This window comes from Podarcis filfolensis, assembly GCF_964270895.1.
Source record: "Podarcis filfolensis genome assembly, chromosome: 5".
NCBI lineage: Eukaryota > Metazoa > Chordata > Lepidosauria > Squamata > Lacertidae > Podarcis > Podarcis filfolensis.
Window position 1 is genome coordinate 87,140,057 of NC_139608.1, and position 143,871 is coordinate 87,283,927.

General features: G+C 46.1%; 3 protein-coding genes across 5 annotated transcripts in view; all 3 read left to right on the plus strand.

Moving 5' to 3' along the window:
* Positions 1–17,168: 17,168 nt before the first annotated feature.
* On the plus strand, positions 17,169–70,929 carry PKD2L1 (polycystin 2 like 1, transient receptor potential cation channel). 2 transcript variants are annotated; one of them, XR_014548620.1, is made up of 16 exons: positions 17,169–17,742; positions 33,586–33,699; positions 41,227–41,354; positions 42,595–42,848; positions 45,553–45,777; positions 46,940–47,168; positions 49,807–49,977; positions 52,969–53,150; positions 58,439–58,559; positions 60,494–60,592; positions 64,241–64,362; positions 65,804–65,921; positions 66,041–66,177; positions 67,851–67,998; positions 69,321–69,645; positions 69,771–70,929. XR_014548620.1 is itself a non-coding variant. In XM_083615583.1 (15 exons), the coding sequence occupies exons 1-15, from the start codon at positions 17,442–17,444 to the stop codon at positions 69,516–69,518; spliced, it is 2,547 nt and encodes an 848-aa protein (XP_083471709.1). In that variant the 5' UTR covers positions 17,169–17,441; the 3' UTR covers positions 69,519–70,929. The 2 variants fall into 2 exon arrangements, 1 of the variants encoding a protein (XP_083471709.1); XM_083615583.1 differs by having other exon boundaries at positions 69,321–70,929.
* A 26,661-nt stretch (positions 70,930–97,590) lies between these two features.
* On the plus strand, positions 97,591–134,399 carry LOC310763437 (broad substrate specificity ATP-binding cassette transporter ABCG2-like). The gene is made up of 16 exons (XM_083615624.1): positions 97,591–97,881; positions 100,632–100,931; positions 103,832–103,891; positions 106,031–106,145; positions 107,501–107,653; positions 108,697–108,854; positions 111,470–111,621; positions 118,534–118,662; positions 119,384–119,649; positions 121,720–121,802; positions 122,615–122,704; positions 127,565–127,689; positions 128,521–128,675; positions 129,233–129,322; positions 131,114–131,217; positions 133,711–134,399. Exons 2-16 carry the CDS (start codon positions 100,642–100,644, stop codon positions 133,856–133,858), a joined length of 2,118 nt encoding a protein of 705 aa, XP_083471750.1. The 5' UTR covers positions 97,591–97,881; positions 100,632–100,641; the 3' UTR covers positions 133,859–134,399.
* BLOC1S2 (biogenesis of lysosomal organelles complex 1 subunit 2) overlaps positions 120,984–143,871 on the plus strand; it is a 28,560-nt gene continuing 5,672 nt past the window's right edge. Inside the window, exons 1-3 of one of the 2 annotated variants that reach the window (XM_083616068.1) lie at positions 120,984–120,987; positions 142,343–142,434; positions 143,677–143,793. In XM_083616068.1, the coding sequence (XP_083472194.1) occupies positions 142,356–142,434; positions 143,677–143,793 (196 nt within the window). In that variant the 5' untranslated portion in view covers positions 120,984–120,987; positions 142,343–142,355. Of the gene's footprint in view, positions 120,988–142,342; positions 142,435–142,508; positions 142,596–143,676; positions 143,794–143,871 lie in introns of those variants that run through there. The other variant, XM_083616069.1, reaches the window with a different exon arrangement.

Here is a 143,871-nt window from a genome sequence, read left to right on the forward strand (position 1 = left end):
AGATCGGAAGACTGCCTGCCTGTTTTCCTAAGCTACCGACAGCCATTAGGAAGGTGCCGTACCATTGCTGGTGTCAAAATAATATTTAACTCCCAACATAATGAAAGAATAATAGGAAGGTTACCTGTTACAGTGTCGTGACTAGAACATTCTGTTCTAACTTCTCCAGATATGCAGAGAACCTGACTCATGAATTCCTTTTCAAGGGATAGAAGGAGGAGAGAGAGAGAGAGAGAGAGAGAGAGAGAGAGAGAGAGAGAGAATATTGTAACAAAAGCTGTGAGCCACCTCCAGTCTCTGCAAGATTCCTGGGGGCTCCAGGCACTCACCCAGAGTCTGTGTTCCTTTGGAGAATTGAGACACCGCGGAGAATTGAGACACCGCGGAGACTGCTGTAGCTTTAAGAAATATGGCTTATTCACCTATTTACACCTTCAGTCTCCACGCAGGAAGTCCAGATCTTACAGCATGGCCATTTCAAGAGGGGCTTCTCCCCCACAGCAGTGCAGCCCTGAAGTCCAAGGCATCTCTCCCAGCCAGCCTTCAGCCAGCCTGCACAAGATGGATCCCATTCTTTCTTCTTCCTCCTCCTTCTCAGAATACCTTGCTAAAAACTCTCTTTTCCTGTCACTTCAAACACACTGCTCCATCGCCTTGGCAACATCTGTCTCCCCAGGCCAAAGGATTCCTCTCGGATGGCCCATCAACCTCTTTTGTCATGGTAACGGATTTGCTCTTCCAGCTAGGCCAACCAGGCTGGTTTGCAGAAGCCAGCCCAGGGATTCCTTGCAGGGATTCTGCAGCTTGTACTTCATTCATATCCCAATTCATCAAAATCTACCGTTTTTAAATTTCTAGGTTTTAGCGGTGTGTGTGTGTGTGTGTGTGTGTGTGTGTTCAGGCAACATTTATACAGTGTTTTTTTTCTGGGGGGATGTAGGGGTACGCATACCCCTAAACATTTTTTGAATCTAACAGGAGAAGACACTAAAAAAAAAAATAGTTTCTTCTCTAGCACAGTGAATCGTCACTTCCGTTGCTACCCCCAGTGGCGGCCTCATTTCCTGTCATGGTGTTTCCTGAGTCTCAGACGGAATGAGAGTACCCCTAAACATTTTTTAAAGAAAAAAAGCACTGCATTTTTGCCTGTTTTACAAAACCACTTCCGAGATAAGGAGGAGGTGGGGTTGCGGGCTTCATGCCCCTTCCGCACACTTAGGGGGGCTGGCCCCAGCCCACGGGATAGCAGGGAATCCTCGGCAGCGTCATACTCCATGCCAGCCAATCGGATGGCTCCGGGGGCGTGGCCTCGCCTATTTAGGTCTGGTGCGGCCGAGGCTCCCCCTCTTTTCCCCGCCGCTGCTGACCTGGTTTTCCCTCCCTGCCCACCCTTTAGGCTGGGTCTTGATGTTGCTATGAACTGCGGTTGGTCGCCGTCAAGGGGCCCGGTAGGAATTTTTCCAAATGGCAGATTGGCACCAGCCATTTGGTTTTCGCCTACCTCGTAGCAAACCGTCACAACTCCTCGGTATTGCCGGTAGGCATTGGTGGGAGTACTGTTTATTGTTATGCAGATGAAGGGGGGGAAGGATTGCCATACCTTCCCCCAAACAAAGGGTAGTCCGGTAAAGGATTTTGGGGGGCGTGGCCTTGCCCTAAGCCTATGGAGGTGCGGGCCCACGGCACGCCCCCGAGCAGTGACCCTGGGGGGAAGTCCTAGCTGACGTGCCTCAGCAGGACTCCTCCCACTGGTGGTTAACCCTTACCAGCCTTCAAGCTGGTTAGTTGTTAGGACCAATGCCTAAGCCAATACCACTTAATTCCTGCAATCAATAAAGTTGTGGCCTAATTTGACCCATTAACTCAAATTCTTGTGTCTTTATTTCCATGGGGGGAGGCGGGAACTCGCCACACAACATCCATTGCCTCCTGGGTGCTCTAGCCCTGACCCCATTCTTTCCTGGGCCAGATCCTGGATGGTAGGTGTTTATTTGACGGACAGCTGTTGTATAAGGAACCTGCCATAAGAATGGGTAGGAAGGCAAAAAAAAGTGAACTGCCTTGCCGAAGGAACTTGAAACAGATTCCTTACAGAGCCAGTTCTGTTACTGGCCAAATTCTCCCTGATCTAATCTGGAATCCATTTGCTTAAATCAAAATAGTTTAGATCATATCGCTTGGGTGTTGAAACTTACCGCTTATCTTATATCGTGAAACTCAGATGTATCAGATGTAAAAAAAATCCACCCACACTTTCTGTACCGGACTTCTTTTAACTTTTCACCTGGGCAGCACGGAGACTTCTTATTATGGGATTAGCACCTTGGGGAATTTCCTATGGACTCGAGGCTGCAGTGCTCAAAAGAGACATTGCAGAGCTGGGAAAGGTACAGAACAGGGCAACTGAAATGATCAAGAGTCAGTAGCAACTCCCCTGAGGAAATGTTGCTGTATTTATGGGGAGGGGGTTAATTTAGAAAAAAAGACAAGAAGAAGAAGAAGAAGAGTTTGGATTTGATATCCCGCTTTATCACTACCCGAAGGAGTCTCAAAGCGGCTAACATTCTCCTTTCCCTTCATCCCCCACAACAAACACTCTGTGGGGTGAGTGGGGCTGAGAGACTTCAAAGAAGTGTGACTAGCTGCGTGTGGAGGAGCGGGGAATCGAACCAGGTTCACCAGTTTACGAGTGCACCGCTCTTAACCACTACACCACACTGGCTCTCAGTGCAAGGCCTGATAGAGGTGTTTAGAATTATGCATGGTGTGAAGAACCAAGGAAATAAGTCACTATAAAACCATTAGAAGACATCTGAAGGCAGCCCTGCATAGGGAAGTTTTTAAATGTTTAATGTTTAATTTTGTTTTTATATATGTTGAAAACTACCCAGAATATCTGGGGCAACTTAGTCAGATGGGTGGGATATAAATAGTAAAGTTGTTGTTGTTGTTGTTGTTGAATTGTTCTCCCTATCTTCATCAGAAAAATGTTGGAGGGTATGAGATAGGGAAAGGGAAGGAGCAGGACAGGAGCTTAGTGATGGCACAGTGGATTGTTTCACCAATGCAGGCCAGGCAAGACACAGTTTTAATGCCTCTTGTGTTTTGGGGGGACAGGGGGCGGGCAGGTATGGAGGACTTCCTAGTCCTGAACAGGATAACTGTGCCCCTGAAGGACCAGGTGTGCAGCCTGGGAGTCATTTTGGACTCACAGCTGTCCACGGAGGCACAGGTCAATTCTGTGTCCAGGGCAGCTGTCTACCAGCTCCATCTGGTCCTCAGGCTGAGACCCTACCTGCCCACAGACTGACTCGCCAGAGTGGTGCATGCTCTGGTTATCTCCTGCTTGGACTACTGCAATGCGCTCTACGTGGGGTACCTTTGAAGGTGACTTGGAAATTACAACTAATCCAGAATGAGGCAGCTAGACTGGTGACGGGGAGTGACCGCCGAGACCATATAACACCGGTTCTGATAGACCTACATTGGCTCCCAGTATGTTTCCACGCACAATTCAAAGTGTTGTTTTTTTTAAAAAAAATAATTTTTATTAACTGGCCAATCACATCAAATTAAATCACATCACATAAATTCCAAATTAGAAAGCCAAATTTTTAAATTTTGTTGGGGGAACCCATACTTCAAGATCCAAAGGGGGATTCAGATCATCTTCTTATTACTGCGTTAATGTCCAAATCAGTCCCAATCAGTCCAAACAAAATTCACAATTCTATCCAGTCTTATCTTGGTGTTTCCACATCATATCTTGTTCATATAATTTCTATTTTTCCTTTACGATCTCTTCTGTTAGTCTCCTTAAGCTGATAAGCAAAATAATAATCCTGTGTGGATTTCCCGTTCCTCCACTAAGTCCAGATGGTTTCCATATATCTCCTTCGTAGATAACATCGCTCTTTCCATCATAAATTTGGCATTTGTCGCTCTTAAGACCCACCGAGAAGTTGATCCACGATATGTAAACAACTCTATTTCTCTCTTTCTCCTCCCAGACCCAAGAGCTCCAACAATGCCTCCCAAAATGGCGACGGCATTTTTAACTGCGTCATTCCAAAACTCTTAGCTTTCCAGCTTCATCTTGAAACATTGCTTTGGTTCGAAAGTTTATCTCCACACAGCCTTAAATCCACAGCTTAGTTTCTGACTCATTAGGGGAGGGGATTCTTGTTAAATCACATAAGAAAAAGGAAGGCAGGTTTTCCCCCCTCCCCCCTCAGTCATACCGTATCTTGACGTATCTTCTCATATTTTATTCTTGTCTTGTTATCAGAGATCTCTTCTGTCAGCAGTCTTTACTCCCCTTTTTCCTTGAAGCATGTGCAATTTATCTTGTCCAAATTGTTTCTTTTGAAGATGCTTGCAACTAGCGGCGCGAATCAGGGACGGCGTCCAGGAGTGCCGGAATCCCACAGGAGGGCTTTGTGCCTAGTGCCCCCACCCCCACAAATTTGGGGGTGGTATAGGGCACAGCAGGCAAGGGCCGTCCCCCCACAATCCTGGGGGGGTTAAGGAGGCTAATTACCCCCATCATAGCCTCCAAATTACCTCGTGTGGGTCGGAGAGATGTTATTGTCAGCCATCTTCCGATGCGCCACCTAGTGGCCCCCCCCCACAATTCAAAGTGTTGGTGCTGACCTTTAAAGCCCTAAACGGCCTCGGCCCAGCAGGGCCATCTTTAGCATATGCGCCGCTGGGATGCAAAGATCCATCCAGCACCCCCAAATTTAGTTTAGCCGCCCCCAAATTAACTTTTATTCACCTTTTTGGGGGGAGGGGGGAATCACTCACCTGTAACAACTCATTGGGAATATTTGACGCCATGGAATAAGGGGGAGGGGGTGGCGACTTTCGCTCCATTGCTTTTCACTGCCTCTGATCGAGAGGGACCGGTATACAGTAGGTATACATTTGGCGCTCCCCAGAATTCAGCACCCGGGTGCCCTGCACCCTTTGCGCCCCCAAGTAAAGGCGGCCCTGCAGCCTAGTATACCTGAAGGAGCATCTCCACCCCCATTGTTCAGCCCAGACACTGAGGTCCAGCTCCGAGGGCCTTCTGGCGGTTCCCTCATTGCGAGAAGTTCTGTTACAGGGAACCAGGCAGATGGCCTTCTCAGTTGTGGCGCCCTCCCTGTGGAATGCCCTCCCACCAGATGTCAAGGAAATAAACAAGTATATGACTATTAGAAGCCATCTGAAGGCATCCCTGTTTAGGGAAGTTTTTAATGTTTGAAGTTTTATTCTGTTTTTAGTGTTCTTTTGGGACCCAGATAGGTGGGGTATAAATAATAAATTATGTTGTTGTTGTTGTTGCTGCTGCTGCTGCTGCTGCTGCTGCTGTTCTCCCTTGCCAATAAGCATTTTCCATTTTGGATGGTACCTATCAGTCTGCAGTGGAGAAAGAACCCATTAGATTTTATTTAGATGCTTAAAAAGAGAGAGGTGGGGTAGAATCTCTACGACAAAGATGAGCGTGCTTCCAAAGATGTTATTTTTATTTCAGACTATCCCCATTATCAAGGGGATAGGGATCTTTAAGGATTGGCAAAGAGCGATTTCAAGGTATATATGGCAGGGTAAGAAGCCAAGAATAAAATTTAAGTTATTAACAGATGCGAAAGAAAGAGAAGGCTTTGCCCTGCCAGATATGAAATTATATTACGAAGCAGCATGCCTATGTTGGTTAAAGGATTGGATTAAATTAGAAAACACGGAATTATTAGACCTTGAAGGGTTTGATAACAGATTTGGTTGGCACGCCTACTTATGGTGTGACAAGAAGAAAGTTCATAAAGGCTTTACGAACCACATTTTCAGGAATTCGCTAATAGAAGTATGGGACAGGTATAAGAGCCTTCTGGAACCAAGAGTTCCACATTGGTTATCCCCGTTGGAGGTCATGAGCGTAAAGAAAATTAATATGAGAGGTAAATGGGCTACGTATGGGGAAATGGTAATTAAAGAAGGAGGAAAATGGAAATTAAAACCATATGAACAAGTTAAAGATTATGTATATGATTGGTTGCATTATTTCCAGGTAAACAAAATGTTTAAAAAAGATATAAAGGAAAGTGGTTACGAAGGAAAAGATTCTAAGTTCCAAATAGACATAATAAATAATGAACATAAAATTTTGTCAAAAATGTATAAGATATTGTTGGAATGGTACACGAAAGATGAAGAGGTCAAATCGGTAATGATACAATGGGCCAAAGACTTTGGTTATAATATTCAATTTGAAGACTGGGAAAAATTGTGGAAAGAAAATTTAAAATTTACTGCATGCACGGCGTTGAAGGAAAATGTTATGAAAATGTTTTATAGATGGTACATCACACCGGTAAAACTTGCAAAAATGTACAAAACATGCAATAAGTGTTGGAAATGTAAAGAAAAAGTGGGAATGTTTTACCATATGTGGTGGGAATGTAAGAAAGTGAGAAGCTTTTGGGAAGCAATATATAATGAACTGAAAAAGATGTTAAAATATACTTTTGTTAAGAAACCAGAAGCTTTTCTTTTAGGGATTACAGGAAATGAAATAAGAAGGAAAGACTGTAAACTTTTTCAGTATGCAGTTACAGCAGCAAGAATTTTATTGGCCCAGAAATGGAAACAAGAGGAAGTACCGACGATACAAGAATGGAGAATGAAATTAACGGACTATGCGGAACTGGACAGATTGACTGGGAAAATAAGATATGTTCGAAACCAAAAGTTCATCGAAGCTTGGGGAAAGTTTGTAGACTATCTGAAAAATGTATGTGATGTGCAAACAATGCTAATGGGGTTTCAAGAAGCACTGTAAAAGTCTGAGATGTATTGTCAAAAAGAAATAGAAAGGGGAGGGAAGACAAATAGCAATACAACCAAGGGAATGCGTACTGAAGAGTAAATATGGATGATTGTCAGAGAAGCGGAAGGAAGTCCAAAAGGATTAATTTGTTAAACATAGAGAAAAATGTATAAGTGTGTTGGAAAACTAATAAAAATATTTATCAGAAAAAAGAGAGAGAGAAAGAGAGGTGGTACAGCCCTCCAAGGACTTCAGAATGTTTACAAGCATAAATGCACATCTGGAACACTGAGGCAGGGAGCGGTGGAGGTTGAATGGGAAATGGCTTTTCTATATATGAAAAATAAAATAAAAACAATATTCAAAAACTGAGCTCTTTTACAATCAGCTTCTTTCAGGGGAGAATGTCGTTCTGATTCCTCTGCCCAACCCCAGGTAGACTGGAAGATTCATTGTCAAAATCATGCAGAGTTAAGATTGTCTACCTACCAGTGGCGTAGCGTGGGGGTGCAGGGGGGGCCGGCCGCACCGGGCGCAACATCTGGGGGGGGCGCTCTCGCACTCGCAGCTCTCTGCCCCTACCTGGCTCACTCACTCTCTCTCACTGCAGTGCTGGCTGTGCGAATCCGATCCGAGCCGCCGGGTCGCCGCCCACTGTGGACGGGGTGGGTGCCAGGCGTGCAGTGCGGAGAGAGAGCGAGGGACTATCTGGGGGAGGGACAGTGCAGCGGCCGCCCAGCGCAGCGCTGAGCGTGGGAGAGAACCACACCAGACCAGCCCAGGCAGCAGCAAGAAGAAGCTGGCAGCGGCGGCAGGTTAGGGGTTAGGGGACGCAAATTACTTGCCTTGCCCCGGGTTAGGTGGCGCAAATTACTTGCCTTGCCCCGGGTGCTGACAACCCATGCTACACCACTGCTACCTACAACGGCACTTCAAAACATAGCAGCAGGGAAGGTTCTGACTATCCTGGGAAATATTTTCTGGCTAGTCACGGAAAGGGCCATTAAGAAAGGATTTGTAGGTACCTCATGCTCTCGCCAGTTCCCAGCTAGGTATTTTTAGTTCAGTTGGCACCCACCCAATGGGACCCACACAGGACCTGATCTCTGGCCCGATTTAAGGGCCTAGCTAAGTTCAAAGCTGCAAGCACCCACACAAATTTCACCTGTGCACTTCTCTCTCACTCTGAGGCCAAGTTTTCACAAACATCATTTGAGATGGTAAAACTGTTAACAGGTTGTACTACTGCCAGCTCCATGGGCCAGACATTAATTAAGCCCTTCTCATAGAAAACTAATGCATCAGGAAGAAAGCTATACCCTTCTCCCTGACATCTAGTCTTCTATGTGCAAGGAATTTCAAATAATAATTATTTTAATCTGTAGGAGCATTAAATAATGCGAGCCTCTGCTATCCCCTGCCTCATCTTGCTACAACTTGGGCTAGAAGAACACAAAATCCGGGGACTGTGTTTGGAATGTCCGGGGGTCTTGAAGTAAATAAATCCACGAATCTGCAGAAACAGGTAGGATCGGGATTAAGAGTCCCTCTGCGTCTCTCAAAAGTCACATCGGGAGAAACAGCTGATGCTCTCTGTTGCACAAGGATAAGGAGGATAAATAGAACTGTTTGCAGGTGAAGTTAGCAAAGCGAAATACTTTGCTGCCACCTGCTGGGAATAATACTGTTTACTTGATATAGTGTGGACATTTGGGTTTTCCTCTACATGGGAGTTTAACATGGATTTGAAGTTGCTTGTGTCTCAAACTGACAGCCGCCTCACCCCCAATTAATTAAGATTTTCCTGGTCCGCAGATAATCCAATAAGGGAAGACAATCCAATATATGTTATCTGAACATGTATGCACTGAAGCACATGGCACGTGGGGTTATGTTTTACCTGTGCAGTGACATTTCCCTGGGTGCCATCAAGGTAAAGGTAAAGGGACCCCTGACCATTAGGTCCAGTTGTGACCGACTCTGGGGTTGCGGCGCTCATCTCGCTTTATTGGCCGAGGGAGCCGGCGCACAGCTTCTGGGTCATGTGGCCAGCATGACTAAGCCACTTCTGGTGAACCAGAGCAGTGCACGGAAACACTGTTTACCTTCCCACCAGAGCGGTACCTATTTATCTACTTGCACTTTGACGTGCTTTCGAACTGCTAGGTTGGCAGGAGCAGGGACCGAGCAACGGGAGCTCACCCCGTCGCTGGGATTCGAACCGTCGACCTTCTGATCGGCAAGTCCTAGGCTCTGTGGTTTAACCCACAGCGCCACCCACGTCCCTTGCCATCAAGGTAGTGCCACTCTGTTTTGCCTTGGTCAAGCCACACCTGGAATGCTGTGTCCAATTCTGGGCACCACAATTTAAGAAGGATGTCGACAAGCTGGAACAAGGGGAACCAAAATGACTGAGGGTCTGCCAGCAAAGCCTTATGAAGAACGGTTGAAAGAGCTGGGTATGTTTAGCCTGGAAAAGAGACTGAGTGGAGATATGATAGCCATCTTCAGATATCTCAAGGGCTGTCATGTGGAGGACAAAACAAGCTTGATTTCTTCTGCTCTGGAGGGTAGGACTCGAAAGCTACAACAACAACAACAACAACAACAACAACAACAATAATAATAATTTATTATTTATACCCCGCCCATCTGGCTAGGCCTCCCCAGCCACTCTGGGCGGCTTCCATAAAAACCAAAAATACAGTAAAATATCACACGTTAAAAACTTCCCTGAACAGGGCTGCCTTAAGATGTCTTCTGAATGTCAGGTAGTTGTTTATCGCTTTGACATCTGCTGGAAGGGCGTTCCACAGGGCGGGCGCCACTACCGAGAAGGCCCTCTGCCTGGTTCCCTGTAGCTTTGCTTCTCGCAATGAGGGAACCGACAGAAGGCCCTCGGCGCTGGACCTCAGCGTCCGGGCAGAATGATGGGGGTGGAGACGCTCCTTCAGGTATACTGGACAAGAAAGGAGATTCCAACTAAATATGAGGAAGAACATTCTGACAGTAAGTGTTGTTCGGCAGTGGAACTGTTTCTCACAGGAGGTTGTGGACTTTCCTTCCTTGGAGACTTGAAGCAGAGGCACGGATGCTTCCGTTGAGATTCCTGCATCACAGGAGTTTGGACTAGATGACCCTTGGGGTCCCTTCCAACTACAGTACCCCTAAACAGGAAAGTTTTCCACTCAGAAATAGCAGCCACCGTCTAATCCCCCTGTAAACGAATCACAAGGAACGCTAAATAAACAGGTTATCTGGAAGTGATCGAAGTTTACAGAAGAGAGCTACCGCCTTTGCCAACGCACACACACACTTGTCGCAAGCAGAACCTGGCATGCAAAACTACTAATATAGGCATGATAAGCAATGTACCATGAGGAATTTTATTGTGCCAACCTGTTTGGCACAAACATAACAGGTGGAGGAGGAAGAGAGGACTCTATGTACCTGGCGGTTACGTGTATTGGACAGCCTTCAGTCATCAGCAAAACCATTTGCTCTCTACGTCGTAAAACTTAAGAGAATGGTGAAGACAGCAGCCATTTCCACGCCATCACTGATTTTGGGTGGGATTCAACCACATACCAGCACAGTCAGATTCCACAACAAACCCACCTCCCAAGGAAACCAGACTTTTTGCAGACCTTTTTGTGGACCGGTGGCGGACCTTGACACCTCAATTTTCAGTGGTGCCCTGTTTGATGCCAAAATCCAGAACCTCAAAAGTCCTCTGCTGCCACGAGCCAGCTGACTCTCAAAGTAGCGCAGCAGCAGAAGACTCTTTCCTTGAAGTGTGCAGTACAGTGGTACCTCGGGTTACAGACACTTCAGGTTACAGACTCCGCTAACCCAGAAATAGTACCTCGGGTTAAGAACTTTGCTTCAGGATGAGAACAGAAATCGCGTGGTGGCAGCGCAGCGGCAGCACGAGGCCCCATTTGCTAAAGTGGTACCTCAGATTAAGAACAGTTTCAGGTTAAGAACAGACCTCCAGAACGAATTAAGTTCTTAACCCGAGGTACCACTGTATAATTTAACTTTGAAACTGGCATAGCTGAGATATTACCCTAACACAGAACTGAACCTCAACATTTAGCAATATTTCTTCTCTCTCATCCTGTTCAGTTCTGATCCAGCCATTAACTTAAAATGATTTAATAACTGGCTCAGTTACTTTGAACATATTCAGATACACATTGTGTGCAGATTGATGTCATCAGCCATTATTCTTGAGGATTTCGGTCCAATGGGAATGACTATAATGATGAATATTTAACTAGAGAACTTTTTTAATTCCTAAAACATGCGGACGGATCCCAAGGACCATGTTTCTTCTGCCATGTCACTCCAACTGGTCCTAAAAGGACTCTTCCCTGAACAGGGTTTGTTGAAGCCTGAGAACTTGCAGTTGGAAGGGGAAATTGTAGAAGCCCACATAATTGCTTAGGTGAATGCCTGGTGATCATTGGATCTTAGAATCATAGAATCATAGAATCATAGAGTTGGAAGAGACCACAAGGGCCATCGAGTCCAACCCCCTGCCAAGCAGGAAACACCATCAGAGCACCCCTGACATATGGTTGTCAAGCCTCTGCTTAAAGACCTCCAAAGAAGGAGACTCCACCACACTCCTTGGCAGCAAATTCCACTGTTGAACAGCTCTTACTGTCAGGAAGTTCTTCCTAATGTTTAGGTGGAATCTTCTTTCTTGTAGTTCGGATCCATTGCTCCGTGTCCGCTTCTCTGGAGCAGCAGAAAACAACCTTTCTCCCTCCTCTATGTGACATCCTTTTATATATTTGAACATGGCTATCATATCACCCCTTAACCTCCTCTTCTCCAGGCTAAACATGCCCAGCTCCCTTAGCCTTTCCTCATAAGGCATCGTTTCCAGGCCTTTGACCATTTTGGTTGCTCTCCTCTGGACATGTTCCAGTTTGTCAGTGTCCTTCTTGAACTGTGGTGCCCAGAACTGGACACAGTACTCCAGGTGAGGTCTGACCAGAGCAGAATACAGTGGCACTATTACTTCCCTTGATCTAGATGCTATACTCCTATTGATGCAGCCCAGAATTGCATGGGCTTTTTTAGCTGCCGCGTCACACTGTTGGCTCATGTCAAGTTTGTGGTCAACCAAGACTCCTAGATCCTTTTCACATGTAGTGCTCTCAAGCCAGGTGTCACCCATCTTGTATTTGTGCCTCTCATTTTTTTTGCCCAAGTGCAATACTTTACATTTCTCCCTGTTAAAATTCATCTTGTTTGTTTTGGCCCAGTTCTCTAATCTGTCAAGGTCGTTTTGAAGTGTGATCCTGTCCTCTGGGGTGTTAGCCACCCCTCCCAGTTTGGTGTCATCTGCAAATTTGATCAGGATGCCCTGAGTGGTAGCATAGTCAAGACCGCATTTTACCAGCTTCTTTACAAGAATATCATGGGGCACCTTGTCAAATGCCTTGCTGAAATCAAGGTAGGCTACATCCACTGCGTTCCCTTCATCTACCAGGCTTGTAATTCTGTCAAAAACGAGATCAGGTTCGTCTGACATGACTTATTTTTCAGAAATCCATGCTGACTATTGGTGATCACAGCATTCCTTTCTAGGTGCTCACAGACTGTTTGCTTAATGATCTGCTCCAGAATCTTCCCTGGTATTGATGTCAGACAGACTGGGCGGTAATTATTTGGGTCCTCTCTTTCCCCCTTTTTGAAAATAGGGACAATATTTGCCCTCCTCCAGTCTGCCGGGACTTCGCTGTTTTCACACACTAATACCACATCCTGTAAAATTCCATCTATTCTATTTTATCCGCAGAATGGACTTCAGGAGACGCTTTTTCTGAGCTGCCTGAGCAGCGAACAATGTTCTAGTTAACTGTTGTTGCTTGTCTTCACTTCTCCCACCCCACTGCTCTGCTCAGAGTTGCAAAAAATATTTTTACGTTATGAGTGGTCCGTGTCGCTGTTAAGAGAAAGAGGTCGGAACAGGCCAATGGATATGTGGACTCAGCCTGGATCAAATGACGTTTCTTCTTTAAGTTCTCAAAGTTCTTAACCTAGCTCAAGGTTGTCATCTGAACTAGCCAGATGTTTCACTGATTGCCAGTCCATCATTTGAAAAATAAGATTTTAGCGACGCAGGTGGCGCTGTGGGTTAAACCACAGAGCCTAGGACTTGCCGATCAGAAGGTCGGCGCTTCGAATCCCTGCAACGGGGTGAGCTCCTGTTGCCCGGTCCCTGCTCCTGCCCACCTATCAGTTCGAAAGCACGTCAAAGTGCAAGTAGATAAATAGGTACCGCTCCGATGGGAAGGTAAACAGCGTTTCCGTGCACTGCTCTGGTTCACCAGAAGTGGCTTAGTCATGCTGGCCACATGACCCAGAAGCTGTACGCCGGCTCCCTCGGCCTATAAAGTGAGATGAGCAGCGCAACTCCAGAGTCGGCCACGACTGGACCTAATGGTCAGGAGTCCCTTTACCTTTTACCTGCCCACAAGTGGCAACTAGACATTCTATTCTGGCTACTGCAACTTTGGTTTAAGGAGCCGTTTGATGCCTAGCTTATAGGTCTGAGTTTCTAACCTTGCACATGGCTTAGTGTTAGAGTACCTGCCAGGCATGCAGAAGGCCACTTCGTATCTCCAGGTAAGTCTGGGAGAAGCACATGTCTGAAACCCTGGAGAGATTCTCCCTGTCTGTGCAGGCAATACTGGCCTAGATGGCAGCTTCCTCTGTTCCTAAGAGTTTTAACAAAGTTCTGCACAGGAAGCACTGTGGACAGTCAAAAGCACTATACAAATGTGGAGAATTCTTATGACCAGTGAGAGAATGTGGGGCCTCCTTGATATGCTGAAGGGATGCAAAGAAACCAGATCTGCAAGCTCCCCAGGAACAAGCTGCTTCCTGTGGTTAGGATGTGCTGGGCGTTCCCCCTCATGTGCAGTGTGGTACATGGGTGGCACTGTGGTCTAAACCACTGAGCCTATTGGGCTTGCCAATCGGAAGGTCAGCAGTTCGAATCCACTCAACGGGGGTGAGCTCCCGTTGCTTTCTCCCAGTTCCTGCCAACCTAGCAGTTCAAAAGCATACCAGCACGAGTAGATAAATATGTACCACTGTGGCAGGAAGGTAAATGGAATTTCCATGCGCTCTGGCTTCCGTCACGGTGTCCCATTGTGCCAAAAGTGGTTTAGTCATGCTGGCCACATGAACCGGGAAGCTGTCTGTGGACCAACGCTGGCTCCCTTGGCCTGAAAGTGGAGGTGAGTGCTGCACCCCATAGTTGAATTCGACTGGACTTAACCATCCAGGGATCCTTTACCTCTCATGTCCATTGCTACATCTCAGTCCTCCTCCTCCTCCTCCTCCTCCTCCTCCTCCTCCTCCTCCTTCTTCTTCTTCTTCTTCTTCTTCTTCTTCTTCTTCTTCTTCATTATTTATACCCCGCCCATCTGGCTGAGTTTCCCCGGCCACTCTGGGCGGCTCCCAATCAAGTATTAAAAACAATACAGCGTTAAATATTAAAAACTTCCCTGAACAGGGCTGCCTTCAGATGTCTTTTAAAGATAGGATAGCTACTTATTTCCTTCACATCTGAAGGAAGGGTGTTCCACAGGGTGGGCGCCACTACCGAGAAGGCCCTCTGTCTGGTTCCCTGTAACCTCACTTCTCGCAATGAGGGAACCGCCAGAAGGCCCTGGGCGCTGGATCTCAGCCTCCGGGCTGAACGATGGGGGTGGAGACACTCCTTCAGGTATACAGGACCGAGGCCGTTCAGGGCTTTAAAGGTCAGCACCAACGCTTTGAATTCGGCTCGGAAATGTACTGGGAGCCAATGCAGATCTCTCAGAACTGGTGTTATGTGGTCCCGGCGGCCGCCCCCAGTCACCAGTCTCGCTGCCACATTCTGGATTAATTGCAGTTTCTGGGTCACCTTCAAAGGTAGCCCCACATAGAACGCATTGCAGTAGTCCAAGTGGGAGATAACTAGAGCATGCACCACTCTGGTGAGACAGTCCGCGGGCAGGTGGGGTCTTAGCCTGCGTACCAGGTGGAGCTGGTAGACAGCTGCCCTGGACACAGAATTAACTTGCACCTCCATGGACAGCTGTGAGTCCAAAATGACTCCCAGGCTGCACACCTGGTCCTTCAGGGACACAGTTACCCCATTCAGGACCAGGGAATCCCCCATACCCGTCCGCCCCCTGTCCCCCAAAAACAGTACTTCTGTCTTGTCAGGATTCAACCTCAATCTGTTAGCCGCCATCCATCCTCCAACCACCTCCAGGCACTCACACAGGGCCTTCACTGCCTTCACTGGTTCTGATTTAAAGGAGAGGTAGAGCTGGGTGTCATCTCTTGGCGTTTGGAAAACAAGTAGCCAGGATTCCAACCTTTCATTGGTTTCCTAACTAAGCCCTAAGGATTTCTTGGAGGCAATGCACAAAACTGTCTTGTGATATCTTACGTAAGGCAGGTCTTCTTTTATGCCCTGAGCTAATGGCCCATCAGCGCTTTCACTGTTTGCCCAATAAATCAATGCCAGTGTTTTGAGATTCTCCTTTGTGGCCACCGACTGAGATGCTATCCTTCCCCCCCCTTTTTTTTAACAGGTGCGCTGTTTAATTCCACAGCTTACAAAGAATAATAAGAAGAAAAGCAGCAGAAGAAGAAAAGTTTGGATTTGATATCCCGCTTTATCACTACCCGAAGGAGTCTCAAAGCTGCTAACATTCTCCTTTCCCTTCCTCCCCCACAACAAACACTCTGTGAGGTGAGTGAGGCTGAGAGACTTCAGAGAAGTGTGACTAGCCCAAGGTCACCCAGCAGCTGCATGTGGAGGAGTGGGGAAGCAAACCCGGTTTCACCAGATTACAAGTCTACTGCTCTTAACCACTACACCACACTGGCTCTCCTACTGCTTTTTCCTTGAAGTGTACAGTATAATTTATCTTGAAACTGGCATAGCTGAGACCTTACCCTAACACAGAACTGAACCTCCGTGTTTAGCAGTATTTCTTCTCCCTCATCCTGTTCAGCTCTGATCCAGACATTAACTTAACATGATTTAATAACTGGCTCAGTTACTTTGAACATATTCCGATACACATTGTGTGCAGATTGATCCACAGACTGCTCTTTGGTGTCCCACCTTCAGGATCCAGGATCTAAGTCATCTTCTTCAGGGCCCTCCCTGGGGGGCTCTTGGGCAGAGGGTTCCCACCACTCTTCCTCATCCAGCCAGTCCCTGATATTCTCCTGGTGCTGCCACTAGCAGGAAGCTACTTTGACCCTTCTTCCCCTCCTAGGCAGGAGGAGGAGAGGAAGGAGTTGGCTACTGGAGCCATGCTGAGCTCAGCTCCGTGCTTTCTTCTTGTTGTTTAGCTGTTTAGTCATGTCCGACTTTTCGTGACCCCCTGGACCAGAGCACGCCAGGCACTCCTGTCTTCCACTGCCTCCTGCAGTTTGGTCAAACTCATGTTCGTAGCTTCGAGAACACTGTCCAACCATCTCGTCCTCTGTCGTCCCCTTCTCCTTGTGCCCTCCATCTTTCCCAACATCAGGGTCTTTTCCAGGGAGTCTTCTCTTATCATGAGGTGGCCAAAGTATTGGAGTCTCAGCTTCAGGATCTGTCCTTCCAGTGAGCACTCAGGGCTGATTTCCTTCAGAATGGATAGGTTTGATCTTCTTGCAGTCCATGGGACTCTCAAGAGTCTCCTCCAGCACCATAATTCAAAAGCATCAATTCTTCGGCGATCAGCCTTCTTTATGGTCCAGCTCTCACTTCCATACATCACTACTGGGAAAACCATAGCTTTTAGTATACGGACCTTTGTCGGCAAGGTGATGTCTCTGCTTTTTAAGATGCTGTCTAGGTTTGTCATTGCTTTTCTCCCAAGAAGCTCTGCGCTTTGCCTCTGTACTTTTTGGACATTGGTGGGGCCAGCCCACACTCCCAAAATATTGGGGGCACCCTAAAGGGCTTGGCCCCCAGGAACTGACACCCTTGATCCTACAATTGGCCTGCGTGTGGATTTTATATGGCTGGTTAGATCCTGTTTCCAGGTTGCCATTTTGAATGCAGGAGTTCTGAAAGGCCCCAGTTCAAAGAGCGGCCTCAGAAAACAAGTCGACGTTTTGATTTACAGACCTCAAACGCTCTGCCGGCACAGCTCTATTTAAAAACCAGCACATTTGGGGATCTGCCAGGTGTCACTCACCATTATCGGCAACCCAAGGTGTCCAATGAACACCCGGCCTTTTCTTGCCTCCCTCCTTCCCTGGAAGCCAGGCCAAATCAGCCAATATCTTTGCCGTCTTCTGTCTCCCCACCTCATGCTGGTTTTCATGGCTGTTGTTCACAGCGAGGAAGAGATCCTCCCCTGGGTGTAGCTGCGCTCGCTGAAGAATAGACCTTGCGCTTGTTCCAACAATGGTCTCTGCCTCTATTCTGTACCTGTCACCCAATGAATCGGTATAAAAGAAGGAGGCCATTCAGCAGCTGAGTGCAGAACAGAACCTATGCTCTCCCTATTGCTGACCTGAAAAAGACAGAGTTTTTCTCCTCTGTGTTCCTCCAAACAAACCGGCAACTGAACTAAACAGAAACTTTGGCTTGGTTTGCCTCGCCATGAGCTCTTCCCACCTGAACAACCGAGCTGAGAGCCATTTCCAAGCCCGAGAAGAGCACGAATTGGAAACTCTGGGGAATAAGGCATGGGACAACCCTGTTTATAACGGGTCACCTTCCTCTTCCCTGAAAATCAGGGCCATCTACAATCCCAAATCCATCTTGGAAAATCCCTATGAGAATATTGAGAAGCTGACCGACTCCCTGCCCTACCAGAAGGAGAGAGAGAAAGATGAGATGAGAGTGGGCAGGAAGAAGCCATTCTCTGCGTGCTGCTTCTATATCTGCAAAGGCATCCGAGGTAACAGGGTGGTTGGTGGAAGTGATGGTGAGGCTTGGTTTTTAGGAGAGGGTCAGCGATTCACGGCAACTCCACCGCCATGCAGGAGGGAAGCAAGGAGGGTAACTTTTGCACACTGATTGCTGCGGAAGTGGTTTGCAGCAAAACAGCTGCGCCTAGCACTTCTCTGTGCTGCATCGGCCGTGTTGTTTGATTAACAGGATGAAAAGCAGGGATAGAGAGACAGGAAAGGAGAACAGGGGTTATCGGAAAGCCTTTTCCAGCTCGAGAGCTTGAACCTCAGAGTTCGCAACTGCTGAACTCGTAGAGGGGATGCAGTGCCAGTGCAACTTCCCTGAGCTCCAAACATATTATTATTACTACTAGTAATCAAATTTAATTAATTAAATTTTTATAACGCCCTTTATCCGAGGATCGCAGGGCAGTTAGACCGAACATCGCGTGTAGAAAAATAGGATAATATTGAAGATGCTTACATGACCATGGATAGCCATACAGCTTGGAGCTGGAGTGGCCTTTATACATTTTTGCAATGACTTGAGAATGAATTATGTATTTATTGCTGCTGCTGCTGCTGCTTCTTTTTAATGGGGTGCTTGTGTTCTGTCCTGAATGTTGATAGAGGATTGTTACAATAACAGGAGAAGTTGGTTAAAAACTTGAAGGCAGGGGAGAACTTTTTGAAAGTTCAATGGAAGTGTTTCTTTGAAACTAAGAGGGATACCTGTATCTCCCCCTCCTCCATAAACACAGCCATCACTCTGATCCCACGATCTGCTACATGTGAGGTGGTCACAATGTTGTTGTATTTGCTTTCTCTTTATAAAGTGTAGCTTGACTCACTTGCCTGAGCTTATACTCTCTTGGCATTTTTTTTGTGTGGGGAGGCCCTGTGTACGCACTGTACATTTAAATCGTATTCGAAGCACATTATTTCCCCTCAAAGAATTCTGGGCACTGTGAGTGGTTAAGAGTTGCTGTGGATTTGAACTCGGTGAGAGGTAAATAGCAGTGCCCTAAATTCTTGGAGCGCAAGAATGTGTTTTGAAAGGGATTTAAAGCTGTGTACACAGCCTTTGGTGGGGCTGGGGTAATCCAGCCAGATGGGTGGGGTATAAATAATAAGATTATTATTATTATTATAGGGCGGCTACTCTATGTTTGCTGCTCTGCCAAGTCTTGAACTAGCATTGCGGAATCCCTGGTTCATATCCCATGCAGCTATGAAGCTCTTTGGGTAAGCTAATCCTCGGGTCCCCACAGTGGCAGTCATGGGCATTTGTGGTATGCCCAACAAGATTCCCTGATCCTCCCCATTTCTTTTATTATTTTTCGATCCATCTTGGGTTGCTTGGGTTTGGGGAGATCTCTGTTTCCCCTTTCTTCATGGGGTGGTTCTGAACACCACCAGTTTTTCGTCTGTTAAATGAGCATTGTGTGGTGACTTGGAGTTCCTTAGATTTCCATACATGCCCCTGTCTCCCCCCCCCCCGCCCAAGGTTAAATAGTGCTGTTTCTCAGCCTTTGCTATCTCACAGAAAGGTAACAGGGGAAGAGAGGTGTACAGTGGTACCTCGGGTTACATAAGCTTCAGGTTACAGACTCCACTAACCCAGAAATAGTACCTCGGGTTAAGAACTTTGCTTCAGGATGAGAACAGAAAACGTGCTCCGGCGGCGTGGCAGCAGGAGGCCCCATTAGCTAAAGTGGTGCTTCAGGTTAAGAACGGACCTCCGGAACGAATTAAGTACTTAACCCGAGGTACCACTGTATATGCTGCCTTGCACTCCTGGAAGGAAATGCAGGGTATAAATGTAATAAAATACATGATCTCTGGAGGGCTCTGCTGGTTTCCCACACTGCTAGGGAAATTGCTCGCTGTGTTGCAAGACTGAGGGGCCTGGGCGATAACACCCTTTGCAGTTACTAGGCAATTTAAAGGCACTCAGAAGCCAGTTTCAGATTTGCCATGGAACGTAGCAAAACAGGGCTGTCTCATGAACCTAGCTAGCATGGGCGTAGTGATAAGTATCCTTGCCTGTCAGACAGGAGACCGGAGTTCGATTCCCCGATGGGGAGCCATGGACGCGGATGGCACTGTGGTCTAAACCACTGAACCTCTTGGGCTTGCCAATCAGAAGGTTGGCAGTTCGAATCCCCAGGACGGAGTGAGCTTCTGTTGCTCTGTCCCAGCTCCTCCCAACCTAGCATTTGAAAGCGCACCAGTGCAAGTAGATAAATAGGTACCGCTGTGCCACGGAGGTAGACGACGTTTCAGTGCACTCTGGTTTCCGTCATGGTGTCCCATTGCGCCAGAAGCAGTTTAGTCCTGCTGGCCACATGACCCGGAATGCTGTCTGTGGACAAACACCGGCTCCCTCAACCTGAAAGCGAGATGTGCGCCGCAACCCCAGAATCGCCTTTGACTGGACTTAACCATCCACGGGTCCTTTACCTTTACCTTTACCTAGAAGAGTTGGTCATGGAACCAGCAAGGGGTGGTGACGCTGAAGTTAGTTTTAAGTGCCACCCAAGACTAACTGGGAACCACAGTGCTGTCAAATTCAGGGGTACAGCATGGGGAGTACCGGGGGGGCGTGCCCCAGGCACACAATTTTTGAGGGGGTGCAAAGCAGGCACCCCCATGCAGGTGATCCGAGGCCTGGTGCTCCTCTCTGTCTGTCAAGGGCCATGTTGGGCAGCTGGGCTCCTTCCTGCAAGAGCAGGCAGGCGGCTCAGCGTGGCCCCACTTTGCTCCAGTGGAGTTGGGGTCACTCTGGTGGCAAAGGTTGGGCTGAGACCCCCCATGCCAGGTGCACATGCATGCCCACCCCGAACGCCAAAAATTGATGCTACGCCGCTGATTAGATTCAATATATACAGTGGTACCTCTGGTTACGTACTTAATTCGTTCCGGAGGTCTGTTCTTAACCTGAAACTGTTCTTAACCTGAGGCACCACTTTAGCTAATGGGGCCTCTTGCTGCCGCCGCGCAATTTCTGTTCTCATCCTGAAGCAAAGTTCTTAACCCGAGGTACTATTTCTGGGTTAGCGGACTCGGTAACCTGAAGCGTATGTAACCTGAGGTACCACTGTATATAAAACGGACCCAACAGTCACATTTGTCTTCAAAGATGAAACATCCCAAAAGTGGGGCGGGGGCGCACTGGCGGAGTGTGGAGGGAGCGGACCACAGCTGTCAACCTTCCTGTTTTTTGCGGGAAATTCCCTTATTCCAGCGCTGTTTCCCACTGCTTCCCGCTGCTATCCTGGATTCTTAGATATCCTGTAGACTGTCCCCAGGGCAGGTGAGGCTGCTGATCCCTTATTTTCAAGGCTGCTGATCCCTTATTTTCAAATCTGAAAGTTGACAGCTATGGAGCGGGCTGCCCCTGGCACCACTATTCCAGTAGGGTGCCATCGTGGTGCCCCCCCGACACGCACTGCGTACCCCTCCCCCAGGTGTGCCAAGTGCCACACCCCCACAGGCAGCGTGTCACACCCCCAGAATGCATACCACGCCCCTGGGATAAGCGCCATGCAGTGGCGTAGCGTGGGTTGTCAGCACCCGGGGCAGGGCAAGTAATTTCCCCTAACCCGTGGATTTGCGCCCCCTAACCCTAACCCTCAGATGTTGCGCCCGGTGCGCCCGGCCCCCCCTGCACCGCCCACGCTACGCCACTGGCGCCATGCCCCCGGGGCATGCGTCATGCCCTTGGGGACACCAGCCATGTCCCTGCCTGCTCTCCACCCCTGGTAGCGGAGCATGCAGCTTCGCCACTGGTGGGGGGGGGAGGGTTAGAAAAAAGGAAGCAGAAATGCAAAGGGAAAAGGGTCAAGTCTCCCTAAAGTGCTCAGGAGATTTTTTTAAACCACAATATCAAAAGCTTGAATGTACGCCAAAGATGAAGGAAGCTACCCACAAGGCCAAGAAGATACTAAAAATGAACTGGAGGAGCATGTTGCTCAAAACACAAATATCAGCATCATCAACAAACATTTAATATACTCATAGCAGGAGACTAGCAGGGCTCCCCGCCCCCCGCCCCCAGTTCCAGCGCCTCTCAGGTGGGCGCCATTGCCATTATAAGAGAACAAGGGAGATGTTCATGGTGAGTTCCGGCACCTCTTTTTCTTGAAACTGGCTAGGAGGCAATTGGTCCTTTGAAGATGAGGGAGTCAAAGGTGTGCTCAAGGTGGATAAAGAGATTGCAGAGTGGCTGAGATGAGAAGCAGAAGTTCAGGCTCTGCCCTGGGTCCATTGGCTCACCTGCGCAGCATCCAATGAGATCAGCAAAAGGGCATGCAGTCTTGTCAAATGCAGCTTGCGATATGATGCAGGCTCCCTTCTAGACCCAAAGCCCATTACCAATTCTGTGCCATCGCTATGTCAAATTCTGGTTAAATGGCAAATGTGCCGCTAAGGACTGTTTGGGCAGATTTTGTGTTTGCTTCCGATACAACAACTCTTACATGCCTGGTCCTGCCCAGAGATTTCAGCTGTTAAGCTGCTGGCTGGTAGGGTTGTGATGTGTCTTATCAGTGTAGCCAAATCCCCCTGCTCTGAATAGACATAGCTTAGATAAGAGAGATCACCTTGCCAACAAAGGTCCGTATACTAAAAGCTATGGTTTTCCCAGTAGTGATGTATGGAAGTGAGAGCTGGACAATAAAGAAGGCTGATCGCTGAAGAATTGATGCTTTTGAATTATGGTGCTGGAGGAGACTCTTGAGAGTCCCATGGACTGCAAGAAGATCAAACCTCTCCACCATTCTGAAGGAAATCAGCCCTGAGTGCTCACTGGAAGGACAGATCCTGAAGCTGAGGCTCCAATACTTTGGCCACCTCATGAGAAGAGAAGACTCCCTGGAAAAGACCCTGATGTTGGGAAAGATGGAGGGCACAAGGAGAAGGGGACAGAGGACGAGATGGTTGGACAGTGTTCTCGAAGCTACGAACATGAGTTTGACCAAACTGCGGGAGGCAGTGGAAGACAGGAGTGCCTGGCGTGCTCTGGTCCATGGGGTCACGAAGAGTCGGACATGACTAAATGACTAAACAACAAAGATAAGAGAGGGCCAATGGTAGACCCTTGAGTTTAAATGCAGGAATCCAAATCATCATCATCATCATCAACAACAACAACATATTATCATCATCATCATCATCATCATTATTATTATTATTTATACCCTGCCCATCTGGCTGGTTTTCCCCAGGCACTCTGGGCAGCTTCCAACAAAATATTAAAAATACAACAAAACACCAAACATTAAAAAATTTCCCTAATCAGGGCTGCCTTCAGATGTCTTCTCAAAGTCAGATAGTTGCTTATTTCCTTGACATTTGATGGGAGGGCGTTCCACAGGGCAGGCGCCGCTACTGAGAAGGCCCTCTGCCTGGTTCCCTGTAACTTCACTTCAAATGAAGCCATTAGAGGCCTGGGATTAACTAATTTGTGGATAAACTGAAGAGCCAGAAGAAAATATCCCCCAGCCCACACTGAACAGCTATTAAAAAAACATACCATTCTGTAACATTTCAAATTTAATTTCTGAGTGGAAAAGTTTGAGTTTTGAACTTGGTTTTTGAATGTTACATCAACTGTACTGTAAAACTGGAGTGCTTTGTGTTTGTTGACTTAACATTGCTGTTGTACTGTAAAAGAAAGAAAAGAGAAAAGAAACCAGTTAAAGTCCTTCCCATGGTGGTGGTTGTTTAGTAGTTTTGTCCGACTCTTTGTGACCCCATGGACCAGAGCACGCCAGGCACTCCCGTCTTCCACTGCCTCCCGCAGTTTGGTCAAACATGCTGGTAGCTTCGAGAACACTGTCCAACCATCTCATCCTCTGTCGTCCTTGTGCCCTCCATCTTTCCCAACACCAGGGTCTTTTCCAGGGAGCCTTCTCTTCTCATGAGGTGGCCAAAGTACAGTGGTACCTCTGGTTAAGAACTTAATTTGTTCCGAAGGTCCGTTCTTAACCTGAAACTCTTCTTAACCTGAGGTATCACTTTAGCTAATGGGGACTCCTGCTGCTGCCACGAGATTTTAGTTCTCATCCTGAAGCAAAGTTCTTAACCCGAGGTACTATTTCTGGGTTAGTGGACTCTGTAACCTGATGTGTCTGTAACCTGAAGCATCTGTAATCTGGGGTACCACTGTATTACTACACTTGATACTACACTTGATCTTAGCCAAAAGGCCAAGAAGAGATGTACCACTGTAATGGAGCCTCAGCTTCAGGATCTGTCCTTCCAGTGAGCACTCAGGGCTGATTGCCTTCAGAATGGATAGGTTTGATCTTCTTGCAGTCCATGGGACTCTCAAGAGTCTCCTCCAGCACCATAATTCAATCCTTCATGGATCACTGCCTTGCCATGGCAAAGAGGCTTGAATAACTCAGAGAAGCTATGAGCTATGCCGTGCAGGGCCACCCAAGATGGTCAGGTCATAGTGGAGAGTTTTCACTATGGATCCACCTGGAGAAGAAACCGGCAATCCACTCCCATATCCCTGCCAAGAAAACTCCTTCCCATGGAGAACAGCACAATTCCACAAGTTATTTACCAGTCATGAATAAGAAGTTCCTACTCAGAGGCAAAGTCACTCTGAAAAGTTTTCATAGCTTTTTGGCAGTCTGTACAGCTATTCCACTAACATATTTAGATGTAGTTTATTAATGCTTGGGCCAGAAGCCATTCACATATAAGATAAATAAATACAGTACAAATCCCAAGAGTATAGATACTGCATAAAACCACCTTGCCGCCTAGTAAAGGTAAAGGGACCCCTGACCATTAGGTCCAGTCGTGGCCAACTCTGGGGTTGCGGTGCTCATCTCGCTTTATTGGCCAAGGGAGCCGGCGTACAGCTTCCAGGGTCAATGTGGCCAGCATGACTAAGCCGCTTCTGGCGAACCAGAGCAGCGCACGGAAACGCCGTTCACCTTCCCGCCGGAGCGCTACCTATTTATCTACTTGCACTTTGACGTGCTTTCGAACTGCTAGGTTGGCAGGAGCAGGGACCAAGCAACGGGAGCTCACCCCGTCGCGGGGATTCAAACCGCCGACCTTCTGATTGGCAAGTTCTAGGCTCTGTGGTTTAACCCACAACGCCACCTGCGTCCCTTACCTTGCCGCCTAGATTCATACATAAAACCTACATCTTTGTAATACTACCTAAGTCACATGTAACATCTATAAAATGTACAGATTGAAAGGGTAAAATTTAATACCGATAAAAAAGATTAATTATGAACAGATATTGAGGTTAAATAAGAGCTTCCCCAAAGCAGCTGACTGCAAACTCCTCGATAACTCTTGCCCAGATTTTTATTGCTGCTAGGGCAAAAAGAGAAACCTTGTGGGTTACCCTGCAATCGGTGTCTGACAGGAGGTAGGAAATCTTTTCTGGAATGGTCTTGGAATATAGACGAGGCAGAACAGATCCCAGAAATTTGGTTCTTGGTTCAGAGTAAAGTGAACCAAAGAACAAATAGTGAGGCAGATCCTGCCATCAATCCTAGCTGTGGACATCATTTGGAAACAAAGGGCTGCAAATGCTTTGGAAATGTATGGCAGGGGTGGGGGTGGGGATCGTGGCTGGGAAAAGATGGGAGGACAATGCAGAAAAAGCCGAAAAAGTCAGCTAGATTCTCTGTAACCTTGAGAGAACAAGGGGTGACAGTGGAAGCTACTGTAGCAGATGCTGTCAGCTCTATATTGTGACATGGCGCCACTATCACTGAGCAGTGTAAGATTTCAGGGTCCAGGGTTCGTGCTAAGGCACAGCAGATACGATGGTGTCTTTACGATATGTGGTTTATTTCTACATATATACAACCTGGGCTTATGATGGAAGGGCTTCCAGCATTATACTCCAAGAGGGTCCTGTTTCTTCCGTAGCTGCCTTCGATTCAAACTATCAGCCCAAATGGTGCTCTGATCACCACCGCCTTCAGCTTGACGTGTTTAACAGGCTGAAACGATTTTCCCTCCTGCTCACATCAAGCAAAAGCTGCCAAACTGAAACACTGCCTTTGTTATTCTAGCTAGCCCAGAGCTCTGGGTCCAAGGGAGAATCTTTTCCTTGTGGGTGACTTCCTTGATTTCCTTCTCAATTTTGCTAGGCTCTAAAATGCAACAAGCAAATGAAGCTACTTCACATGGTCACAGTAAGCATCAGAGAAAGCTGGCAATGTCCCCTGTCTTGGCCAGGAAGGGCAGGATTAAGACAGGCCCAATAAACAACCTTCAAGACATCTTGGAACAAATTGCTCAGTACTGAGCCAGGCACTAAGAAACAGGTCACAAGGCAGACTGTAAACTGCATGCCTCCGTTTCACAGAGCTAAGAAACTTCCAAAGCTTGACACAGGCTATGTCCTAGTCTTCATTAAGATGATAAATGAGCCGTTGCTAAAACCTTAGCCTAGCGCTGGTTGGAGCTGGAGTCCGATGGGACCAGGAGAGCACCTAGTGTAGTGTAGTGTAGTGTAGTGTAGTGTAGTGTAGTGTAGTGGTTAGAGTGCTTGCCTAGGACCTGGGAAGAGCAGGGTTCAAATCCCTGCTCAGCCATGAAATTCACTGGGTGGCCTTGGGCCAGTCACAGTCTCTGAGCCTAACCTGTCTCACACAGATCTTATGTGGATAAAATGGGAAGGAAGAAACTATGTATGCTATGTATGAGATGGATGTGATAGACAGAAAATAATTGTATTGTTTATATGGTACCCATCTGACTGGGTTGCCTCAACTACTCTGGGCGGCTCCCATTAGTCCTTGTGGCTTGAACACTGCAGCTCCAGGTTAGATGTGACTGATTATCAGTACGGATTATATTAGACTCAGAGCTGTCTTTCCTATAGGGCTTAGTGGTGCGTCACGCCAGGGTGCCAGCCTCTCAGGGGCGCCCCAGCGAGTTGGGTTCAAAGACATCCACCCTCCCTGGTCGTATTCAATATAAGGATGGAGACTCTCAGCTTGAATAGAACCATCGGTCTTTGGATTTCTCTTGATCATCCCCAAAAGCAGAACTGAACTTGGTTTTCTAGGAAGGTGTCAGAGCAATTCCATTCCACTGCCCAGAAATGTTTTTCTTTCGAAGTAGGCTTCACCTGTAAATTACAAAGCAATTTCAGGGCATGACTCCAGCTCCCTTGGCTCGAGGAATGACCTCTGGCTGACACTTGTGCTCTTACTGAAACAGTGGTTGTGGATTCCCTGAAACACAGAGAGATGGCATGGAAAAAGTTGCTCCAACGTTCGTCCTCTGGTTACTGGAGCGTTGTCCAACCTGGGGAAAAGTGGCAATTCGGGTGCCGCAGGGTTCTGTCCTGGGCCCATTGTTGTTCAGTGTCTTTGTAAAAAAACACTTCAAGGAAGGAACTGAAGGAATGCTCATCAAATTTCATCCGAATTATAGTCCTCCAATATATCCAAAGTCTTCGGAACATTGCAAGTGTTATTCAAAGGCTGCCAAAGTGTTTACAGTGTTCTTTTAAACACAATCTATATTTGTCTCATTCTCAATTGAAGTTTTGATTCTCTTGATTTCTGATTCTTCCAGTCAATCTGGCCATCTCTGCGTAGTCTAATAATTTCATCTGCCAGTCTGTCATTGTCGGCCTCTTGTCCTCTTTCCATCACTGAGCAAACAGCATCCTTGCAGCTGTAGCCGCATACATGAACAGTCTTCTCAAATCCTTCGGTATATCTACACCTAAAATTCCTAAAAGCAAGGCTTCTGGTCTTTTGGCAAAGGTTATTTTAAACTTTTTTTTAAATTCATTGTATATCATTTCCCAGAATCCCTTTATCTTTTTACAGTTCCACCACATATGATAAAAGGTGCCCTTAAAGAGGACAATTTTCATTGGGTTGTGATGAACCCCTCACCCAGTTGCTGTTAGCATCACATTTTACTAATAAACACACACACACACACACACACACTGATTAAAAGTTACCACAGTTTTTTCAGCATACCTCTGGCCACAGGGAAGACAAAAACTTTGAAACAAAATTAGGTCAGGGACTAAGGTAAAGGTAAAGGGACCCCTGATCATTAGGTCCAGTCGTGATCGACTCTGGGGTTGCGGCGCTCATCTTGCTTTACTGGCCAAGGGAGCCGGCGTACAGCTTCCGGGTCATGTGGCCAGCATGACTAAACCGCTTCTGGCGAACCAGAGCAATGCACGGAAACGCCATTTACCTTCCTGCCAGAGCCGTACCTATTTATCTACTTGCACTTTGACGTGCTTTTGAACTGCTAGGTTGGCAGGAGCAGGGACTGAGCAACAGGAGCTCACCCCTTCGCGGGGACCTTCTGATCGGCAAGTCCTAGGCTCTGTGGTTTAACCCACAGCGCCACCCACGTCCCTTTAAGGTCAGGGACTGTTCGGCTGCAAACCCCATATATACATACACACTTTATTGGAAGTGAATGCTACTCTGCAGAGCGAAACTTAACCTCTGACTAAACATGCACAAGGTCGGCTTGCATGCTATACTAATATCTCCTCCGTCATTTTGTAAAACCGAACAAGTTTAGTAACAACAAGCTAGTAGACTTGTTGTTTAGCTTTCGGAAACTGGAGCTCACTTTGCCTCAGATAGGTGACGTAATCTGGAATGTTTCCTAGAAATACATCCCTGGGCATAGGTGTGTAGAAAACGAAACTGTAACGTATTATTAACCTTTGTAGACCATTCCATGCATCTTGCTTTTATTTGTAAGCCGCCCTGAGTCTCTGTCAAGGGAAATTCATATTATAGGTAAATGAATAAATAATACAGAATTGTCGAATTGTAGAGTTGGAAGGGACTACAAGGTCATCCAGTCCAACCCCCTGCAGTGCAGGAATCTTTTGCCTATGTGGAACTTGAACCCATGATCTTGATATTGTCTCTCTTTTAAAAAAATAATTTTTATTGGAATTTTATTTACAACATAACATAAAAACCGCACCCCCAATACACAACCCACCCTCATTAAACGGGAACATAACATACAGTGAGCATAACAAACACAGTACAAACAATGAAATAAAAGACTGACTTTATCCTGTATCTGGCCTCCTTATTTACTTCTTATAAACTGTTTCCTTTATGAATAATTATTAAGATTTTTCTAATTGTAACTTAAATACAGTGGTACCTTCAGGTTACAGACCCCGCTAACCCAGAAATAGTACCTCGGGTTAAGAACTTTGCTTCAGATGAGAACAGAAATCGTGTGGCGGCAGTGGAGGCCCCATTAGCTAAAGTGGTGCTTCAGGTTAAGAACAGTTTCAGGTTAAGAACGGACCTCCGGAACGAATTAAGTACTTAACCTGAGGTACCACTGTATCCACAAAGTCTCCTGCAGGCATTAACCAAAACAAGTCCAGGGCACTGTTTTGTGAAGTATTCTCTGCATTTTCCCCATGCTTTTTGAAACTCTTGTCTAGTGTGATCTCTAACTGCCTCTGTTAATCTAGCCAGTTCAATATACTCTAACAGTTTGTCTTGCCATTCCTTTTTTGTTGGCACAGTTTCTTTTTTCCAGTTTTTAGCAATTAGGATCCTTGCCACTCCTGTGGCATAGAGGAACATTTTCTGATCTTCTCTTGCTATACCTGTGTCCATTATCCCTGATATTAACAGTCTCATGCTCTACCAACAGAGCCCACACATAGCTCACGGCCAGATATTCTCCCACCCCTGACAGATTTGGTAAAAAGAAAAAGAAAAAGCGTCTGTAGGGAATCAGAAAATCAGTGGGAGCGGTACAGGATATATATTTTATTGGAACAATTCATAATGGTCATTTGCAGAGTGTATCTGCAAGGAAACTATTTTCAGGGTGGCTTATAATTACAGTCGTACCTTGGAAGTCAAACAGAATCAGTTCAACTTCCAAAATGTTCAGAAACCAAAGCACAGCTTCTCCTACAGCCAATCGGAAGCTGCAGAAGCTGTGTCGGATGTTCGGGTTCCAAAGAACACTCCCTCCCGGGTTTGCGGCGTTTGGGAGCCAAAATATTTGGGACTCGCAAGGCGTTTCGGATCCAAGGTATGACTGTAAAGCGATAAAATGCAACCCAACTTTCTGATCAAATAGCACCCGTGAAATCAAAAGGCAACAGATAAAAGAAAGTTGCATGGAAGTTGGTCTGATAAAACTGAGAGATGAAAGACCTGGAGAAATGAGAAGGGATATTTGTCTGGTGCCACCGTAGTCTCAGGCAGGAATCCTCACGAGAAGCGTGACCTTTCTTTCTTTCTTTCTTTCTTTCTTGGCACAATTGTTCAGGTGCAGTTTAAGACAGAAAGGAAAACAACAAGAACATAATCCCCCCATAAATTCTGCAAATAATAGACAACTGATACACTAACAAGGATGATCGTGAGAAATCATTATGTATTAAAAATAGACAGGAAAGTCAAGGGTAGGGGAAAATCCCACCACCACTTTTAAATACAATATCCCTAAGCCAGAAACCCATGAGCCCAACTAGTAGCCTTGTGGATACTAGTAGAGTTTTTAACACTGCACGATGCGCAACACATTTTTTTATCATACCAGACTGAATCCAGATGGGAATGTGCATTCAGAAACATGTTTATTTGTTCATGTGGATCCACATAGCTGATTGAGGGTTATTACTTGCGAGTGAACCCAATGTCTTTCATATCTCACAGATACCAATAGATTGAATTAATGAATTAAAGACTCACTACCCTGGCCTTCCAGACAATGGACTAAAATCAGAAACCCTGCCTTAATTCTGATGGTGGCAGTGAGGAGAGGACTCCAGAGGCCATCTCAACACAGAGACAGACTTGTGTCGTGATAAGGAAGTTTTTGCAGCGCGAGTCGGAAGGAGGAAAAAGCTTCACTCGCACAATATATTTTGTTGTTGTTGTTAGTCGTTTAGTCATGTCCAACTCTTCGTGACCCCATGGAACCAGAGCACGCCAGGCACTTCTGTCTTCGCACGATATATTAGCATTCCCTATTACAGAACACTTTGTTCTGTTCTGTACTTAGTGCTTTTGATTAGGGGTGTGGAGCAATATCCATCACAGATCGCTGATAGCAGGTGTCCTTAGAGCTGAACCACTTGAGACTATATTAAAGGAATGGAAACCCTTAAGCTATTGATGTCGTTACACCTACTCGGCTTTTAAGTGGGGAATCACATGCGCACCAGATGAAAGTTTAAGTAGAAAGAAGAAGAAGAAGGCAACGAAGAAGCCATTAATGGTCTGACCTATGTCATCAGCTTGTTAGCTGATGAAACAGCGACTTGATGAAAGAAAACAATGTTCAAACAGATCCCAGCCCATGTCCTTAGGCTCAGGTTTGGCACCACTGGGAGCACGAAAGAGCATTTGATTTGAATCTGGAATGGCAGTCGAGCGCATGAGCTCCGTCAGGCTGCCTCAGTGGAAGGGGTGGGGAGCAGAATGCGTCCCGTCAGCTCGGCCGAAAGGACACTCACCTGGGCCCTGGTTAGTTGCATCACTGTGGCTTACTAGGATGTAGAACGGGAGGGGTAATGTGAGACCAGCATGGTGCTAACACAGCAGCAGAGCCAATCGCTCCCGCTAGTGTCCTCGCATTGCACTGACCTCACCGTCAGGAGGAGTGGGGATGCTCTGCCATACTGACTGCTACTGGTTTCCACTCCAGCTGGTCATTATAAGAACCGCTATTTAATTTATAAGAGCTAGTTCCTGTAGACTCACACACACTGGTCAGCTTCCATTTTGACTTGAAAAGTTTGTTTCGGGCTTCTCAGAAGTACGTAAAGCCAAGAAGCAGGCGGGGGGAGCACCACCCTTCAATGGCATTCTCCTTAGAGGTGCTGGAACTGTGCTCCGGCACGCTCCGGCTGAAAAAAGCCCTGCTTCTTCAGGAAGGTATATTTAAATACCTTTTTCATTTCATTATAGATCATTTCCCAGAAAGCCTTAATTCTTGGGCACGTCCACCAGAGGTGAAAGAATGTACCTTCAGTTTCTTTACATTTCCAACATTTATTATCGGGCGAATGATATATTTTTACAAGCTTGACTGGGGTTATGTACCATCTGTATATCATTTTCATAATATTCTCTCTTAAGGCATTACATGCCGTAAATTTCATGAAAAAGGTATTTAAATATACCTTCCTGAAGAAACCAGAGGCCTTTCTTCTGGGCATTGTCGGCCAATTGGTGCCAAGGAAGGACAGAACTTTCTTTATGTACGCTACAACAGCAGCAAGAATACTTATTGCAAAGTATTGGAAGACACAAGATTTACCCACTTTGGAAGAATGGCAGATGAAGATGATGGACTATATGGGATTGGCAGAAATGACTGGCAGAATCCGGGACCAGGGAGAAGAGGCGGTGGAAGAAGATTGGAAGAAATTTAAAGACTATCTACAGAAATATTGCAAAATTAATGAATGTTAGAATGATGTCGGATAGAAATTAAGTGGTTTCCAGCTGTAATGCTTTAAGAATATGGAAGAAGGGCACAAATAGGTAAAAAAAATAACTAAAATGGTGTTGGATTGGAAATAAGTGGTATTAGTAACAAAGTTAATAAGAATATACAAAAATGAATTGAGAATGGATGAAAATACTGAGTTATAAAATGTTAAGTTATAGAGATAAGATAAATGAAAGAGGGTAAGGATTTGCTGATTTGATTATTTAAATGGGAATACAAGAAGGGGAGGTGTGAGGAAGTCAAAGAAACAAGCAAATGAGTTTTAAATTATGAAAAAGAATTGTTTTTAATTTTTTGTATCTTTTTTTGTGTGTTTACTCTTATTTTTTTCCTTGTTTTTGTTATTATGTGTTTTTGTATATCTGTTTCTTTGTAAAATCTTAATAAATATTTCTTTAAAAAAAAGCCCTGCTTCTGACTACAACACACCAAAGCCAAGTAATTGTGCTTTATTCTATAAAGACAGCACCCTTGAAGAGTGAATGAGATACAAGGAAGGTGGTTAAACAAACCACTCCAGTATCCTCCTCTATTCAGCATTAGAATAGCAGTAACAAGAAGTTTCTCTTGGGGGGTTGCTGCTCTGGTAGGGGGCCCCTTTTCAAATCCCAGATGGCGGTGGTCAGCATTCCTTCTTTGGATTGTTTGGCAACAGTATTGACGTGATTATGTGCCCTTAGGAGAGATGCTGCCTGCTAAGTGCTGAAGCCTTAGAGTTGCCTCTGCATTTTGTTTTATAACTTTCTTTTGTTGTTGTTTAGTCGTCTTAGTCGGGTTCGACTCTCCGTGACCCCATGAACCAGAGCATGCCTTGGAAACGCTCACTTTCTTCTCAAAGCTTCTCCTTTTTTATGTCCACGGGGTTTTCTTGGCAAAATACTGGAGTGGTTTGCCAGTGCCTTCTCCAGGTGGATCACATTTAGTCTAAACTCTCGGCTATGACGTGTCCGTCTTGGGTGGCCCTGCACGGCATCATAGCTCATAGCTTCTCTGAGTTATTCAAGCCCCTTCGCCACAACAAGGCAGTGATCCATGAAGGGGCTAACTTTCTTTAGAAGTGACTAATTAACTTACAAGAAAGAAAGAAAGAAAGAAAGAAAGAAAGAAAGAAAGAAAGAAAGAAAGAAAGAAAGAAAGCTAAGAATCTGGGGTCCTTGCTGGGCTGGGGCCTGTCATATATACACCCCCAGTATTTCCTGTGAGCAGTCCTGAAAGCTTTCACTCAGTTTTTCTGGGGTTGTACTGCTCACATCAGATGAAGCCCTCTGGGGCAATTGTGCTGTGGGTTAGCACCTAAAATAGGTGAATACAGAAGCACGTTTAATCACTTCTTTCCCTTTTCTCTCTCTTTGCAGGACTTTGGGGCACCACACTAACGGAAAACACCGCTGAGAACCGAGAGCTTTACGTAAAGACCACACTGCGCGAACTGTTGGTCTACATTGTATTCTTGGTGGATATCTGTTTATGTAAGTTTGCCTGGGCTGCTTTTCCTTTTTATTATTGGTTCCAGCCCAATGAGGGGCAAATATTCTTTTAGATGGCTTGTGTTGGTTCATTACACTTGCACCCTGCCTTTCAACATGGTGGCTTTTGAAAAGACGAGTTCTCCATGCAGCAACAAACTGGACCCCGGGGATAGGGAGGCAGAGATACTGTAGTCTACTGGGACCCTAGTTCCCTTGTTGTTGTTGTTTAGTCATTTTGTCATGTCCGACTCTTCGTGACCCCATGGACCAGAGCACGCCAGGCACTCCTGTCTTCCACTGCCTCCCGCAGTTTGGTCAAACTCATGCTGGTAGCTTCGAGAACACTGTCCAACCATCTCGTCCTCTGTTGTCCCCTTCTCCTTGTGCCCTCCATCTTTCCCAACATCAGGGTCTTTTCCAGGGAGTCTTCTCTTCTCATGAGGTGGCCAAAGTATTGGAGCCTCAGCTTCACGATTTGTCCTTCCAGTGAGCACTCAGGGCTGATTTCCTTCAGAATGGAGAGGTTTGATCTTCTTGCAGTCCATGGGACAAATCAGTCCCCATACAAAATCCTATCATTCCTACTGAAGTTGAAAAGTGTCCCCAGATTCATTGAAAAAAAATCTGATAACCTTATTCTAGGGCAGTGTTCCCCAAACTTGGGTCTCCAGCTGTTTTTGGACTACAATTCCCATCATCCCTAGCTAGCAGACCAGTGGTCAGGGATGATGGGAATTGTAGTCCAAAACCAGCTGGAGACCCAAGTTTGGGGGGCACTGTTGTAGTGGAAGGAACGACCCATTCTCATTTCATAGGAACATCCACATTTTCTTGCATCTACTCGGAATTTGACATGCGTGGTTAGAACTTCCACAACACCCTGATGTTTCCCCCCTTTCCATCGCAAAGAACTATGCAGGAAGGATGGTCTGAACGATAACATAGATGGCTGTTCCTATTGTGGTCTCTGGGTAGATTGAATGCAGCTGTGTGCCAAATACTAAACCACTTTGTGTGGGCACAACAATGGCTGTTTGTTTTGGGAAGATTTATTGTTATCTCAAAGGTGCACCTGTGATGTCTCATAGGGCAACAGATTATATTTCATGCACTCCAAGGCAGAACAGGTATGGCAATAATAGTTATCACTTGCAAACAGGGGGACAAAGCTCAAATCACTCTTCTCATACAGTAATGATGTTCTGACCTGGGCAAAAGAGGAGCTTTGAAAATGTGTTGTTTGTGTAGGATGCCTATCGAGTTTTCTCTTCACTGAGAATCCTGCCATTGACGTTACAGCTTAGGCAGCGCTTACGTGTCTCTGAGTGCATGCATGCATGTGATAAGTTTGATCCCTCTCTTAGCGGAGCAAGCAGAACCTGACCCCTTTGCTGAATGGATGAGGCATTTGTCCTAGCACTAGGACTGGTTAAAATGGCCATGACAAACCCAATCCATGTTTATGGCCATAATTCCTGATGATTTCTTGTCACACAAGCCCTTATATCACTTCACGTGTGAAAGAAAAACTTTCACTGCTTCTATATGTTTGAGGGGACGTGGTGGCGCTGTGGGTTAAACCACAGAGCCTAGGGCTTGCCGATCAGAAGGTTGGTGGTTCGAATCCCCACGACAGGGTGAGCTCCCGTTGCTCGGTCCCAGCTCCTGCCCACCTAGCAGTTCGAAAGCACATCAAAGTGCAAGTAGATAAATAGGTACCGCTCCGGCGGGAAGGTAAACGGCGTTTCCGTGCGCTGGTCTGGTTCGCCAGAAGCAGCTTAGTCATGCTGGCCACATGACCCGGAAGCTGTACGCCGGCTCCCTCGGCTAATAAAGCGAGATGAGCGCCGCAACCCCAGAGTCGGTCACTACTGGACCTGATGGTCAGGGGTACCTTTACCTTTACTTATAAGTTTAAGGGTGAAGCTTCTTACCTCCCATTTTGGTGTAGATCAGAGCTTTCTAAACTGTGCGTTGTGGCATGTTAGTGTGTTGGCTGCAGTGTGTAGGGCATGGGTAGGCAAACTAAGGCATGGCAGCCGGATCCGGCCCAATCGCCTTCTAAATCCGGCCCGCGGATGGTCTGGGAATCAGTGTTTTTACATGAGTAGAATGTGTCTTTTTATTTAAAATGCATCTCTTTTTTAAAAAAAATAATATTTATTACTTTTAAAGATTACAGAAAAGGAAAAGAAAAGAAAAGAAGACGAGAGAAAAAAGGGGGGGAAAGAAAAAAAAAGAAGACAAGAAACAAAAAAGAAAAAAGCAATACAATACAATATATAAACAATACAAAACACAACCTAAACACATTAAACTAAACACATTAAACTAAACTAAACAAAATCCTAACCCTATCCCTAACCCTAAATAAAACAAAACAAAAACAATTTAAAAACATACATCACACCTTTTCCATACTCTATCTTTCATTCCCTTATTTCCTCGACCTCCTCTCACCTCCCTTTTTGTATTCCACTTCTATTAATTGTTTCAGCAAATCCTTTCCATCTTTCTCTATTTTCTATCATATTATAAATATCTCGACATATTTTTAACCTTATTTTCCATTAAGGCTAAAATACTTATATATGCTTAACTCCTTATAACATTTCTGCTAAGGCCATAAAATTTCATTCCACCATTTTTCTATCACTCATTAATTTTACAGTATTTCTATATATAAACTTTAAATTTTCCGATCTTCTTCCACCATCTCCTCTCCCTGGTTTCGGATTCTGCCAGTCCTTTCCGTCAATTCCATATAGTCCATCAACCTGGAGATCTTATGTCTGAGGCTCTTAACTCTTTTCCAGGTCCCTTCTGCAGGTCTTCTTCATATTCTTTAATTCTAAAGAGCAGATCTCTGGAAGACTCCAACCTGACAATACTTTTGTTCCTTCTGGACAGGTCAGCCAAATCTCCATAGTTGAAGCTAAGATCCATAAAGTGTTTCAGGGCATGTTTCAAGATTCCTCCAAATCCAAAGGCCCCCAGAACTTCAATCTCCTCCAGACCCAAGTCCATGTCCCAGAAGTCAGTTAATCCCTGCATAGAGGGATCTTTCCAACTTTCCTTCTTCAGTCCAGGCTGGGATCCGATCCTCAGAATCTGATTTTTTCTAGATTCGATCATAAAAGGCCTCAACTTGTAGTCCTCAATTTTCTTCTGTAAGACTGAGGATCCTGCTTGTATTACTTTAGGCTCAACAACAACAGCTTTCTCCCTCTCCTCCACAATTTGTCCTGCCAAAGTAGATTCCTGTACCAAGTCCTGAATTATTTCTGTGTTGGTGCTCACTTTTTGTCCCATATTAATCGCTTTTTGTCCCAAGTTGTCAATTTTAAAAGCCATGTCATCCGTCTTCTTATGAAGCTGTTCCAGCGAATAGCTTATCTTGCATAATACAGTCACTATGGCTATGGGTTATTTGTGGGTCATAGAAATTCAATCATTCCCCCCCCAAAAAAATATAGTTTGGCCCCCCACAAGGTCTGAGGGACAGTGGACCGGCCCCCTGCTGAAAAGGTTTGCTGACCCCTGGTGTAAGGTGTGTCACACATTCCTCCCCGAGCTCCTCCCAGGGCTGGGAAGGGGTTAATTTAACCTCCAGTTTGCCAGTAAAACTGAATTGCTGTGTTGCAAAATGATGCATGTGTAAGGAGTCTGTCACCAACATGAAAAGTTTGGAAATCTCTGGAGTAGCGGATATCCAGATCGGTTTCTCCAGAGATGCAACCGTTTCCCCAAATGTAGCCCAAACCCATGCTATGTGGAGATCTGTGACCTTGAAAATTACCTCCAAGGCTGTGTTTTGAGAGTAGCAGCCACCGTCCTCAAGTGGTGTAGCGTGGGTTGCTGGTGGCTGGGGCAGGGCAAGTGTTATGTACTGAAGTTCTCACCCTGGGCCAACAGGGGGATACTGTAGATAGTTTTCACTCAGGTCCACATATGCAAATAAGGGATTGAAAGTGACGTTCAGTGATTGGATAGTTACAGAAAATGGTTACTGTTGCGTTCTAGTGGAGTTCTATATAAGCAGGATGGCTGAACCCTTCAGTTATGCTCTGTTCTGGCCTGTGAATAAACAAGAGCTGTTTGAAGAATCACTGTGTCGTCTGATATGTTCACCCACAACTTAACAGCAAGTGTTGCACCCCTGTGATGGACTGGGCAGCTGGGGTAGGGGGCGCATGCTGGGGGGTGCATGGAGGTGAATGGAGCCCACCTCCAACAGATTCGTCCTTGCCCATTGCCTCTATCCACCTGCCCACTAGACAAACCCAGCTGTCGTGCGGGCGCCTGATTGTGTCCCCTCAAAAAATGTGCTCCTGGGGCCACGGCCCCCCGGCTCCCCCCCCCCATGCTATACCTCTGCGTCTCGTTGCTACTCTCTGTACAACTGAACTGGCTTGGGAGCCTGCTTTGAACAGGCTGATACAAGAAGCAAACGTAACTATGGCTGCCTGTGAACTAAAGCATGTGAATCGGATTAGTCAGGAGGACATTAGGAAATGCCTGTGTTTGAGGCCTCCAACACAAGCCTCAGATAGGATCTACTAATTCTATGGGTTAGTCTCCACTCAGGGAAAATAGACATGGACTGGTCACAGAGCTCAGGACTCATGCACACGCCCGCTTGTTCTCCCCCCCCCCTCCACAATAATATTTATTATTTTCCATACATAAACATAACAGAAGAAAAAGTTAACAATAATAAAGAAAAGGGGGGGGGGAATGAAACGGGAAAAAGAAAAAAAGAATATAAAACATAAAATACAACAAATCACCACATAAACTAACACTTAATTAGAATCCATCTTCATAAACATATTATTTGACTTCCTCAAATCTCTTCCATCTGAGTTTCTTAGTATTTATATATAGCAGTTTCCAATATCATTATTTCATAAAACCATATCACAGTCATAATCATATTTCCTAACTTTTCTTATCGTACATTTTCTTTTTATATATATATGTAATCCCAATTTAATCCTAGGCGTAATAGATGCTTTCAAGTGATTACATATCTTTAATATTACAATATATATTCAAATAGTCTTTGAATTTCTTCCGTTCTTCTTGGTGTTCCTCTTCTTTCTGGTCATGGATTCTCCCCGTGAGATCAGCCAGCTCCATAAACTCCATTATCTTCATCTGCCATTCTTCTACCGTTGGTAGTTCTTGTGTTTTCCATTTTTTGGCTAGTAAAATCTGTGCAGCAGTTGTGGCATACAAAAATACCTTTACATCACACGCCCCCTTGTTCTGTGCCTAGACAGGCCCAAGTAGTTTTCAACTTGCCCCACAATTTCTAGGCTTTGAGCGATTGCCGTTTGTTCCAGTTCAATGCTCAAAGTCGGCTTTCCCTGCAGAAATCGGCAAGGCAAATGGAGGTCCTGTTAAGCCCACAGTCATAGCTTTGAATGAGGGGGGCAGGGACGGAATAGGGATTGAAATTAAGCTGAAGAGGTATTTCAGATCAAGGGTGCCAACTTGAATAAAATATTGTGGGGGCCCAGATAAGCCCCATCCTGCATAATTGGTCACATGACGCAGTACATGCACACCATTTGAATAGCAAAGCCTATCAACTTGGGAGGGGCTCAATTTTTTTAGACCCCCTCGGCCCCTAAGAGTTGGCTCCTATGTTTCAGATGCTAATTTCCAGCAACCAAACTCTGGTTATTAGCTGGGGCGGTTTCTCTCACCAGAGAAGTTTTCTTTTAGGAGTACAGACAGCCCCCCCCCCCCTGCAGCTAGACTTCAGATTTGAGGAGCAATAGGAATTCCACAAAAGTTTTGGTCTCGGCATGTTTGTTTTATATAACCACTGCAATTTATTTATTTATTTATTTATTTATTTATTTATTTGTTTATTTATAGATACCCCGCCCTTCTGGCAGCTCCCAACAGAATATTAAAAACACGATAAAACATCAAACATCAAAAACTTCCCTAAACAGGGCTGCCTTCAGATGTCTTCTAAAAGTTAGATAGTTGTTTATTTCCTTGACATCTGGTGGGAGGGTGTTCCACAGGGTGGGTGCCACTACAGAGAAGGCCCTCTGCCTGGTTCCCTATAACCTCGCTTCTCGCAGTGAGGGAACCGCCAGAAGGCCCTTGGCCGTGGACCTCAGTGTCTGGGCTGAACAATGGGGGTGGTGACGCTCCTTCAGGGATACTGGGCCGAGGCTGTTTAGGGCTGTAAGGTCAGCACCAACACTTTGAATTGTGCTCAGAAACATACTGGGAGCCAATGTAGGTCTTTCAGGACTGGTGTTATATGGTCTCGGTGGCCACTCCCAGTCACCATATGCTGATATGCCAATGGATCTGTCCTAAATGCATCATTGCCCATTAAACGGTCCCTTTAGGATCTATAGTATGTTGGAAACTCTGTAAAATGTGTTAAGGATAATTTTTTTGCAGAAAGTGAGGGCGGCAACCTTTGACTGCTGCAATGCTGGCTAATCTGTAGATCAGGTGCTTTCGATAGCCTGAGATTTTAGCCTGAGCCACAGAGCTTGCAAATGCTGTTTTCTTCCCCTTGATATAAAAGTTGAAATCTTTCATATTTTTATTGATATAGGCTCCATCAAGATTTTGCCTTTGTTGTAAATTCTGTATCATCGATGCTGCCTAAGAAAGATTTTCCTGTCACTCAAACCCCTTCCCATTCCTGCCTCGAAATACTCTAATAAAAAATGCCAATTTTTTTAAAATATCAATATTTTATTGAAAGAATTTCATTTTTTAAGAAATACAATGATACAGAGAAAAAAAGCGGGGAGTGAGAAAAAAGTGTGTATATATCAGGTAAAAGGCTAAAGGTAAAGGACCCCCTGGACGGTTAAGTCCAGTCAAAGGCGACTATGGGGTTGCAGCGCTCATCTTGCTTTCCGGCCGAGGGAGCTGGCGTTTGTCCGCAGACAGCTTTCTGGGTCATGTGGCCAGCATGACTAAACCACTTCTGGCAAAACCAGAGCAGCGCATGGCAACGCCGTTTACCTTCCCGCCACCGCTGTACCTATTTATCTACTTGCACTGGCGTGCTTTTGAACTGCTAGGTTGGCAGGAGCTGGAACAGAGCAACAGGAGTTTACTCCATTGCGGGGATTCGAACCACCGACCTTTCGATCGGCAAGCCCAAGAGGCTCAGTGGTTTAGATCACAGCCCCACCCGCAATATAATATACTCTCATGCATTCTTATATAGTGTTATTATCCTAATATGTATATAGATATTAATTGCATACTTTGCCCTGTACGAACACTTTCCAAATGCTGTAATATTTATCCAAACAAAATCTAAATCTTTAAGCAGTCTGTTCATACTTCACGAGTGTTGTCATACTGTCAATCCATTGATCAATGGGGATCATATCTGCATTCTTCCAACTTATCAGTATAATAAAACTTACCTTCCCGCTCTAATATTGCGTACTTAAGCCAGTCAGGTGGAATGAATGTCTAAATCCTATTGAATTGCATGCTGTTTTCCCCAACCTGATTTATCTCTAGTGACTTATGGGATGACAAGTTCAAATGCCTATTACTACACCAAAGTGATGTCCGAACTCTTCTTGGAAACTCCTACGGACAGTGGTATCTCCTTCCAGGAGATTGGAAGCATGGCTGACTTTTGGCGAGTGAGTACCCAACAAGCTCTGTGTTTCCTGTGTCAGATTTTTCCTAGCAAACTGAAAGTGGCTCTCGTAAATTGGCCTATCATAACTAACTGGCTTGAACTGGCCGTTGCAAATCGGCACAGGTTCAACTGAAAGCTGTTCATCCAACAGCTCAAAATGGATTATCAGGAACGGGGGAGAATTTTCATTCATTTGAAAGCAAATTTGTGCCTCCAGGACACATGGATCAAAATGCAACCATTCTTTGGGCTTTGCACCTCTCCGAACTTTGCAAAACAGTTCTTAGCTCCAAAAATGTTTAAAAAAGAAGAAATGTGTGCATTTTAGGTTTAAATGTGCACTTTAAAATATTGCTATAAAATACATGTTTAAATGTGTATTTTTGTGATAAAATGTGTATTTAAAAACAATCTTTGAAGAATCTTTTTTAAACATTCGAATGAAGGGAGAAAATGAATGGTATGGACTTACGAATGATAGAGACCCAGGCCAGAAAAGGAACAACGTATTCATCCCAGCTGATCAGGGTTCCTTTTCAATTTGTATAGACATCAAGCTTGCCTGGACTTGGGAGTCAGTTGTGTTGGTGACTGCACAATGAGCTATGTGAGAAAATGTACACACAGCCCATGCCATCATGCGTTAGCAATTTGTGCACATGTCAGCTAGTAGCCCGTTGGCAAAGATACAAAGGGACCCTCCCACCCTTGGGTGCTCAGAGTCTTAACTCTTATCTGCTTGCCTCACCCCCAGTGCACTCCCAACTTGGCTCTACTCCCCAACCTTTTAGACAGGCCTGTTATACAAGGAGAGTCCTAAGTGCTCCCCATCCCCTTTTAAACTGAGAATCTCTGCAAACAGAACCCAATAATACATTTAGTCATACGAGAAAGGCAGTTTTCCAGTAGGGCTGCTATACGTATGGGTTTTCCTGGACACATACGGGAATCGGGTTGCAAAAATGGCGCCCGGGCGGATTTTTGCTGAATCGGCAAAATGTCTGGGGAAATCTGGATGTATGGCAAGTAGGGCGATTTCTTTTTTATAAAATGCTTTAAAAATCCAAGAAAAGCCCAAAAACGTGATGGGGGGGGGGATGTTCCCCCAAAAAAGTTCCAACAGCTTTGTGTGGATTTGGGGAATATGGCAACCCTAGTTTCCAGTCTCCGGCCATTCTGTGTGTTGTTGCTGTCTTAGATCTCATGTCCTTCTTCTTGCCCCTTTCTGCATATCTCCACAGTATACTCAAGGCCCTTTATTGGACAGCTTGTATTGGACCAAATGGTACAACAACGAATCCCTAGGCCATAACACTCAGTCATACATCTATTACGAGAACTTGCTGCTGGGGGTCCCACGAATGCGTCAACTGAAGGTGCAGAACAACTCGTGTGTGGTGCATGAAGACTTCAAGGAAGACATTTTTGGCTGTTATGATGTCTACAGTGAGGAGAAGGAGGACAGGTCCCCCTTTGGGCTCCTCAATGGAACAGCGTGAGTAGATCATAACTTCTGCCTTTCTTGAGTTTCACAAACTAAGAGCTTGGTCATCCTCTCCACTGTTGGAAACAGGGCCGGATTTAAGTTTGATGAGGCCCTAAGCTACTGAAGGTAATGGGGCCCTTTATATGTCCATCTGCCCTTTTTCAACAACAAATTGGCGCTGTTTTTCGCGTTGAATATATGCTATATGGTAATTTATGGACATAATAGGTATCTAAAGCCATTTGCACATGTTGCCATGCAACCAGTCCATGCAGAATGTAGGCACCCTATATATAGAAATGAGCAAACCAGTGATATTTTAGAGAGCAGGCTAGCAGGCCATGACTTACATCACAGGAGCCTACACAACACAAAACACTGTTGCTGTATGTTGGTTTTATTTTATTTGTTTTTTATCTTATATTTTGGAAATGTACAGTAACCTCGGGTTACATACGCTTCAGGTTACATACGCTTCAGGTTACAGACTCCCGGAAATAGTACCTTGGGTTAAGAACTTTGCTTCAGGATGAGAACAGAAATTGTGCTCCGGCGGCGCGGCGGCAGCAGGAGGCCCCATTAGCTAAAGTGGTGCTTCAGGTTAAGAACAGTTTCAGGTTAAGTACGGACCTCTGGAACGAATTAAGTACTTAACCTGAGGTACCACTGTACATCCAGTTTTTCCCCCTTTATTTTTTGGGGTGGCTATAGCTTGTTTAGCTTGTAAATCCGGCACTGGTTGGAAAGCAAAAGTAACGTCTACACCTTCATATCCTCCAACGTTTTTCTGATGAAAATAGGCATGTCCTACTCTATTTTTATTATATTTATTATTTTATTCTGTTTATACCCCACCTATCTGACTGTGTTGCCCCAGCTACTCTGGGCAGGTTCCAAAATACATGAAAACATAATAAAACATTAACCCTTTTTAAAAACTTCCCTATACAGGGCTGCCTTCAGGTGTCTTCTAAAGGTTGTATAGTTACTTATCTCCTTGGCTCGGGGGTCACATAACTCCATACCTTCTGACATTTCTCCGATGAAAATAGGGACGCCCTGGGGAAAAGCGGGACATTCCAGGATCAAATCAGAAACCAGGATGGCTTCTGCAAAATCCAAGACTGCCCCTAGAAAATAGGCACTTTTGGAGGGTCTGCGGTTGGCATGAGAGGGGGAACCTCCGGTTTGGTAGCCGGTGGGATGTCAGGAAGGTTATTCTGAGACACGATCAGTGCAAGCAGGGACAGGTGATTCCCAGCCTGGTGGTCTTTCTTAGCCACCAGGAGCAGGTAACAGTGAAACCAAGGCCAGCTCAAGACATTTTGCAGCTTGAGGCAAAACAGAAAATGGTACGCATGCACTTGCTACGCACGCATGCTGCCTCTGCCGCCGCCTGAGGCGACTGGAGGTGGCCTGGGTTGGCCTTGACACGCTGAAGGTGGCAGGGAGAGAAAAGGAGGCCAGAAAAGAGCAGACAGCAGCCCTGCTCTTCTGAAATGGCAGCTGTGTGTGACAAAGCCACTTCCGAACTAGAGAGGAGGTGGAGTTGCGGGCTTCACGCCCCTCCCCGCAATACTAGGGGAATCCTTGGTCGCGTCATCTCCTTGGCCAGCCAATTGGCTGGTCCAGGAGGCGTGGCCCGTCCTATTTAGGGCCGGCGCGGCCAAGGATTTCCCTCTTTCCGCGCTCCAGCTGCTTACGTTTTCCCACCCTCCCACCCGTTAGGTTCGGATCTCTGACATTGCTATGGACTTCGGTTGGCCGCCTGGTAGGATTTTTTTCCACTTGGCAAATTGGCACCAGCCATTTGGTTTTTCACCTACCTCGTAGCAAATAAAGGATTCCGGGGGGCGTTGCCCTGTCCGAAGCCTATAGAGGTGTGGGCCTAAGGCACGCCCCCGAGCGGTGACTCCGGGGGACTACCTAGTTGATGTACATCAGCAGGACTCCCCCTACTGGTGGTTAACCCTTGCCGGTCTTCAAGCTAGCAGGCTGAAGCTGGTTAGTCGATAGGACCAATGCCTAAGCCAATACCGCTCAATTCCTGTAATCAATAAAGTTGTGGCCTTTTTTGCCCATTAACCTTAAACTCCGGTGTCTTGTGTCTTTATTTCTGAGGGGGGAGGCAGAAACTCACCACGCAAGTGCAGGAGGCCGCGAGTGGCATGACCCTCAGGCACCTGGATCTGCCACCTCTCCCAGCTGTCCCCAGCCTGACTCCTGAGGCAACTGCTTCAAGGAGACTAATAGATGGGCCGGCCCACAGTAGAACCATTGAGTAACGAGCTGTTCCAAAGTTAATTTCAAGGTGATAGTTCTTACCTTTAGATAAACCATGAACCTGGGGTTCGGATAACATGCTAAGCCTAACCATGGAGCCAAACAGGAGGAGCAGGACCTGTGGGGGAGCAAAGAGTCCAGCCATAAACACCGTTCTGGAAGCCTGCGCATTCGCTCCATGCCTTGTTTCAGCGCAGACTGAGCCAACGTCGTGTAAAGGGTTCCGAAAATATTTGATGTAAAGAATATTGGCCAGAGTCCCAAGAACTGTGTTCTGGTTGTGTGCACCTCTGGGGCATTAAGTTAAATCTTTTTGGGGGGGGGGGGAATTCATGTGCAATATGCACATGGCATCCCGGGTCTGGAATAGATAACATTTTGGCTTTGTCCATCAGCCCCCTCTTTCTCTTGTTGCATCTTCTGTGTGCAGGTGGCAGTACCACACAGAGGAAGAGTTGGACGGTTCCTCTCACTGGGGCCGGCTGACAAGTTACAGCGGAGGAGGTTATTACATGGATCTCAAAATGACCCGTCGGGAAAGCGCTAGAGCTCTCCGAGTCCTGAAAGAAAACTTGTGGCTCAATCGGGGAACTCGCGTGGTTTTCATTGACTTTTCTGTGTACAATGCCAATATCAACCTTTTCTGCGTCCTGAGGTGAGCGACCATCTATTACCCATTTCATATGTCATTTAATGTGTCAATACAAAGGGAAGTTGTTAATATTGCAGTTGTTGTATAAGGAATTGTTATCTCGACTGGAGTGCGATTGAAATTAATAAGATTTTGGAACGCAGAAATAAAGAAAATCGTTAAACCATCAATTCTAGCACGCGGGGGGGGGGGGTCATAGCTGTCAACGTTTCCCTTTTCTTGCGAGGAATCCTATTCGGAATAAGGGAATTTCCCTTAAAAAAAGGGAAACATTGACAGCTGGGGGGGGGTCACCTAAATTACAGTGGTACCTCGGGTTACATACGCTTCAGGTTACAGACTCCACTAACCCAGAAATAGTACCTCGGGTTAAGAACTTTGCTAAAGGATGAGAACAGAAATCGTGCGGCGGCAGCAGGAGGCCCCATTAGCTAAAGTGGTGCTTCAGGTTAAGAACAGTTTCAGGTTAAGAACGGACCTACAGAACAAATTAACTTCTTAACCCGAGGTACCACTGTATTTAGCTTCAACCAGAGCCAGGGCCTTTTCAACACTGGCTCCGGCCTGGTGGAACGCTCTGCCTCATGAGACTAGGGCCCTGCAGGATCTGATTTCTTTCTGCAGGACCTGTAAGACAGAGCTGTTCCACCTGGCCTTTGGCTTGGAGCCAATTTGATTCCCTCCCCCTCTTTCTTTTTTCTTTTTCCTTTCTCCTCCTGTGATGAGGCTGCATTTTAATATTTTAATATTTCAATATTTTAATGTTGTATTTTAATCTTGTTTTTAAGTTGTATTCATTCAACTTGTTTTTATTATTGCTTGTTAGCTGTCCTGAGCCCGGCCTTGGCTGGGGAGGGCAGGGTATGAATAAAAATTATTATTATTATTATTATTTAATTTGGTATCAGGATGATTGGTATTAGTAATTGTATTATAATTTGGCATTGTTTTAATGAGGCTATTGTTGGAATGAAATTGAAAACTAATAAGAATTATTACCAAAGACTGCAGAATAGTTACAAAACCAATATGCAGAGCAGGTGAGTTCATCTTTCAATCACGTTTTGTATATACGCCTATTGATCTGCCATTCTTCTTTGAGGCACGTCAATGGAAAATGCAGCATTGGTTTTTGCCCATACACATTCTCTTCCCTCCATATTAGGTTAGTGATTGAATTCCCAGCCACCGGCGGAGCCATCCCTTCGTGGCAGATCCGAACAGTAAAGCTCCTCCGCTACGTCAGCACCTGGGACTTCTTCATTGTCGCTTGCGAGATCATCTTCTGCGTCTTCATCTTCTACTACGTGGTGGAAGAGATCTTGGAGCTGCGCATTCACAGGCTCAAGTACTTCACCAGCATCTGGAACATCTTGGACATCGTTGTCATATTGGTGAGATTATTTTCCATTCATATTGAACGAACCATTGAATGATGACACAGGAAAGACACATAGCTTGGGTCCAAGAAGGCCACAACTTTTATTGAGGACAGATGAAGGGTTTGGCAAGTTATTGGAAAACTAATTTGACCATCAGGCTGCCTGCTGAGCTATACAGTGGTACCTCGGGTTAAGTACTTAATTTGTTCTGGAGGTCCGTTCTTAACCTGAAACTGTTCTTAACCTGAAGCACCACTTTAGCTAATGGGGCCTCCAGCTGCCACCGTACTGCCGGAGCACAATTTCTGTTCTCATCCTGAAGCAAAGTTCTTAACCCGAGGTACTATTTTGGGGTTAGCGGAGTCTGTAACCTGAAGAGTATGTAACCCGAGGTACCACTGTATACCGTTTGGGGTCAGCCCGAGGAGAAGAGGACCTAATGACACACATCAAGGAGGTCTCCCCTGTGAGATTGACACCTTGAAGAGTGGTATGGTCCCCGCCCCTCTCTGGGTGTCAGGAATGAGTCAGCTCCAAGTGAAAGGCTGCAGCTAAATGCAGAAAACAGCCAGGAACAGAAAGGCTGCTTTGATGTTAGTCAGATAGAGGAAAACCAGCAGCTGCATACTCCGGCTCCTCCTGACCTTGATGTGCAAGCTGATAAGACAGGAACGGAGAGCAGGCTAGAACGCTGTCAAAGCTCGTCGGAAGCACAAACAGGCAGGGAAGAGTGAAGAGACAGCCTCTCAGAGAATGGGGAAGAGGCGGGAGCTGACCCACTCAGTCCGAGATCTCGACGAATGAGAGTGCTGCAGGATAGGAAGCAAAACAAAAGACGTCAGAAGCGAAAGTTCAGTTGCTTCTGGTCACTCAGTCTTCAGAAGGGTCGTCTTGAATAATGGTGCCGCAGGCTTTGTTCAAGCCGCCCGGAGCTATCTGGGGTTTTTTTGCAATAAAGCCTCCTTTTTAATTAGCTACGCTTACTGTGTTATCAAGCTGAGAACCTGGACTCCTGACACTGGGTTTCCAGCTCCTCCTGGATCCCTTTAATAGGATACCTCTGCACTTTTAGAGGGGCGGGCAGAGGCTGCAACCGCCCCTCCACCAAAGACTAAGGTTGTCTGGGAGCTGACAAGGAGAGCAGCGCAGATCAGAGAAAGACAGGGAAACAACATACCCTCCGACATTCATCTGATGAAAATAGGGACGTCCTAAGGAAAAGCGGGACATTCTGGAGTAAAATCAGAAACCGGGACAGCTTCTGTAAATCTGGGACCGTCCCTGGAAAACAGGGACACTTGGATGGTATGCAGGGCCGGATTTAGGTTTCATGAGGCCCTAGGCTACTGAAGGTAATGGGGCCCTTTATATGTCCAGCTGTCCTTTGTCAACAACAGATTGTCACTGTTTTTTGTGTTGAATATATGCTATAGGATAATTTATGGACCTCATAGGTATCTAAAGTCATTTGCACATAACAAAATATGTATTTTAATATTAGGTAACAGGTACAACCTAAGGGACGCGAGTGGCGCTGTGGGTTAAACCACAGAGCCTAGGGCTTGCCAATCAGAAGGTTAGCAGTTCGAATCCCCACAACGGGGTGAGCTCCCGTTGCTTGGTCCCTGCTCCTGCCAACCTAGCAGTTTGAAAGCACGTCAAAGTGCAAGTAGATAAATAGGTACCGCTCCGGCGGGAAGGTAAACAGTGTTTCTGTGCACTGCTCTGGTTCGCCAGAAGCAGCTTAGTCATGCTGGCCACATGACCCGGAAGCTGTATGCCAGCTCCCTCGGCCAATAAAGCGAGATGAGTGCCGCAACCCCAGAGTTGGTCACGACTGGACCTAATGGTTAGGGGTCCCTTTACCTTTACCTTACAACAGCTTGGCCTACATTCAACTGTGCTGCCCTGCAGTCTGCAGCTGCATGCTACATGTTGCCCTGCAACCATTCCCTGCAGAATGTAGATACCCTATATATAGAAATCAGCAAACCAGTGATATTTTAGGGAGCAGGCTAGCAGGCGGGGCCCATGACTTACATCATAGGAGCCTACACAACACCAATATCTGCTGCATGTAGGTTTTATTGGTTTTTTATCTTATATTTTGGAAATGTACATCCAGGTTTTTTTTCTTTAATTTTTTTTGGGGCCCCAAGAGAGTGGGGCCCTAAGCTATTGCTTGTTTAGCTTATATGTAAATCCGGCACTGATGGTATGCAATATGTGAAGCAGCTGACTATGTTAAGTATGATTGCAACCTCACCTTTGCAGAAATTATATGTGTTTCTCGACTAATTAGCAGGCGACAAGAGAAACTGCCTTGCCCCAATAGTCTTCCTTCCAAAATGCACTTCCACCTAATGAACCTTCATTAGACACCTTCATTGGGAGGGTGTGATAGGGCACGGTATCTTTCCTAGGCACCAAGCACAACTGCTGAAATTTGTTCAGCAGTTCTAAAGCACCCGACACCCAGCAGTGCTGTCAAAGTCCCTTTGGGCCAAACCAACCTTTCTCACACCTGACGTCATATGTGATGTTCCCCACCCCTGGTGTAGTCGAGCAATATGGCTACAGAAAGTCCGAAAGAATGATGAGGCTCCACTCTCTGTAGAATTTCCTTTAAATCCCAGGGTTTTCCCCTCAGCTTTCTATTGTAGCCATCGGATTCCACATCTTTCGCACCATTGAGGTCAACAGGTTGATGGGACAGCTTCTGAGAAACCCCAGCATCTATGCGGACTTTGAATTCCTGGCTTTTTGGCAGACTCAGTACAACAACATGAACGCTGTGAACTTGTTCTTTGCCTGGATCAAGGTATCTATCTGTCTGTCTGTCTGTCTATCATCTATTATCTATCTAACATCTATCTATCATCTATCTATCTATCTATCTATCTATCTATCTATCTATCTATCATCTATCTATCTAACATCTATCTATCTATCTATCTATCTATCTATCTATCTATCTATCTATCATCTATCTATCTAACATCTCTCTATCTCTCTATTTCTGTCTCTCTATCTCTCTATCTCTCTATCTCTCTATCTCTCTATCTCTCTATCTCTCTATCTCTCTATCATCTATCTTCTATCGATCATCTATCATCTATCTAGCATCTATCTATCTATCATCTATCAATCATCTATCTATCTATCATCTATCTATCATCTATCTATCTATCTATCATCTATCTATCTAACATCTATATATTTATCTATCTGATTATCTATCTGCCCTTCATCTGAGGATCACAGGGCGATTTACAAGATAAAAACTTGGCTTCCTGACTATGAATCAGTCTGTTGTCAGTCAAAGATTCCAGGACTCCTAGGATGGAGCATCTATATTATGCATAGAAGCGTAGATTCGTAGAGTTGGAAGGGACCCCAAGCGCCATCTAACCCAAGCCCTGCAGAAATCTCAACTGATGCATCTATGCTACCCAACCTCTGCTTCTAAACCTGCAAGGAAGGAGAGTTCACAACCTCCCAAGGGAGACCGTTCCACTGTTGAACAACTCTTACTGTCAGGAAGTTCTTCCTGATGTTTAGTTGGGATCTCCTTTCTTGTAACTTGAAGCCATGGGTTCTGGTCCCACTCTCCAGGGCAGAAGAAAACCAGCTTGTTCCCTCCTCCATGTGACAGCCCTTCAGATACTTGAAGATGTCTATCATATCTCCGCTCAGTCTCCTTCACCGTCATCTTCTCCCCTGCCCTCCAAGGGTGCCATCTCTAGGGGGCCCTGGGTGCTTGAGCACCCACCAAAATTTTTGGGTGGGTGCCCAGTACCCACACCACATGGTACCCAACGCAACTTCTGGTGCCTTGTGAAACACCAGAAGTCACGTCCGAGGCACACAGCAGAGCGGAAATACAGGGCAAACGACATGCTGTATTGAATGAATACAGGATGTAGTATTTTATATTGAAATGCGGGGTGATCCTGTATTATACAGGATGGGTGGCAACCGTACCACAGCAACTGGAAACCATAGCTGTCAAGCGTCCCTTATTTGGAGGGACAGTCCCTTATCCCAGCACTGTGTCCAGCTGCTGTCCCTTATTGATGGATGTCCCTTAAATTTCCCGGGTTTCAAAGCAAGCAGCTCCTCTCCCTCCCTCCCTGCCAGCCAGGGAGGAGGGAGGCTCCAACTGTGTTGCTTGGCTGCCTGGCCCGGCCCCCTCCAGCCTCCTCTCACCAGCCTCGGCCCCCAGGAACCCCGCCCCGCCGGGACTGGTGGGAGCCTCGGGCCCTTCCGCCACCATCCTCCTCACGGCTGCCAAACTGAGTGTCTCTGCTGGGGCCTCCCCTCTGCCTACCGCCGCCGCTCCCGCTAGGCCGTACTGCGGCTGTGCTGCCGAAGGACCCGAATCAAATGGGCAGCCTAGCATGGTCTATGAATTTATGAGGAGCCTTGAGAGGAGAGCAAGGGCAACCATAGAGAAAGCAGTTCAGAAAGAGGAGGAAGAGGAGGAGGCGGAGGCGCGGGCAGGTGTTCCAAGGGCTACAAGGGAAGGACCGCAAGCGCTTCTCCCATAGATTTGTAGTGGTAGACTAGCATAGATGGTCTGATCTGCGGGTTTACTTCGGGCGCTATTCCCCCCCCCTTCCTCCTGCCCCACCTGATGGAATTGAGAGCTGCAGATGGAGCATGAGAGAAAAGATACAGAACTGCAGCAGCATCTTCGTAGCTTGAACTTCGTTTTGCGCGAAAAGTGGTTGCTGCTTGTAGTTATTTAATTGCAGTGTTTCATCGGCTGGTGTCTTGAGCAGCAACCTCTGGAAACGAAGGGCTAAAAACCGGCGCTGCTCTCCAAAATTATCTGGTCCCTTTTAACTCGTTGACTAAAATCCCTTATTTTGGCTGCTGGTCCCTTCTTTTCAAATCTGTAAGCTGACAGCTATGCTGGAAACGTGCTGAAAATGGACCCCCTCGACACTTTTAACTGCGGTTCTTTGCAAGGCATATCATTCTCCCTCTCTGGTTTTTGGCAAAAACTATTTATGTGCTGTACTCAAGCTGGCTGAGGACGGCATGCTTTCATTGGCTGGGTGAAGTCCTGAGTAGTTCAAAAGTCATTCAGGTTCCGCTGCTCCACTTAAGCCTAAGGCAACAGCTGCTGGCCAGACAATATGGGGTGCATGCGTTTTAAATGTTGAAATGAGAAATTTCCAGGGCGACAAAATTTGCAGAGGGAGCCACCTACCGGATGTTGTGTGCAGTGTCTTCCCCTTTTGTCATGAATAAAACAGACCTGTTTGAAAAACTGAAGAACTGTCGCACAACCACAGTACAACCCCTTACAACCTGATACACATACAGACAACCCCATATTGGAGGGGACATTTCTGTTTTCAACAGAGGTATGTTGGAGAGTATGGAACAGACACCCTCAAACCATCAGCCACAGAAGACCTGCATCTGAGGTACAGAGGTACCTCAGGTTAAGTACTTAATTCGTTCCGTAGGTCCGTACTTAACCTGAAACTGTTCTTAACCTGAAGCACCACTTTAGCTAATGGGGCCTCCTGCTGCCGCCGCGCTGCCAGAGCACGATTTCTGTTCTCATCCTGAAGCAAAGTTCTTAACCTGAAGCACTATTTCTGGGTTAGCGGAGTCTGTAACATGAAGCATATGTAACCTGAAGCATATGTAACCTGAGGTACCACTGTATACCATTAGCACCCTGTCAATCTTTGTCACTTGAGAGGAAGTCCATAAATTCCCCCAGGCTTTCTCCTCATCCCATCTCACTTTAACCTGTCCTTAACCTGTCCTTCTCTTTTCCTTCCCCATCCAGATATTCAAATACATTAGCTTTAACAAAACGATGACACAGCTCTCCTCCACCTTAGCTCGCTGTGCGAAAGACATCCTAGGCTTTGCCATCATGTTCTTCATCGTCTTCTTTGCCTACGCCCAGCTAGGATACCTTCTCTTCGGGACCCAAGTGGAAAACTTCAGCACCTTTGTCAAATGCATGTGAGTGGGCCTCTCTTTCCTCCTCCTCCTCCTCCTCCTCCCCCTCCTTTAAGGTTTTTGGTCGCATGCCACCACATAGGTTGGTAAGCACTGAATTGTACCGCATCACACACCTGCTCTACATTTTATAGTGTGTGCCTGATTGTGTAGACTAGCGTGTACGGGGTTTGTTTGTTCTCCTGTTTGCTTGTTTGTTCAGGACAAAAGTATAGACCGCTTAATCAGAAAACTCTCCAAGGTTGTTGGTAAGCGAATAACCTTTCTCTCAGGACTGGAGCTCAGCTTCCAGAGCAACTCGGAGCTGGGTGATAGATCGATATATCATCCAAAACTGGTTTGAAGTCCATACAGTGATACCTTGGTTCTCAAACTTAATCCGTTCTGGAAGTCTGTTCCAAAACCAAAGCGTTCCAAAACCAAGGCATGCTTTCCCATAAAAAGTAATGCAAAATGGATTAATCTGTTCCAGACTTTTAAAAACAACCCCTACAACAGTAATTTAACATGAATTTTACTATCTAACAAGACCATTGATCCATAAAATGAAAGCAATAAACAGCGTACTGTTGTCAATCAATCAATCAATCAATCAAAACAAAATAAAAAAATTTCTTCCAGTAGCACCTTAGAGACCAACTTTCGTGTGCACGAAAGCTCATACCAAGAACAAACTTAGTTGGTCTCTAAGGTGCTACTGGAAGATTTTTTTTTATTTTTTTTTTACTACAGCAGACCTGTTGGGATTTTGACTACATGCAATTCTGTGCAGCTTCACACGGAATCAATTAAGAGTTGGCAGACAGCCAAGGATGACTGAGGAGTTATCTGCCTGGAAATATGGGACCCTGGAAACAGCTTTACCATTGGTTAAGGTCTCACACAGGCATGATGATTTATGACCTTACTGACTGGAATGTGTTGGTTGGTCAGTGTGGTGTTCTGAGAGTCGTTTGGAGTTTGTTAAGAGAGAGCTAGTTAAGATCTGTGTATCTGTTCTGTTCTTGTATATAGTAACTTGAAGTCTGCTGTAAATAATAAACACCTCTAAGTAATCAAGTTACTGGTAGCAGCGTCTTGTTCCTGCTTCGTCCATCCTGCCTGCAACTGATTGCTTTTGAGAACTCTGCATATGCTCTGCTAAGGTCTGGCCAAGGTCCTGCAACAGGTCAAAGTTGCAAAACACCAATAAGACCAACACGGCTACCTACGTGTAATCAATCAATCAGTAGCTGAACTGGGTTCCACAGTCACAAAAACAAACCAAAAATGAGCCACAAAAACAAAAAACCAAAAATAAATAGCAAAAACCAGGCAGACCTCAGCGTAGCACTCAAAATGGAAGTGTGACACTCAAAACAGAAGCGTAACACTCAAAACGGAGCACGTTCGGGTTCCGAAAAAGGTTTACAAACCGGAACACTTACTTTTGGGTTTGCAGTGTTTGGGTTCCAAGTTGTTTGAATACCAAGGAGTTTGAGAACCAAGGTACCACTGTATTGTGATATCGGTTTCATAATTTTTGACCTGCCAACAGTGCTTTTTTCTGGGGGGACACAGGGGGACATGTTTGTCGGCATCTGGGGGTCGAAAGGCCAGATGGCTAGCCCCCAGCTGGATCGTCTCCCTCTCAGCCTTCACGCTGCAGGGATTCATCGACCTCTGGCTCCGACGTAAATCAGCGACTAAGCTTGCTGCCTTGAGCTCACTATACGTAGCAGAGTAAGCTGCACAACAGAAGAGGTTGGAGGCTGTGGATACATACGAAAACTACAGATTTATATTACATAAATCAGAACAAAGAAACATGTCGTCTCTCCTTGCCGTCTTCACGGAGAGAGTCTCAAAGCCAAAGCAACACAGCGGAAGTTCCGCTTACGCCAGCAAACTGCGCTGGAATGTAAACAGACATGTGACACACTACAATCCCATGTCTGCAGCAAAAGGTGGAATAGAATCTCCCAACATTTTGTGTTGCCAACTGACTGACCGATGGACCGACATGCCAGCTGTCTCCGCAGCAGCAGCACAGACTGGAGCTCCATCATTCTCCCCTCTGGTGCCCGGGGAGGGGAGTCTGGGGTGGCCGTGGTGGAGGCGACGGTTCTGCTCCCCCTCCTTCTCGCTCAAGCCGACCCTGCTGTCGCCCTTCCCGTCCTCTCAGTGCCACCTCTGCCACCTTGAGTCCCTCGTCCAGGGATTGGGGGGGGAGGGGGAGGAGCCAAAATGAGAGTACTCCTAAACATTTTTTAGGAAAAAAAGCACCACCTGGCAATATATTGCGAAACAGGTAAACTCTGTTGGCTCAGCTCTCCCCTGCCTCATGCAGGGGGCAGCAAATTGCAAGAGCAGTGGAACCACAGTGTGGGGGAATCCGTGAAGCTAGCCAGTGCCTCTACATAGCTCCATATATTTATATATATATCAGTATATTGCGATGTTTAACTGGTGATATACCACAATGTTGGAAACCAGATATCGCCCAGCCCTAGAACAACTCTACTGGATGGACCCATTTCACCAGGCCACAGAGTTCAGTATTTGAAGGAATAACCATACAAAGTTGCCACGTGCAAATCTAAGTGCTTTATATCGGGGGGTGGGGTAGTTTTTAAATTCACAGGATAGCCATCTGTCAGGATGCTGTCAGTGGCTCCCGGCTGGTTGCCCAGGAAAGTATAAAGGCAAGGGAAAGTTTCCAACCGTCCTTTTTTATTTCAATCTTTACAGAGAGAGGTCATAGAGCCCAGCTTCTTGGATAATGGCATTGTCCCAAGTGACTCTCCACCTCCTATCTCTCCCACCTCCTCATTCATCAATATCATCATCACCTCATCTACAGGTGTTGCTAAGTGCCCTCTGTCTTTGAGCTCTTTGCTCTCCTACTTTTAAGGCTCGCCAGGTTCCCCCCTCTGACCAGTCCCTGACACCTTCTGACCCTAATCTCTCTCATTAAAGATATTATAAGCTATTATGGAAGGGACATGGGTGGCGATGTGGGTTAAACCACAGAGCCTAAGGCTTGCCGATCAGAAGGTCGGCGCTTCGAATCCCCGTGACGGGGTGAGCTCCCATTGCTCGGTCCCTGCTCCTGCCAACCTAGCTGTTCAAAAGCACATCAAAGTGCAAGTAGATAAATAGGTACCACTCCGGCGGGAAGGTAAACGGCGTTTCCGTGCGCTGCTCTGGTTCGCCAGAAGCGGCTTAGTCATGCTGGCCACATGACCCGGAAGCTGTACGCTGGCTCCTTCGGCCAATAAAGCGAGATGAGTGCCGCAACCCCAGAGTGGGCCACGACTGGACCTAATGGTCAGGGGTCCCTTTACCTTTAAGCTATTATGGATGCAAGCAGCCCCCCGCTTTCTGCTTGAATTTGGCCCCACAGCTTGACCTGCCCTGCACCTGATGCCCAGTGATTTCAGGAAATGGACAGGTGGCTCTCGTTTGGTCCAAACTACTTCATGGACCAAATGGGGAGTCCTGGCAGGACGAAGAGGTTCCCCACTGAGGCACTAACCTTACAACTTCAGTTACATGTTTTGTATGTTTGCCCGGTTTCGAATCTTCCATTCCTGGGTAAGGTGATTGAGAGAGCGGTTGCTGAACAGCTTGGTAGGTTTCTGGATGAAACATCGGCTCTCGACCCATTCCAGTCCGGCTTCCGCGCTGGTCATGGGACCAAGACGGCTCTGGTCGACCTAACAGATGATCTCCGCAGGCAGCTGGATCGAGGGGGGTCGGGGCTGCTGATTCTTCTAGACCTGTCAGCAGCCTTCGACATGGTCGATCATGAACTCCTAGACCACAGCCTTGCCGACGTGGGGATCCAGGGCACAGTCCTCCAATGGCTGCGCTCGTTTCTCTCTGGTCGGGGACAGAGGGTGGCGCTTGGGGGGGGGGAATTGTCATCGCGCCACTCCTTGGTGTGTGGAGTGCCTCAGGGTGTGATTCTCTCCCCGATGCTTTTTAACATCTTTATGCGCCCCCTCGCCCAGCTTGTCCGGAGTTTTGGGCTGGGTTGCCATCAGTATGCCGATGACACCCAACTCCATCTGTTGATGGATGGCCATCCTGACTCGGCCGCAGACACCACTGACCAGATGTCTGGAAGCTGTGGCTGGATGGTTACGTGGGAGCCGGTTGAAGTTAAATCCTTCGAAGACAGAGGTCCTCTGGCTGGGACGGAGCGATATGGGATTGAGGGGGCAACTCCCATCTCTTGCAGGGGTGCAATTAGTGCCAGCATCGTCCGTTAAGAGTTTGGGTGTAATCTTTGATACCTCCCTCTCTATGGAGGCGCAGATTGCAGCTATAACAAAGGCGGCATTTTTTCATCTCCGCCAAGCTAAGCAGTTGGCTCCTTATCTCTCTCGCCCTGACCTAGCCACTGTGATCCACGCGACGGTCACCTCCACACTGGATTATTGTAACTCGCTCTACGTGGGGCTGCCCTTGAGACTGACCCAGAAACTCCAGCGGGTGCAGAATGCTGCGGCGAGACTCCTTATGGGGTCTTCGCTGCAAGATCATATTCATCCGGTACTATACCAGCTGCACTGGCTCCCGGTGGAGTACAGGATCAGGTTTAAGGTGCTGGTTTTAACCTTTAAAGCCCTATACGGCCTAGGACCCTCGTACCTACGGGACTGCCTCTCCTGGTATGTCCCACAGAGAAATTTACGGTCTGCAAATAAAAACATCCTGAAGATCCCAGGCCACAGAGAGGTTAGGCTGGCCTCAACTAGAGCCAGGGCTTTCTCGGCTGCGGCTCCAATCTGGTGGAACGCTCTGTCACAAGAGACTAGGCCCTGCAGGACCTGACATCTTTCCGCAGGGCCTGCAAGACAGAGCTGTTCCACCAGGCCTTTGGTCAGGGCGCAGCCTGACCCCCTCCTCTGGCAATCTGCACAGAATTTTGCTTAATGGTTGCCATCAATTTGATTTTAATTTGATTTTAATTAATTTTATAATGAATGTTTTTAGAATGTTGGATTATTTTGATTGTTGTTAGCCGCCCTGAGCCCAGCTTCGGCTGGGGAGGGCGGGATATAAATAAAATTTATTATTATTATATTATTATTGTGCACAGAAGGTTCTGTCATGGGAAGTATGGGTCCTACAAGCCCAGCACAACACTACAAAGCCCTACTTCTAGACTGCCAGAGCCCTGAGCTCCTCCATTCAAGGTCTAGGGATACACGGTGACATATTTACCACTTGAACTTATTTTCTGCACCCAGCGAAGCATTCTGCCATACATTGCTGACCCTGACCCTCTTCCTACCTTCCAGTTTCACCCAGTTTCGAATAATCCTCGGCGACTTTGACTACAACGCCATTGACAACGCTAACCGGGTCTTGGGGCCGATATATTTTGTCACCTACGTCTTCTTTGTCTTCTTTGTGCTGTTGGTAAGTTGTGCGTTATTGCTTTCTATTGCTCCTGCCAACCTAGCAGTTCGAAAGCACGTCAAAGTGCAAGTAGATAAATAGGTACCACTCCGGCGGGAAGGTAAACGGCGTTTTCGTGTGCTGCTCTGGTTCGCCAGAAGCGGCTTAGTCATGCTGGCCACATGACCCGGAAGCTGTACGCCGGCTCCCTCAGCCAATACAGCGAGATGAGTGCCGCAACCCCAGAGTCAGTCACGACTGGACCTAATGGTCAGGGGTCCCTTTACCTTTGCCTTTTACAGAGATTACCGCTGTTTCTCAAGTGTCCCTATTTTCCAGGGACGGTACTGAATTTACGGAAGCCGTCCCTGTTTCTGATTTGATCCCAGAATGCCCCACTTTCCCTTAAGACGTCCTTTTTTTCTTCGGAAAAATGTTGGAGGGTATGAAGTGATGTGACCTATGAGCCAAGCAGATAGGAGCAAATGCGCTGGTATTTTGCAAAGAGATGGAGCTGTGAAAAAGCCGGCTGGAAACCACTCCAGCGTTTTGGAATATATTAGATTCTGTTCTCAAGTTATATACCATCAGGAAAACAAACAAACAGATTATTGTCACAACAGCTCAATGCAGGGCTTTGATCTAGATTTCGGGAAGTCTCTCTGCTTTACACCAACAAAATATTGCAAACAAGATGGCAGGAATCCCAGCTTGGCCCCGTGACCATGGGAAGCCCGGGGCTGTGGGTGCTATGCAGCGTGCATGGCTCTGGCACTGAAATTTGTGAGTGCCCAGCCCCTTCAGGGGAATTTTGTGGGTGCTCGGGCAGCCAGGGTCCCAGGGCATTGGCTTGTATATTTTATTCGGGATTGCTCAAAGCAGGGCTACCTGGAGCAAGCAGCAGTTCTTTGCATCGAGCAAGTCTCAAGCAAGAGCGCTTATAAGTGGTGTCGTGAAGAAGAGTTTTGCGCCTCCATCTTCTTTTCTTCTCAGTTTGTCTAGGTCAGGGGTGGGGAACCTGTAGCCCTCCAAATGGCAAACCCTCCAAGTGTCACTATTTTCCAGGGACGTCCCTGATTTAGAGAAGCTGTCCCAGTTTCCCATCGGATCCTGGAATGTCCTGCTTTTCCTTAGGATGCCCCTGTTTTCATTGGAAAAATGTTGGAGGGTTTGATAGGATGTCCCTACTTTCACTGGAGAAATGTTGGGGAGGGTATGGAGTTATTTGACCCCGCAAGCCGTCTGGTGGCAATCCTATATAGGGAAGTTTTTTCAATGTTTTATTATGTTTTTATATGTGTTGGAAGCCACCCAGAGTGGCTGGGGCAACTCAGTAGGATGTGTGGGGTAAAGGTAAAGGTAGAGGGAACCCTGACCAGTTGCGGACAACTCTGGGGTTGTGGCGCTCATCTCGCTTTATTGGCCGAGGGAACCAGCGTACAGCTTCCGGGTCATGTGGCCAGCATGACTAAGCCACTTCAGGCGAACCAGAGCAGCTCACGGAAACGCCGTTTACCTTCCCGCCAGAGTGGTACCTATTTATCTACTTGCACTTTGACGTGCTTTTGAACAGCTAGGTTGGCAGGAGCAGGGACCGAGCAACGGGAGCTCACCCCGTTGCGGGGATTCAAACTGCCGACCTTCCAGTCGGCAAGCCCTACTCTCAGTGGTTTAGACTATAATACAATGACTGTGTCCCCCCCCAGCACTGAACTAGGTGGCTTGTGGGACATTTCCTTCTTTTTGGCACTGCCACTAAATAGGTGGAGTGGGAAAGACTACATTATTTGTGACAGCAGTTGAGCATATATATATATATATATATAAAGATTCTTGAAGTGTTATAGTTGGGAGGTATAATTTACAGTACTTTCATTTGCTCCATGGAGCAAAGAGGGTGCTTTATGTGTCTAGTCCACATGGAGGAACCGACCCTTCTGCTTCTCTTCCCACAGAACATGTTCCTGGCTATTATCAACGACACGTATTCTGAAGTCAAAGAGGAGCTTTCAAACCAGAAGAATGAACTGCAGCTCACGGATATTCTGAAACAGGTTCCTTCATTAATTGAAATCCACATTTCCTCTCCTGTGAAATTTGGATTATGTTTCGGAGGGTTTGTGCATTGAGAAAACGCTCACCATTATAAGGCTTTTCTGGGAAACGATAGATGATGGGAAGTGGGGAATTTGGGGTGTTTGTTTGAATCCTGTCAATGAATGGTGGTGGTGGGGGGGTAAACCTGATAGAGGATTAAGGTCGACTCTAGACAAAATCCCCCACACCAGCTTCAAAATCAGGTGACCTGCTACAGAAACACACACACCCCTTTCCTTTTGAACCCCCACATCCTGAGACAACAAAGGTTCTGCTACAGAAGCCATAAGGAGGGAAAAGAAGGGCAGTCTTTTCCTCCTTCCAATTTCTGCAGCTTCAGATGCTACATAGAATCATAGAATAGAATCATAGAATCATAGAGTTGGAAGAGACCACAAGGGCCATCGAGTCCAACCCCCTGCCAAGCAGGAAACACCATCAGAGCACTCCTGACATATGGTTGTCAAGCCTCTGCTTAAAGACCTCCAAAGAAGGAGACTCCACCACACTCCTTGGCAGCAAATTCCACTGTCGAACAGCTCTTACTGACAGGAAGTTCTTCCTAATGTTTAGGTGGAATCTTCTTTCTTGTAGTTTGGATCCATTGCTCCGTGTCCGCTTCTCTGGAGCAGCAGAAAACAACCTTTCTCCCTCCTCTATGTGACATCCTTTTATATATTTGAACATGGCTATCATATCACCCCTTAACCTCCTCTTCTCCAGGCTAAACATGCCCAGCTCCCTTAGCCGTTCCTCATAAGGCATCGTTTCCAGGCCTTTGACCATTTTGGTTGCCCTCCTCTGGACACGTTCCAGTTTGTCAGTGTCCTTCTTGAACTGTGGTGCCCAGAACTGGACACAGTACTCCAGGTGAGGTCTGACCAGAGCAGAATACAGTGGCACTATTACTTCCCTTGATCTAGATGCTATACTCCTATTGATGCAGCCCAGAATTGCATTGGCTTTTTTAGCTGCCGCGTCACACTGTTGGCTCATGTCAGTTTGTGGTCAACCAAGACTCCTAGATCCTTTTCACATGTAGTGCTCTCAAGCCAGGTGTCACCCATCTTGTATTTGTGCCTCTCATTTTTTTTGCCCAAGTGCAATACTTTACATTTCTCCCTGTTAAAATTCATCTTGTTTGTTTTGGCCCAGTTCTCTAATCTGTCAAAGTGTTTGAATTTGGGGTGTTTGTTTGAATCCTGTCAATGAATGGTGGGGGGGGGGGATAAACCTGATAGAGGATTAAGGTCGACTCTAAACAAAATCCCCCACACCAGCTTCAAAATCAGGTGACCTGCTACAGAAACACACACACCCCTTTCCTTTTGAACCCCCACATCCTGAGACAACAAAGGTTCTGCTACAGAAGCCCTAAGGAGGGAAAAGAAGGGCAGTCTTTTCCTCCTTCCAATTTCTGCAGCTTCAGATGCTACATGGCAGCACCCTGGCATGCAGAACCCCAGCAACCCTCAGGATGCATAATTTCCTCAAGGTCCACAAAACTTGGGGTCCTTCTGCCCCACTGTTATGCATCACGCTGGGTGCCGGGAAGAGGGAAGAGGGAGGAACAGCTTATCTCCCCCTTGGACTACTGCAATGCACTCTACATGGGGCTACCTGTTATGTACTGAAGTTCTTACCCTGGGCCAGCAGGGGGATACTGTAGATAGTTTTCACTCAGGTCCACATATGCAAATAAGGGATTGAAAGTAACGTTCAGTGATTGGATAGTTACAGAAAGTGGTTACTGTTGCGTTCTAGTGGAGCTCTATATAAGTAGGCCGGCTGAACCCTTCAGTTCAGTTCAGTTCTGGTCTGTGAATAAAGAAGAGCTGTTTGAAGAATCGCTGTGTCGTCTGAGATGTTCACCCACAACTTAACATTACCTTTGAAGGGGACTCAGAAAATACAACTAATCCAGAATGCGGCAGTTAGACTGGTGACTGGGAGCGGCTGCCAGGACCATGTAACACCGATCCTAAAGGATCTTCACTGGCTCCCAGTACATTTCCGAGCACAATTCACAGTGTTGGTGCTGACCTTTAAAGCCCTAAACGGCCTCAGCCCAGTATACCTGAAGGAGTGTCTCCACCCCCATCCATCAGCCTAATGTCCAACTCCGAGGGCCTTCTTTCCTCACTGCAAGAAGCAAAGTTACAGGGAACCAGGCAGATGACCTTTTCAGTAGTGGTACCCACCCTGTGGAACACCCTCCCATCAGATGTCAAGGAGATAAAGAATTATATAACTTTTAGAAGAAGAAGAGTTTGGATTTGATATCCCACTTTATCACTACCCGAAGGAGTCTCAAAGCGTCTAACAATCTCCTTTCCCTTTTTTTTAATAATAGATTTTTATTAATTTTACAACATATATTAAAACACAATACAACTAACAATTGACGACACATAAACAAACAAACATGTAAACACATATAATTTCTTAACCTCTCTTTCTTGAACCTTGTTTCCACGACTTCCCCATACCTCCCTTTTCTGCATCCCTGTTTTAAACTTTTCCAGCAACCCCTAATTTCAGTACTTGTAATTCAGTTTCTAATCTTTTTCCTCTTACCCAATTATTTATCACTGCAATTCTGTTTTACATTACCCATGACATTTTAGCACTCATTAATTTTACAACAGTTCTTAAGATAAACTTTAAATTTCTTCCAATCTTCTTCCACCGTCTCTTTCCCTTGGTCACGGATTCTGCCAGTCATCTCAGCCAGTCCCATATAATCAATCACTTTCGTCTGCCACTCTTCCAGCGTGGGTAGTTCTTGTGTCTTCCAATACTTTGCTACAAGAACTCTTGCTGCTGTTGTAGCATACATAAAGAACGTCCTATCTTTCCTTGACACCAATTGGCCTACCATGCCCAGGAGAAAGGCCTCTGGTTTCTTATGAAAGGTACACTTAAGTACCTTCTTAATTTCATTATAGATCATTTCCCAGAAGGCCTTGATCCTTGGGCACGTCCACCAAAGGTGGTAGAAAGTACCTTCAGTTTCCTTACATTTCCAGCATTTATTATTGGGCGTATGATAAATTTTTGCAAGCTTGACTGGGGTCATGTACAATCTCCTTTCCCTTCCTCCCCCACAACAAACTCTCTGTGAGGTGAGTGGGGCTGAGAGACTTCAAAGAAGTGTGACTAGCCCAAGGTCACGCAGCAGCTGCATGTGGAGGAGCGGAGACACGAACCTGGTTCCCCAGATTACGAATCTACCGCTCTTAACCACTATACCACACTGGTTCCTTTAGAAGACATCTAAAGGCCGCCTTGTATCAGGAGGTTTTAATGCTTGATGGTTTTATTATGTTTTTAGATATGCTGTAAGATGCCCAATGGGTGAGGTATAAATAATAATAAATATTATTAGTATTATTATTAAGCTCTTCAGACACACTGCAGAGAGAACTGGAAGGTGTGCAGGGTGGGGGGGACATGTGAACTCACTTTGATGTCTTGTGAAGAATTGTTCTGATTTCATTGTGACCATATTCCAGACTGTTCATGTTGCTGCCATACCTCTTTCCTCTGCCTGCAGCAGGGTGAGGTGGCAAGGCTGAATTTTTCCATGCATCTTTTAACTCCAGGGCTATAATAGGACCCTAATGAAGCTGAAGCTGAAAAAAGACCGGATCTCTGATGTGCAAAAAGCTTTGCAGAAAGGGACCAAGGAGCTGGAATTTGAAGACTTTAAGAACAGCTTGAGAGAGTAAGTAGCTTCAGAGGTTGCAGAGAACTTTCTTAGAAGTCCCTCATACCACAGACTGGCATCGGCCAACAAACAATGTTTGATGCTAGACTTCCTCACATATCTTAGTCTCACTGTGGGAATGTTCAGGGAGGCAGGAGAGGATATATTGTTTATTAATATCCTTCCTAACTTGCGCTAGCAAGTTCCATAACTTAGCAGAGTTTTACATTCCCCTTTTAAACGCACAGCAGATAGCTGGTTGCAGGCTCGTTTAAGCCTTTCACAATAAAGTTCCTGGTAAGTCCCCTTATTATCCCTCTTAAAAGAATGAACACGCCACAATCTTGTTTAAAGTACACATGTTTACTCACATCATCAGTTCACAGTTGGATTCCTGAAGGAAGACTTAGTTACAAAGTATATACATTTGGACCTATCCCGTATGGGGGAATAATCCCAGTGACTGCAGGCTAGCAGTCCTGCAGTTCACACACCGAAAGGAAGATGGAGAAGAGTCGAAAAGAAGAAAGTGTGTTGTGTGCCTTGCCCTTTTTGTTACCTGGGCAGGTAAGGTCACGCCCGCCTCTAGTCACATGCAAGAGGAAGGATGCTCCAGGCCAGGAGGAAACAGGAAGTTTTCGACTGGCTGGACCAAACATTCCTGTGCTGGTCCCATGGGTTTCCGTGAGGTGTGGTCCGAGTTCAGTCCGAGGTCGAGGGTGCAGTATTGAGGCCGTCCATCAAAGTTGAAACTGGGTCCAAAGCAGGGAGTCAGGCAAGGTCAGGAGATCCAGCAGGACAGGGTGCAGGCAGGAACTGGCTACCAACAATGTTGCTCCCGCAACTTGGGACTGGGGCTGGCTGGCTTTTATCTACCCCGAGGCATAGGGTGGCCTGGTCCACAGGAGACTTGCCTCTCCTGGCCTGGAGGCAAGCACTCCTCCTGCGGGAACTTAGTTCCCTCCGACTCTCTGCCCTGAGCCTCTGCAGCTCAGGAGAAGCCGGAGGGTTACCGGACCCAGAGGCAACCTCAGCTTCCCCTGACGGGGCTGAGAGTGGAGCACCTGCAGGCAATGGGTCCTCCATGACCTCAGGAGCCAGAGCAGACTCAGCTGGTGCCTGCACCTGAGGATCCAGCACAGGTGAGGACCCTTCAGGCTCAAGCCCCAGCCCCGGCTCAGCCAGTCCTGGAGGCGGGGACTCCTGTGCAGGCTGGGATTCCTCAGGTTCAGCCTCTGAGTCCGAATCCCAGGGCATCACAATTCCCCCGGATGTCTTCTCTAGGAAAAGAAGGAATGTTGTGCTTGACTGCTCCTCATGAATCACATCCCACACTCACAGCATATGCTGAAGGGGTGGCCAAAGCGTTTTGCCAAATTTTCGTCGATAATAAGAATGTTAGGTGTTCAGGCCCTGTGTTTCAGCTCCAGTCTCTCTCCTGCTGTCCTTCCTTCCTTAGGCTTGGCCATGCTGAGCACGAGATCACGGCAGCCTTTGCCAAGTTTGATAAAGATGGGAACCAGATTCTGGATGAGGAGGAGCAGAAGAGAATGCGGAACGACTTGGAGGAGAAGAGAGTAAGGATACATTCTCCCTCTGTGTCACAGGAGTGCCTTTGATTGTGGTCCTGAGTTTTAAAAGCACGATGGTCATACCTGAACACGATAAAAATGACTAGCTGCTTCTTCTTTCCTAGGTTGCGTTGAATGCAGAAATTGAGAATTTGGGGAAATCCTTCAGAGACAACAATTTGGACGGCCCATTTGCCATTGCGGATGCAAAGAACAATCAAGGAAACAAATCTAGCCCGGTGTCTGAGGAGGAGTTCCAAACGTCTGTATTATTATTTCATTTTATTAGTACCTGTCAAATACACTCATCAGAATATACAGACCCAAAAAGAGATCACTAAATTATGTATTATGCAAAACATAGGTATGGTGCCCATACACCATGCCTTCCAACATTTCTCTGATGAAAATAGGGATGTCCTATTCAATAATAATAATAATAATAATAATAATAATAATAATAATAATAATATTTATACCCTGCCCACCTGACTTGGTTGCCCCAGCCACTCTTGGCAACTTCCAATATATACTGTATAAAAACCATAATAAAACAGTACACATTAAAAAAACTTCCCTGTACAGGGCTGCCTTAGATGTCTTCTAATGGTTGTATACAGTGCTTCTTTTCTTTAAAAAATGTTCAGGGGTACTCTCATTTTGACTCAATAAAATCACAATTGTATAGTTCAAATCAGGGAAAATAAATACAGTAGATGGACAAAAATACAAAGAACATGCATTACTCATATTGAAATACTGCCCCTCAATGAGGCCAAACTTTTATCAGTAAAACACCACATGTCCACATTCCACACTGCTTTACACATTAAACGCTCGCTTCTGTCTGAGACTCAGGAAACACCAGGAAAGGAAATGAGGCAGCCATTGGAGGTGGTAACAATGGAACTAACCAATCACAGTGCTAGATTTCAACTGTATTACATTGTTTTAATATTCGGTTGGAAGCTGCCCAGAGTGGCTGGGGAAACCCAGCCAAATGGGCGGGGTATAAATAATAAATTATTATTATTATTATTAACTCCTACTTCACACGTTGGGACGTGGGTGGTGCTGTGGGTTAAACCACAGAGCCTAGGACTTGCCGATCAGAAGGTTGGCGGTTCAAATCCCCGCGATGGGGTGAGCTCCCGTTGCTCGGTCCCTGCTCCTGCCAACCTAGCAGTTTGAAAGCACGTCAAAGTGCAAGTAGATAAATAGGTACCACTCTGGCAGGAAGGTAAACAGCGTTTCCGTGCGCTACTCTGGTTCGCCAGAAGCGGCTTAGTCATGCTGGCCACATGACCCGGAAGCTGTACGCCGGCTCCCTCGGCCAATAAAGCAAGATGAGCGCCGCAGCCCCAGAGTCGGCCATGACTGGACCTAATGATCAGGGGTCCCTTTACTTTACCTTACTTCCCACGTTAAACACTCGCTTCTGTCTGAGACTCAGGAAAAAACACTGTGACAGAAAATGAGGCCACCATCGTGGGTAGCAACGGAACTGACGATTCACCATGCTAGAAAAAAACCTTTAAAATTAAACATTTTTAGTTTCTTCTCCCGTTAGATTCACAAAATGTTTAGGGGTATGCGTACCCCTGTGTACCCCCAGAAAAAAAACACTGATTGTATGGCTACTTACTATTTGGCTCAGGGGTCGCCTAACTCCATACCATCCAACATTTCTCCAATGAAAATAGGAGAAAAGCAGAGCATTTGGGGATGAAATCAGAAACTGGGATGGCTTCTGCAAATCCAGGACTGTCCCTGGAAAATAGGGACACTCAGAGGGTCTAATATTCCCCTTCTTATATCAAACGAATTTGGAAGAGTTGGGCTCAAAACTAGAAGCGGAGATTGTGAATAATCTCTCCTTTGCTGATTGATGCACAAAGAGGTCAGCATGGGAACAAACCTCACTTTCTTCCGCAGACTCCTGAGACGGGTTCTGCAGCTGGAGCATTCCATCGGGGGTGTCATATCCAAGACAGAAGCCTTGGTGGTTAAGCTGGAGGGTCTGGAGAGAAGCAGATTCAAGAACAAGGACTCAGCGAGCAAGCTACTCAACAACATTAGCAAAGTAGGTATCTGTAGGTTCCAATTGCACGGGTGGCCCTGTGGGTTAAACCACAGAGCCTAGGATTTGCTGATCAGAAAGTCGGCGGTTCGAATCCCCGCAACGGGGTGAGCTCCCATTGCTCGGTCCCTGCTCCTGCCCACCTAGCAGTTCGAAAGCACGTCAAAGTGCAAGTAGATAAATAGGTACCGCTCTGGCAGGAAGGTAAACGGCATTTCCGTGCGCTGCTCTGGTTTGCCAGAAGTGACTTAGTCATGCTGGCCACATGACCCGGACGTTGTACGCCGGCTCCCTCAGCCTATAGAGCGAGATGAACACGCAACCCCAGAGTTGGTCATGACTGGACCTAATGGTCAGGGGTCCCTTTACCTTTACCTATCTACTCAGGGTGCAGAATCCACATTGGGCAATCCTCCCCTCCCAAATGTCAACAACTCTGAGCAATCCCCCCCTTTTCTGAATTTTTAGAACCCCAAAATAGGGGGTGTCTTATACATGGGGGCGTGTTATACACAGAAAAGTACGGTATCCACTCCACCCAATAGAATGGGGCAAAGGCTTTTACCTGGTTCGCCAGTCACATGAAACCCAAGCTTAAAACAAAATGTAGTTTCCTCAACCTTGGCCCTCCAGATGTTTTGAGACTACAATTCCCATCATCCCTGACCACTGGTCCTGCTAGCTAGGGATCATGGGAGTTGTAGGCCCAAAACATCTGGAGGGTCAAGGTTGAGGAAGCCTGCTGTAGTTCAATGCGAATCAACAATTGTGCTGGCCCACACTGCTCATAAGTGTCTTGAAATTGATTTACAGATGGCATTTAACTCTGAGTAGGCTTGCTAAGGGATGCGGGTAGCACTGTGGGCTAAACCACAGAGCCTAGGATTTGCCGATTAGAAGGTCGGAGGTTTGAATCCCCGTGACAGGGTGGGCTCCCGTTGCTCGGTCCCTGCTCCTGCCAACCTAGCAGTTCGAAAGCACGTCAAAGTGCAAGTAAATAAAAAGGTACCGCTCTGGCAGGAAGGTGAACGGCGTTTCCGTGCGCTGCTCTGGTTCGCCAGAAGTGGCTTAGTCATGCTGGCCACATGACCCGGAAGCTGTACGCCGGCTCCCTCGGCCAGTAAAGTGAGATGAGCGCCGCAACCCCAGAGTCGGCCACGAGAATCCCGGAATTAGCCAATCACATGCAGCCCATTGTGTAAATAATGTATATAAAGCAGATACTTTGGGAAAACTTTCATTCCTCCTCACCACTATGAGCTGAATAAAGAGCATGAAATCCACTCTTGACTCTGAGTATATTTCACCCTTTTTCTTGCTTGCAGGAAGAACAGTTCAGCCAAGGAAGTCTGGTTCCTCAGAACGCCGAGTGGGTCATCAAGGAAGAAGGTGGATCGGAGAGGCAGGAGAACGATGTCCGCTTAACCCCCCTGAGTGGCAGCAGTGCTTTCTACCCCAAGACAGAGCTCCCCGGCTCTCAGACACCCAAGAGCGCCCCACGACAATCCAATAAAAGCTTCTAACTCGTTTCTGAACAACCCCACTTCGCTAATAAAACACCACCACAATTTCCGCTATTTTACTACTTTTAGACTAGTCAGGGCTAAAGAACAAACACCTATGCGTGATTTTAATTGTGCTTTTAATCCCGTGGTTATAATATAATAATTTATAATAATAATTTATTATTTATACCCCGTCCATCTGGCTGGGCTTCCCCAGCCACTCTGGGCGGCTTCCAAAAAAACCCCCACTAAAATACTGTAATACATAAGACTCTCCATGTCTCGCTCTTTCCAAAATGGAACCTCAAGGGCCTCAGTCCTGATCAGAGCAGTGGGGTGAGAGAGAGTTTAACCTCGTCTCCTTTTCCTGTTGAAAACTGCGCCTGCGCCACTGGATTTCTTAAAAAAGTATGCAATTTTCAGTCGTTAAAAATTGCAGCAAATTGGAGCTGGCAAGGAGGGTGATTTAGAGAGGATAAATGTCACGGGGGCACAGAATAACCCTTCCTTTATTGGGGAAATCCGTAGCTACTTTTTTGTGGCATGGGATTCAAAAGTGCAATTAACATAGCTGTCAACTGTCCCTTATTTGGTGGGAAAGTCCCTTATCCCAGCGCTGTGTCCCGCTGCTGTCCCTTATTGATGATGTCCCTTAAATTTCCCGGGTTTCAAATGAAGCAGCTCCTCTCCCTCCCTCCCTGCTGGCCAGGGAGGAGGGAGGCTCCAACTGTGTTGCTTGGCTGCGTTGCTCACCCAATAAGGAGTCTAAGAATGACTGGGGGGTGGAGCTTGCATGCCTTGTGCCGATCAAATCGGCCGCGTTGCCTGGGGACTCGCCTTTGCTCAGCGCTTCCCAGCAGAGAGGTGACGGTGGTTTTCCTTGCTGCATCCCCTTTGCCGGGTTGCTGCGCTGTGGGAACCACCGCTTGAGGCTTCATTTGGCTGCTGGCTGGGTTTTCTGCCTTTGGCTTGGAGGGGCTCAGAAGTTGAACATACCTGTGTCCGGAAAATCCCTTATTTTGGGTGCTGATCCCTTATTTTTGAGGCTGCTGGTCCCTTATTTTCAAATCTGTAAGTTGACAGCTATGGCAATTAAAGTCTCTTCTCATTTCACCCCTGGAAGAGAAAGAACACAGTCTTCACAACACAACCATGTTTGGCTACATGCGATGAACTGCAATGGAGAAGGATCAATATTTCCTCTGGGCATTGGAGTGGGGGGGGCAGATTTCAGATCTGGATACAAATTTTGCCGCTGGCTTCTGTATGTTTCAAATGGACCCCAGTCCTGCTCAGATAGATTGAAAGCCCTGATGAAGTCTAAAAGTTGTTGTCTCTTTGCATAAAAATATTTTTCGACATGGATTTCAATTCAATGCAGGGAAATCATGCCCACACTATATATTATAATAAATATAATTGAATGGTATGTATTCCGAGTGCTGTAAAAACAAATAATAATATGTGCAACATGTGCTTAAAATAAAACTAATAGGACAATTACGATAGACAAGGACGAACATAACATTTCCATCTGAGGCAGCAAATTCCCACCACCTGCACATAGCTGTCAACTTTTCCCTTTTCTTGTGAGGAATCCTATTCGGAATAAGGGAATTTCCCTTTAAAAAGGGGGAAAGTTGACAGCTATGCACCTGAATACATAGCTAAATAGATACCTGTCTATTTATTGCATATGGACTGGTTCCAGACTGCCAGCTTGCTGAGCATTCCTCCTAATCCATTTGCACAAAGTTTGTGGGGAGCTTAGGCAAGGTTAGCCATTTATGAAGCGTTTATTCTGATTTGTTTGGGAGGAAGTTACAAAACCATGCGTCAGGCCATTACTATCCCACACTTCCCAGTGCATTTGATTGTGCCACCTAAATTTGCCAGCGTGTGACTGATTGCTATCCAGAAACAGCATCAATCTGGAATGGCCCATAGCTGGTCTGGTGCAAATCCGCTGCCTCAGACGAAAGCTTCAAATGGCTTCTTTGTCTATTGTATACATGTTTTCCCTGACTGTTCCTTTAAATCATGGCCTGCAGACGGTCGGGGAATCAGCATGTTTTTACATGAGTAGAATGTGTCCTTTTATTTAAAATGCATCTCTGGGTTATTTGTGGGGCCTGCCTGATGTTTTTACATGAGTAGAAGGTGTGCTTTTATTTCAAATGCACCTCTGAGTTATTTGTGGGGCATAGGAATTCGTTCATTCCCGCCCCCCGCCCCCCAAATATATATACCGTATTTTTTGCTCTGTAAGACTCACTTTTTTCCTCCTAAAAAGTAAGGGGAAATGTGTGTGCGTCTTATGGAGCGAATGCAGGCTGCGCAGTTATCCCAAAAGCCAGAACAGCAAGAGGGATTGCTGCTTTCACTGCGCAACGATCCCTCTTGCTGTTCTGGCTTCTGAGATTCAGAATATTTTTTTTCTTGTTTTCCTCCTCCAAAAACTGTCTTGTGGTTTGGTGCGTCTTATAGAGCGAAAAATACGGTATATATAGTTCGGGACCCCCACAAGATCTGAGGGACAGTGGACCAGCCCCCTGCTGAAAAAGTTTGCTGACCCCTGCTTTAAATAGAGGTTGCAGATATTATAACCTAAAATTCCACGTATCATTTTGTACCTCTCTCTTGGTAGAGCCCAAAGCCATATGCAGAGCCTGGACCATTGCACCCAGGGCTGGACTTATTGCTATCACCTGCCAGGTCCGCCCAACTCCTCCTCCGCCTCTGTGTGGCCCCTAATCCGGAGCCCCCCTGCCTGGATCTCCTGTTGGCAGTGTTTTGCTTGTGAAGGCCAGCACCAGACTTAAAATACTTCCTTGCGTTGTGTAGATTTGTTCTCTGCTCAGACCCCGCAAGCGCTCCGCCATGTGTTAGATCGACCTTCCACCATGCCTGTGAAGCGACACACACATCTCAGCACTGCTACTGATGCTTGATGACTAGATTAGGCACGATAACCTGCCATGTCTTCCCATCCTCTTGTGTGATGCGCAATGATTGTCACTCCGGGCTAGGTTTGGACTAAATGTCCATCGTGGTCCCTTGCATCTCTGCAAATCTACGATTCTATGGCTATTGCTATGCGGTGCCGTCACCTGCCGTATTGTCATTTGTGACTTCTTGTATTCTTGTAAAAAAAAATATGGCGCTTCTGGTTAAAAGTTCTAAATGTAACTCAAAAGGAGTAAAGGATTTTTCAGTGAACAATATGTACACAGTGTGGGTGGCTTTCTTTTCCTCCCCTCATCCCCACACCCACACACCCCGTCTGAATCTTTGAAAGCAACAAGTTTCTTACCACCGTGCTGGCTGAATAAATACACGATGTTGTTGTTGTTGTTTAGTCATTTAGTCGTGTCCGACTCTTCGTGAGGGAGCTGCGTTCGTCCACAGGCAGCTTCCCGGTTCATGTGGCCAGCAGGACTAAACCGCTTCTGGCGCACGGAACACCGTGACAGAAACCAGAGCGCACGGAAATGCCATTTACCTTCCCGCCACAGTGGTACCTATTTATCTACTTGCACTGGTGTACTTTTGAACTGCTAGGTTGGCAGGAGCTGGGACAGAGCAATGGGAGCGAATTCCAGCTGAAAAAAAGCCCTGGGTTTTAAGGTTATAGTCCCAATGTGGAGGCAGCCAAAAATACTTTTCTGTAGCAGCATTGCACATGGAAGGTGCAATCTTTGTGCTCCATGAATTGGGCATATTTGGCGCCTCCATGCCAACTCTAGGGAGTGCCGCAGATGTGGTAATGCTGCTGTTCATCTCCAAATGAAGGGATTTAAAAACAGATCTATCCTACACAGAGCCCCACTCTGGGGAAGTGGTTTTCCTCGGACCTCAGCTTACGCACCGGTGCCATCACACAAAAATTGTTCCACCCCTTTTGTTTTTTTAAAAATAATATTTATTAAAGATTTTTTAAAATTATAAAAAATAAAAAATAAAAAAGACAAAACACAAAAATGGAAAAAAAATACATCCATCATTCTCAAGTTTTTAACTTCCATTACCTTCTTTCTTTGACCTCCTCCTCCTCCCCTTTCTTGTATCCTGGTTAATAATTATCACAGCAGATCCTATCCATAGTTCATAATATTTTGTCCTTACATTATCTTGATCTATTTTCATCTTGTCTTATAGCAAACCTTAAAACTTAGAACTTAAATCTTATTTTTACTGACTTCTCATAACCATACCATTAACCTAATTCTTTAAACATTTTTACTAGAACCAAGTAGTTCCCCTTCAACATTTTTCTAGCATTCATCAATTATTTTAAAGCAGTCCTAATGATAAAAGAAAAACAAGTAAAACAATCCAATCTTCATCCAGCGTCCCTTCCTCCTGGTTCCGGATTTTGTCAGTCCTTTTTGTCCCATTTATCTAGCGCATTAACCTGGTGTCCTTATATCCGAGGCCCTCAAGTCTCTTCCATGTCCCTTCCGCGACTCTTCTTCATATTTTCCTTCCACTCGTAGGAACTCCAGCTTAGTAATATTTTTGACCCTTTTCAACAAATCAGCCCCATTTCCATAGTCCAGACTAAACTCCATGTGATATTTAAACACCTGTTTCAGATTCCCTCCAAAATTAAAAGCCCCCACAGCTCCAAACATCTGACGGCCCATTACCAGACTCAGAAAGTCCAAACATCCCGGCATGGGAGGGTCATTCCAACCCCCCATTTCCAAACCAAACCTAACTTTATCTTTCCACATCTGGTTTTTTCCAAATTCATTTATCGAATCCAGAGGCTCATGATCCTGCAGGGCCGCAGCTCCCTCCATTTCTGACACCCAGGGTTCAGCAATATCCTCTTCTCTCATCTGTGCTGTCATGGCACACTCCTGTTTTAGTTCCTGGGTAGGCTCCATGTAGTTTCCTACTGCCTGTTCAAAATTTCTGGTCGCATTAGTCATCAAGTCCGTCTTCTGGCTTAGCTGATCCAATAGGGCATTTATTTTACAGAAAGCACCCAACAGAGCTTCTGAAAACATTGTCCTGCAAGGTCACGAGTCCTTTCCCATGATTGTAATCTGTAACAGCTGCAAGCTCCTGAAGTTGGTTACAATTTCACAGTCTCCCTCTAGGGGGACAACTTGTTTATTCTTTCTTTTAAGAACAATAGCAACAAAGTTTCTTTTTTAAAATATTCAGACAATATTTGTTCCTTTAAAATGCGAAAGGAAACAATGGAGTCACTATGTTACTTTTCTTTTAACTATCTGTCAAAAACATTTGTCTCTGGTCAACGAGCTTCAAACGTCAGTCCTGACACTCCGCTCCAGGATCAGGACGGTGGAAAGTTACTTTACTTTAAACTCACTTCTGCAGGTTTAAACAATCCAAAAAGAGATCCCCCTTCTTCTCCTGCTACCGAAGGGGGGTTCCACGATTTTAAATGATGAAAGCCAATCTTTTAAAAGTGAATTTCTATGCTCTAGTTACGTTGTCTTTGCTTTATTCTGACTACAAAGAAACGGAAGGCTGACTTCCTGTTTAGACCTTCCCGTTTCAGTACCAAATTGAAGTAAATTTTAAGTCCAATTCCTCTCTGCTGGCCGATCCTTATTTAAAGTCCAATTGTTCGAGTTTTAAGTACTCACGGGTGATTCTTTAGATGCCAAATTGTCCCAGGAAAAAGGCAGCACTCTCCGGCAACGGCTATGCGGCTTCGCTCCACGGAAAAAGCAGTAGACTCACAGCACCACGCCACTTCCCCCCTCTTCGCTTCGGAGCCCGTTTATGGGTTCCTTTGCGGGTTGGGGGGGCGCTAAAGGTGCCCGCAGAGTCCCATGGTCACAGGCTTCATCCGCCTGTGATTTTTTTAAAGGGTCCCCGCTTCGCCGTAGCGGAAAAGACCCGTTTCGCGCGGAGCTGGTCCCTCCGATTCAGAGGGAGTCCGCCATTGCCGATGGCGCCACCCCAGAAGTCTCTTAAAAAAAATTGTTCCACCCCTTTTGCACCCTTCTGTTAAGTTTATCAGACACTTCTCCAGCAGAACACTAGATGTCTCTAGCGCACAATCTAGCAGGCAACTGCATCGCTTATTTCTTTATATCTTGCACTTCACCAAATCAGTGAAACAGCGCCCTTCGTAAGCCAAACGTACAAGACAGTTACAATATGTGGGCCCATCTGCATTGCACCTGAAAACCCTCACGGCTCTGCGTGGATAGATTCAAGGACCACACCTTCTTTTATATGACACATTTTGTTTCATGTAGCACACTTTGCTTAGCCCACCTGTGGGCTGCCTGTAAAGGTAAAGGTAAAGGGACCCCTGACCATTAGGTCCAGTCGTGGCCGACTCTGGGGTTGCGGCGCTCATCTCGCTTTATTGGCCGAGGGAGCCGGGGTACAGCTTCCGGGTCATGTGGCCAGCATGACTAAGCCGCTTCTGGCGAACCAGAGCAGCACACGGAAACGCGGTACCTATTTATCTACTTGCACTTTGACGTGCTTTCGAACTGCTAGGTTGGCAGGAGCAGGGACCGAGCAACGGGAGCTCACCCCGTTGCGGGGGTTCGAACCTCCGACCTTCTGATCAGCAAGCCCTAGGCTCTCTGGTTTAACCCACAGCACCACCCGCGTCCCTGTGGGCTGCCTGTGGACCACCCCTGAAACTACCCGCCCTTGCACACTTTCTGACACACTTGTATTCAGTGCCAGATTTAGGTATAAGCTAAACAAGCTATAGCTTAGGGCCCCACTCTCTTGGGGCCCCCAAAAAAATTTAAAGTAAAAAAACAACTGGATGTACATTTCCAAATTATAAGATAAAAAACAAATAAAATAAAACCTACATACAGCAGCAGTGTTTTGTGTTGTACAGGTTCCTATGATGTAAGTCATGGGCCCTGCCTGCTAGCCTGCTCCCTAAAATATCACTGGTTTGCTCATTTCTATCACTACTGGGAAAACCATAGTAAAAGCTATGGTTTTCCCAGTAGTGATGTATGGAAGTGAGAGCTGGACCATCAAGAAGGCTGATCGTCAAAGAATTGATGCTTTTGGATTATGGTGCTGGAGGAGACTCTTGAGAGTCCCATGGGCTGCAAGAAGATCAAACCTCTCCATTCTGAAGGAAATCAGCCCTGAATGCTCACTGGAAGGACAGATCCTGAAGCTGAGGCTCCAATACTTTGGCCACCTCATGAGAAGAGAAGACTCCCTGGAAAAGACCCTGATGTTGGAAAAGATGGAGGGCACAAGGAGAAGGGGACGACAGAGGATGAGATGGTTAGATAGTGTTCTCGAAGCTACAAACATGAGTTTGACCAAACTGCGGGAGGCAGTGGAAGACAGAAGTGCCTGGTGTGCTCTGGTCCATGGGGTCACGAAGAGTTGGACATGACTAAACGACTAAACAACAACAACAACATATATAGGGTGCCTACATTCTGCACGTGCAAATGGCTTTAGATACCTATTAGGTCCATAAATTACCATACAGCATATGTTCAACACAAAAAACAGCGCCAATTTGTTGTTGACAAAGGACAGCTGGACATATAAAGGGCCCCATTACCTTCAGTAGCTTAGGACCTCATCAAACCTAAATCCGGCCCTGTGTGTATTAGTGGAAGAAAGGGCAAGGCACTGCAGCCTCTGTTTTCCATTCAGTCCTTCCCTGAACCTTATCCCAGCACTCCATTGATGAATAACAGTAAAAGGGATGTAGTCAACAGGGCATGGTGTGGGTCATTGACCCTTTACTATTTTGGCTGCATTGTGAGGGGCACAGAGGAGGAATTAAGACATAACCAAAAATAATCGGAATACATGGCTGCATGTTGACCCACAAAAGCGCCAAGTAATAGGTTTTGATTAGCTTTTTATGTTTCTTCTCCCCGTTAGTAGAAAGGCGGAATTTCACTTAAGAAAAATCAGTATGTCACCCTTTCAGCAGGAAACGTTCTCCCCCCCCCCCAAAAAAGGGGGAGAAATAAAAAAGGAAGAAAGGAGTAAGTGACCTACAAGTAATGGGGCAGATGAGGTCTAAAGTTTTCACAACACTGGGACAGCTTTCATACATTTTGGATTTGGGGGCCAATGCAAGGCCAGGCCCCCACCCCCCCTTCATGTTTGCTTTCTTTCCAGAATGTTTTCTGTTTTCGTTGTAAACAAAAATTGTCCTTTTCCCTTATGGGGTATCCAAGAGCCCATATAGAGTCCTTACATAGGTTCCCTATTGGTAGGAGAAAATAAACAGAGGCCAACCAGAGAATACTGAGAAGCAAAGCAGCTAGTAAGCTTGATCTTTATTGATCTGTTGCAACAGGGTGCTCCCCTCACCTGTAGGAGAGGAGGAGGAACCCAGAAAAATGGCGCGCAAGGCCTTATAAAGACTTTTGAAATTGCCACCCTGTAGATCAAGACCACCCCCAAAAACATCATACCTACATCACAGAAAAGGCGGTCTTAAAACAGAAATTTGAATGTTGTTTTTCTCCTGTTGTTTATCTCCTGTCTGGCAGGTTACTTGATTGGATTGCCTGGGGAGCCTGGCCAGTCTTTTGTAATGATAATGTTATGTACTGAGTTGAATAGGATCCAAACTGCAGCAGTCTGATTGGTCCTAGAACAATAGGATCCAAAAGTCAGCAGTCTGATTGGTCCTAGAACAATAGGATTCAGAATGCAGCAGTCTGATTGGTCCTAGAACAATGCAGCAGTATGATTGGTTGGCAGGAACCACCCAATCATGCTCCAGATAGAAGTGAATCCACAACCTGATTGGCTTACAGTAGAATTCCGGAATTAGCCAATCATGTGCAGCCCATTGTGTAAATAATGTATATAAAGCAGATACTTTGAGGGGACTTTCATTCATTCCTCCTCACCACTATGAGCTGAATAAAGAGCATGAAATCACTTTGCGACTCTGAGTTTATTTCAGATAAATACTTAGTTCCTGGGCCAGGTCACAGGCTCACACCCTATTCAAACAAAGACATACCCTTAAGACAGGATTTGTGAAGGAAAAGACAATGGGGAGGCTTTTCCATTTTCTTTTGACCTTGCAGAGAAAACATTTGGTCAGTTTTGGAATCAAAATGGTTCCAGGTCGGTCTTCCTGTGCTGATCTATGTATGTGCTTGGTTGGTACACTTATGAACATTTAACATATATCTAAGACCTCAAAATTCCTATCACACTTTCTAAAGCATTTCTCCTTTCAAAGTTTTCTAAGCAATGCTATTGGCTATGACGAGAAACAAGAGAAGGAACACCAGCAAGTGTTTCTTAAGAGCTGAGCGTTTCAATCAACCCTGGTCTTCTCAGGTCATCTGTAGCTCTACACGTTTTGTGGAGTAGACAAGGGCAGGGTTTGGAAACGTTGGTGTCAGCCTTATGCAAACATGCTTTAGAGCAAGCCTGTTGGCCTCAGTGGGACTTATTTCTAAATAAAGTGTGTAGGGCTGGACCGCATAATTTGCTTTAGATTGTTGACATAAACGACATGAAGCATTTCCATGCCAGTGAAACCATGTGTCGATACATTACTGAAGCAAAGGAACTGCCCTCAAAAACTTCTTTCCTCAATGCGAACTTCATGCCCAGAAGGTTGCACACTGGGATATTTCTCATAGATACTTCAACTGGGTGTTGCAACGCATTGTACATTGTCGTACACCTCTGCACATGTGCGTGATGAAGTCTAGCGTGGCATGTGGGGTTGCGTACCCCCCCCAACATTTGTATGATGAAAATTGGGACAGCCTTTTCTGCATCAGGAGGCTTCTCCCGCATTTGATCTCGCCACACACAGAGACATGATATGCACAACTGCCACCTTGAACCAAGTGCAACCTCTCTCTCTTTTTTAAAATAATATTTATTGCTTTTCCAACAATTTAAACAAAACGAAATAAACAATACAATACAATACAATACAAAAACACTGCATAATATAACATAAAAACACTACATAACACTAACACATTAGACTAACAAAACTAAATGAAAACAATTTAAAACACACCAAACAATTTCATTATCTTATCTTTCATTCACTTATTTCAGCGACCTCCTCTCACCTCCCTTTTTGTATTCCACTTCTATTAATTGTTTCAGCAATTCCTTTCCATCTTCCTCTGTTTTCTATCCTATAATTATCTTAACATTTCTGACCTTATTTTACTCTAATAATCTAGTTATACTTAGTTCCTTATCACATTTCTACTAAAGCCATATCACTTCATTTCCACCTTTTTCTAACATTCATTAATTTTACAGTATTTCTGTAAATAGTCTTTAAACTTTTTCCAGTCTTCTTCCACCGACTCTTCTCCCTGGTCTCGGATTCTGCCAGTCATTTCCGCCAGTTCCATATAGTCCATCAACTTCATCTGCCATTCTTCCCGGGTGGGTAAATCTTGTGTCTTCCAATACTTCACGATGAGGATTCTTGCTGCTGTTGTTGCATACATAAAGAAAGTTCTATCCTTCTTTGGCACCAATTGGCCAAGTGCAACCTCTCAGCCTACCTCGCAGGATTGTTCTAAAGGGGAAAAAATGTGTGCAGGAAGAGATCATGTACAACACCTTCAACAGATGAATGGAAAGAAATAAAATGTGAGCTGCCTTAAGTCTCTGTCACGGAAAATGCGGGTAATAATAATAATAATAATAATAATAATAATAATATCGGAAACTGTGAGGATGATCAGGAACATTGCAGAGAGTAAATCCTATTGAACTCAGTGAGATTTTAGTTCTGAGTAAAAATGCTTAGGACTGCAGTGAAAGGCTGACCAGTCTTTACCCAGTTACCTGTGAGTAAGCTCCACTGAATTCAGTGGGACTTAACTTCTCAGTAGACAGTGTAAGGCTCCATTTACAATAAAGGAATAAGCAATAAATGCATTTCCTAAAAAAAAATGGCTGCCTGCAATTAAATAATTTAAATTTTAAAGTGGATGGGTGACATTTTCCTTCAAAATCATAAGAAGAGCTTCATAGGCCAGCTTCACTATTTCCTTCATTTGGTGCAGGAATTTTATTTTCAGCATAAACAGGACTCAGTTTTTGCACCTACACGCACAAACCACTTTTAATTGTTCTCTGGGACATGGAGGGGAGCAGAAAGGAAAACCGGGATGTTCTGAGATCAAATCAGAAATCGGGTCCTCCCTTAAAGAGGGCATGTATTGCGGTGAGACCTGGACAACTGACACCCAGTGTTATGTACTGAAGTTCTCACCCTGGGCCAGCAGGGGGATGCTGTAGATAGTTTTCACTCAGATCCGCATATGCAAATAAGGAATTGAAAGTGACGTTCAGTGATTGGATAGTTACAGAAAGTTGTTACTGTTGCTTTGTAGGTGAGCTCTATATAAGCAGGCTGGCAGAACCCTTCAGTTCAGTTCTGCTTTGGCCTGTGAATAAACAAGAGCCGTCTGAAGAATCACTGTGTCGTCTGATATGTTCACCCACAACTTAACACCCTGTGTTGTGGGTGGGTACATTTGGTCAGCCACAACCCCCTATTGGTAGGTCCCTTGAAGCTGGGTACAATCTGGCCAATGGGACGCAGTCCAAATGGTTTGAGGGACCTATTTATGCCCATGCACGTGTCCCAGAGCATTCTCTTTCGGCGCGTCCATTCATTAACGGACGGTGCTGGCACTAATTGCACCCCCGCAAGAGATGGGAGTTGCCCCCTCAATCCCATATCGTCCCATCCCAGCCAGAGGACCTCTGTCTTTGAAGGATTTAACTTCAACCGGCTCCCACGTAACCATCCAGCCACAGCTTCCAGACATCTGGTCAGTGTGTCTGGGGCCGAGTCAGGATGGCCGTCCATCAACAGATAGAGTTGGGTGTCATCGGCATACTGATGGCAGCCCAGCCCAAAACTCCAGACAAGCTGGGCGAGGGGGCGCATAAAGATGTTAAAAAGCATCGGGGAGAGTATCGCACCCTGGGGCACTCCACACACCAAGGAGTGGCGGGATGACAATTCCCCCCCAAGCGCCACCCTCTGTCCCCGACCAGAGATAAACGAGCGCAGCCATTGAAGGACTGTGCCCTGGATCCCCACATCGGCAAGGCGGTGGTTCAGGAGTTCGTGATCGACCATGTCGAAGGCTGCTGACAGGTCTAGAAGAATCAGCAGCCCCGACCCGCCTCGATCCAGCTGCCTGCGGAGATCATCTGTTAGGCCAACCAGAGCCGTCTCGGTCCCATGACCAGCGCGGAAGCCGGACTGGAATGGATCCAGAGCCGATGTTTCATCCAGAAACCTACCAAGCTGTTCAGCAACTGCTCTCTCAATCACCTTACCCAGGAATGGAAGATTCGAAACCGGGCGGTAATTGGATAGATCTAAGGGATCTAATGATGTTTTCTTTAAAAGCGGGCGCACCACTGCCTCCTTCAGTTCCCCTGGGAATGTCCCAGTGCCAAGGGACAAATTGATGATATCCCCCGGGGGGCCCGCACCTCGTCTGGACACGCTCTAATCAGCCAAGACGGGCACGGGTCGAGAGGACAAGTGGTGGGCTTTCCAGCTTGGAGGAGCCTGTCCACATCGGCTGGGGATATCCGGTCAAAGTGGTCCAATACTGGACCCGAGGACAGTCGAGGGGCCTCCAGTTCCTTTATTGTATCCAAATTGACAGGGAGGTCATGGCGGAGCAACAGGACCTTCTCTGCAAAAAAGCTCGCAAATGCCTCACAGCTGTGTGTCAAATTGTTATTTAAATTTGGCTGTCCTTTGAGGGACGTTAAAGACCGAATTATACTAAATAATTGCGCCGGGCAATTCAAAATTAAGACGAGGGGGGGAAACAAACAGGTCTGGGGTTGACTCAATATGAGGCATTCCTTTTCAAGCAGGGAGAGTTCAGATTATGAGCAGCTCCCACAGGAACTTTGGCCTCCAAAGCCTCTGGCAACATGTTATGTAAAAAATGAGAAATCAAATATAGTTATGAAAGACCAGGTTATGGTGACCTGCGCATGGATTCAGGGCGGGTGCGGAGCAGGCCGAACTTTGCTCCCAAAGATTATGGCAGCTGCCACTATATAATCTCGCATGTTGTGCCAACTCACATCTTTCTGGGAGAGGCTCAGTGAAAAAGATAACATATTTAAACACAGAAAAAGGAGGCAAGTCTTCGTTATGAAATTCAATTCCCAGATAAATAAGAGCCATCAGGTTGATTCCTCTTCAAAGAAAGCTTTTTCCAGGATTCTAGCCCTGAAAGGGAGCACTCGTGATTATTGCTTCTTATACCATTGCTCATTTTCTATATCAATCATGAGGGGGAAACCCCTCATTTAAAGACAATTAGTCATGCTGAAATCTTGTTGAAATCAATGGGACAAGTTAGCAATGTTTGCAGTAGCTTCCAGGTTACCTGTTTGTCGAGCCTTCATAGACCCTCCAAATGTCCCTATTTTCCAGGGACAGTCCCGGATTTGCAGAAGCCATCCTGGTTTCTGTTTTGATCCTGGAACAAACCACTCTTCCTTAGGATGTCCCAATTTTCATCAGAGAAATGTTGGAGGGTATGGAGTTATGTGACCCTTGAGCCAAAGAGATAAGTAACTCTACAACCATTAGAAGAGATCTGAAGGCAGCCCTCTATAGGGAAGTTCCTTTTTAATGTTTGACGTTATTAAGCATTCTTAAGCTATACAATTTCACATGAAGCACTTGTCACCCCACATTTCCTCACCACTTTCCTTCCTGCAAAAAGTCCGAAGTGGCTTTGTTGTGTAAGAGCACCAAATCCGCATTCACTGCCAGAATGCGACTGAATCTCACCCGCAAAATAACAGTCTGTGGAAGCACCCTAATACAACTGTCCATATGCAGCCTAATTACTGATTTTAACGGGATGTGTGGGTCTGATCCTTTGCGTGTCGAGACCCCTCAGCCATCGCCTCGTTGGGAAGTAACTCACACCAGGACACAGATATTAAGTTTATGTTATTGGGCAAAGGGACGCGGGTGGCGCTGTGGGTTAAACCACAGAGCCTAGGACTTGCTGATCAGAAGGTCGGCGGTTTGAATCCCTGCGACGGGGTGAGCTCCCGTTGCTCGGTCCCTGCTCCTGCCAACCTAGCAGTTTGAAAGCACGTCAAAGTGCAAGTAGATAAATGGGTACCACTCCGGCGGGAAGGTAAACGGCGTTTCCGTGCGCTGCTCTGGTTTGCCAGAAGCGGCTTAGTCATGCTGGCCACATGACCCGGAAGCTGTACGCCGGCTCCCTCGGCCAATAAAGCGAGATGAGCGCCGCAACCCCAGAGTTGGTCACGACTGGACCTAATGGTCAGGGGTCCCTTTACCTTTACTATTGGGCAAATTGGGCCACAACTTTATTGAATTACAGAATGTGAGTGATATTGGCTTAGGCATTGATTGGACCCGACTATATCTGACTCCTGCCCGCTGCGCAGGAAGTCCGGTAAGGGTAAACCACTGGTAGGGGCAGCCCTGTCGATGCAAACCAACTCAAGCTCCCCCTGGTGTTCCCATCGGGGTCGTGTCAAGGCCCTAGTCCCCAACTGGGCTTCGGACAAGAGCAACACCCCTGGATTCCTTTAGCGGAATACCCTTAAGCATGGAGGGGCAGGTGATGGCCACACCTCCCCTCCCCCAAACAAGGTCAAACAACGCCTAACCACAACCCTAACAAAGCTGTGACGATTGCTATGAGGTAGGCGAAAAACCGTTTAAACTGCCCCGGCCCCGCCCCGCCCCCCGGCCAGCGGATTGGCCGGCCGGGCTCTGACGTGGCCGGGATCCCCCGGGCAACGGGGGACAAAGTCCCCCACCCCCGGTGGGGAGTGCGTGGCCACGTGGTCCACCGGAACTCCTCCCCACTGGGAAGTGGAGCAGATTTGTGAGCTACAGCTCGTTTAATGTTAGGCTTGGATGCCGTGAACCCAGTTGAAATCCTGGCTCAGCCACAAAGCTCCCCCCATGGCTTTGGGCAAGTCATTTTCTCTCAGCACAACCTACCCCACAAATATCTAAAACAATGCAATGGCCTTTGGAGTTTTTTTAACTTAGAGCCCACCTTTCCACTAAATGGCTCCAACAGAAATAACACAGTAAAATGCAATAATTCGCAAAAATACAGCAATGAAATAATAAGAAAGCAGATAAAACATCCATCAAAACAACCAATTAAACTCTGGGCGGCTCCCAACAGAATATTAAAAACATGATACAACATCAAACATTAAAAACTTCCCTAAACAGGGCTGCCTTCAGATGTCTTCTCAAAGTCAGATAGTTGTTTATTTCCTTGACATCTGATGGGAGGGCGTTCCACAGGGCGGGCGCCACTACCGAGAAGGCCCTCTGCCTAGTTCCCTGTAACCTCACTTCTCGCAGGGAGGGAACTGCCAGAAGGCCCTTGGTGCTTGACCTCAGTGTCCAGGTTGGACGATGGGGGTGGAGACGATCCTTCAGGTATACTGGTGCGAGGCTGTTTAGACTTTAAAGGTCAGCACCAAGACTTTGAATTGTCACTTGAGTAACGTTGATGGACTTGGAGGGAACAATCTGCTTTTAAGAGTTTTGACCCAGCTGTAAGGTAAAGGGACCCCTGACCATTAGGTCCAGTCATGACCAACTCTGGGGTTGCGGCGCTCATCTCGCTTTACTGGCCAAGGGAGCTGGTGTACAGCTTCCGGGTCATATGGCCAGCATGACTAAGCCACTTCTGGTGAACCAGAGCAGTGCATGGAAACACCGTTTACCTTCCCGCTGGAGCGGTACCTATTTATCTACTTGCACTTTGATGTGCTTTTGAACTGCTAGGTTGGCAGGAGCAGGGACCAAGCAACGGGAGCTCACCCCGTTGCGGGGATTTGAACCGCCGACCTTCTGATCGGCAAGTCCTAGGCTCTGTGGTTTAACCCACAACGCCACCCGCGTCCCTGGGCCAGTCGCAAATCAGCCCCGTCCATTAGATGTACGGTTGGATAGCAATACTGTGTCTCTCACCAAGAGGTCAACAAGCTTTTGCAATCAAATGGACCCTTCAAAGACAGAGAGCGCCTGGTTATGTAGGGCAGCCTTTCTCAACCTCGGGTCCCCCTAGATGTGGTTGGACTACAACTCCCATCATCCCTGACTGCTGGCCCTCCTTTTCACTAGGGACGATGGGAGTTGTAGTCCAACCACATCGGAGGACCCAAAGTTGGGAAAGGCTGGTGCAGAGGCTGGCTGGGACCATCAACGAACCCATGAATGGTTGAAGAAAACGACATTTCAGCCAGCAAAACATGGTGACTTTCCTTTGGCACGTCAACAATCCCTTTGCCTACATAACCATTGGTCCCCAGTGGGCCTCTAGCCATTCTATGTGATAAGGGTTAAAGAAGTTCATCAGTGGTTACCATCACGTCCTTTCCCCCTCTCAGCAGGAAAAATCTGCAGGAGCTTCCTGCAGCTATTTCCTCAGGAAGGAAGGGGTGGCAGAGGTCGCTCCTGGCCTTCTTACACATAACAGAGCAAGTGAGTTTGTTTACCGCACCTTTGAAAATAATCTTTGCTCCTTGATCTCAAAGGGTTTCTCCTCCTTTGTTAGAGAGCTTGGGTGGGGTGGAAATGGTCACTGATCTCCGCAGGCTACCGAGACATGCTGGCCCAAGATCAGCAAGGATATTCTTGCCCCCGCCATCACTAGCCACCCCACGGAAAGTCACTGCTTTCCTCCACACCTCCAAGAATCCCAGCCTTCTCACGGAAAAATCCTTTATTATTCCATCTATTTTCAATTGTCCATTGCCCCTTTTCTGACTCTCTTGCAAGGCTGGATCAAGGGAGTGAATTAAGCAACACATAAAATAAGATACCACAAAACGAGCCATGCCGCATGTTTAAGACTAACCAATTTATTATGGCTGAAATATTGAGTATATTTCGAGAGTGGATTTCATGTGGATTTCATGCTCTTTATTCAGCTCATAGTGGTGAGGAGGAATGGAAGTTCCCCCACAATATCTGCTTTATATACATTATTTACACAATGGGCTGCACGGGATTCTCCTGTAGGTCAATCAGGTTGTGGGTTCACTTCCACCTGGAGCTGGATTGGGTGGCTCCTGTGGACCAATCCTACTGCTGCATTGTTCTAGGACCAATCAGACTGCTGCATTCTGAATCCTATTGTTCTAGGACCAATCAGACTGCTGCATTTTGGATCCTATTGTTCTAGGACCAATCAGACTGCTGCATTTTGGATCCTATTCAACTCAGTACATAACAATGGCGTAATCTGTCATGGGCTACAAAAAAATACTCTGAGCACATTCTGTTTCACGTTTTGAACTCACTTAGCTCATCGTATTTGCTCACTTCCTGCTTTTAAGCCAGTCACCAACTCTCATCCTAATCTATCTCAGAGATGGGGCAAGGCCACCTCAGATACAGAAGGAAGTGCAATATGGCTGCAAAGAGGAGGATTTCCTTTAGGGTTCCCATATTTCAATTTCAAAGTTGTTGAGCTTTTTTGAAAAAAGTAAATTATTGTTAAGTAAATGATATTTTTTAGCTAATTTGTGGGGAATTCGCCAAAATCAGCACGTCCGAGATGGGCCGCCATACGTCCAGCTTCTCCTGGGCAATTTGCCCGATTTTTGAAAATTTCACACGGACGCCATTTTCAACAGAATCCCGGCTATTTTCAGGAAATTCCGGACATATGGCAGCCCTAACTTCCTTTAATTTATAAATAACCAGTTTTTCGCCCCCAGCCAAATTAATACAGCTCCGAGGGGGCAACCAATCTTAATCTTGCTTTCTCGTTGTGTTCTTTTGGCTCCCGCGCAATACACATGCCGAAGATCCATCCGTTTTCACATTTTGTATGTGCCATTTGTGGGTGAGGGCAGATTCTTTAACATCCACCCATACCTGTTGGAGTAGTTGTAGAAAATAACGCTTAAGGAATCTCAGCTGAGTGATCCTGGTTGCTAGGAATAAAGGAAGGGCTGGGATAACTCCGTCAGCAGAGGATAAAACTCTTAATCTCAGGCTTGTGGGTTCCAGCCCCAGGTTGGACAAAAGATTCCTGCACTGAAGAGGTTTGGCCTCAATGATCCTTATGGTCCCTTTCCAACTCTGCAGTTCTATGATTCTATAATTCTACAGAGATTCTGAGAAAGAAAAAGTCCACTAAAGGGGTCAGGAAAATAGCAGTTCTTTAGGATCTGAGGTCTGAAGCTCAACATCAAAAAAACCTAAGATCATGGCCACTGGTCCCATCACCTCCTGGCAAATAGAAGGGGAAGAAATGGAGGCAGTGAGAGATTTTACTTTCTTGGGCTCCATGATCACTGCAGATGGTGACAGCAGCCGCAAAATTAAAAGACGCCTGTTTCTTGGGAGAAAAGCAATGACAAACCTAGACAGCATCTTAAAAAAGCAGAGACATCACCTTGCCAACAAAGGTCCATATATTTAAAGCTATGGTTTTCCAAGGAGTGATGTATGGAAGTGAGAGCTGGACCGTAAAGAAGGCTGATCGCCGAAGAACTGATGCTTTTGAATTATGGTGCTGGAGGAGACTCTTGAGAGTCCCATGGACTGCAAGAAGATCAAACCTATCCATTCTGAAGGAAATCAGCCCTGAGTGCTCACTGGAAGGACAGATCCTGAAGCTGAGGCTCCAATACTTTGACCACCTCATGAGAAGAGAAGACTCCCTGGAAAAGACCCTGATGTTGGGAAAGATGGAGGTTACAAGGAGAAGGGGACGACAGAGGATGAGATGGTTGGACAATGTTCTCGAAGCTACCAACATGAGTTTGACCAAACCGCGGGAGGCAGTGGAAGACAGGAGTGCCTGCATTGCTCTGGTCCATGGGGGTCACAAAGAGTCGGACATGACTAAACGACTAAACAACAACAGGATCTGAGGAATATGACTTCACTCAGACCACTGAAAGGCGGGAATAACCAGGCTGGCTCATCTTGTCACAGAAATCAATTAGAAAGATACCCACACTTTTTGCCTCATAGCTTTCTATCTGAGGGGCATAAACACACACACACATACACACACACACACACACACACACACACACACACACACACAAACCATGAATGGTCAAGCATGGGCGCTAGTGGAATTGCTCCAATGGCACCGTTATAATGTGGCCAGTGCCGGATTTACATGTAAGCTAAACAAGCTATAGCTTAGGGCCCCATTCTCTTGGGGGGCCTCCCCCCAAATATATTTGAAATAGTCAATAAACATTATCCATTCCTCCTTATATTCCTTATCTTCGTTGTCTCTTATCCTGTTCGTCAGACCAGCCAGTTCAGCATATTCCAACATTCGACACTGCTATTTTTCATTAGTGGGTAATATACTTGTTCTCCATCTTTGTTCTGAAATCCCCACCCTTAGCTACAGTCAGGGCTGTCTTAAGCATATCCAGCGCCGTGGTGCAAAGATCCCTCCGGCGCGCCCCCCAGCAACTTCAAAACAAGGGAGGGGGCGGTGGAAAATGTCCTCTGCCTCATCCGCCGCCCTGATCCCCGGCATGGTGGCGGCGAGCAAACAGGAAAACATGCTGGCAGACATGCTCTCCGGTGTTGGGGAACCTGGGAAGGCTGCACACTACCTTTCACCAGGAAATAGGACAACAACCGGGAGCAGGGCTGTCTTTAGCAGATACAGAGGCTTGGGAAGGAATCTGCATGCCTGCCAGCCATATAGTTGGCGGGGCGCAGCTGGCGGGCATGCAGGAAAAGGGGAGGCTGTCGGCAAAGCCGTGCAGCTCCCCCACTTGTTGGGCACCCCTGAGAGGCCGGCGCCCTGGCACAGCAAACCACTAAGACCAATGGGACAGACGGCTCAGTGTCTCAGTGAACTGAAAGACCAGAACTCTCTTTAAACATTCAGGGCTTATGTCCAGCTGCCCTTTGTCAACAACAAATTGTCGCTGTTGTTTTGTTGTTGTTGAATACAGTGGTACCTCGTGTTAAGAACTTAATTCGTTCCGGAGGTCTGTTCTTAACCTAAAATTGTTCTTAACCTGAAGCACCACTTTAGCTAATGGGGCCTCCCGCTACCGCCACCGTGCGATTTCTGTTCTTATCCTGAAGCAAAGTTCTTAACCCGAGGTACTATTTCTGGGTTAGCGGAATCTGTAACGTGAAGCGTATGTAACATGAAACGTATGTAACCTGAGGTAAAAACAAAAAAAAAATTTTTCCTTCGAGTAGCACCTTAAAGACCAACTAAGTTAGTTCTTGGTATGAGCTTTCGTGTGCATGCACACTTCTTCAGATACCTGAAGAAGTGTGCATGCACACGAAAGCTCATACCAAGAACTAACTTAGTTGGTCTTTAAGGTGCTACTCGAAGGAAATTTTTTTTTTTTGTTTTTACTATGGCAGACCAACACGGCTACCTATCTGTAACTGGAACTATGGAAGGCATCACATTGAGCCGCATGAAATGGAAGTCCAGGTATCTGAAGAAGTGTGCATGCACACGAAAGCTCATACCAAGAACTAACTTAGTTGGTCTTTAAGGTGCTACTCGAAGGAAAAAAAAATTTTTTGTTTTTACTATGGCAGACCAACACGGCTACCTATCTGTAACTGTAACCTGAGGTATCACTGTATATGCTATATGGTAATTTATGGACCTAATAGGTATCTAAAGCCATTTGCACATGTTGCCATGCAACCAGTCCGTGCAGAATGTAGGCACCCTATATATAGAAATGAGCAAACCAGTGATATTTTAGGGAGCAGGCTAGCAGGCAGGGCCCATGACTTACATCATAGGAGCCTACACAACACCAATACCTGCTGCATGTAGGTTTAATTTGTTTTTTATCTTATATTTTGGAAATGTACATCCAGTTTTTCCCTTTAATTTTTTGGGGGGCCCTCAAGAGAGTGGGGTCCTAAGCTATAGCTTGTTTAGCTTACACGTAAATGCGGCACTGTCCAGCAGCGACATACTTGAGGGTTCTGCAGGACGTTTCACCATGTGTCTGCTTTTGCTCCAGTCCTGTGCTGTTCGTGAGAGTGCTGACAAGGTTTCAATGTTGTTGAGTCATGTTGTTATAAAAGGGTGCAGGCAGGAGTGGCTAGAAACATCCAGGAGGTCGCTCTGACCATTCCTTCGGCGACATCGGAGCAACGAACTCCGGAGCGAACCAGTTTCGGTGAAACGAGAATGTTAAGATGGAGATAGATGGAAAACGTGGTCTCTGCAACATCAGCAACCTGCTCAGTATTTCTCCAAAGACTGTGCATTTCCTGCCTTGTCAAACAGCATTAAATATCTGCAGTTACAGACTTCCACTTCTGCTGAGTCACACAAGTCAGCAAAAAAAGTGCCATATTCTTCCTTTTACTGGTCACACATTCTGTTTGTTAGTATTTTCGACAGGGGCAGGGAACTATAAGTCAAAGGGTTGAATTAGAATTGTAAATAGCTGTTTTACCATGAAAAATTAAAATGCAAAATTTAAATCCATAGATACTAGAATGTTTGCTATCAGTGTTAGGAATGAGGGTTTTTTTACAATAAAAAATACATTTACCCATTATGTTTTTTAATATTATTTCTGTATTTGGAGGTAACTTTCCGGAGTAGACTGCATTTGAGATCTGAGTGTGTGGCTATTTTTTGTTATGAAAAAAATGGACTGATTTAATTTTTCACCCTGTGAAATAACAACAGATTACACTTTTCCATCCTCATGCTTCTGATGTTGGAAAGTTTGATAAAGCAACTTCCATAAAAGGGTTCTAAGAAGCTGCCCAAACGTAAAATGGCAAATACAGGCACAGAAGTTGGTCCTGGTCGCAGAAACCAACATCCCAAGCATGTCAGTTTTCCTTTTTGCAAAACCAAGTTTATAGCTTTTAGATTTGTTAAGACAGAGTTGAAATTGTAAAATCTAGGGAGTAGATGAGTGACACAACCTTGATGGCAGAAAGTGAGGAGGAATTAAAGAACCTTTTATTGAGGGTGAAAGAGGAGAGCGCAAAATATGGTCTGAAGCTCAACATCAAAAAACCGAAGATCATGGCCACTGGTCCCATCACCTCCTGGCAAATAGAAGGGGAAGAAATGGAGGCAGTGAGAGATTTTACTTTCTTGGGCTCCATGATCACTGCAGATGGTGACAGCAGCCATGAAATTAAAAGACGCCTGCTTCTTGGAAGAAAATTAATGACAAACCTAGACAGCATCTTAAAAAGTAGAGACATCACCTTGCCAACAAAGGTCCGTATAGTAAAAACTATGGTTTTCCCAGTAGTGATGTATGGAAGTGAAAGCTGGACCATAAAGAAGGCTGATTGCCGAAGAATTAATGCTTTTGAATTATGGTGTTGGAGGAGACTCTTGAAAGTCCCATGGACTGCAAGAAGATCAAACCTATCCATTCTTAAGGAAATCAGCCCTGAGTGCTCACTGGAAGGACAGATCGAAAAGACCCTGATGTTGGGAAAGATGGAGGGCACAAGGAGAAGGGGACGGCAGAGGACGAGATGGTTGGATAGTGTTCTCGAAGCTACCAGCATGAGTTTGACCAAACTGCGGGAGGCAGTGGAAGACAGAAGTGCCTGGCATGCTCTGGTCATGGGGTCACGAAGAGTCGGACACGACTAAACGACTAAACAACAATAAAGATGAGTTATAGAGAATGGACAGCTCAGTTGCTTAGAGTGTGGTGTTGATAATGCAAAGGTCACAGGTTTGATCCCCACATTTCAGCTTTTATTGGCACAGAATTTGGATTGCACATGTCTTCTGCTCTTCTGAGAAAGTTGGACTGCTAGCTAGGAAAAAACAGAAGAATCACAAGGAAAATATAGAATGATGACGACTGCAAGATGGCATCGTCTGAGCATCCTATGAAAAGTTAGTGAACAAAGCAATTCCACTTTAAGGATCTCTGGAGAGCAAAGACTTGGCTCAAAGTCAGGAAGCCAAATCACCCACTACAGCTGTGTTGTCTACAGGAAATTGTCTTGTCAGTCTGGATGAGAATTGAAGAGTTCAGCTACAACTGTGTTGCGTTACAAGCAAGAGCAGTTGTCAAGGCTTCAGGGAATCCTATCCCACCCACGGTGGGATGCCAAGAAGAAGATAAAGAAGAAGAGTTCTTACCAAGTAGTTTGTTCAATATACACACAGAGAGATGAAGAAATGCGGTCTCTCTCAGATAATGGCATTGCTCCAAGTAAAGTCCCACCCTCTCCCTGCGCTGGCTGATCTGTGCCGTCTGCCTCTCAGCTTTCTGTTCTACTACTCTCAAGGCACGCCTGGTCCTGGGGGGGGGGGTCAGGAAGGCTTTCTAGGGACACTGAGTGTGTTAGCTGTCTCTCCCCTGGTGGTGCTTCTTCTCCCTGCTGCTCTCCCAATATTTCCCCGCTTCTCCCCTCTGCAGCCTCTGAACTATGCCCTTCTGCAAACCAGTGTTCTAAATCTATACAGTGATACCTCAGGTTACATATGCTTCAGGTTACATACACTTCATGTTACAAACTCCGCTAACCCAGAAATAGTGCTTCAGGTTAAGAACTTTGCTTCAGGATGAGAACAGAAATCGGGTTCCGGCAGCGCGGCGGCAGCAGGAGGCCCCATTAGCTAAAGTGGTGCTTCAGGTTAAGAACAGTTTCAGGTTAAGTACGGACCTCAGGAACGAATTAAGTACTTTACCTGAGGTACCACTGTACTGTCCTCCTCTTCTCAGGAAGGTACATAAAGGGTGGGCCGGTTCCCACCATTCCTCTTCAGTCCAGCCCCTGACAGCAGTAGAGTTTTCTTATAATAATAAGTAATGACACATTTACTGCCGCATGCTTAGTGCATTACGGAACGGGGGGGGGGGCATAACTTTTGTCAGTTGGAGGGCTTCATAGTCCTTCCAAACCACCAATCTTACCCGCTTTGTGAAAAATGTGGACCTTGAAAGTACATCAGATATACAGTGGTGCCCCGCAAGACGAATGCCTCGCAAGACGGAAAACACGCTAGACGAAAGGGTTTTCCGTTTTTTGAGCTGCTTCGCAAGACGAATTTCCCTATGGGCTTGCTTCGCAAGACAAAAACGTCTTGCAAGTTTGTTTCCTTTTTCTTAACACCGTTAATACAGTTGTGACTTGACTTCGAGGAGCAACTCATAGAATGCAGTGTACATAGTAGCCTTTTTTGAGGTTTTTAAAGACTTTGGTGATTTTTGAAGCTTTTCCAAAACTTCTTTTGCAGCCATTTGGTAAGCTAAGCTTTTAAACCTTTTTTGGGGGGGGGTTGGATTTTGGGTTGGGGTGTTTGGAATTCAAGGACTCGGTTTGGGGAGGGGTTTGCAAGAATCTGGAAGCTTGTGTGTTTTTTTCCTGCATTTTTATGATTTTCTGTGACCATTGGGGCACTCTGCTTTTTTTTAAAAAAAAAAAATCTGGATTTGAATTTCTGTGTGCTGGGTGGGTGGGGGAACAGTTGGGGAGGGGTTTGCAAGAATCTGGAAGCTTGTGGTTTCTTTCTGCATTTTTATGATTTTCTGTGACCATTGGGCCACTCTGCTGTTTTTTAAAAAAATTTCTGGATTTGAATTTCTGTGTGCTGGGTGGCTGGGTGAACAGTTGGGGAGGGGTTTGCAAGAATCTGGAAGCTTGTGGTTTTTTTCCTGCATTTTTGTGATTTTCTGTGACCATTGGGCCACTCTGCTGTTTTTTAAAAAAAATTCTGGGTTTGAATTTTGAAATGCTCTTTACAGTATGTGTTACTTTAAAGAGCAGTTAATAAACTCTTGTTGTACCAAATTTGGCTTTGTTTGGACTTTTTTTGACCATAGGAACGCATTAATTGATTTTCAATGCATTCCTATGGGATTTCGTGCTTCGCAAGACGAAAAATTCGCTAGACGAAAAAATTCGCGGAACGAATTAATTTCGTCTTGCGAGGCACCACTGTATGACAAAGGGGCATGTTGAAATTTCCTTGCCTTCTTGCAACACATACCATAAATTCGAGTCCATAGTGTTGTCCCATCTTTTCCATTTTTGCAAACACACAGGGAAGCAATTTTTTTGCTCCGTCTCCTGTTTTTTTCATCTGTTTGTGCGGAGTTGACTTTACAGTGCAAAAGCCATGTGCCAAAGGGAGGGGGGAGCCTGTTTGGGGGAGACGATCGGCTGTTTACTGACGCTCTGGCTCCTTCCAGATGGAAGAAGACAACATCTGCAGCGGTTCCGATTAGTCCTTGTGCCACATCACCAAAAAAAAGGTTGAATCCTTACCATATGTGAAGAATAAAGCTAAAATATGTGGTGGGCCTATAGCAGTCACACAGTTTTGTGGGAAATCACAATTTCAATAAATGTTACCGCTAGGGGAAGTGACCTATGTAATGAGCTTTCGTCCTATTCTGTTTGAGCAGTGCTCACATGGAGGTTCATTCTGATTTGTTGACAGGACATCGAGGAATTCCCCCTAATTTACTCTGCTCGTCTCCTGTTAATCATTTGTTCACCCAACACTTTTCAGTGAATTGCCCACTGCAATAAGGCCAGCTGTTTTAAAAGAGGACTCGGTGCGCTAGAGCAGCGGTAGGCAACCTAAGGCCCATGGGCCACAAGCAGCCCACGAGGGTCATTTAACCAGCCCACAAGCTGCCCCCAAACTGAGCCACCCGCTCAGCAAGCCCCCATGCGCTGCGCTAAACCGGCACAGTGTGGCACGGGGACTCGCTTCCAAAAATCCAGAAATCGCATCTGCGCATGTGCAGACACTGAAAATTGCATCTGCGCAGATGTGGGCACCGAAAATAGCGTCTGCGCAGACACAGACACCAGAAATCCAGGCGCACACACTCACACACACACGCAATCCGGCCCATGGAGAGATCTCCGCTGGAGTGAACCGGCCCAGGCAAGGCAAACCTTGCTGACCCCTGCTCTAGAGGGCAACAGAGCTGCTTAGCTTATTTCATAGCTTACCCTCCAAGGGCCCCTGTTTTCCAGGGACAGTCCCGGAATTACAGAAGCCGTCCCAGTTTCTGATTTGATCCTGAAATGTCCCGGTTTTCATTTTTCCTCCTCTCCACGTGTCAGAGAACAATTTAAAGTGGTGTGGGTGGGTGCAAAAACCTGTTTATCCTAAAATAAAATCCCTGCACCAAATACGGTGGTACCTCAGGTTACATACGCTTCAGGTTACATACACTTCACATTACAGACTCCGCTAACCCAGAAATAGTACCTCAGGTTAAGAACTTTGCTTCAGGATGAGAACAGAAATCGCACGGCGGCGGCACGGTGGCAGCAGGAGGCCCCATTAGCTAAAGTGGTGCTTCAGGTTAAGAACAGTTTCAGGTTAAGGACAGACCTCCAGAATGAATTAAGTACTTAACCCGAGGTACCACTGTAAAGGAAATGGTGAAGCTGGCATACAAAGCACTTCCTATATTTTTGAAGGAAAAGGTCACCAATGCGCTTTAAATTATTTCATTGCAGTGCTTCCGCAGCCAGCCATTTCTTAGGAAACATATGGAGTGTTTATTCCTTTATTGTAAATGGAGCTTGACACTGTCTACTCAGAAGTAAGCCGTTTCCAGGCAGGCGATGCAGAAAGGGGGCTGTGTTGTACAGCCATACCTCAGAAGTCAAACACCTTGCGAGTCAAACGTTTTGGCTCCTGAACGCCACAAACCCAGAAGTGAGTGTTCCGGTTTGTGAACGTTCTTTGGAACCCAAACATCTGGCACTGCTTTCGTGGCTTCCAAACATTTTGGAAGTCGAACGGACTTCCGGAATGGATTCCATTCGACTTCCGAGGTACAACTGTACTTAAACTGCAGGACAGTATTCTGGAACCACATGCACAACAGCAAATAATGGACAGTGGGATGTTGTTGTTGTTTAGTCGTTTAGTCGTGTCTGACTCTTTGTGACCCCATGGACCAGAGCACGCCAGGCACTCCTGTCTTCCACTGCCTCCCACAGTTTGGTCGAACTCATGCTGGTAGCTTCGAGAACACTGTCCAACCATCTCGTCCTCTGCCGTCCCCTTCTCCTTGTGCCCTCCATCTTTCCCAACGTCAGGGTCTTCTCAAGGGAGTCTTCTCTTCTCATGAGGTGGTCAAAGTATTGGAGCCTCAGCTTCAGGATCTGTCCTTCCAGTGAGCACTCAGGGCTGATTTCCTTTAGAATGGATAGGTTTGATCTTCTTGCAGTCCATGGGACTCTCAAGAGTCTCCTCCAGCACCATAATTCAAAAGCATCAGTTCTTCGGCGATCAGTCTTCTTTATGGTTCAGCTCTCACTTCCATACATCACTCCTTGGAAAACCATAGCTTTAAATATATGGACCTTTGTTGGCAAGGTGATGTCTCTGCTTTTTTAAGATGCTGTCTAGATTTGTCATTGCTTTTCTCCCAAGAAGCAGGCATTTTTTAATTTCGTGACTGCTGTCACCATCTGCAGTGATCATGGAGCCCAAGAAAGTAAAATCTCTCACTGCCTCCATTTCTTCCCCTTCTATTTGCCAGGAGGTGATGGGACCAGTGGCCATGATCTTAGGTTTTTTTGATGTTGAGCTTCAGACCTCAGATCCTAAAGAACTGTTTTCCAGGGACAGCCACCGGATTTACAAATCAGTCACCATACAAAATCCATTGAAGTGCCCCCGGATTCATTGAAAAAAATCTGGTAACCTTATGGCCTATTATGGAATAGGACATCCAGAGAGGAGGGTATGTTATTCTAGGGAGAGTGTGTAAAAACCTACTTGTACTTCACCACTGGTTTACATTGCGAAGTAACGCAAAAAGAGATTGCAAGGGGAAAGGATTTTTTATTTCTGTCCAATTTATAAATTGAGGCAAGAACAGGGCTCAGGTTCAAAAGGCAACCTGGAGAAGCAGGAGGAATTCCGGCAGTCATGTTCGCAACCTGCATGCAGTTTCTTACACAACTTTTCAGGGATAAACGTGCAATCATCAGTGGGAGAAAGGGGAGGTCTTCAAATTCAAAACCGGAAGATTCTTTTTCCTACATCTCCGACGATCTTCCGAAACCCCCCTATCTGCCAAAAGAAAAAGACAAAAAGCCAACCACAACAAAAATACAGCTAAAATTCTCTTTACAAAGGCAACGCTGACTCTTCGCTTGTGACTTCTCCCCCAGTGACCTCAGAGGAGATTGCGTGACAGCAGTAATTTGACACTCCCATCAGCATCAGAAGCTGCTAATGAGAGTTCCTCAAACAAAAGTTTATGTAAGTTGCCTTGAACTGAGTCAGCAGCAACCAGGGAATAGCGGTTTTCACCTTCAGTTCTGCTGGGGAGAGACCTGTAGGCAGCTGAGCTGAATCGGACCGGGAGCTTTTGGGCAGCAAGCAGAACCAAAGAGGTACTGAACCGCTTGGGCATTGGAAGTAGAGAGGATGCTATGTAATGGCTTGTTTGCCTGTCACTCTTTTTTCGCCTCACTGCTTTCTGCAATTTGTGTTACTCACTTGGGGCTAAGTTTTCAGAGGACTGGGAGTCTGCCGGGCTGCTCTACGGAGAAGGCGGTACTCAACACTAATGTCTCACAACAAATGTAAGAAAGACTGTACAACCTGAAAAAAGAGACAAGGCATGTGCTTTTGCAAACCAAGAAAATCTTTAATGGTTTTTTAAAAGCCCCTTTTAATGGGCTAATGCAGAAGACACGGCTGATCATGAGTTCTTTGTAACTTGAATTTGCACTCGCATTAGTTTGCAGAGGATGATCCAGTTAAAGGTCTCCTTTTAATCAAGCATCTTGGCTTCTGAAAGGCTATCTGTGCTCCTCTCTGCTCTCTGAGTTTTCTTCATAAGTAAAGAAACAGAACGAGGGCAAGATAATATTCAGAATTAATAATAATTTGCAGATTTGTTGTAACGTTAGCTCAGTCAGTAGAGCAGGAGACACTTAATCTCAGGGTCGTGGGTTTGAGCAAAAGATTCCTGGTTTGGACGAGATAATCTTTTTGGTCCCTTCCAACTCTACAATTCTATAATTCCCCAAAGAGTTGCATCGGGCAGCTTCCAGAAAATACTTAAGATGCTCCTTATTACCCTGGCTTTTGTTTTAGGACTCACCTTAATTTTGTGATTGTAAGTTTTCAGTATTGTGTTTTAATGCTGTAACCTGCCCTGGGACCTCAGGGTGAAAGGCAGGTAATAATAATAAGAATATAGTTCACCTGTATTTTAGGGCCAGGGCCATGGCTCAGTGCTAGAGCATCTTCTTTCAATACGTGGGCGTCCAGGTTCGATCCCTGCTGTTTCCAGGTAGAGCCAGGACAGAAAGAACTCCTGCCTAAAATTCTGGAGAGCTCCAGCCAGTTATAGTGTATAGACCAGCCTTTGGTCCCCAGGTGTTGTTGTACTACAACTCCCATCGTTCCAAGCCAGCATGCCTAGTGGTCAGGGGTGGTGGGAGTTTTAGTTCAAGAACATGGGATGGGGCAAGGTTGAGAAAGGCTGCTGGGGGCAATATTCAGGTAGGTGGACCAATGAGCCAACTCAGTATCAGGCAGCTTCCAGTAAAGTAGGCTGATATTATCGCTAGACTGCGGTGTAGGATTGTGGCCACAGTGGCAGGATCTGAGGTGGATAGTGGCTTGTGTGAATTCGTATTGGAAGAATGAGTTGATCTGGGGATGTTCTGGCTTGCAGTAAAATTGTCTGCTCAAAGGAAAGTCTCATTGAGTTCCGCAAACCTTATTCTGAATTCAGTGGGGCTTCTGGATAGACATATATGTTTATTATTATTATTATTATTATTACATAACAAATCTATTGAGCATTAAAACATCCCTAGTTAAATAGACAATTAAAAATGTGTAACAGTTAAAAGAGTGAAAAACAGCTGAAACAATAAAGTTCAGTTCAGGGGAATCCGTGCTTTAACAGGTATGTCTTCAGGAGCCCACAGAATGCCAATACTGATGGGACTCTTGTATTTATCTTATAGGATTGCAGTATCAGAAATGTAAACACTGACCACCGTTGTATTTCTTCCATTTTCTATTGTCTGTTGTGCAATGAATGGGAACTGCACAGAGGACTGTGCCTGTTGTTTCATTCCTGTTTCAGTACTTTTAACAAGCTCTCAAATTGCTAAATGAACACCTAGCTCCTATTAGAATACTACATACTGAGCAAAAATGAGGTCAGCTGCTTTGCTTATACAGTGGAACGAAGCTTGATTAGAATTATTCATAAATTTATATCTATACAACCATATCATAAAATATAGATGGCTCAGGTCCAGTTGTCTAGGGCAAAGAATTAGCTCTTATCTTCATGATCCCTGGTCTGTGAAACAGGAAGAGTAGTTACAAAACTGCTGTAAGAGAGTACAGGTAACTCAAACACACCTAACTTGAGCACATTCAGCTTTCCGCCATGCTCAACGGTCATGGGGCATTGCAGCTGCCACTTGGGTAGGTCACCACGCTATTGCCCCTTCATTCCAGCCTATCGGCAGGTGGTACTAAGGATACTCGCCTGGCCCTGGGCACTGGCAACCCACGGTATGCCACTGGTTTTACGTGCTTACCAAAAAAAAAAAAAAAAAAAGATTAAAAAAGGAAGGAAGGCATCTGGGGAAAAAGACTTTGGCAATCACACCCGACATAGAACCCAATGTATTTTGACTATACACGATTTTGGCTTTACACGCTTTCTCCAGAGCGTAACCCCTTCGTAGGTTGAGAGTTGCCTGTATCTCAGTGGGATAATGGGGCCCAATCCACCGGCAGAGAAAGAACCCAGCTGCCTTTTGACTCCTCTCCTCCCTGAATGGTCTCCTTCCAAGCGATAATTATAATAATTTTGTCACCTTAAGAAATTGTGCCTGTTCTTGTTTATTTTCTTCTTCCCTCCCAATCCCTTTTCCCTCTTGTGCTGTGTCTGTTACATTTGCAAGCCTGCAGAAAACCCTTATGTAATCTTTCCGTAAAGCCTGGTAGATTTTAGGCATGTTATTTTGGGGATGACGATAATTTGTGCCTTGAAAGTGCTGTAGAAATGACGGGATTCTTAACATTTCTCGGAATCCTCAAAGGGAGTGCTTCAAATCCGCTGTAAAGTGTTCAAAAGCGAATTCAATGCATTTTAATATTTCAGGCAGTGACAGATGGGAACCTTGGAGAAAATCGAAGACTCTGTCAGCGTTGGGCCGATAGAGTTTGACACATGCAGCAAAGATCCAGGAACAACAGCTGTGTCCAACCCTAGGAATGCATCTGCTGGGAATGAACCAGAACGAGGGGGTCCGTTCCTGCGTTCAGTCCCAACCAGAGAATCTCTCCGATCCCCTCGGGGGTCAGTGGTGAGTTTCCACGGCATACAGTATTCCATCAAGCAGTCCCGGGGACCCCCGTGCAAACGGAAAGTGGTGGAGAAGAAAATCCTTCATAACGTCTAGTAAGTGCATGCAATATGCGTCTTAACAGAGAATTTTGGGGGAAGTAATAATAATAATAATAATAATAATAATAATAATAATAATAATTTTCTATGTATACCTCGCCCATCTGGCTGTTTCCCCAGCCACTCTGGGCTTCCAACACAATATTAAAATACAGTAATTAACATCACTTAAGGAGCTCGTCTTCCTGATTCATTGAGAGCTCAAGACAATTAATGTTTTCAGATAGTAAATAGAATGGGTGAGCTGAAGTTTTAGCTGTCGTTTTTTTTTTGGGGGGGGGGGAGTTTCCAATATCAATTGCTTAGTTAATGGCACAATTCTGAAAGGACCACTGCGAATATCTTTGCTGAGATTTTGTGTGTGGAGAGAAAAGCCCAGCTTTAAAGTGCTGGATGTGCCTTTGGGAGGTCCAGGTCTACAGCAAGCCTACTGGGAAGCAGGGCGAAGAGACAATATGACATAAAGATGGGGAGAATACATTATTGAAGCAGGGCCCTCATGTGTGACAGAAACAGGAACCTTGAATAGGTCAAAAAGGAGCATCCAATCCCATTCTTCAGCTTTGCCTCAGTATGAGACACAAGCCCATCCACCTCTGCCTAGAAGCCTGCTGTGATTTAATTCTGTTGTTTTATTTGCTGGAGGAATGTGTACCACATGTTAGATGTGACATTTCCCTTGGGGAGACTTGAGCTTCCCATCAAGAGAATGGGTTTCTCCCTTCAGGATGCTTGTGCTGGTCCTGGGGGCTAACCGAGAGGCAAGGTCCGAGTCCAGTCCGAGGTCAATGGTGCGGTATGGAGGCTGTCCGTCAAAGCTGTAGCTGGGTCCAAGGCAGGGAGTCGGGTGAGGTCAGGAACTCTGGCAAGAGCAGGACAGGGTGCAGGCAGGAACAGGCTATCAACAACGTTGCTCCCGCAACCTGGGACTGGGGCTGACTGGCTTTTATCTGCCCCGAGGCATAGGGCGGCCCTGGTCCACAGGTGACTCACCTCTCCTGGCCTGGAGGCGAGCACTCCTCCTGCGGGAACTTAGTTCCCGCCGCCTCTCTGCCCTGAGCCTCTGTAGCTCAGGAGAGGCTGGAGGGTTACCGGACCCAGAGGCAACCTCAGCTTCCCCTGACAGGGGTGAGAGTGGAGCACCGGCAGGCAATGGGTCCTCCATCACCTCAGGGGCCAGAGCAGACACAGCTGGTGCCTGCAGCTGAGAATCCAGCACAGGTGAGGACCCTTCAGGCTCAAGCCCCAGCCCCGGCTCAGCTGGTTCTGGAGGCGGGGACTCCTGTGCAGGCTGGGATTCCTCAGGTTCAGCCTCTTGAGTCCGAATCCCAGGCCATCACAATGCTGCTGCTGCTGCTGCTGCTGCTCAGAGCCACTAAATTACTCTGCAAGGTCCACATTATGCAAGTGCCAATCTGATAGCTCAAACAATTATATGGGCAGGCACATGAAAGAGCATCCAAATCTGGAAAACAATAGAGTGTTATGTGCACAAACTTCCTCAAGCCTTGAGAAATTCTAGGGGGATAGCATTCCTTTCATTTGACTTTCTTTTTAAAGTGAGAAGATTGGAAACCAATAATAATAATAATATTTTATTACTTATACCCCACCCATCTGGCCAGGTTTCCCCAGCCACTCTGGGCCGCTCCCAACAGAGTATTAAAAACACAATAAAACATCAAACATTAAAAACTTCCCTAAGCAGGGCTGCCTTCAGATGTCTTCTAAAAGTCAGATACCGTATTTTTCGCTCCATAAGACGCACTTTTTTCCTCCTAAAAAGTAAGGGGAAATGTCTGTACGTCTTATGGGGCAAGTGTGTGGTCCCTGGAGCCGAATTGCCCAGGGGTGAAAAGCAGATCGTGCTTTTTTTTTTTAGAAAGAGGGAAGGGGGTGTTGAAATGAAGCCGCTGATCAGCTGATCAGCAAGCGATCGGGAGGGGAGATATGGGACTCTAGAAATAAAGGAGGCTGCCTGGGAGGGGGGAGGTAAAGACAGCAAACTTGCAAGGAGAGGAGACAGGAAGATTAAAGCAATGAGGAGAGAAATTAGAAGAAGAGGAGGAGCAAAAAACTGCTCCAGCTAAGGAAAAGACGCTAAGGTAAACAAGAGGGAAGGGGGTGTTGAAAGGAAGCAGCTGATCGTCAAGCGATCAGGAGGGAGATAAGGGATGCTAGCAATAAAGGAGGCTGCCTGGGAGGGGGGAGGTAAAAGCACATGGATCCTCAGGATTTTTGCGTTGAGTCACCCCAAATTTACCATCAGATCACATAGCACGTCCATGGCTACAGCCTGCACCAAAAAATCACACATCCACTGTTTCGTGGGGCCGCAATGGCGCAAAAATGTGGTTACAAAGCACGGATCCACATGAATCCTCAGGATTTTTGCATTGGGCTACCCCAAACTCACCGTCAAATCACATATCATGTCTGTGGCCACAGCATGAACCACAAAAATCATACATCCACTGTTTCGTTCAGAATTTTTTTTTCTTGTTTTCCTCCTCTAAAAACTAGGTGCGTCTTATGGAGCGAAAAATCCGGTAAATCCGGCCGTGGGCAGGGCATAGGTTTCTTTGTATATTTCCATACATATGGGCCAGAAACTTGGCATTTTAAAATGGAAGAGGAGGTATTGAAGAATCCAGATTCAACACCAAATATAGGATTTCACAAACACCTGCAGGCAGGTGGAAGAATAAAATTATGAGCAGAATAATAGCAGGTGAACCATTTATATCACCAACAATTCCAGAACGGAAATTTCTGTAACAGAACGTTGGTGTGGCAGAAGACATGGGAAAAGGATCTGGTGTCATTATGCCACACAGATCAAGCAGAAAACAGTTGATAAACTGAACCTCCTTTTTATTCATTTTTACTTCTAGTGGCATCATGAGGCCAGGCATGAATGCTATCCTGGGACCAACGGGAAGCGGCAAATCTTCGTGAGTATATCTTAAGGCCAAATTCCAAGTGGTGTGGGAAATCTGTTATCAGAAAGCTTTGATTTTTGGAATTGTTGTTATTTAATTAGAAGCTACTGGCACATGCTTTGAAGATGGGTGAGGATTTTCCTTTCTCTGTCGAAACCGCTTGCCCAGAAGCCTGTCCCCACCCCCTGCTTATGGAACGGAGAGCAGTTTTGGGGAAGAGGATTAAGAAAGAAAAAAGGTCCAGGAAAGAAAGGATTACAAATCTCCCTTCCAGACACACTTCCTCAGGTTTCAAAGCAAGCCTGTGAAGCTGTGAATCGGCATTAAAATCCTAATTGCGTATAAACTGTGCTTGAAGAATGCTATTTGAAGTCACATGTAATTGGGGGTGCCATTTGAAAGGGGGGGTCAGGGTGCCTGTGCTTTAAATAACTGCATACCCTCCAACATTTCTCCAGTGAAAAACGGGATGTCCTATTCCATCATCATCATCATTATTACTTACACCCCGCCCATCTGACTGGGTTTCCCCAACCTCTCTGGGCAGCTTCCAACATATATAAAAACATAATAAAACATTTAATATTAAAAAAAGCTTCCCTATACAACGCTGCCTTCAAATGGCTTGGGGGTTGGATAACCCCATACCCTCCAACATTTCTCTGATGAAAATAGGGGTGTCCAGAGCCTAGGACTTGCCGATCAGAAGGTCGGCGGTTTGAATCCCTGCGACGGGGTGAGCTCCCGTTGCTCGGTCCCTGCTCCTGCCAACCTAGCAGTTCGAAAGCATGTCAAAGTGCAAGTAGATAAATAGGTACCACTTCGGCGGGAAGGTAAACGGCGTTTCCGTGTGCTGCTCTGGTTCGCCAGAAGTGGCTTAGTCATGCTGGCCACATGACCCGGAAGCTGTATGCTGGCTCCCTCGGCCAGTAAAGCAAGATGAGCGCCGCAACCCCAGAGTCGGCCACAACTGGACCTAATGGTCAGGCGTCCCTTTACCTTAAGGAAAAGTGGAACATTCCAGGATCAAATCAGAAACTGGGACGGCTTCTGTAAATCCAGGACTGTCCCTGAAAAATAGGGACAATGGACAAAAAAGAAAATGAGGCTTTTCTCAGCCTGCAGATACAGTGATGGCAGCACCAACACAGCTCCTGAATTTCTTCTTATCGTGCAGTTATGGCGCAAAAGGAGCCCTGCCAGACCAAAGTATTGGCACGACTACTTATTCATAGCAATAATCCACTACAGCGGTACCTTGGTTTACAACCATTATCCGTTCCGGAGGTCCGTTTGTAAACCAAAACAGGTTGTAACACAAGGCGCGCTTTCTCCAATGGGGCCTCCAAAAAAAAATTGTTCGTAATCAGAAAAAAATGGGTTGGAATGCAAAAAAAGGTTGCAAACCAGGGCACGCGCTTCCAGGTTTGACGTGTTCGTAATCCAAAACATATGCAAACCAAGATGTATGCCAACCAAGGTACCACTGTAATAACCTGTTTCTCCAATGTTCCATTTAAGAGCATCATTTGCTTGCTTTCCAATGGGCTTCCTTAGTACAAGATTTGAATTCCTCATTGGTTCGTTTTATATGAATATTTTTTTTGCTGATCAGTGTTTTTAGAGCGAGAATGTCTCTTCCAGAGATGGTTAGGAATAACACAGTCCCCAGTGTTTGGGTCCAGAAAAAGACCTCGCTGTGTTGTTTATCATTATCCCTGTTGGAAATCGTAGTCTCAAAAGCAGGAGGACTTGACAGAACATTTTACCATTTCTAGCCTCCTAGAGACGCGGGTGGCACTGTGGTCTAAACCACTGAGCCTTGGGCTTCCCGATCAGAAGGTTGGCGGTTCGAATCCCCGCAATGCGGTGAGCTCCCATTGCTCAGTCCCAGCTCCTGCCAACCTAGCAGTTTGAAAGCATGCCAGTGCAAGTAGATAAATAGGTACCACTGTAGCGGGAAGGTAAACGGAGTTTCTGTGAGCTGCTCTGGTTTCGGTGTTCTGTTGTGCCAGAAGCAGCTTAGTCATGCTGGCCACATGAAAAACTGTCTGTGGACAAACGCCGGCTCCCTTGGCCTGTAAAGCGAGATGAGTGTCGCAACCCCAGAGTCGTCTGCAACTGAACAACTGTCGCGTCCTTTACCTTTAGCCTCCTAGATGTTTTGGCTGCCCGAAAAGATCCTGCTGGCTTGTCAGGGGACGTTCTTATAGATGGCGTCCCACAACCTCCCAATTTCAAGTGCATCTCAGGATATGTAGTTCAGGTGAGTGTCTCAGCCGTTTGGATTTTGCTTCTGCTATATCTGTTTCCCCCACCACCCCAGTTCTTGGGATGATAAGCACCCATCTGCATGACACAGTCAAAGCACTATCGTACCACTTCAAATAGCCACGGCTTGCCCCCAAAGAATCATGGGAACTCGAGTTGCTGAGAGCTGTGGGACTCCTCTTCCCCCTCACAGAACTACAATTCCCAGAGTTCCCTTGGAAGAAGGACTGACTGTTAAATCACTTTGAGAACTGTAGGTCTGTGAGGGGAATAAGGGCCTCCTAACTGTTATGACTAAAGTCTTTGTGGGCAGAAACTGGAAAGCGCTAGAAAATTCTGGAAGATTCTAGAAGGTTCGTTTCCGATGCAAATATTGTTTTGACTATCTCAAGGTCACACTGAGCCAGGAGGGAGAAATTCCTGCACTCAGCGAGCTGCTCTCTATCACTGTCTCTTACTTTCATTTGTACCTTGTGTGTCTGAAGTTTTTCGTAACAAGCCTTTGCCTTTTAGGACAGTGGTACCTTGGTTCTCAAGCTTAATCCGTTCCGGAAGTCCATTCCAAAACCAAAGCGTTCCAAAACCAAGGCATGCTTTCCCATAGAAAGTAATGCAAAATGGATTAATCTGTTCCAGACTTTTAGAAACCACCCCTGAAACAGCAATTTAACATGGATTTTACTATCTAACGAGACCATTGATCCATAAAATGGAAGCAATAAACAATGTACTGCAGTCACACAATCAATCAATCAATCAATCAATAGCTGAACTGGGTCCCACACAGTCACAAAAACAAAACAAAAAAGGCGCAAAAACAAAAATGCAAAATAAATAGTGAAAACAGACAGACCTCAGCGTAACACTCAAAACGGAAGTGTGGCACTCAAAACGGAGCATGTTCAGCTTTCGAAAAAAGTTTGCAAACCGGAACACTTGCTTCCAGGTTTGCAGTGTTTGGGTTCCAAGTTGTTTGAGTACCAAGGCGTTTGAGAGCCAAGGTACCACTGTAAAAGTTTTTTCTTTTGGACCTTTGGCTCCGCGTGGTCTTTTTTCATTTACTGCCAAGACTCTGTCCGTCAATAACAACTGTAAGCATCCTTAACAAAAAACAGCTCCCAGGATTCTTAGGGGGGAAGCCATGACTGTTTAACATGGTATGATGCTGCTTTGAATTTATAGGGCAGATGGGGCCTAAACAGAGAGTAGACCCATTAAAATTAATGGGCTTTCTTGAAGCAAGAGTCAGCTGCTAGTCCATTCAGTTTCTGCACCTGGAATGGCAGGGTGGAGGGAAGAAGGATATTCCTTTGCATGTGCTTTCTTACAGTCAAAATATTCTGCTTTCAGGATGATGTTGTCATGGGAACAATGACAGTGAGGGAGAATCTGCTCTTCTCAGCAGCCTTGCGGCTTCCGAACACTATCAGCTTTCAGGAGAAGGAAGAGCGTGTGGTCCAGATTATCAATGAGCTGGGGCTGAGCAAAGTGGCTGATACTAAGGTAAGCACATCTTGGGTCATTTAAAAGGTTTTGCTGATATCCCCATAGCTGTTAGCACAAACGTAGTGTTAATAGTGTGACCCTACCCACCCCATGGGACGTGGGTGGCGCTGTGGGTTAAACCACAGAGCCTAGGACTTGCCGATCAGAAGGTTGGCGGTTCGAATCCCCACAACGGGGTGAGCTCCCGTTGCTCGGTCCCTGCTCCTGCCAACCTAGCAGTTCGAAAGCACATCAAAGTGCAAGTAGATAAATAGGTACCGCTCCAAAGGAAAGGTAAAAGGTGTTTCCGTGCGCTGCTCTGGTTCGCCAGAAGCGGCTTAGTCATGCCGGCCACATGACCCGGAAGCTGTACGCCGGCTCCCTCGGCCAATAAAGCGAGATGAGCGCTGCAACCCCAGAGTCGGTCACGACTGGACCTAATGGTCAGGGGTCCCTTTACCTTTACCCACCCCATGTTAGAGAGAGAGGTTTGGAAGAAATATCTTTACTCCCTTGTAGCAGAGTTAGCACAGTGGCGATTGCTCAATGCACCTTAAAACTTGGTTAGATTTACTTATGCCTTCATCCACCTTTAAACAACTGTTACCCACAAAATACTTAGGTTAGAATAAATCACAGACACTTAGCTTTCCATATAAGTGAAGCTATCTATTCACAGAGTTTTTGCAGAAGTTACAGCAAACAAGTCTGTATCTGCTGGTAGCGAAACAAAGATGAACAAATAACTTAAAAAGAAAATGATTTAGTTTCCTTACAAAAAGAATCATGCAATCTTTGGGTTGGAAAAGATGCAGGCTGTAAAATCTCCCTTTTAGAGAGATTTTATACACTTGAGCTGGGAGCCATTCCACAGGGCTTCTTTCTTGTTCCAGGAAGCACAAAGAAAAAGGCGTTGGGACAGAGGCTGCTTTTGTGCACACAGGTGTCAGTCAGTAACTGTATAGCTTTCTAACTTCTCAGCTTGAATACCATAACACCACTTAGAGGTGTTTTTCCAGTGTCTGATGCACACTTGGTATGCCTAAATTAATTTTTTGCAGGTAGGAACTGAACTGATTCGAGGCGTGTCTGGGGGAGAACGGAAGAGGACTAACATAGCAATGGAACTGATCACTGAACCGCCAGTGCTATTCCTAGATGAACCCACTACAGGCCTCGATGCCAGCACTGCCAACGCTGTTCTCCTCCTGCTAAAGAGGTAAGAAACGCTATCCCTTCTGGAAACTCTTGGAAGTGCTTAAGGATAATAATAATAATACAGTGGTACCTCGGGTTAAGTACTTAATTCGTTCTGGAGGTCCGTTCTTAACCTGAAACTGTTCTTAACCTGAAGCACCACTTTAGCTAATGGGGCCTCCTGCTGCTGCCGTGCCACCGGAGCACGATTTCTGTTCTCATCCTGAAGCAAAGTTCTTAACCTGAATCACTATTCTGGGTTAGCAGAGTCTGTAACCTGAAGCGTATGTAACCTGAAGCGTATGTAACCCGAGGTACCACTGTAATAATAATACAGTCATACCTCAGGTTACAGATGCTTCAGGTTGCGTTTTTTTCAGGTTACAGACCCACCGAAACCAAGGGAAGTACTGGAATGGGTTACTTCCCTTGGTTTTGGCGGTCGCGTATGCACAGAAATGCTAAATTGCACTTTGCGCATGCGCAGAAGCACAACCCGCGCATGCGCAGACGCAGTGCTGTAGGTTGTGGACGCTGCGGGTTGCAGTCGTGCCTCCTGCACAGATCACATTCGCAACCCAAGCGTCCACTGTAGTTTTGATTATGAAACAATTTTCCAAAATTGTTTTTGCGGGTCTTTGGGCCATAATAAAGAATGTGTGTGTAATAATAATAATAGCAATGATATATATATATATATATATATATATATATATGTCCTACCATGCCCTCCAAAATTTCTCCCATGAAAATAGGGACTCCTAGTGCTGTTTTTCTAGAAAAAGAGGTGCTGGAATTCACCATGAACGCCTCTTTTGTTCTCTTAGAATGGCAATGGCGCTCACCTGAGAGGTGCTGGAACTGTGTTCCGGCGACTCCCGGTTGGAAAAAAAATCCCTGGGGAACCCTACTCCATACCCTCCGACATTTCTCCAATGAAAATAGGAACATCCTAAGGAAAAGAGGGCATTCCGGGATCAAATCGGACACCAGGACGGCTTCTGCAAATCTGTGACTGTCTCTGGGAAATAGGGACACCTGGAGGGTCTGCAATGATGGACCAATATATAGATATATTTATTTCTACCCTGCCTTTCTGCCATCATTGTCCTCAGATTCACAGAGGATAAAGGCCATCTGTGGCACCAAGCATGATGCATATTTTCTACCCTCCACTGTCAGAATACCAGCTGCTGGAGAGGAGAAAGAGATTGTGCTCAGGTCCTGGTCATGGACTCCCCATAGACACCTGGTTGGCCACTGTAAGAACAGGATTCTGGACCAGATGGGTGTCTGGTCTAATGCAGCAGTGATTTCCTTGTGATCTTAAGGCGCTGTACATAGGGTCCCCTAGGTTAGGCATCCCCAAACTTGGCCTTCAAAATGTTTTGGGACTACAATTCCCACCATCCCTGACCACTGGTCCTGTTATAATAATAATAATAATAATAATAATAATAATAATAATAATAATAATTTATTTATACCCCGCCCATCTGGCTGAATTTCCCCAGCCACTCTGGGCAACTTCCAATCAAGTGTTAAAAACAATACAGCACCAAATATTAAAAACTTCCCTAAACAGGGCTGCCTTCAGATGTCTTTTAAAAAAAAGATAGCTGCTTATTTCCTTCACATCTGGTGGGAGGGCGTTCCACAGGGTGGGCGCCACTACCGAGAAGGCCCTCTGTCTGGTTCCCTGTAACCTCACTTCTCGCAATGAGGGAACCGCCAGAAGGCCCCTCGGTGCCGGATCTCAGTGTCCAGGCTGAATGATGGGGGTGGAGACACTCCTTCAGGTATAGAGGGCTGAGGCCGTTTAAGACTTTAAAGGGCAGCACCAACACTTTGAATTGTGCTCGGAAACGTACTGGGAGCCAATGCAGATCTCTCAGGACCAGTGTTATGTGGTCCCAGCGGCCACTCCCAGTCACCAGTCTAGCTGCCGCATTCTGGATTAATTGCAGTTTCCGGGTCACCTTCAAAGGTAGCCCCACGTAGAGCGCATTGCAGTAGTCCAAGCGGGAGATAACCAGAGCATGCACCACTCTGGCAAGACAGTCCACAGGCAGGTAGGGTCTTAGCCTGCGTACCAGGTGGAGCTGGTGGACAGCTGCCCTGGACACAGAATTAACCTGCGCCTCCATGGACAGCTGTGAGTCCAAAACGACTCCCAGGCTGCACACCTGGTCCTTCAGGGGCACAGTTACCTCATTCAGGACCAGGGAATCCCCCACATCCGCCCGCCCCCTGTCCCCCCAAAACAGTACTTCAGTCTTGTCAGGATTCAACCTCAATCTGTTAGCCGCCATCCATCCACCAACCGCCTCCAGGCACTCACACAGGACCTTCACCACCTTCACTGGTTCTGATTTAAAAGAGAGGTAGAGCTGGGTATCTAGGGATGATGGGAGTTGTAGTCCCAAAACATCTGGAGGGCCGAGTTTGGGGATGTTGCCCTAGGTGGTCGGCCATCCAGGCATTGAGAAACCCAACCTTGCATAGCTTTAGAAAGGCGGCAGCATCCTGTTTGTAAGTTTAAGGCCTGGGGGCAGACTTGCGCGGTTTTTGCATTTTTGCCATCGTCCTACCTCATCAAGAGAGCTAAAACTTAAAAGGTGCAGCTTTTCATCCTAGGCTCTCCAGAAGAGGCAGAACCATCATTTTCTCCATCCACCAACCTCGCTATTCCATCTTCAAGCTGTTCGATAGCTTGACGTTACTGGCTTTGGGGAAGGTACTCTATCATGGACCCGCAAAGGAAGCCCTGGGGTATTTCCAGTCTATTGGTAAGTTAACTCTTATTATTGTTAGTTTCTGTTTCTCACTGGGCAGCTGCTGGGAGTCACAGGACTCTGTTTACATTCCAGAGACCTTGCAGTCTCACGGGAAAGGGAGACGGGATGTGACGTTAGTGGTTTCCTGTTTCCTTTGTTCCTTTGTTCAGTTGCTCTCTGCTTTCGAAGAGAGAGGATGTATATTTCTTAGCTGTCTGCATAGTAAGAAATAAAACTCTATACAATGTAGCCAAACCTCTCGTCTCTTCCCTGTGCTGGGAACCCTGCTGGATAGAATGTGCTTGAGGCCTTATCAAAGGCTCAGGCCATTAAACATGTCGGAGGCGATTTCAAAGGCTCAGCTCGGAGGAAGATGAGGCCTTATCGGCTTGGCCGAGTGGAGATTCCGACAGTTATTATAAGAGTTTGTAGGCGCGGGAATGTCAGCAAAACTCACCAGAGCAGGGATTAGAAAACTCAAGGGGTCCACTGAAGCTTTTGTAGACAACTGAGAGCTGCCAATGGCACGCAGATTTCATGTCAAGATCAAGATTTGCCTCGGAGACCCTAGCAGAGAGACTTCTGGGACTGTCTCTGTCTCTCTTTTTTATTTTAAATATTTTTTTTTTAATTTTAACATATAAATTATAAAATGTACCACAAAACTTATCACTAATACAATCTTTTTAGACTTCCATCAGCACCTCTGATGATCCACCGTTTTGACCACTTAACTTTATATTGCCTTTACATCTCTTAACAGATCATCCTTCCCCTTCTCCATTTTTGCAATACTCCCAATAATACTCCTCACAAAACTTCTTGCAAACCTACAAACGTCGTCTGATCTTCGCAAATACTTTTCAAATAGTCCGTAAATTTACTCCAGTCTTCCGTGAATTTCCAGTCCCGCCGGTTTCAAATCCTTCCTGTTAGTTTATCTAGTTCTGCATAGTCCATTAACTTCATCCTCCATTCTTCAATCGACGATAATTTTTCTTGCTTCCATTTTTGGGCCAGTAATATTCTTGCTGCTGTTATTGCATATAAAAAGAGCTTACATTCCTTTCTATTTATATCACTCCCCACAATGCCCAGTAAAAATGCTTCTGGTTTCTTTATAAATGTATATTTCAACATTTTTTTCATCTCATTATATATCAGGGACCATCTCTGTCTCAGCTGCTTGGGCTGACAGTGGATGCTTCCAGACAAGCCTTTTAATGGCCAATTGCCATGTCTCCTTTACATAATTGTATGGGGATTCCAGGAAACAGCACGAGCCAGTTGAGATTCTTCCATTCTCTCCCTCCCCCCACTGCTTCCTCCATCTTTCTTCTTGCCACAAAAAAACCCTGAAGGAGGGAAAGAGCAAGATAGCAGTGACATCTCTCTGCAGGTGTGAACAAGATAAATTATGATGAAGGCATAGTGAGATTTGCCCCTAGGGAAGAAGGCTGTCGTGTTGGGGATTGCCCTCTCTGTTGTTAGTACAGTGGTACCTCAGGTTAAGTACTTAATTCGTTCCGGAGGTCTGTTCTTAACATGAAACTGTTCTTAACCTGAAGCACCACTTTAGCTAATGGGGCCTCCTGCTGCCATCGCGCCACCAGAGCACGATTTCTGTTCTTATCCTGAAGCAAAGTTCTTAACCTGAAGCACTATTTCTGGATTAGCGGAGTCTGTAACCTGAAGCATATGTAACCTGAAGCGTATGTAACCTGAGGTACCACTGTACAGTCATACTTCAGGTTACAGATGCTTCAGGTTGTGTTACTTCTGAGTTTTGGTGGCTGCACATGCGCAGAAGTGCTAAATTGCGATTTGTGCATGCGCAGAAGCGCCGAATCACAACCCACGCGTGCGCAGACTGTGGTTTGCGAACACTGTGGGTTGCGAACGTGCATCCCACACGGATCACGTTCGCAATCCGAGCATCCACTGTAGCGCTGAACACCCACACCCACACGCACACCCACACTTTGAATCCAAATGTACAGGATTGCTTCACCTTGCTTTTGTTCCTCTGGTGTCAAAATTAAGCATAGAATCATAGAGTTGTAGAGTTGGAAGGGACCCCAAGGGCAGTGATGGCAAACCTTTTAGAGACCGAGTGCCCAAATTGCAACCCAAAACCCACTTATTTATCACTTAGTGCCAATTTCACCTGAATTGGGGCCTAATCTGCAGTAGCTTCCACTACTCTGACTCCTATTTAGCCCTTAAGAAAGAAGGACCTGGTTACCATATTGCATTGTATCTGGGGAATTTATGTGAAGTCTAGGCAAGCTCTCTGCATTGAAAGAGAAGATGCATATAGATCTTTTTGCCGTTCATTAACCCAACAATTAGAGGGATGCGGGTGGCGCTGTGGTCTAAACCACAAAGCCTAGGGCTTGCCAATCGGAAGGTCGGCGGTTCGAATCCCCGCGACGGGGTGAGCTCCTGTTGCTCGGTCCCAGCTCCTGCCAACCTAGCAGTTCGAAAGCACCTCAAAGTGCAAGTAGATAAATAGGTACCACTCCGGCGGGAAGGTAAACGGAGTTTCCGTGTGCTGCTCTGGTTCGCAAGAAGTGGCTTAGTCATGCTGGCCACATGACCCGGAAGGTGTCTGCGGACAAACGCCGGCTCCCTCGGCCTATAGAGTGAGATGAGCACACAACCCCAGAGTCGTCCACGACTGGACCTAATGGTCAGGGGTCCCTTTACCTTTACCTTTTACCCAACAATTACCCATTCTCACCACCGTTGTTTGCCTTCAAGAAGATAAGTGTAGTTAATATATTTTGACATCACCACCACAAGACCGGGTTCGTCTTCTCTATGACATACTCGTCTTCTCTGTTAGGATAAAATACTTGTTTTTTGCAGCAGCTGGAGCAGCTTTTAGAGAAAATAAATTCCAACAATGTTTTCCCCGCTCCCTCGCCCAGCCCCAACTGGCCCCTGCGCAGGGTGTCCGTCGTGGTCCTGGGTGCACCATCAACACTCGGTTGAGCTCATGAAAAAGTACGCAAACAAGTGGGAAGCGATCATGGCACGGCAAGACCGGTGGGGCCCGAAGCCCCGATGCCGGGTGAGGGGCGATGAGGATGAGGCGGAGGCGGCCCTGCCTGGCTACCTGGCGCTGGAACAAAGTGGCTTCGTGAAGCTCGCCAGCAATAATAATAATAATAATAATAATAATAATAATAATAATAATAATATAATTATATCCCGCCCATCTGGCTGGGCTTCCCCAGCCACTCTGGGCAGCTTCCAACAGAACACTAAAATACAATAACCTATTAAACATTAAAAGCTTCCCTAAACAGGGCTGCCTTCAGATGTCTTCTAAAAGTCTGGTAGTTGTTCTCTTTGACATCTGGTGGGAGGGCGTTCCACAGGGCGGGTGCCACTACCGAGAAGGCCCTCTGCCTGGTTCCCTGTGACTTGGCTTCTCTCAGTGTGGGAACCACCAGAAGGCCCTTGGCGCTGGACCTCAGTGTCCGGGCTGAACAATGGGGGTGGAGACACTCCTTCAGGTATACTGGACCGAGGCCATCCTCCACTGCTGGCTCCTATGTGATGTGTCCTGCCCGGTGCTTCCATTGGCCCTGGCCAGAGGGTGTGTGAAGCCTCAACCTCGCAGCAGGAAGAGGAAGAAGGCAGCTGCTCAGCTGCCCAAGCTGAGCTGAGTTCTTGACGCACCACCCTCACCTTCTGCCAGCTTTGTGCTAGGGTGACGGCTGCATGCCCACGGAGAGGGCTTTGAGTGCCACTACTGCCCTAGTAGAGGTTTGCCACTACTGCCCTAGGGTCATCTAGGGTCCAACCCCCTGCAACGTGAGCTGGAAAGGGTACATCCATCAGGTGGGCTTGACAATGTGGGTGTGCCTGCCCTGATGACATGCCTATCAGCGCATGAGATTGTTGTAAACAAAAATCTGCCATTTTTTCCCTTATGGGGTATCCAAGAGCCCATATAGAGTCCTTACATAGGTTCCCTATTGGTAGGAGAAAATAACAGAGGCCCACCAGAGAATATTGAGAAGCAAAGCAGCTAGTAAGCCTGATCTTTATTGATCTGTTGCAACAGGGTCCTCACTCACCACATGCAGGAGGGAGGAGGAACCCTGAACAAAGGTGTGCCTGCCCTTATATGTTGCTGTTGTTGTTTAGTCATGTCCGACTCTTCGTGACCCCATGGACCAGAGCACGCCAGGCACTCCTGTCTTCCACTGCCTCCCACAGTTTGGTCAAACTCATGCTGGTAGCTTCGAGAACAATATCCAACCATCTCGTCCTCTGTCATCCCCTTCTCCTTGTGCCCTCCATCTTTCCCAACATCAGGGTCTTTTCCAGGGAGTCTTCTCTTCTCATGAGGTGGCCAAAGTATTGGAGCCTAAGCTTCAGGATCTGACCTCCCAGTGAGCACTCAGGGCTGATTTCCTTTAGAATGGATAGGTTTGATCTTCTTGCAGTCCATGGGACTCTCAAGAGTCTTCTCCAGCAACCCTTATATAGACATTTTTAATTCCCTGCCCTGGAGCTCAAGACCACCCCTCCATACATCATACCTACATCACAGAAAGAAATCTGTTTATCTACAGCAGAAATCTGTTTATCTCGTCTGACAGGTTACCTGTTTAATGGTCACTTGATTGGATTGCCTGGGGAGCCTGGCCAGTCTTTTGTAATGATAAATACTTAGTTCCTGAGCCATGTCACAGGTTCACACCCTATTCATATCTTAAATGTGCCCTTGAGACAGGATTTGTGAAGGAAAAGACAATGGGGAGGCTTTTCCATTTTCCTTTGACTTTGCATAGAAAACATCTCGTCAGTTTGGGAATCAAATATGGTTTCAGGTCGGTCTTCCTGTGCTGATCTATGTACCTGCTTTGTTGGTACACTTATGAACATTTAACATATAACTAAGACCTCAAAATTCCTATCACAGGATAAATAATCATGGAAAAAGAGGCACGCACACGTCAGCTTCCATAGCACACTTAGATATCGAGCCTCCCTTGTGTGTTAAGGTGTGGTTTATATGGGTTGAAGACAACTCCCTATTCCATTCTTAAGTAAAGAAGTTGGGTTTCCAGGATACAAGTCTGGGGCTTAAGAGTTGTGGCATTATTTCTCAGCTCTGAGTGACAGTTTTTATTTATTTATTCATTAATAGAACTACAATTTATTACCTGTTGTTTACTCCAAGGTAACAAGGGAAACATTTGGTGTTAGTCTCGTTCATACCTGTGTTTAAAACCAATTTGCTTAGAAGTCTCATTTGTTACATAAATGTGCTCTGGAACGCAGCTGTGGTGACTCACGTCGTCACCTGTGTTGTTGGGGAAAGACCACTCCCATTGAGGTAAAATACCGTATTTTTCGCTCTATAAGACGCACCAGACCACAAGTCGCACCTAGTTTTTGGAGGAGGAAAACAAGAAAAAAAATATTCTTAATCTCAGAAGCCAGAACAGCAAGAGGGATCGCTGTGCAGCGAAAGCAGCAATCCCTCTTGCTGTTCTGGCTTCTGGGATAGCTGCGCAGCCTGCATTCGCTCCATAAGACGCACACACATTTCCCCTTACTTTTTAGGAGGGAAAAAGTGAGTCTTATAGAGCAAAAATACGGTAGGTGCTAGCAGTGGGGAAGTACAACTTCCACAAAGTTTTTATTTGACATAACTTACTTGATTGATTGATTGATTGATTTCTTGTTTTTCACTGCTGCTTTTCCTTCAAATGAATCTCAAAGCAGCTTACCAACAATAAATAACAATATAATAGGTAGAGCATGAGACTCTTAATCTCAGGATCCTGGGTTCGAATCCCATGTTGGGTGAAGGATTCCTGCATTACAGAGGGTTGGAGTAGATCAGGGGTCAGCAAACTTTCCCTGTCCCTCAGACCTTGTGGGGGGGCCAGACTATATTTTGAAGAAGAAGAAAATGAACAAATTCCTATGCCCCACAAATAACCCAGAGATGCATTTTAAATAAAAACACGCCTTCTACTCATGGAAAAACACCAGGCAGGCCCCACAAATAATCCAGAGACGCATTTTAAATAAAAGGACACATTCTACTCTCGTAAAAACACGCTGATTCCCAGACCGCGGGCCGGATTTAGAAGGCGATTGGGCCAGATCCAGCCCCCGGGCCTTAGTTTGCCTACCCATGGACTAGATGATCCTTGTGGTCCCATCCAACTCCATTATTCTATGATTCCATGATCACAAATGCAGGATAAATCATATAAAATAATTAGCAAATGAACACAATTTTCCTCCCTCTATTCACTAAACATTTTCCTTTAAACGTAAGTTGTTCTTGTTCTCTTATTCTATATGTTAGGTCCGCAAGCTGCGCATATTCCATCAATTTAAGTTGCCAATCTTCCTTAGTTGGGACTTCACTCGTTTTCCATTTTGGGGCTAACAAAACATGAGTCCATAGAGTGGCATCCATAAATAACCTTTTCCAGCACCTGGGAATTTCCGTCTGAGTTATTCCGAACAAAAGGAACTCTGGTTTGATTGTATTTTAAAGTACTTAAAACCATTTCCCCCCATTCATTATGAATTATTTGCCAATATAGTCGCACCTTGGTTTTTGAACAGCTTAGTTCTCGAACATTCTGGCTCCCGATCGCCATAAACCCGGAAGTCAATGTTCCGGTTTGCAAACCGTTTTTGGAAGCCGAACATCCAACGGGCCTTCCGCGGCTTCCGATTGGCTGCAGGAGCTTGCTGCAGCCAATCAGAAGCCGCACTTTGGTTTCCAAACGCTTTGGAAGTCGAACGGACTTCCGAAACGGATTCCGTTCAACTTTGGAGGTACTCTTTCACCCTTTTACAGGTCCACCACATATGAAAGAATGTACCCTCAGTCTCATTACATCTCCAACGCTTACTCTCTTTCTCTCTTTACAGGGTATGAGTGCGAGCCTTTCAATAACCCAGCTGACTTCTTCCTGGACGTGATCAATGGTGACTCCACGGCTGTAGCTGCAAGCAAATGTGGTCAGAAACTGAAGAAGACCGATGATCAGGAGCACGTGGGTAAGAAGCTGACATCGGGGGAGGTTCTTGATCACCACTGGGGATCTAGTACAGTGGTACCTCCGGTTCTGAAAGAGATCCGTTCCGGAGGTCCGGCCACATCTCGAGGAATTCACAACCGGAGGACCGTTTCTGCGCATGCGCGTGTGCATAGAGCGCTTCTGTGCATGTGCGGGAGGTGAAACCCAGAAAAATACTTCTGAGTTTGCTGCTTTCGCAACCCAAAGTTTACGTTACCCAAGGCTAACATAAGCAGAGGGTCCGCTGTACTATATTTCTGAAAAGCATTCTATGATATAGTCCTAAAAATTGAGGGAGACGCAGGTGGCGCTGTGGTCTAAACCACAGAGCCTAGGGCTTGCTGATCAGAAGGTCGGCAGCTCAAATCTCCACGATGGGGTGAGCTCTTGTTGTTCGATCCCAGCTCCTGCCAACCTAGCAGTTCGAAAGCACGTCAAAGTGCAAGTAGATAAATAGATACCACTGTGGCGGGGAGGTAAACGGCATTTCCGTGCACTGCTCTGGTTCATCAGAAACGGCTTAGTCATGCTAGCCACATGACCCGGAAGCTGTCTGCAGACAAATGCCGGCTCCCTTGGCCTATAGAGCGAGATGAGCGTGCAGCCCCAGAATCGTCCGTAACTGGACCTAACGGTCAGGGGTCCCTTTACCTTTACCTTTAAAAAACGGAGGGTGGGGTCCCTTTTTTCTTTTTCCCCAGAAACCAGTAATGAAAATGGCATGGAAGAGGAAGGCGTGGAGAAGACACTGGTGGACTCCTTGCATGAGAAATACCTCAGCTCCTCCCAGTACGAGAGCATGATGGAGCAGCTGAAGAAATACGAAAATCTCCACGGAATCCCTCAGAAGAAGCCGAGGCTCATGAATCAAGTGACCTATGCAAACGGCTTCCTCACTCAGCTCTACTGGGTGTCTCAGCGCTCCCTCAAAAACCTCATCCGAAACCCCCAAGCTTCTGTGGCGCAAGTAAGGAGCAGAAGCGTCTGCTATTGTGGACCCTCAAGTGAGAACGTCTGGTGCATCCAGAAGCGTGTCATAGCAGGGTGCTTGTGGCTGGAGGTCCTAATCTAAAAACCATAACTTTCACCGGGGTCAGCTGGCTTCACAGTCCCTCCAAGTCTCCCTATTTTCCAGGGATAGTCCCGGATTTGCAGAAGCCCTCTGATTTGATCCCGGAATGTCCCACTTTTCCTTAGGATGTCCCTATTTTCATCAGAGAAATGTTGGAGGGTATGGTAGGACGTTCTTATTTTTATTGGAGGGTATGGAGTTATGCGACCCCCAAGCCAAGGAGATAAGTAATTCTACAACCTTTAGAAGACATCTGAAGGCAGAGAGAAGTTTTTTAATGTTTAATGTTTTATGATAAAAAATAAAAAAAATTCCTTCCAGTAGCACTGTAGAGACCAACTAAGTTTGTTATTGGTATGAGCTCTCGTGTGCACGCACACTTCTTCACATATATAAAAACACTATTATGTTTTTATATACAGTGGTACCTCTGGATGCGAACGGGATCCGTTCCGGAGCCCCGTTCGCATCCTGAGTAGAACGTAACACGCGACTGCACGTCTGCGGGTCGCGTTTCGCCACTTCTGCGCATCCGTGTGACGTCATTTTGAGCATCTGCGCATGTGCAAGTGGCGAAACCCGGAAGTAACATGCTCCATTACTTCCAGGTCACCATGGAGTGTAACTTGAAAACGCTCAACCTGAAGTACATTTAACCCCGAGGTATGACTGTATGTTGGAAGCTGCTCAGAATGGCTGGGGCAAGCCAGCCAGATAATAATAATAAAAATAATAACAATAATAGATGTCTTTATTTTCATTGGAGAAATATTGGAGGGTATGGCTTCAGTGGCACTGAACTGACCTTAAACAGAAATATTCTAACTCAGCTGGTTGGTTTTAACTGTTTTTTGGATGGGATTCAAACATACTCAGTAAGCCCACAACTTATACGCATTTGACATGTGCGCATTCAGCTGTACACACATGGGGGGAAATCACAAAAATATTTAACGGGGACGGGGTTCCAGAAAAAAATGACTTTGGCAATCCCATCCACCATTATGTCTTGATTGTGCACGATTTTGGCTTTTGGCACAATCCCCAGAATGTAACACCTGTGTAAGCTCACTGTATTGGCAAAGCTTGCTAAATTATAGCAGGTTGGGAGGTCTTGCACAACTAACCCCTTTCCTCAAAAGACTGGACTGTTTGCAGCAAGGAAAGTGATGGGCAAAATGCACTGGAAAGGGGAGATAGGGCTGCCATATGGCGGAAGTGACGTGCGGGGGGGGGGGAGATTTTCTGGATTTTCGCATTTTTCCCAGAAAAAGCTCAACAACCTTGCCGTCCAACAATTCTGGGGATTTTCTTTTACAAAAGGACAACAAATTTGTTTGTGCCAGATTTTCACTTCTTGAAACATGGCAACCCTAGCTTGTGTTGATGTAGCAACGTCTCATCTCCCTTCAAGCAAATCAAAATGCATGCTCAATAAGCAGGCAGTGGTGTCGCAACGGTAGGGGGACGGAGGGGGCGGTGCGCCCTGGGTGCCATGTCTGGGGGGTGACAAGAAGGCAATCCGCGGGGGCTCGCCCTGCCACGGCGGCGCGAGCAGCCATCGCGCCACCACAGCCGCACGTGGAATATCTTCCATTCACAGCTGCAGCCGCAAGCAGTGGATCCCAGCACTGTCCGTACAGCGCAGGAGCGCCAGCAGTGGCAAACCACTATGTACAGCACATGTGCGGCGCCGCTACATACAGCGCATGCGTCGTACGTAGCGACGCCGCACATGCTCCCTACATAGCGACGCCTCGCCCCCAGTGTTACGACGCCCTCGTTCGCCCCTGTAAACCTGTTATCTGAAAGCACCCTGAACTAATTCCGAGCCTGTGGATATCTTTGCCTTCCTTGTTTGTTTTGTTCAGGATGGTCAGATACCCTTTGACCGTTGCATTCTGTTGCTGTGCCAGTGAGCGGGTGCAGAATTAATCTCTTTCTTTTTCCTTTCCCACATTCCAGGTCCTTGTGACAGTTGTCCTGGCACTGATCGTGGGGGCCATTTTCTTTGGTGTAAAACTTGATCAAAGCGGTATTCAAAACCGGTAATCCCTGATGCTTTTCTCAAGGTTTATTTTCCATGATAGCATTATTATTTTTTAAATAACTTTTGTTAGTTTTACATATAATCACATTGGCTCATATATACCGTATTATTTGCTCTGTAAGACTCACTTTTTCCCTCCTAAAAAGTAAGGGGAAATGTGTGTGCGTCTTATGGAGCGAATGCAGGCTGCACAGCTATCCCTGAAGCCAGAACAGCAAGAGGGATCGCTGCTTTCACTGCACAGCAATCCCTCTTGTTGTTCTGGCTTCTGAGATTCAGATTTTTTTTTTCTTGTTTTCCTCCTCCAAAAACTAGGTGCATCTTGTGGTCTGGTGCGCCTTATAGAATGAAAAATATGGTATTTGGCTCATATATAATTGGCTCATATATAATTGGCTCATATATAATCACTTTGGCTCAACTGAGCCATTTTAGGTAATGGCATAACAAGAATAGGAAAGGAAGTAAAATGCAAAGATGCAAAAATTAATTTTGTAAACCTTTAGCCGGGAGAGAGGCAAGTTGTTCCCTCCCTCCCGGCTAATGGTTTGCAAAATTAATTTCCTTTTTTTAATTTTTGGAGTTGAAACAATCACAGCCATATGACCTATGAGAAGTTCTTGAAAAATGCATTAACGTACCCTACTCTAAGGTCAAGATCCATCTCAGTTTAACAGCAGAAAACCATGGTATCTTGCCTGCATAAGAAACAATATGTGTTCCCACCATAGACAGGGTTCAGTGATTCTACAGAAAACTTCCGAAGCAGTTAATGAAAGTAGTTGCCTTACTTTTGGTTGCTTCTTTCAGAGTTGGATCTTTGTTTTTCGTAACCACAAACCAGTGCTTCTCCAGTGTGTCGGCAATCGAGCTGTTTATAAGGGATAAGAAGTTGTTTGTGTAAGTATCAAACCTCCTCTAATGAAACTGGGAGGCAGGGAAGGGCAGATGGATTTGTTAGTGGAAAAGAGGGGCTGGTTGATACGATACGATAATCTTTATTGTCAATGACCCATGCAGAACAACGAAATTGGAAAAAAACTACATCAGACATTCAAAAACCAACAAGCCTGCTATCCCAACTATCCCAGCCTGGTTAACCCCCTAAAAACTCTGATACCCCATAATTAAATACAATATACTCCCACAGAGACTACCTTACACTGCGTTTAAAACCAAAATTGCATTTGGATAAAAACTGTTTCTCAGGCGGCTAGTTCTGGTCTTTATAACCCTGTACCTTCTTCCAGAAGGCAGAAGCTGAAATAGATAATTCCCGGGGTGCCTACTATCCTGCACTATTTCTGCAGCTTTCCTCTGACACCTGGAAGCATAGATTTGATAGAACTGTAGCGTTGCAAGGGACCCTGGGGATCTTCTAGTCTGACCCCCCTGAATCCAGCTGTCCCATACAGGGATTGAACCTGCAGCTTTGGCACTATCAGCACCGTGCTCTAACCAACTGAGCTATTCCATTTCCTTGAAATAAGTTCCTTTTTTTATTTCTAGCGTCTAGGATAATGCAAAACCCTAGGCCAGGGGTCGGCAAAGTTTTTGTGGCAGTTCATGGTCCCGCAGACGCCGCTGTGGGCTGTAGTGTGTGTGTGCGTGTGCAAGCACTATTTCTGGCGCTCCTTCCAGCACGGAGGAGGCGTGTGCAGCTTCCCATTGGCTTCAGGAGCTTTCTGCAGCCAATGGGAAGCCGGCCAGCGTTGCGGAAGGCGGTCCCCACTTTGCTCCATGCCGGTTTAGCGTGGCACACGGGAGCTGGCCAAGCGGGAGGCAGGGGTCAATGGGCCGGTTAAACGACCCCCATGGGCCGCTTGTGGCCCATGGACCTTGGGTTGCTGACCCCTGCCCTGGGCCTAGTTTGCAATGAGGTGGTAAATCTGTGGGCTGTATTCCTTCAGAGTGAGGTCCTTCCGAGTGCTTATTTTCTTTAAAAACTGTTTAGGGGTACAGTCAACGCTCGGGTTGCGAACATGATCTGTGTGGGATGCACGTTCGCAACCCACAGCGTTCACAACGCGCAGTGGCACATCTGCGCATGCGCAGGTTGCGATTTGGCGCTTCTGCGCATGCGCAAAGCGCAACTTAGCACTTCCGCGCATGCGTGACCCCCGAAACCCGGAAGTAACCCATTCCGGTACTTCCAAGTTTCGGCGATCCATAACCCAAAAACACGCAAGCTGAAGCAGCTGTAACCCAAGGTATGACTGTACAGTGGTACCTTGGGTTACATACACTTCAGGTTACATACGCTTCAGGTTACAGACTCCGCTAACCCAGAAATAGTGCTTCAGGTTAAGAACTTTGCTTCAGGATGAGAACAGAAACTGTGCTCCGGCAGTGCGGCAGCAGCAGGAGGCCCCATTAGCTAAAGTGGTACCTCAGGTTAAGAACAGCTTCAGGTTAAGAACGGACCTCTAGAACGAATTAAGTACTTAACCCGTGGTACCACTGTACTACACTCTGTATTCATTCAATACAGCATGTCGTTTGCCCTGTATTTCCGCTCTGCTGTGTGCCTCGGACGTGACTTCTGGTGTTTCACGAGGCACCAGAAGTTGCGTTGGGGACCATGCGGTGTGGGTGCTGGGCACCCACCCAAAAATTTTGGTGGGTGCTCAAGCACTCAGGGCCCCCTAGAGATGGCACCCTTGAAGGGCAGGGGAGAAGATGAGGGTGAAGGAGACTGAGCGGAGATATGATAGACATCTTCAAGTATCTGAAGGGCTGTCACATGGAGGAGGGAACAAGCTGGTTTTCTTCTGCCCTGGTGAGTGGGACCAGAACCCATGGCTTCAAGTTACAAGAAAGGAGATCCCAGCTAAACATCAGGAAGAACTTCCTGACAATAACAGTTGTTCAATAGTGGAACGGTCTCTCTCCCTCAGGAGGTTGTGAACTCTCCTTCCTTGGAGGTTTAGAAGCAGAGGCTGGATAGCCATCTATCACAGATGCATGCTTGACCCCCGAAACCCAGAAGTAACCTATTCCGGTACTTCCAGGTTTCAGCGGTCCATAACCCAAAAAAAGCAACCTGAAGCAGCTGTAACCCGAGGTATGACTGTACTCTCATTCCGTCTGAGACTCAGGAAACACCAGGACAGGAAATAAGGCTGCGGTTGGGGGTAGCAACGGAAGTGACAATTCACTGTTCTATTCAACAGAACTGATGATTCACCCCTTTCCCTGACATCTAATGCTTTATGTTGAGATGCCTGACTTTGCAGGGGCTTGAATGAGATAACCCTCAGGGTCCCTTTCAACTCTCTTTTACTCTCGCAAGATGGAATGTACAGTGGTACCTCAGGTTACATACGCTTCAGGTTACAGACTCCGCTAACCCAGAAATAGTACCTCGGGTTAAGAACTTTGCTTCAGGATGAGAACAGAAATCATGCTCCGGCGGCACAGCAGCAGCAAGAGGCCCCATTAGCTAAAGTGGTGCTTCAGGTTAAGAACAGTTTCAGGTTAAGAACAGACCTCCGGAACAAATTAAGTACTTAACCCGAGGTACCACTGTACTGCCCTCGGCTGTACTTGAGGGACGACTCCAACAGATTCCACCCAAAAAACACTCATGTCCCTGTGGAGATGGCAGCACCGAATCGGTGGCGCATGCCCTTCTGGCTTGCACTCTTTATAAAGGCTTGAGGAATGAGAGTATCACCCTTCTTTTATTTTCCATTCCGGGTCGCCCAACCACTGCCACAGCGTCCTTTCTCTTGGCAGATCAAGATGAGCGGGTGACAGCAAAACTTGCAAGGTTTTTAGCTGGGGCAATCAGAGTACTATTTGACTATTGATTGAAAACCCTAAAATGTATTTTATATAATTGACTTTTTATTTCTATTCTTTGTATATTGTATTGTTGTTTTTTTGCCATGGCCGATAGCAAATAAAGGTTCATTCGTTCATTCATTCATTTCCTCCCAACTCTATACTCTATGAGTCTATGAGTTAGTAGGAAGTTTCAAAGCACAGGGGTGGCTAACCTTATTTGGGCTGAGGGCTGCACTCACCCATGGCCAATCCTCCAGAAATTGCATATCAAAATGGGTGTGGTTGAAGTTTATAAGCAGGCATGAACATTTATTTATATAAAAAAGGGGGTGTAAAGGGGGTTAAGAACTTAATTTGTTCCAGAGGTCCGTTCTTAACCTGAAACTGTTCTTAACCTGAGATACCACTTTAGCTAATGGGGCCTCCCGCTGCCGCCACACTGCTACCATGCGATTTCTGTTCTCATCCTGAAGCAAAGTTCTTAACCTAAGGTGCTATTTCTGGGTTAGCGGAGTCTGTAACCTGAAGCGTCTATAACCTGAAGCGTCTGTAACCCAAGGTACCACTGTACAGTGGTACCTTGGCTGTCAAATTTAATCCGTCCCAGGAGTCGTTCAACTCCCAGAACAGTTCAAAAACCAAGGCGCGGCTTCCGATTGGCTGCAGGAGCTTCCTGCACTCAATCAGAAGCCACATCAGAATGTTCGGCTTCCAAAAAACGTTCGCAAACCGGAACACTCACTTTCGGGTTTCTGGTGTTCAGGAACCGATTTGTTCAGGAGCCAAGCTGTTCAACAACCGAGGTACCACTGTATTGCAGCTGGAGATGTATGGGAGCAGTGAACAGTTCTAAGTATGTTAACTACATACTGTCAGTTCACATCCCATGTGGACCACTGTAGTGTGAGAACAGTGCAAGTAGAATACCCTTCACTGATAAAGCATGGAAATCCATCAAAGAGCCGAGCCGAGTCTGGTAAAGCATGATGTGATAATTGGTCCTTGACTTCTTGGAAGCAAATCCCATTAGCTCATGAAAATGGAATTTCTGTAGCTCTGGGCAGTATTTCAACACTAGCATGAGTTTGAGAAAACTATGTAGAGGATCAGAACGCAAACGTACCAAAGCTGAGCAGGTCTAGTGGTGATGTTTCCATGAGGGAGATTGCTTGGGAATGCTGAGAATGTCTCCTTGAGCTCCATGTCAGGAATGAAAACTTAGAAGTGATCGAGTCCTGACCATGTATTTATAAACATGTGCATTTTGTAATTAATATTGCTAGAGGGATTGCAACTCCAGCTGAAGAGAAGAGAATCGTTTATTTGTTAGAAGTGAGCCGGAGATATATTTCATTAAGCAAGACAGAGCATCAGTGGCAGATGTGAAACTCTGAGTCTGATAAAATTTCGACAGTGGAACAGACTCCCTTCATTGGAGGTTTTTAAGTAGATGTTGGACGTCCATCTTTAGTTGAGATTCCCGCATTGCAGGCAGTTGGACTCAATGACTCTCGGTTGGACCCAATGATCCAACTCTGTTGGAACTCCATTCCAACTTCTATGATTCTATGAAATGGTTCCTTTCTCTTCTCCTAATTTTGCTGTCGTTTAGTCGCAGGGGAGTTGTTCCCCACAAGTCTGTACTGCCAAGCATTGTTGTTGTTGTTGTTTAGTCGTGTCCGACTCTTCGTGACCCCCTGGACCAGAGCACACCAGGCACTCCTGTCTTCCACTGCCTCCCGCAGTTTGGTCAAACTCATGCTGGTAGCTTCGAGAACACTGTCCAACCATCTCGTCCTCTGTCGTCCCCTTCTCCTTGTGCCCTCCATCTTTCCCAACATCAGGGTCTTTTCCAGGGAGTCTTCTCTTCTCATGAGGTGGCCAAAGTATTTTCCTAATTAGCAAGTTCTTAAATTTCTCTTATCATGTGTGTACCTTTCCAGTAAGCCATGTTCTTTCCTGTCCTCACAGCCACCAGTATACCAGCGGTTATTACAGAGTCTCTGCATATTTCCTTGCCCTGATGCTTGGAGACCTGCTACCCATGAGGACCATGCCTGCAATCATATTTTCATGTATAAGCTACTGGATGATTGGTAAATAATAATCTGTATTTTTGTACGCTGTCATACCAACGAACAGGTCAACCTCATCCTTCCTTGGTGGGACTCTTCATATGCACAGAGGCCTCAGCAGAGGAAAATATCTCTGTGTAGCCATACCTCTGGCCTGCGCTATTAACCATTTCCATTCTTTTATAAAAAGTTTGTTATCTTGATTTTTTATTTTTCCAGTAACTTTCGCCATTTCCCCATATTCCATCAGTTTTCGTATTCATTCTTTTTTGGCTGGGACTTCTTCTTTCCATTTTTGGGCAAGTAACATTCTTGCCGCTGTAATAAAAAAGGTAAAGGGACCCCTGACCATTAGGTCCAGTCATGGCCGACTCTGGGGTTGCAGTGCTCATCTCGCTTTATTGGCCGAGGGAGCTGGCGTACAGCTTCCGGGTCATGTGGCCAGCGTGACTAAGCCACTTCTGGCAAAACCAGAGCAGCGCACGGAAACGCCGTTTACCTTCCCGCCGGAGCAGTACCTATTTATCTACTTGCACTTTGAGGTGCTTTCGAACTGCTAGGTTAGCCGGAGCAGGGACCGAGCAACGGGTACTCACCCCATCGCCAGGATTCAAACCGCCAACCTTCTGATCGGCAAGTCCTAGGCTCTGTGGTTTAACCCACAGCGCCACCCACGTCCCACTGGCCGCTGTAGTAGCATACATTAATAAGTTTCTGTACAGTTTGGGTAGTTCTGTCCCTATAATTCCCAAAATGAAAGCTTCTGGGTTTGTTTGTTTTTAGAAATGTCCTTTCTAGTCTTCTACTTCATGATTTGATTGTTCATTGCACCTATCCTCTTCCTGTTTTCAGGCTACCAGGCTGATGCGGGCCGATTCTTCTTCTTCATGCTGAGTCTTGTGCTGTTGTGCTACACATCCACCTCAATGGCCCTCGCAATCTCCGCAGGGATGGACGTAGTAGCTATTGCCAACTTACTTATCACCATCTGCTTTGTCTTCATGCTGGTGAGTCTTGCATGTGTCACGCTGAAGGAATGGGTTTCTCAGACCCAAAACTGACTGTGCAGGCAGTTTGAAACTGCACCAAAATCCCTATTTTTCCTTAGCTAAAATGCTTTAACTTGAGCTCTTGAGCCAAAACCCAGCTGTATAAACAAGTTCTCAGAGCCCTCTCCTTTATCAGTTTGTGACGGCAAGGATGGCCTTGACTGTACCAGTAGAACAGGGAAGACACGTCTGTGCCTTATCTTATATCCTGACCACAAACACGCACAGACCTAGTCTGGGAACAACGCCAGAGTGTGTTCCTGGAGTTGGTGACGTCTTCCTCCAATTAGATCAGCTCTACTACAACCATGGCTGCCTTTTCTGCAGTTCCATATTTTGGAAAGTTCAATCCCAAATCCTGACCTCCCGCAATCCCGCCGCAGTTCGTGTGATAAAAGGAGTTGTTGCTGAATGGGCATTTTAGCTAAGGAAGTGTTACGATGGGTAGTTGCCTTGGGGCCTAATTCTTAAAATCGTGAATTTATTTCCACCGTTTCTCTCTCTCCACATTCCAGATATTTTCTGGCTTACTGGTGAACCTTCCCACCGTCATGGGTTGGCTGAACTGGCTGAAATACTTCAGCATTCCCAGATACGGCCTCACGGTGAGTATGCTACAGTTAACATAGATTGGGGAGGACCCCTGTAAACCCTAGAAATCAATAAATGCTAAGATTTTGATTGGTTGGGATATTGATGGAAGTACCAGCTGCAGGACTGCACCAGACAAGGAATCCTTGGGCTGGCTTATACAAAGCAGCCTGGCTTGTCTTCTGTTAACATGACAAAAGGGGTTGATGGGGAGACAGATGTTGGCAAGGCGATGGGGTGTGTGTTTGAAGTGACAGGAAGAGAGAGTTTTTAGCAAGGGGTTCTGGGAAAAGGAAGAAGGAAGAAGAAAGACTGGGATCCATCTTGGCCAGGCTGGCTGAAGGCTGGCTGGGTATGGTGGTCCTGTGGGCTAACCAAGAGGCGTGGTCTGAGTCCAGTCCAAGGTTGAAGGTGCAGTATGGAGGCAGTCCGTAAAAGTTGAAGCTGGATGCAGGGCAGGTAGTCAGGTGAGGTCAGGAGCTCCGGCAGGATAGCAGGACAGGGTTCAGGCAGGAACTGACAACCAACAAAGTTGCTCCCGCAACTTGAGACTGAGGTTGGCTGGCTTTTATCTGCCCCGATGCACAGGGCAGCCCCGATCCTCAGGTGACTCGCCTCTCCTGGCCTGGAGGCGAGCACTCCTCCTGCGGGAACTTAGTTCCCTCCGCCTCTCTGCCCTGAGCCTCTGCAGCTCAGGAGAGGCTGGAGGGTTACCGGACCCAGAGGCAACCTCAGATTCCCCTGATGGGGCTGACAGTGGAGCACTTGCAGGGAATGGGTCCTCCATCACCTCAGGAGCCAGAGCAGACTCAGCTGGTGCCTGCACCTGAGGATCCAGCACAGGTGAGGACCCTTCAGGCTCATGCCCCAGCCCTGGCTCAGCTGGTTCTGGAGGCGGGGACTCCTGTGCAGGCTGGGATCCCTCAGGTTCAGCATCCAAATCTGAATCCCAGGCCATCACACTGGGAGAGATGCCTTAGACTCTAGGGATGCATGGCTACATTGGGCAGCTTCTATGCATCAGATGAGCCTCAAGTTAAATATTAGATGCACTTAAATATAAGCAGTTGTTGAGTAAGCCACTCCTTCTTAAGCAGGATTTTCAGAAGGGAATCGTGATTGTTACGGCCCTTGATTAAAAGCATGTGTTTTTTCACAAAATCAGGTCACTGCTGTTTTTAAAGCTGTTTCCAATGGAGCAACCTGAACAATAAATAAAATATTGATACTTGTAAGCTGGTGAAGTCATGAAACTCTGTGTAGGCATATTTGCTGTTGACAAAGTTGCACAGATTATGAAGTTAATGGACTATGCAGAACTAGATAAACTAACAGGAAGGATTTGAAACCGGAGGGACCAGAAATTCACGGATGACTGGAGTAAATTTACGGACTATTTGAAAAGTATTTGTGAAGATCAGACGATGTTTGTAGGTTTGCAAGAAGTTTTGTGAGGAGTATTATTGGGAGTATTGCAAAAATGGAGAAGGGGAAGGATGATTTGTTAAGAGATGTAAAGGCAATATAAAGTTAAGAAATGCATAAGAAGTGGTTAAAACGGTGGATCATCAGAGGTGCTGATGGAAGTCTAAAAAGATTGTATTAGTGATAAGTTTTGTGGTACATTTTATAATTTATATGTTAAAATCAATAAAATTTTTTTTTTTTAAAAAAAGACAAAGTTGCACAGATTGACCATGGCTGTATTAAAATCAGCAAATATTCAATTGATACAACAGGCTGGTTTGGAGATTCTATTTTTGGTATTATTGCGGCTCTATTTTGGTCTCTGGCTTCCTACACAGGCCCTTGAAGTCAATGAATTTAGAGATCTGCGTTTCTGTGCAAACGCCACAGAACCCTTTCCATTGCAAAGCTGTCCCCCAAGTTCTCCTCAGACCAGAGAAATGTGAGTATCCCAGCTGGAGGTGGGTGGAGCACATACATTCTCTTCCAGAAGAATTACTATCCTCATCAGTTTGGGGTTGCTCCCTAAGATAAACTCTTCCTAAATCATATCATATGCATGTCGTGGTGCGTTCTTCATAGTTCTATTGAAAACTAGTCATTTATTTCCAGTAACGGAAGAACAGTCCCTCTCATCAAGGTCCCATATAAAGAACTGAGACACCAAACTCAAAAAGAGTATTGATAAAGACTGTCTGCTGATTTAAAGAAATAGTACTTGGTTAAGGCTGCAGCCCTTTATCACTTACCAGGGAGTAAGATCCATTGTGTTGAACTAGACTTATTTTTAAGAAGACATTAAATTGTTTAAAACTCATAGGATTAATGGATTGGCTAAACCTTTGGGTCAAAAGCCTTGGGTTTCTGGGAAATACTCATCCATATCTACCCCCTGGACTGTGTCCCACTCAGGAATTTCCCTCCTAAAGCCATTGCGTTCTTGTACAAAATATTTCAGTTCCCCTAAGCCACATCCTTGTGTGTCAGTTACTACATTTTGGCTACAGAAGGCTCCTCAACATCCAACATGCGGGTGGCGCTGTGGTCTAAACCACAGAGCCTAGGACTTGCCGATCAGAAGGTCGGTGGTTCGAATCCCTGCGACGGGGTGAGCTCCCGTTGTTCGGTCCCAGCTCCTGCCAACCTAGCAGTTCGAAAGCATGTCAGAGTGCAAGTAGATAAATAGGTATCGCTCTGGCAGGAAGGTAAATGGCATTTCCGTGCGCTGCTCTGTTTCGCCTGAAGCGGCTTAGTCATGCTGGCCACATGACCCAGAAGCTGTCTGTGGACAAACACCGGCTCCCTCAGCCTATAAAGCAAGATGAGCGTCGCAACCCCAGAGTCGTCCACAACTGGACTTAACGGTCAGGGGCCCCGTTAAGCTACATCCTTGCTACATCCTTACTACATTTTGGCTACAGAAGGCTCCTCAACATTCCTGATCCACAATGTACTGGATCCAATTTGCACCTAAGACTTAAGATAGTCATGACAGACTTACAGTGGTACCTCAGGTTAAGTACTTAATTAAAAGTACCTCTGGTTACGTACTTAATTCATTCCGGAGGTCCGTTCTTAACCTGAAACTGTTCTTAACCTGAAGCACCACTTTAGCTAATGGGGCCTCCCGCTGCTGCGCCGCCGCAGCACGATTTCTGTTTTCATCCTGAAGCAAAGTTCTTAACCTGAAGCACTAATTCTGGGTTAGCTGAGTCTGTAACCTGAAGTGTATGTAACCTGAAGCATATGTAACCTGAGGTACCACTGTATTTCAGTTGGACCAACAAAGCATGACACATTTGTATTTCACTAGAAGAAGCTGGTGTGTGTCTGCGCCTATTTGTGTGTATACAGCAACATGGCTCAGTGTGCCAGTGAAATGGCTCAGTTGGTTAAAGCATAGTGCTGATAACACCAAGGTTGCAGGTTCGATCCCCATATGGGACAGCGGCATTGCAGGGAGTCAGAATAGATGTTCCTCAGGGTCCCTTCCAACTCTATGTGTTAAATAGCGGGAATGATGGACGAAGGACACAGCTCTGTTAGATTCACAGCTCTTTATTGCAGCAGTTAGAACTGTTCCTGGAGTCAGACTGACTGCAGCCTAGCTGGCTGCTTTATATAATAAAGGTAAAGGGACCCCTGACCATCAGGTCCAGTCGTGACCGACTCTGGGGTTGCGGCGCTCATCTCGCTTTATTGGCCGAGGGAGCCGGCGTACAGCTTCCGGGTCATGTGGCCAGCATGACTAAGCCACTTCTGGCGAACCAGAGCAGCACACAGAAACACCGTTTACCTTCCCGCCAGAGCAGTACCTATTTATCTACTTGCACTTTGACGTGCTTTCAAACTGCTAGGTGGGCAGGAGCTGGGACCGAGCAACGGGAGCTCACCCTGTTGCGGAGATTCGAACCACCGACCTTCTGATCTGCAAGTCCTAGGTTCTGTGGCTTAACCCACAGCGCCACCCGCGTCCCCTGCTTTATATAATACTAAGTAACTTGTAACAGTAACAACTCCAAACTAGCTAACCAATCAGAGAGCTACAGTTCTCAATCCTTCATTTGCATACTGGTGGCCCTGAGTGAGAACTGCAGCTAATCTTAATACATAACACTATGACTCTATGAATTCAATGAAAAAGGGTCAAACTCTTCTCCCGGTGCTCATTTCCCACAAATTATTTGCAGAGAGCATTGTCAGAGGTGCATAAAGGGGTAGGAAAATACCCAGAAAAAAATGAAATGAAGAATGCAGCAAGGGTTGGCCTTTGGGAGAAATTGTGTGTATTCAGAATGGCAACCTTGGTAGCCTTGAATCAGTAAGCATTTGTTTTCCGTGCTTGGGGATAGAGAAAGGGTTGTCTTTCTAGCACTGCAGCATTGCTTCAGTTAATGAATAACATTCTGAATGTGTGTACTATCCTTTTTGACAGGTGCTATGGCGAACAATACCTCTGTGGACAGGGAATAGAGCCTACCAATTGGGCAATGTGGGAGAACATTGTGGCTCTTAGCTGTATGACAATCATCTTCCTCCTGATAGCATATGCCAAACTGCGGTTCATGAAGAAGTTCACCTAATGCAGAAAAGATGACCTACAAGACGGACATTTAAGTCTTCCTAGGTCCAACCGGAAAAAGTCATTGTTTCAATTAACTGGGAGGACCATACTGCACCAACCACATTTTTTTACATTGCTGATATTTAATCTTTTTTGTAAAGGAAGCAATTTGTTTTAACTGATTCGTTTTTTATATAGAATTCTGTCATTCACTTTGACGTTGAGATTAACCTTCTATGTTTCTCAGGAAATTTGTTTAGATCTGTAATTAGTTTTCTTTGGGGAAGGGGGAGCACTTTGTAAACCGAGTCTGGGGACTCAGCTACAATGAAAACGTTTTAAGTGTGTTGTAAAGTGCATTATGCAAAGGTGACACTAGATGGCAATCATGAGCTATGGCAAAATCTGTATATTTTTCAAAATGTGTTTTTTAAAAGCATTTTCGCAGCGTTTTTTTTTATAGATGTGTCTAGATTCCACCTGAGTTAAAAGGGCAGCAGCGGATAAATCTGAAGAAAACAGAGGGCAAGGGGAAATCAATAAAGGAAGTGAACCTAAAACGGTGCTGAAGAAAAAGTATGTTTTTATTTGAGAAAGCACTCCCGGTTGAAAGTCCTAGTGTGTTTCAAGTGTAAGCTGCCTTCCTCAGGAGCGCTGTGGGAAGTGACCTCCCAAAAGGTGAAGGGCAAGATTCAAGCACCCTGTTCTGCTCGTGGGAAGACTCCTGCTAGTGCAATGGGGCTTCCTCGCCCCCCTCGTGCACCCTATTAATCGGCTTTGGAGGGTCAGTAGGAACCCCCCCCCCCGAACAGAACACAGACAGAGCAGAGGGAAGACTGTTCCATCAGGCCAGCAGAAATACTTGTGCTGACAGAATTAGCGCTATGCTGAATTCCACCTAAAGAAACTTATCATTCGAACACCGTATTTTTCGCTCTATAAGACGCACCAGACCACAAGACACACCTACTTTTTGGAGGAGGAAAACAAGAAAAAAAATATTCTGAATCTCAGAAGCCAGAACAGCAAGAGGGATCGCTGCGCAGTGAAAGCAGCAATCCCTCTTGCTGTTCTGGCTTCTGGGATAGCTGCGCAGCCTGCATTCGCTCCATAAGACGCACACACATTTCCTCTTACTTTTTAGGAGGGAAAAAGTGAGTCATAGAGCAAAAAATACGGTACTTATGCTGACAGAATGATCTCCTTAGCGCTGTGCTGAATTCCACCTAAATAAACTCATCGTTCAAAAATTATTGTACGTCCAATTGGCAGGTGGATAGCTGGAAGTAACTTTTATATGTTCTTGAGCTATCCCTTTTTCTTTTTATTCTATGATTATTTCCTTTAATATTTTCGTGCATGCTCTCTCTCTCTAATATTCTCACTTACTGTATTTTGGCAAGAATGGAGGCAGGTGAAGATGTTGAGCAGTAGGTGAAAGACGCTGAGTGCTAGGCAGGGAAGAGAGGAGGTCAGCTGGGGAAACAAAGAGATGCTCCCAGGTGAGAGATGGGAGGGTGCGATGAAGGTGATGGATTATATGGAATTGGCGGAAATGACTGGCAGAATCCGAGACCTGGGAGAAGAGTTGGTGGAAGAAGACTGGAAGAAATTTAAGGACTATCTTCAGAAATACTGTAAAATTAATGAATGTTAAAATGATGTTGGATTGAAAATAAGTGGCATTAGCAACAAGGTTAATAAGAATATGCAAAAATGAATTGATAATGGATGAAAATATAGAGTTATAATATGTTAAGATACAGAGTTAAGATAAACGAAAGAGGCTAAGGATTTGCTGATTTGATTATTTAAATGGGAATACAAAAAGGGGAGATGTGAGGAGGCCAAGGAAATAAGCTAATGAGTTCAAAGTTACAAAAAACGGATTTGTTTTTAATTCTTTTTTAGCTATTTGTTTTTTGTATTTTGTATTTTTATTCTTCTTTTTTCTTTTTCATATATTTTTCTATGTTCTCTTTTTTGTATCTTTTTCTTTTTATATGACCTTTTTATTTTGTAAACTTATGTTTTTGTAAAACTTCAATAAATATCTTTAAAAAAAAAAAGAGAGAGATGGGAGGGTGCACCCTTCTCCGTATGGGATAAAAGTTAGGATATATCGTTGAGAGAGGATTCTTCCACAGTGGTACCTTGGTTCTCATATGCCTTGGTACTTGAACAACTTGGAACCAGAACGCTGCAAAACCGGAAGTAAGTGTTCAGGTTTGCGAACTTATATTGGAAGCTGACAATGCTCCATTTTGAGTGTTACGCTTCCGATTTGAGTGTGACGCTGAGGTCTGTCTTTTTGCTATTTATTTTGCGTTTTTTCGGCTTTTTCATTTTGTTTTGGTGACTGTGGGGAACCCAGTTCAGCTGCTGATTGATTGATTGATTGATTGATTGTGTGACTGCAGTACATTGTTTATTGCTTTCATTTTATGGATCAATGGTCTCGTTAGATAGTAAAATTAATGTTAAATGGCTGTTTTAGGGGTTGTTTTTAAAAGTCTAGAACAGATTAATCCATTTTGCACTACTTTCTATGGGAAAGCGTGTCTTGGTTTTGGAACGCTTTGGTTTTGGAATGGACTTCTGGAACGGATTAAGTTTGAGAACCAAGGTACCATTGTAGTTCTTTTCTCTCTCTTTCTTTCTTTCTTTCTTTCTTTCTTTCTTGCTTTCTTTCTCTCACTCTCTCTTTTAATTATTCTTTATTTAGATCAGTTTTTTATTTTTACTGTATTGTGAAAAATAAAACTTTATTTTAAAAAAAGAAATGTATCATTCAGTGAATAAATTGGGGACTATATTGTCTCAGAGGCCCTAAACTTGAGGCCCTAAGCTACTGAAGGTAATGGGGCCCTTTATATGTCCAGCTGTCCTTTGTCAACAACAAATGGTTGCTGTTTTGTGTGTTGAATATATGCTATATGGTAATTTATGGACCAAATAGGTATCTAAAGCCATTTGCACATGCAGAATGTAGGCACCCTATACATAGAAATGAGCAAACCAGTGATATTTTAGGGAGCAGGTTAGCAGGCGGGGCCCATGACTTACACCACAGGAGCCTACACAACACAAAACACTGTTGCTGTATGTAGGTTTTATTTTATTTGTTTTTTTACCTTATATTTTGGAAATGTACATCCAGGTGTTTTTTTTTCCTTTAAACCCCCCCCCCCCCAAGAGAGTGGGGCCCTAAGTTATAGCTTGTTTAGCTTATACGTACATCTGGCACTGCTAGCACCCACTATAATTCACCAGAACAATGGAAATTCTTAATGGCTCCAGTTGTACTGGGTTACATTTCTGCAAGCTGGCAACCCCAAACCACCCAGCACGTAGGAATTATCACCCCCCTTTCTAAATAACTTTGCCAGCCGAGTCTCAAATCCTGGAGAAGCCCTACCAGTCAGTGAGAGCAACACCAACCTAAATGGGCCAGGGATCTGACTCTCTGTAGGCCAGCTTCCCGTGCCTATTGACAAAGGCATTGGTGTCTGTGTGAGATAAGCCCAGGAGATCATTAACCTGTGTGTTTACTGAGGGCTTATCCACACTTAACCTTTCCTACACTCCTCCCAGGCACCAGCTCATGCCCTTCAACATTTCTCCAGTGAAAACAGAGACGTTCTACTCCATCCCATCCAACATTTCTCCCATGGAAATAGGGACGTCCTAAAGGAAAACGGGGCATTCCGGGATCAAATCAGAAACCAGGATGACTTCTGTAAATCCAGAATCATCCCTGGAAAATAGGGAAGCTTGGAGCATATTTGAGTACCCGCCCCCGCTCCTAAGCTTTCCCATAAAGCTATGGTTTTCCCAGTAGTGATGTATGGAAGTGAGAGCTGGTCCATAAAGAAGGCTGATCGCCGAAGAATTGATGCTTTTGAATTATGGTGCTGGAGGAGACTCTTGAGAGTCCCATGGACTGCAAGAAGATCAAACCTATCCATTCTGAAGGAAATCAGCCCTGAGTGCTCACTGGAAGGACAGATCCTGAAGCTGAGGCGCCAATACTTTGGCCACCTCATGAAAAGAGAAGACTCCCTGGAAAAGACCCTGATGTTGGGAAAGACAAGGAGAAGGGGATGACAGAGGACGAGAAGGTGGACAGTGTTCTCGAAGCTACTAACATGAGTTTGACCAAGCTGCGGGAGGCAGTGGAAGACAGAAGTGCCTGGCGTGCTCTGGTCCATGGGGTCACGAAGAGTCGGACACAACTAAATGACTAAAGAACAACAACAAGCTTTCCCCTTAAAAATTCACTCTTTAAAACTCATTTGGAGCAAATGTCAACACACGTAAAACCCGAATTGATGTTTGCTCCAATTCAGCTTTAGAGAGCAGCTTTCGTAGGGGGAAGCTTGGGACAAAACAACAACAATGCTTGTACAGGGAGTGTTAAGGTGCAGATTTCTGTCTGGAAAGAGTGGGGCAAAAGTTAAGTGCGGATAATCCCTTTATGCATGCGATTAATATACAAGTTTACATAACCCAAAGGTTAGATTTTATTATTTAAAACACACAGGTAAGAGACAGTTGTCATCGAAAAAATAAAAAAGCAACTGAGATATACTCAGAGTCCTGTAGTGATTTCATGCTCTTTATTGCAGCTTGTAAACAGTGATTGAATTGCCCCCCAAACCTCAGGCTTTTATATACATTATTTACACAATGAGTCCCATCTGATTGGCTGATTCTGCTTCCCTCCTGGAGGGATTGGTCTTCTCCTGCAAGCCAATCAGTTGTTGCATTCTAGGATCCTACTTGCCTATTGTTATAGGATCCTAGCTTAGTACAGTTGTACCTCGGGTTACATACGTTTCAGGTTACAGACTCCGCTAACCCAGAAATAGTACCTCGGGTTAAGAACTTTGCTTCAGGATGAGAACAGAAATCGTGGTCTGGCGGTGCAGCAGCAGCAGCAGGAAGCCCCATTAGCTAAAGTGGTGCTTCAGGGTAAGAACAGTTTCAGGTTAAAAACGGACCTCCGGAATGAATTAAGTACGTAACCAGAGGTACCACTGTACATAACAGCAACAGATTACCAAACTGGGTGTGCACCCTAGATGACATCATAGAATCATAGAATTACAGAGTTGGAAGAGACCACAAGGGCCATCGAGTCCAACCCCCTGCCAAGCAGGAAACACCATCAGAGCACTCCTGACATATGGTTGTCAAGCCTCTGCTTAAAGACCTCCAAAGGAGACTCCACCACACTCCTTGGCAGCAAATTCCACTGTCGAACAGCTCTTACTGTCAGGAAGTTCTTCCTAATGTTTAGGTGGAATCTTCTTTCTTGTAGTTTCATAGGTAAGTAGTTGCTTAGTTCAGAGAATCGTAGAGTTGGAAGGGACCCTGAGGTTTCCTCTAGTCCAGGGACGTCCAACTCCCAAGAGACTGCGATCTACTCCTGGGGGGGGGGGAATTGGCAGTGATCAGGGGTGGGGGGCAGGGGGCAGACCAAAGTTGTTGAGCTTTCTTTAGGGAAGCAGGTATTTATAGGTTCAGCTAAAACTCCTGAAGTAGAAATCAAATCAAATCCTTGGTACGCAGTACAGTGTGAAAATCATTTTACTACCTGCCAAGTGAGGACAACATACAACAGCCTAAGTTGTATCCTTGCAAGAAAAACTTGTATAAGAACTAGCCCCAGGGCACAACATTACCCAGGAAGACAGACTGGCACGCTATTCTACATAGGTAAAGGTAAAGGTACCCCTGCCCGTACGGGCCAGTCTTGCCAGACTCTAGGGTTGTGCGCCCATCTCACTTAAGAGGCCGGGGGCCAGCGCTGTCCGCAGACACTTCCGGGTCACGTGGCCAGCGTGACAAAGCTGCATCTGGCGAGCCAGCGCAGCACACGGAAACGCCGTTTACCTTCCCGCTGGTAAGCGGTCCCTATTTATCTACTTGCACCCGGGGGTGCTTTCGAACTGCTAGGTTGGCAGGCGCTGGGACCGAGCAACGGGAGCGCACCCCGCCGCGGGGATTCGAACCGCCGACCTTTCGATCGGCAAGCCCTAGGCGCTGAGGCTTTTACCCACAGCGCCACCCGCGTCCCTTCCTATTCTACATAAGGACCTCCCATAATACCTTACCTTAATACAGGTTATGGTTTAAACCAAAAGAAAGGATGAAACAACTCATTCTAAAGCTGAGCAGTTCTCCTGAGGAATATATAACACTTATAACATAGTCTCCACTTGTTCTAGCATGCTGAGACACACGTGAGATGATTAGGAATCTGAGCAAACATGCAGTAAGAGGGGACTAGAGGAAGCCTGAGAGACATATCCACAAACTGAGGATCATATTTAGCTCTGATAACTAAATGCAGTGTATTCCTGACTTTTATGGGACACCATCGCACAGCCAACTTTCACAAATCCAAACCATATGAGGTTCCTAGCGCCGTGCTGAAAGCTTCAACTTCTCAAAGGTTTTCTTCCCTTGCAAATGAGCCTTCCGTTTTTTTCCGCCTCATTCTCGGGGGCACTCAAGAATATCCTCGATCATTTTCTTGTGCGTTTTCTTTCTCGTGAATTCACGAACGACGATCAGAAATCATGTGGGATCCATTTTAAGCCACAGCACTAGTAGATATCGCCATAGAAGATTGCTGAGAAAGAGGGGAGGCAGGAAGGATTTTAGAGAGCATGTAATGAAATCCTACAGTCAATCTCTGGTTACAGGAGCTCAGGTAGCAGTTAGGTTTCAAAGGACGAAATCACGATAGCAAACCAGTGATATTTTAGGGAGCAGGTTAGCAGGTGGGGCCCATGACTTACATCATAGGAGCCTAGGTAAAGGTAAAGGGTAAAGGGACCGCTGACCATTAGGTCCAGTCGTGACCGACTCTGGGGTTGCGGCGCTCATCTCGCTTTATTGGCCGAGGGAGCCGGCATACAGCTTCCGGGTCACGTGGCCAGCATGACTAAGCCGCTTCTGGCGAACCAGAGCAGCACACGGAAATGCCATTTACCTTTCCGCCGGAGCGGTACCTATTTATCTACAGTGGTGCCCCGCAAGACGAACGCCTCGCAAGACGAAAAACCCACTAGACGAAAGGGTTTTCCATTTCGGAGGCGCTTCGCAAAACGAATTTCCCTATGGGCTTCCTTCGCAAGACGAAAGCCCATAGGGAAATCTCCAGGACAGCGGGGAAGCGCAGCGCGTCTTCCCCACTGTCCTCGGACCTCCTCCGAAGGCTGGCGGTGGGGCGGAGAGACCTCCTCCCGCCGTCAGCCTTCGGAAGGCTCCTCCGAAGGCTGGCGGTGGGGCGGAGAGACCTCCCCGCGCCAGCCTTCGGATGGCTGTCCTGAAGACTTGCGGTGGGAGGAGGGTTTTCCTTCCCACCGCCAACATTCAGAATGCTGTTCTGAATGTTGGCGGTGGGGAGGAAAAACCCTCCTCCCACCGCAAGCCCCGGGAACAGAGGAGAAGCGCTGCGCGCCTTCCCCTCTGTTCCCGGACCTGTCCTGAAGGCTTGCGGTGGGGAGAAAAGCCCTTCTCCGCACCGCCAGCCTGGCAAGCGGTCTCCATAGGAACGCATTAATTGATTTTCAATGCATTTCTATGGGAAACCGTGCTTCGCAAGACGAAAAACTCGCAAGAAGAAAAAACTTGCGGAACGAATTGATTTTGTCTTGCGAGGCACCACTGTACTTGCACTTTGACGTGCTTTCGAACTGCTAGGTTGGCAGGAGCAGGGACCGAGCAACGGGAGCTCATCCCGTCACAGGGATTCGAACCGCCAACCTTCTGATCGGCAAGTCCTAGGCTCTGTGGTTTAACCCACAGCGCCACCCGCGTCCCGCCTACACAACACCAAACACTGTTGCTGTATGCAGGTTTTATTTATTTTATTTGTTGTTTATCTTATAATTTGGAAATGTACATCCAGGTTTTTCCCCTTTACATTTTTTGGGGGCCCCAACCCAAGAGAGTGGGCCCCTAAGCTATAGCTTGTTTAGCTTATACGTAAATCTGGCACTGGTTCCAAGGGTCATCTAGTCCAACCCCAATTTTTTTGCCTAAGGTAGGACTCGAACCCAGGACCCTTAGGTTAAGAGTCTCTCCCTCGAGGGCTGGCGGGAGATTCGCGTGCAAACCCCGTTTCCCCTTTTAAAACTCAAAAGCTGAGATGACGCCCCTCATTTGAGAACTTCAACCCGCTCAAGGCTGTGGGGAGAGAAATGGCACCAAGCGCACCCGGAAGCCCGCTCCGAAGATAAAGCAGCTCCCTCTCGCCAAATAATCATTATGACTTCTGCGGACGAAACCTCACCCAATCCGTGCACAGGGAAGAGACCACATGATGCACGCACGCGTACACACTCACCCCTTTTCCCCGAAACGCCCGGCGCGCCTGTTCTTGACGCATGCGCAACGAGCGGCGGAAGCGGCGCATAAGGAGAGGGCGTCTGGCGGAAACCGGAAGTAAACTGTGGTGTTTTTTTTCCCAAGCGGCGGAAGGGGTGGCAGGTGGGTTTGGAATGGCTGCCGCCGCCGCCGCCGCCGCCGCCGCTGTCCCGCCTGAGGAGGCCTCGGAGGCCAGGCGACAAGGCCCCAAGCGTAAGATGCAGTGGGTGGGGCCTCTGGTCACGTGGTTCCAAGGGGGGAGGGGCTTTCTCTACCGTCACCTCAGCAAGGTGTGTGTGAGGGGACTCCATGCACCGAGACTGACCCATTGGGCCCACCTACCTCAGTACTCCCTGCACGGGCTGGCAGCAGTGGTGCAGATAACGCCCAGGTCGCGGGTTCAGTCCTATGCCCTTTTAAAATGTGTGTGGGTTTTTTTTGGGGGGGGGGGGCTATTGGGTTGTTTTTATTTTTATTATGAATTTTGTGGTTTTATGTACAACAAAATCTTGATTTTATTCTGTCAACCACCTTCAGACCCCCTGGTATAGGGTGGTATATAAATTCAATTAATAATAATAATAATCCCCGCAAATTCCTGCATTGCAAGGAGTTGGACTAGATGATCCTTAGGGGGCTATTGGGTTGTTTTTATTTTTATTATGAATTTTGTGGTTTTATGTACAACAAAATCTTGATTTTATTCTGTCAACCACCTTCAGACCCCCTGGTATAGGGTGGTATATAAATTCAATTAATAATAATAATAATCCCCGCAAATTCCTGCATTGCAAGGAGTTGGACTAGATGATCCTTAGGGGGCTATTGGGTTGTTTTTATTTTTGTTACGAATTTTGTGGTTTTATATACAACAAAATCTTGATTTTATTCTGTCAACTGCGCTGAGACCCCCTGGTATAGGGCGGTATATAAATTCAATTAATAATAATAATAATCCCCGCAAATTCCTGTGTTGCAAGGAGTTGGACTAGATGATCCTTAGGGTCCCTTCCAACGCCACAACACACACATGCATACATATACACACACACACAGAGGAAATCTCTCCCAGCCTTGCCTGGATCATGTAATATATTTTTTAAAAACGCATTTATATCCCACCTTTTTCCCCCTCCACAGGACACAAAGTGGTGTTTGTTGTTCTCTCGTCTCTTCATTTAACCCCCCAACAACAACAACCACCCTGTGAGGGGTAGGCCTGGGCAGTATTGATACATCGCCCAGGACCGGTTTGAGGGCGTGATGGCACCTTCCCCCAGCGGTATATTCTGTGCAGCTTTCAGGCTGTTGCCCAGATAGAGGCTGCAAACTAAACAAGTCTGCTTGATGTTGTTGATATTGTGCTACATGTCAGGGATTTCGCGTCAGCAGATACATCTGGTAAGCAGCTAACCTCTTGTTTCCCTGTTTTCTTTTATTAAAAAATCTGAACAGAGGATCCTGCTGTCGAAACAGCAGAAGAAGCAACAGAACCAGCTGAGGCAGATATCAATGAACTTTGCAAGGATATGTTCAACAAAATGGCCATTTACCTAACAGGTGAACTGACAGGTGAGTTTGTATTAAATATAACACATTGCAATATCATTGGGGTGTTTCTATGCCAGAGAGGCCTGCTGAGTCCTGTGG

Excerpts from the sequence above, each read along its gene's own strand:
- PKD2L1 (XM_083615583.1), top strand. The coding sequence starts at position 17,442 with ATGAGCTCTTCCCACCTGAACAACCGAGCTGAGAGCCATTTCCAAGCC. Across the intron at positions 17,743-33,585 it reads TATCTGCAAAGGCATCCGAG|GACTTTGGGGCACCACACTA; the intron begins GTAACAGGGTGG and ends CTCTCTTTGCAG. Across the intron at positions 53,151-58,438 it reads AGCACCTTTGTCAAATGCAT|TTTCACCCAGTTTCGAATAA; the intron begins GTGAGTGGGCCT and ends CCTACCTTCCAG.
- LOC310763437 (XM_083615624.1), top strand. The coding sequence starts at position 100,642 with ATGGGAACCTTGGAGAAAATCGAAGACTCTGTCAGCGTTGGGCCGATA. Across the intron at positions 122,705-127,564 it reads AGGGATAAGAAGTTGTTTGT|CCACCAGTATACCAGCGGTT; the intron begins GTAAGTATCAAA and ends CTGTCCTCACAG. Across the intron at positions 129,323-131,113 it reads TTCCCAGATACGGCCTCACG|GCCCTTGAAGTCAATGAATT; the intron begins GTGAGTATGCTA and ends CTTCCTACACAG.